Source organism: Mauremys reevesii, linkage group 1, assembly GCF_016161935.1.
Source record: "Mauremys reevesii isolate NIE-2019 linkage group 1, ASM1616193v1, whole genome shotgun sequence".
In the NCBI taxonomy this organism is placed as follows: Eukaryota; Metazoa; Chordata; order Testudines; family Geoemydidae; genus Mauremys; species Mauremys reevesii.
The window spans coordinates 39445907-39590085 of NC_052623.1; the positions used below are offsets into that span (position 1 = coordinate 39445907).

Here is a 144179-nt window from a genome sequence, read left to right on the forward strand (position 1 = left end):
AGCTGCGCTCCAAAAACCGGAATGCAAAGACCTACGAGAAGGTCTCCAAAGCCATGACAGACAGAGGATCCAGCCGCGATGCAACGCAGTGCCGCCTGAAAATCAAGGACCTGAGACAAGGCTACCAGAAGACCAAAGCAGCAAATGGATGCTCCGGAGCCTGCCACCACTGCCCCACCAGTGAACGTGGACTCTGACGATGGGATAGTGTCGATGGCCAGTTCCTCGGCGATGTTTGAGGATGGGGAAGATGAGGAAGGGTTTGTGGAGGACAAGGCAGGCGACAGCGCTTACAACGCTGGTTTCCCCGACAGCCAGGATCTCTTCATCACTCTCACAGAGAGCCCCTACCAACCCTCCCCGGCCGTTAACCCGGACCCTGAATCAGGGGAAGGATCAGTCGGTAAGTGCTTTAAACATGTAAACTTTTATTATTAATGGAACAGGAATCTGAACTATGTGAAAAGGAGGCATATATATATGGGCATAGAACAGAAATCCTCCTGGGAGATCTCCACGAAGCTCTCCTGGAGGTAATCGAAAAGCCTCCGCAGGAGGTTCCTGGGGAGAGCTGCCTTATTGGGTGCTCCGTGGTAGCACACCTTTCCACGCCAGGCTTTCATGAGGTACTCAGGGAGCATTGCCTCCCCGAGCACGGCTGCATAGGCCCCTGGTTTGTGCCAGCTTTCACGCAGCATGCGCTCTCTATCTCCTTCAGTGACCATCCTCAGGGTGATCTCGCTCGGAGACTCCTGCATCTAATTAGGGGAATTACTGTAATGTTACGCCTGGTCCAAAGTATTTTTAAAAAATCTCCTGACAGACGGCGTAGCAGAGACTCAGCACGCTGCTGCGTGACAAGCGTAACGGAAAGCCAAAGAATCAAATGGATACTCATGGAGGGAGGGGGGACTGAGGACGCAAGCTATCCCACAGTTCCTGCAGTCTCCAAAAAGCATTTGCATTCTTGGCTGATCTCCCAATACCTGTACGGTCAAACACATTGTCCGCGGTGGTTCAGGGCATAGCTCGTCAATGTACCCCCCTCCCCCACCCCCAGAAGGAAATGGAAAAAAAATCGTCTCTTGACTCTTAAATGTCACCCTATGTGTACTGAATGCTGCTGGTAGACGCGATGCTGCAGCACTGTACTGTAGCATCCTCTCCCCCCACCCCCGCCTCATGGGTGGCTGATGGTGCAATAAGACTGATATCCGTCATCATCATCATCAGCCTTGCTGTAGATGGTGTAGTGCAATATGACTGGTACCCGTCCTCGTCATCAGCCCATAAGTAGACGGCCTGCTAACCGTCTTCATCATAGCAACAGGGGGCTGAGCTACATCAACCCCCGCCCTTCATGTGTAAAGAAAAGATTCTGTACTGCCTGGACTGTCATAGCAGCAGGATGCTGTTTTCCTCTCCCCCACACTGCTTAATGTCCTGTCTGGACAATCATAGCAGCTGGAGGCTGCCTTCCCCTCATTTCATTTCAGTAACAAGTCACTGTTTCTTATTCCTGCATTCTTTATTACTTCAGCACACAAATCAGGGGACACTGCAACGGTAGCCCGTTGCTTTCCCGGAGGAAGGAATGAGTGACTACATGTACCCAGAACTACCCGCGACAATGAAATTTGCACCATCAGGCACTGGGATCTCAACCCGGAATTCCAAGGGTCGGGGGACACTGCGATGGGGTGGAACAGGGGCAGAGTTTATGTTTTCCGGATTGCCTGCAGCAGGAGTGCGCACGAGATAGGTGCTGTGCATGCTCTTGTTCACAGACACAGACTAGACTGTGTTCATTGTTCGCAAAAATGTATCTTTGCAAGGAATTCACTCGCTTTTTCCCATCACACAGCTTCGACTGTCTCCAGACCTGCCACAGCATCCCCCTCACAGAGGCTGGCAAAGATTAGGCGGCGAAAGAAAAAGACACGGGATGAGATGTTCGCTGAACTTATGGGCTGCTCCCGAGCCGAGGCGGACCAGCAGAGCCAGTGGAGGGAGACCCTCTCTCTGTACCAGCGCTCACACAGTGAACGGGAGGAGAGGTGGTGTGAGGAAGACAAGCAGGCGACTCAAACTCTGCTTGGACTAATGAGGGAGCAAACGGACATGCTCCAGCACCTTGTGCATGTTCTGCAGGACCGCAGGCAGGAGGACAGAGCCCCCCTGCAGTGTATCTGCAACTGCCCTCCCCCGCCACAAAGTCCCATACCCCCCTCACCCAAAATAACCAGAAGGAGGGGCGCCGGGGGGCGTTAAAACTGTCACTGCACCCCAGCAGAGTGCTCAAGTACCCAAAAGCTCTCATACCCTAAATTTTGAGAAGTCCTTCCCTTCCAGACTCACCCAAGCCCCAATTCCAGTTTCATCCCCTAACTGTCTAGTTAATTATTAAAAATACTTTGCTGTTAATTACTGTTTCCGTCATGCTTTTTTAACAGAAGACTGTGTTTGAAGGGTGGGGGGTGGGGAAGGGGGTTGGTAATTGCATAGGACGGTCACCTTTACCAGGGTACAGACACGGGGGCAGGATCAGGAGCAGATTACACACACAGTGCAGTCAGTAGGCACCCTGGTCAGTATGGGAGGTGGTTTCCAGGTTCTGTGTGGGTGGGGGGGGACGTGACTTTGTAGCGGGGGAGGGCGGTTACAGATCTTATGCAGTGGTCCTTGTCCTGGACCGCAGAGTCACGCAGCAGAGGAATCTGTATCCGTCCTCCTCCGCCACAAGGTCACATAGCCCCTGCACACAGAATCCCAAAAAGGAGGGATGGCAGGCTCCGTTGAAACAACCAGTCTGGCACTGCGGACCGCTCTAGGAGCAGGAGCCTGTCATTCCTCGAGTTCAGAGGCGGTCTTTACATCACCGCACACCCTACCCAGCACAGTCTGCATCCCAGTTTCAACCCTTTAACGCAAAGTCATTAATAAAGAAACCTTTGTTAAGTAACAATGGAACATGTATTTTATTTTTACACGTGTGTTGGAAGTGGGGGAAACGGGGTGAACGGGGTATGTAACTGCAGAGGATAGTCAACAGTAACCGGGTAAAGAAACAGGGGCAGGTTCAGCTTCTCTGTAAAGAAACTGAACAGTCACAGGTCACGCTGCTCGCTGGTACTTGAAGAGTTCCTTGTCGCTGTCCAAGGCGCCTGTATAGGGCTTCATGAGCCAGGGCATTAGCGGGTAGGCTGGGTCCCCGAGGATCACTATAGGCATCTGCACATCCCCAACAGTTATTTTGTGGTCCGGGAAGAAACTACCTTCCTGCAGGTGTCTAAACAGACCACAGTTCCTGAAAACATGCGTGTCATGAACCTTGCCTGGCCACCCGACGTTGATGTTGGTAAAACGTCCCCTACGCTCCACCAGTGCTTGCAGCACCATTGAAAAGTAGCCCGATTTCTCAGCAGCTGACTGTGGAAGAGGTGGACGATAAGGTGCGAGGAGGTGAAAACGGCCATAACTGCAGCGGGCTACATGCTCGCAGTGCTGTGGCGTCCGCGCTGTCACTGACCAGAAAAGTGCACAAACAGATTGCCCGCAGGCGCTTTCGGGGAGGGAAGGAGGGCGTGATTGACGGTTCAATGATGACAGTTACCCAAAACCACCCTTGACACATTTTTTCCCCCAGCAGGCATTGGGGGCTCTACCCAGCATTCCAATGGGCAGCGGGGAGTGCGGGAACTGTGGGATAGCTTCCCACAGTGCACCGCTTCCAAAGTCGACGCTGGCCCCGTTAGTGTGGAATCACAAAGTCGAATTAGTGTCCTTAGTGTGGATACACAAATTCGACTTCGTAAGGTCGATTCCACAAATTCGAATTAAGTTGAATCGAACTACTCTTGTAGCGTAGACATACCCTGTAATACCAAGTAAATCATAATCCCCATGTCCCCCCAACAGCACTGAGATCATCTTAGGTGCTTGAGCTAAAATTCCCCTAATGTAAATGTAAGATTGGCTAATGGCTGGGGATTGGGTGTTCTCACTGTACTCAACTCTGGAATTCACTGTCTCTTACTCAGCTTAACCCAAAGAGCCAGATTCGTTCCAACGTACAGACCGAGAGAAGGTCATCTGAGGCTCCATTATTCAGAAGCTGCATGGGATGATTTGGCCCCCAGTGGAGCCAAGGACAGTAGAAACCTGCATGGAACTTGGAGGGAGGAGCAGCCGTTACAAGAGCAAAGAGTTTGGAGGGGGGTCCAGGAGCTTAGTCTCTGTGCACATGGCTAGAATGACAGCTGCATTTGCAGCATCTCTGTAAATGGTTCTCTTAATAAAGAGCCGGTTTCCTTTTACAAGCATGGAGTCCTCTAATTACCCAGCGTGCAATATATCAAACAAGGGCAGTCTTGAAACTGACAATTCAACACTTCCCACATTCATGGTGGTGACTCCCCTGTCCAGGGCCCAGGCCTCAGAAGGTGACTGTAGACATTTTCCTAGACAATACATGCATAACTAGTCATTCTGGGGGTTCTACTTTACTTTGGGGTGAGAGAATGCAGGCATGTGCAGATGGAAGGTGCAGAGAACGGATGGGGGAACAGTTTCATACATTATCAGTAATCTATACGAAATGGAAACAGCATGCTGAGAAGCTCCTGTTAACATTCAACCCAACAGATCTTATGCTGAAGGTACAGAAGGGGTTGCATATTGTATAAAATAAAGCGCCAACTGTCTTTCTGTCAAGCGTTTTGTGAACCTAAAAAGGGTATCTGACCCAAAGCCTACTGAAGGGAACAGGAGTCTTATCTCCTTTGGAAAAATCGAGCCTTAAATAAGTCTGAAATGAAGTGTGAAAAATCACAGAAGAAAGCCTTCACGTGACCAATAATTAGTTTTAATGCTTCAAGGGGGAAAAGTTTCACTTGCATGTAGCCTTCTAGTATAGGGAATATGAAATTATCCACAAATTTATCCATTTCAGATGGATCTGCAAACACACACACACATTCTCTTTCCCATAAAGCTCTGTGGAGACCTACCTTTTAAAGCCAGGGAGTGGTTACATAACTACTGTGATTCCTAGGGGGAATATTTCCTATATAAATGAAAAACAACCTATATGTTTCTACTTCAAGATATATTGCCTGATTCTAGACAAGACTAGGAGAGAAGGCCTCAGATTATAGCTTTAGGAAATTTTAAGGAAGATTCCATTCTTTAATTCCTTCTTTGAAATTTTAACTTGCTGAAATTTTACTGAAGATTTTTTGCAATTTAGTAACCCAAACACAATTTAGTACACAAACCTTTTACTTAAAAAGGTTGCATGCCAGCCAATAAACTCAGTGATGATGAAGCAAAACAAAAAAAAGTAACTATATAATATTTAGCATTTAAATATGGCTAAATATAAATATATACATCTAGGAACAAAGAATGTAGGCCATATATGCATGATGAGGACCTCTCTCCTAAGAAGTGTTTCTGAAAAAATATTTGGGGGTTGTGGTTGACAGTAAACTGAACATGAGCTCCCAGTGTGATGCTGTGGCCAAAAGGACAAATGCAATCCTTGGATGCATGAATCTCAAGTAGGAATAAAGAGGTTATTTTACCTCTGTACATGGCACTGGTACAACCACTGCTGGAATACTGTGTCCACTTCTGGTCTCCACAATTCACGAAAGATGTGGACAGGGTGCAGAGAAGAGCTGCAAGAATAATTAAAGGATTAGAAAACACACACCTTAAAGTGACAGACTCATTATTTAGCTTAACAAAGAGAAGGCTAAGGGGTGACTTGATCACAGTCTATACATACATGGGGAACAAATATTTAATAATGGGCTCTTCAGTGTAGTAGAGCAAGGTACAACACAATCCAATGGCTGGAAGTGGAAGGTAGACAAATTCAGACTGGAAATAAGGTGTAAATTTTTAACAGTGAGAATAATTAAACATTGGACCAATTTACCAAGGGTCATGATGGATTCTTTGTCATTGACATTTTTTGACTCAAGATAGGATTTTTTTTAAATAGATACGATTTAAGAATTGTTTTGGGGAAGTTCTATGGCCTGTCTTATACAGGAGGTCAAAGCAGATGAGCACAATGGTCTCTTCTTTCCTTGGAATCTATGAATTATAATGAAAGAGTCCTGAAGAGTCCTTCTGAGACTTATCCAGAAATTTCACACAGACAAGAACATTTCAAATGTAACTTTTCTAGTTTTAACATCTCTTAAAACTGAAAGAAACAAACTGGATAGAAGAGGTCCAGAAAATCTTAGGGAACTTCTAAACAATGCTCCAGCATGGACCTTCATTGGAATCCCAATAACCACAAGAAATACTAGATGGAGGTCCAGCATTCACCTCCTATACTCTGTATCAAGTTCTCTTAAACTATGAGGCCAGGCCCCACTGCTGGGGCCTACATATAATCTGAAACTCCACTCTGTTCTTTTTTCACAGTTTTGAAAATAAAAAAGTGAAAATCTCTGCCTGGGACTCTTTTTCACTTTGGGTATGACTCACAGCTCTGGCAGACTCTCATGCAGCTGCAGATATAAGCAGAGTTTCTCTTTTATTACCTCCTCCCAGCTACTACCCAGGACCACTGTGATGCTGGAACTGGAGCCACGGAGATTGTCTCTCCTGCTCCATGCTCAAAGCTCCATCTTTTGGAATCCAGACAAGGAGGAGACACCAGGAAAGGAGAATGGAGGGAGAAGCATCACCTGGCTGCCTCAGGGCCTTGTTAGGTGTGAGGTGAAGGAGAAAGAATGGAAGCAGAGGGGCTCACGGGTGACAGGGATCCTGGTCCACTGGCTAGAGCACTGAATGGGGAGTCAGGAAACCTAGGTTCCATTTCTGGATTGGCTACTTACCTGCTGCATGGCCTTGTGCCAATCACTTCACTTCTCTATTTTCTTTCTCACCCTTTGTCTGTCTTTTCTATTTAGGCCATGTCTACACTACCACTTTTGTCAGCATATCTTATGTCACTCAGAAGTGTGAAAAAACACCCCCTTGAGCGACATAAGTTACACTTACAGAAGTGTTGGTATGGACAGTGCTATGTCAGCAGGAGAGCTTCTCCTGCCAACATAGCTACAGCTGCATGTGGAAGTGGTTTTATTATGCCGACGGGAGAGCTCTCTCCTCTCAGCACAGAGCAGCTACATGAGCAATCTTACAGTGGCACAGCTGTGCCACTGTAAGCTCTCTAGTGTAGACATGGTATTAAACTATAAGAGACAGCCCCTGTCCCAAGAGCTGTGAATTCCTAGCACAATGAAGCCCCTATATAAATTGGGTCCTCTAGATGATGAAGTAATATAAACAAAAGATGGGAAGACAGTCACATAGATTATTTAAAATTTTGTATGAACATTCACAAAGCTATTTTTGCAGCATGCACTCAGATCTTATTATCATTTGACATGCACACAGCTTTACATTTAAATTCACAGATCAGCATCAGCCTTCAATATTTTCAGTCACTTCACCTTTCCTCTAGTCTTGGCATCACTACTTGCATCAGTGGAGCAGAAGATTATTATCCTTGCTGCAGTGAGGTTTATTTAGGTGCAGCACTGACAAAATCAAGTCAAATCTACAGTAACAACTGGAATGTTCACATTTTATGCCATCATTTTCCTTCCTCTGTCATTTAGTTTGCTTACTTGTTCTTGCAACTGTTCAGTATTTTTATAGGATCCAAGTATTTGACAATAATCATATTTTTAATTGATTAATACTTGGGGTAGTATTTTTTACAAAGTCATGCTTACTCTTTGTCACAGCCAGCTCTCTGCAGTGTCCCAAACTCTGGCACCACAATGTAGAAGAGCTCAGCTAGGGAAAAAAATCATAAAAAGAAATGTAGTGTCCTGATTTACAAAATCTCTAATGCATGTGCTTGTAAACATAACCCATAAGAGTTGTTTTCATAAATCAAATCATTATTAGCTTGTTTCCTGTAGAGAAGGTGAACCTCCTCCATTCATATCTGATGAATTAAGTGTTTCATTAATTATAATACAGTAGCAATTAGCCCAGTCAAGGATCTTACAGCACATTAAAATATGAATGAATTAATCCTCAAAATGCCCTGTGCCTGATTCTCCTTTCTCTGCTCCCCATGTAGTCATTTACCCCAGTGCAAGGTCAAATGCTTCTGACCTGGCAGTGTTTTACACCCACTTTGCACTGGTGTAAACAAAGACAAAATATGCAGGACAACAGAGAATCAGGCCCCTCTGTATGGCAGGCAAGGAGAATTATATGCATTTACAGATAGATAAACTGAGACAGAGTCTACAGTAGGTTAGTGGCCTGATTTTTCAGAGCAGAGCAACAGCAGCTCCCATTCACTTTAGCTGGATTCGCGTGTTCTGAAATACAGGCCTCTTGTGACTTGCCCAAGATAACAAGTTACTGGCAGAGACTGACACATCAGCCAGGTATGCTGACTCTCAGCCCTATGCTCTAAGCAAACATAGATATTCTATTATGAGTAACAACAATCACCCTCCTGCTTTTACTCTGACCCAGTCTGGATTTAATTTCATGGTGCACCAAAAAATTCTGATGTTACTTTTAGTTGGCATCAGAATGGGGGTTCTGTAGAAGAGCTCAGCTATGGAAGAGCTCAGCTCTAAAGGAGGTTGGGCAGTGTAGAGATTAGTTGTTCTTATAGCTCATAATCATTGGCAACGTTGGGAAATGCACAACAAACCAATATGGACACCTTGTCCTTTCAGAAAACAATAACTAGGCCTACCTGTTTTTCACCCAGTTATTATCAAAAGGAATATCTGATGATGCATTTGCAGTTTTGTTTTTCTCTTACATCTAAGACTATTAAGCACAAATTATCCATGGGAAAGCATTCTACTAATGTGCTTCTTCTTCTAGTTCTATTTCTAATTCATGCGAACATGAAGTGATAAATAATAAAGTCTGAAGGTACAGAATGCAAAGCTGTGCAATGTACGTCAGCCCATTATTGAATCATTTCCTCAAAAATATAGAGACTGAAGGCATTTTGCCAGCAACACTGGAGCATTATCATACTGACAAGATTCCTAATCTTTAGAGCAGTGAATAAACAGGCTATGTTGGCCAAACACGTACGGAAGTAAAGTACATATTTCAGCATGCGTAGTAGGATGTTTATATTTGTGGCTGGAGAAAAAATGTCCCTAGTTGTTTAATTCTCATGTCATTTGCTGATTAAGGGGATGGCTGATTTGTGGTTTGTTGCAGAGTTATGTGGAAATACACCTGATTAAACAACCAGAGGTTGATTTGAAAAATGGCAGGGTTACAATTAAAATTAAGTGGGCTAAATTATGCTCTAATTTACACTCTACCGACATCAGTAGAGTTACTGCAGATTTGCACCAATGCAGCTTATTTTTATCTATTGGGTCCTGGTTACTCTGGACCCAGACAAGGAAATTCTATAAGTGTTGGCCCTGTACTTGTAGTGCTACAGTTGAATGTCAAGGGTCTATCTGCCGCAAAGTAGCCTGTTCTTGAAAACTTTGCCTCCTGACACAATATTGATGTTATCTGCCTTCAGGAAAGGCATGTTAATTCCCTTCCTGCCAGTCAATTCATAACCTCTGGTTTCAACCTCATAAATTACAGCTTTTATGAAAAATATGGCTGAGCCAACCATCGCCTACAGAGTCTGAATGTAGCCCAAAGAACACAGAAGGAAAAAGTAATCTCAGAAATGGACATGTCAAGGTCTAGCAGAAAAGATGGACTCTCATCAGGAAGTCCAGTGCACCACAGAACCCACCAGATACACAGCAACAAATGATCTCTTCAAACAATGCCACCACACACCTAACATCACTAAAGTAGACAAAGATAATATTTTTGAGCTGTCAATCAAAGAAGAGTGGCATCAATACACACAATCTCAACAGCTCAATCAAGACAAAAGCTTCCTACCATTCTCCAGGGTAAAAATAGAAAAGGCTCCTAAGTCAATGAAAATAGGAAAATCTTGTGGCTTTGACAGTGTATCACCGCAACTACAACATTATCTTGGAAAGAAAAGCCAACACTGGTTGTCTATTTTTATGTCCTGCATTATACAGGAGAACATGCTACCCATGATATAGCAGAAATCTAAGGCGATAGCTTTACCAAAGCCAGGTAAATATCACTCTTTACGGGGCTATCACCCGATATCACTCGAGTTCTAGCTACAAATTCAGAGAATTATGCCCATGACAGAACAATTTTTGAGTGAGGATCAGGCAGGTTTCCAACCAAATCATAGCATGTACATTGAAAGTAGATTTCAAGAGAAGAACTGTCTTTTTTTTTTTTTGACTTTACAGCAGCTTATGACTGCATCTGGCACACTGGTCTGCTATATAAGATATCAAGAGTTCTTCCGAGATGGGCAACTGAGCATGATGTGTTGAGGTAGATGTATTCAGAAGGCACTTGGCAACAGAGCAGCACCTGGAGAGTACCGAAGAACAGACTCTCACAAAGCTTGGTGCTGGTATCAAATGTATTCATCAATGACCTACTGAACACCATTTCTAGGCGGTTCAAGGATGCTGACAATATTTGCTTGGTCTCAAGGGACTGGCTGTCAAGCCTTTGGGGACTGGGAGGTGGGTATGGGAGGAATGACGTGTGTAAGATCCCTGGTCTACTAACTCATCCAGTTTCCACTGCATCACCTAGCATGGCCTAAAGACGGGCCTTTGCATGAACCAGAAGAAGGGGAAAATGATGTGGTAGAGGTTTTGGATCCCAACATCCATGCAGGAAGTGGAGATCAGCAAGTGAAGGGTTCTGTCCAGGGACTGATCAAGGGATGGGGGCCAGTCTCTCCACTTGCTAATTTTTATTTTATATTCTTCATTTGTTTGCAATGAGTCTCTTAAACCAGATTTTACTTGCCAAAGTTCCAACTCCACTAGAAAACTGCAGCCAACAGTGGAGAGAAGCATTTAAGCAATAATAAAGTAGGCATTGTTAATGTTTCATTGAAAAATAAGCCTTGTATTTAGATGCTTCATAAAACAATAAAAGCTGCTTATCCACAAGCTATGTACATCCTGCCATTAGTTAGATATACAACGTACAAATTATACACACTTCATGTAGTCTCAGTTCCTTACATAAACCCAGGCTAATCAATCAAGGCCTGACAACACATCAGTGCTCTGTTCCAGCTCACAGCCAACCCTAGAGGGGCAGGATGGTTTTGTGATTAAGCTATTGGCCTGTGAGTTGGGAAATCTGTGTTCAGGTTTTAGCTGCGGGCCCATAACTTACTCTCTGCACCCCAATTCTTTGTGTGTAAAGTGGGGATGATAATATTTCCCTTCACCCTGTTTGTTGCAATTATTCTTTGCAGCCAGCAGTGTCTTTTACCATATTTATGTACAGTGCCTAGCACAATGTGGGGCTTATCTAGGTGCTTCTGTAGCACAAACAATAAATAATAATATCTCCTATATGCTCCCTCTTTAGCCACCCAAGAAAACAGATGACTGCATGGTAGTGTAGAGGCAGTGGAGTGCCTGAAATAAATGAATCTCTACTTGTCTGCAGTATCATAATTTCATCCAGGATGTTACAACATTTTCTCCTTTCCTTAAATCTTTATCATTCATAAGACCTGAGTGGAATCCTAAAGATAACGTGAACACTTTATTTGCCCATGTAACTTGAGCTACACGTGGTTCACGTACTAAATTTGAAAGTTGATTTAGGAGCATTTGTAATAAGATGTCCTGAAGCAGGAATTATGTTCAAAAAGAGTAATTGATTACAATTAACATTTTATGTGGTGACACTAGAAAGCTGGTATGAAAATGTTTCCACAGAGCAGGAGCAGAGACTAGTGCATTAAAGAAGCTCCTTAAAACACAATTGTGAAAGTGGAATTGTTCAGGGGGGCCCACATCTTCTCTCCCACAGGAAGAGAGGAATGCTTTGGGGGCATCCTGCTTCTCAACGGACTACTGCCTTTGCCACATCAGGTTCGCCTGAGATCTTAAGCATACGCTAAAAATGCATGGCTGTGACCCACACTTTCATCAGTTTTAGACTCTGTTTTCTCAGTCACTGACCACAGCAATGTGAAATATGAACTGATCTAGCATTACTACCTCATATTTGAGTGCAAGTACAGTAACAATTAAAGAGTCAACATTTACTTTCCATTAGGGACTTTACATTAGGTGACATTTTTCTGTACAAAAATTTAGAATAAGCTCTTATCCTACAATTAGCCCAGGACAGATAGACCCCTGCACCGAACCCCAGTGAGTTCAGTGGGATTCTGCATAGGCCCATGTGGAACTTTTTGTAGTATTGAAGCTTTAGGCCTCAATCCTGCAAAGACTGAAGTATGTGTGTAATTTTTACACACTAAGTATGGTAATTCAGTTGACATCTGTGGGACTACTGATGGTGCATAAAGTTACCCACTCTTTGCAGGATCAAAGTCTTTGATAGCTTTTTGAAATTTTAGAAGTATATTAGTTATTTTCTTCCCGTCTCAAAGATCAATATAGTTGACTCGTGGTACAACATCTCTGGCTTTACAGGAAGAGGGATATGAAAAAAATCCCAGTGAATATTTTAAAATCTCTAACATTTCCAAAATAGTTTTCTGTAAAACATATGCATAACTAAAATACACTATGTGGTGTGCAGTGGTATAAAATTTTTACCGGCATAGTCTTTACATCAATTTGCATGTGCCATGTATTCTCTATACATCCAGAATGAAAAGTTTGCAGCATGAATAGGATTTTATTGCCTCACTCTTAAATAGTTAAATATATAGTTCTGATCATTCTTTTGTGCAGCACGTTAGCCACCTGCTTTCTTTTGCTCTCCCCCCTTTTGAAAATTCTTTAAAAAAGGCTCTGCACTGATGAACAGCCTAGGAAATTTTGTTGGAGGGAGAAGATTTTAATGGGGATTGAAATCTTTGTATATGCTGACATATTGCATTGTTAATGTTATAACATTTTAATATTTATGATAAGAAAACTCATAACTATAAATATTATCTGTAAGCTTTAGAGCACAAGATTACCTCTAATTCTTCCTCTCTCAGAAACATTCCGCTCTCTCATCTGTAAAACACATCTTCACTCTCCTCTCTGCATCAAACTGTCTCTGATCTGAAATAGAAGTTCTGCACAGGTAGGGAAATCAGAGCATCCAGAAAGTGGCCCTCATCATGTCTCTGGCTGCAGAAACATAAGCCAAGGGTTAGTTTCATGCCATGTTGTGTTTGGTGACAGGAGTAATACGTTAGGAGATCTGCCATTTTTAAATTAAAGTTCTTTAGAGAAAGAGACAGAATGAAAAGCATACCCACACCCCAAATTTTGCAGATGAACCATACAAGTTCTCTTGATTTCTGTCTCCAGTTTTTCTAACTAAGGTTTCCTACCAATCTTTCCCTGATCTAAGGAATGGATTGAGGTTTGTCGCAAGACCAGAGGAAAGAGAACTGAATCATAAAGGGGAAAAACAACCACTCAAGCAGTCTCTTAAAAATGACTATGAATGAAGTGGGGCTGGATGTACCTAATATACCTGGACACTCACTATGCTAACTTGATTCAATCAGTTAAAGTAATTGTAGTTAAATGTAAAGGTGTGGTCATCTGACTGAGTTTTGGGAGACATACTGAGGTTGATGTATACAGGTATTAGGCTTTGGTCAAGAGGACTGTATATGGAACAAAAATCAGGTTCCAAGGTAGAACATCTTGCTCAAACATGACTTGAGAAAAAATTCACTTTCATACAGAAAAGTAAAAAACCTGTTTTTTGGGTATCCAGACAATGAAAAGTAGTTCTTGGTCAAATTATAGGGATAAAGACAGTTTCTTGCCTCTTTATGAAGGAGGTCAGCTTGACCTTCGAAGTTGATTTCTCAGAACAAACCACTTTAAACAAAATTACAAGCAGAGTAGAGCACCCTATAGATAAGCCCTATCTGAAAGACCCTTGTAAGCTGAAATAGTAGTAATTTAAAAAAAAATCCCACTTTGATAGTTTAAGTATAAAGAAAATGAGGTCTACTTCAAAGGAAATCTTGGAGAAGTTTTTAATGGAAATACGGAAATTCCATTAGGCCACCATGATCTACTTTGGATAACTTTGAAAGGAAATGCTTCTAAAAAAAATGTAAAAACATGCAGCTGCGAACACAGAAAAAAAACCCAGCAGCCTTTAGACTGTCAATAGCTCCTAATGCTGTATTTAAAACTTGAACTTCTTCAGACTCCGAGCGTGCCTTCTGAAAAAATTAAAAAAGCTGCAGAATATTAGAAATCAAAGGGAATGTGTCTTTCTCTAAACACCAAAAGTCAAGTCAATTCTACATCAGAGAAAGTAGATATTTTCTCAGTGACTTAAAAGTCTAATGCAGAAGATGACTGTCTACACAGGACAAACTACAATGCCAGGCTTTGGGATAATAATTGGTCTTAGAATGACTTAGGCCCTGATCCTGCAAACAGTTATGCATGTGTTAATTTTATGACTGTGAGTAGCACCATTTATTACTAGCGGTAAAGTTAAGCATGTGCATAAGTGTTCGCAGGATTGTAGCCTCAAATGTATTTTAATACATGTGGCCACCACTTGTATTAGAAAGTCATAGTACCTTGAACCAACATGTGGAAGAAAGCGTTACCGTCACCTTGTGCTGTTATCTATTACATGAACTTTAGCTGATGAGCAAAAGTAAAACGTATTCATCAGCAACATCAAAATCTGTTGTCATAGAAATGAGTGTGGTATCGATTGAGTTTTACACTGTAAACTGAAGGCTGAAGCAAGATGGTACGGATGTTATGAGGTGGGTGCAGAGGATAAGAGACAATGTTGTCCTTTGACAATAAACACTTTAGGACAGGTAATATGTCCTGCCTACGGTTTGTAAAGTGCCTTGTAAATTTGAGGCTCTGTCTATATTATTATTACCTCAAAAATTGTGATGTTTGTGCCAGGAGGAGGTGCAGGGTGTGCCACTTCCCCAACTCACTTCCCACAGCATCCCCACACTCTGCTCCCAGCACTAAACTGGGTTTGAATGTGTGAATTTCTGGGGTGAAATCTTTGCTTCACTGAATCAACTGAAAAACTCTCATGGACTTCGGCAAGACCAGGACATCACCTCTGACTTCCTTCCAGCAACGGGCCAAGGTTACTACAATCTCCCCAGTGCAGTTGGCAGAAGCAGGATCATCCTCTGTTATAAGCCCTTTCCTAGAGAATCAGAGGGGCAGAAGAGGCAGCAGTGAGCAGGATGATGAAAATCACCCTTCCTGGTCATAATAAGGGCTTCCAAGGGGTGGAGGAAAATGCGCTAGAGTTGAGACTCTGCAGCAAGGGGTAGGGTTGCCAACTTTCTAATTGCACAAAACTGAACACACTTACTCTGACCCCTGCCCTGCCCCTGAGATCCCACCCCTTCTTTGAGGCTCCGTCCCCATTCACTCCATCCCCCTTCTCTCACTTGCTTTCACTGGGCTGGGGCAGGGGGTTGGAGTACAGGAAGGGGTGTGAGCTCCAGGGCGGGGCCAGAAATGAGGAGGGATTCAGGATGTGGTAGGGGGCTCTGGGATGGGGCAGGGGTTGGAGTACAGGAGGGGGCTATGGGCTGGGGACAAGGGGTTTGGAGTGCGGGAGGGGGCTCAGGGCTGGGGCAGGGGGTCTGGGAGGGAGTTAGGGTGCAGGAGGGGGTTCTGACCTGAGGCAGGGGTGCAGGAGGGGATTCGGGGTGCAGGCTCCAGCTGGGCACCACTTACCTCAGGCAGCTCCCGGTCAGTGGCGCAATGGGACTAAGGTAGAATCCCTACCTGCCCTGGCTCCGTGCTGCTCCCAGAAGCATCCGGCATGTCCGTCCCCTTGGCAGAGGCGTGGCCAGGTGGCTCTGTGTGGTGCGTGCTGCCTGTGACACCAGGCGCCACTCCTGCAGCTCCCATTGGCCACAGTTACCATCCAATGGGAGCTGTGGAGGTGGCACTGGGGATGGTGGCAGCACACAGAGCTTCCCTGATCGCCCTGCACCTAGGGGCCACAGGGACATACCGGTCGCTTCTGGGAGCTGCACAAAGCCAGGACAGGCAGGGAGCCTGCCTTAGCCCCACTGCACCGCTGACTGGACTTTTAATGGCCAGGTCAGTGGTGCTGACTGGAGCCACCAGGGTCCCTTTTTGACCAGCAGTTCTGTGGTGTTTAGCTGTTGCTTGAAATTATTAGAACTGGGATCACTCGCTGTTGGGTGCAGCAGCAGCTTGGTAAAGAGGTTTCCACTTTATTTTTAAAGTCCTGTTGAAGTTTGTTAGTACCTTGCCTGGTTGATACAACAAGTTCCAGTCAAAAAACAGACACGGCAAACCCTAGTGAGGGGGTGGGAGGAGTAGAAGCAGGTGTGGCTGGGGCAGTCGAGCATCCTGGTGATTCTCTGCCCCCTACAGCAGCCCAAAGGGTCTCTTCCAAATAGGGGTGCATGTTGAGACACCCCTGGAGCCTGCCCTGTGCCAGAGGTTGCACCTGCAGCTCTGAGTAAGGAGGCACAAGGCCATGACTTCTGTCAATGCTCCAGAATCTACATCAGAGCAAGGATGAATCTACCCTTCAGCTCAAAGTAATGACTGCAGTCGTCCATCACATGCACTTTCATTTTGTGCTGTGAAAAGCTCAGTTGCCAATTTCTCTGGCATGGCATGTCAGGAGGGATCCTGTGCAGCTCTGCATTGGATGGGAAGTGCTGTAAGCAGACAGGACATTTTAGAAACTCTTCTTCAATTTGCGGATTTATAAAAAGTAGGGCCCGTAGTCCTGTGCTTGCACTTCTTTACTTGCCTTTGTCCTGAATGAGTGATCTTTGTCAGATCTTTTGGTCGCAGAGAACATGGCCCCACGGATCTTTTCCCTCTAAAAATCTGATTATCCCTATCTATTTCCTCCTCCTGGCCAGTCAGGGAAAGGTAATTTTTTAGTCAAAAATTTACAGGAGATAAATGGGATTATTTTAGGATCTGGTAGTAGTGCAGGCTTAGAAAATACTGGCTATAAATATTCCTAGGATGTACATTAGATACCCAAAATAAGGAACTCCACAGCATGACTATTTACCCTCACACATATTGCACCAGGATTTTTCACTCCCATTGTCTTTATTGTAGGAACCAATATAATTCAGCATGTTTTATGCATAATTTCCAAATTCTTATAAAATACTACATGAACAAAGGACAGGTCTTCAGTTTTTTTAAATAATTTAGTAGACACTAGCTGTGTGTGTAGGAAAAGGTTGTGCCCCTCAAGAAAGGAACTATGGTCCAGATTTTCAAAGGTATTTAAGTGTTTTGCACTTTTGAAAGCTTATTTATCTATCCCAAGGTTATACTAGGAGACTGATCTTCAGGGGGCATCATGTATACCATGGGTGACCAAGCCATTTTTAGGGATGGGGTAACTAATAAAAAAGAAAAGCATTGAGAGGTTGGACAATGTGCACAACTGCGCAATTGTGCCATCTTTATCATAACTATAGCTTTGCTAATGTATGTGAAAATGAAAAATATATATTGGAAGATTTGTTTCTTTAAAGAAAAAGTTTTGAAAGGACTAGAGAGCTTAAATCCTTAAGCTGCTGTCTCCAGGGACGCAAAGGACTGACTGGATCTTCCCTGTCAAAGAGGATATAAATTATTTGGTGGCCCAAGCAAGGTTATGGGGTTACACTTAAGGCCCAGTTCTGAAAGTCACCACTCATACAAAAAGTCCCATTGAAATCAATATAACTCAGGGCCGGCTCCAGGGGTTTTGCCGCCCCAAGCAGCTTTAAAAAAAAAAAAAAAGCCACGATCGCAATCTGCGGCAATTCAGCGGGAGGTCCTTCACTCTGAGCGGGAGTGAGGGACCCTCCGCCGAATTGCTACGGAATACCTGAAAGTGCCACCCCGCTCCGGAGTGGCCGCCCCAAGCACCTGCTTGGCATAAGCAATTATTTTACCGGATTGGGCACTTTAGTGTGGTTCTGTACAAAAGGTCCAAAATTGTTTAAGCATCTAAATGTTTGGTGCTTATTGAAATCACTTTGGGCTACATACATTGGGCTAAAAATATCTCCAGACTTTGTTATGAGTAGAGCAAATCAAACTAGAGCAGGTCAAACAGTTTGTTGTGAATAATATTTGTTATGAATTTTGCCCCAGTACTGAGTAGTCAATCAAAAAAGCCACAGAGCTGATAAAATAATTTCACTCCCTTCCTCACTCGCCATCCTTTGCGGTGGCTTGTTCTAATCTTAGTTGTTTAACTCCAAGCAGATGGAAATGTCTGATTACTATTTTAGGAATATGAGAACACAAGCTGTAAATAATTATAGCTAGAAGCAAGGTCTTTCAAAACTTGCCTCTAACTACTTTTCAAGTTTACCAAGACATACATTAACAGGCACATTGTCAAATGTCCTCGTATAACTCAGCAGGAAGTGAGACCAAAAGCCTGACTAGCAAAACAACCTATTGTTGCAAAAGTTAAGGAAGGCAACACATTGGACATAAGAAGTATTCCATTTTCAAATGTTTATAACTTCATCCTTTTACAATAGGCTTATTCCAAACAGGGCATAGGAAATCACTTTGTTACTTATCCAAGCACAAAATGAGGATCAACATTTTTGTAAGTAAGGAATATGTGTTTTCTGAACACTGAAAATGCCTAGAAATAAGAACATAAATGGAAGTGCCATCTTTATCATAACTATAGCTTTGCTAATGTATCATGTATTCACAGTTTAATCACATAAAAGTAGTGGTTAAAAGGAGAGTGGTCTTACATGATAGAAAATGAGTGTTAATTTTTGAGGAATTAATAAAACAGATACAAATTGTGAATCAATTAGACATCAAGGAATACATTAATTACAGAAGCTGTGAAAGAACATTTCACTCATTAGCTTAATAGCAAAAGGTCTTTTATATAAAACATTCAAATTCAACATTATCAACAACTGATTAACCAGTTAAGGTCAAAGTCTGTTAACTCGAATATTGTAATATTCACTTCAATAAACTGCACAATTAAATGTCTTACTGCTGGCAGTTTTCAGTGGGAAGAAAAATCTGTTTTCCTGTTTAACAGGACTATAAATTGGAATGCTGATTTTTTTGGTTTTTAATGTACTTTGGATGAGAACTCTTTCTATGAGAGTGGTTGAAAATTTGACAAAAAGTTTTTTCTGTTGGAAATGTTTCATCAAAATTGAAACTTTCTGTGGGAACTTGTTGATTTCCATGAAATTTAGATTTGAAAAAAAAATTGAAACAAAGTGTTTCAATACGGTCAAGACATACATTCAATTTCAACCTTATCAGAATGGAACATTTCAATTTTTTGATTCCAGACAACTCTGTTTTGAAATTTGATTTTATAAATTCTAATATATAAAATAAAATGTCAAAATCAGAGCATAACATTTTGATTTTATTGTAACAGAATATTTTGACTGACCTGAAATGACTTTTTTCCAAAAAATTCATTTTGCAGGAAATTTCCGATTCAGAATGGAATTGCCCACAGAATGGAAATTCCAAATTTCAACTAGCTCTGTAAGATACCAAGTTCTAATACTTAAAAATAATTACAATCCCATCTCTTACAGAGCTTTTTCCAGAGGCTTTTAACATTGGGAAGTGTACTTAGGGGGGAGGGATAGCTCAGTGGTTTGAGCATTGGCCTGCTAAACCCAGGGTTGTGAGTTCAATCCTTGAGGCAGCCACTCAGGGATCTGGGGCAAAAATTGGTCCTGCTAGTGAAGGCAGGGGGCTGGACTACATGACCTTTCAAGGTCCCTTCCAGTTCTAGGAGATTGGTATATCTCTTATACTCCATCCTTTTCTATCAGGTCCCATCATTGTTTCCTCACCCATCTGCCCTATGGAGTCTCTCTGGCAAGGTATTGAAAGCCCCTTCTGAGGTGCTCAATGGGAGCAGAGGACTTCATGTGGAAGTGATGTCAATGGAGCAAGGTCTTTGTTTTCCTAGTACAATGGGGGTCCTATTCCTTTCTGTGGCCTTTGAATATAAACTTAATAATTATGGACTAGGCAAGAAAGACTGTTCTGAGTTTTGCACATGATGTAGCCCCTATTAAAATCACAGTTACATTTATACTCATTATCTATTTTGGATGCAGGGGGGTGGGGCTCAGCAGGATTGTCTGAGTGCATGGAGGGTCCAGATGCACATGGGTTCGGCAGATGAGGGGGGAGCTTGCCCACCCCATGTCTGGAAAGCAAAGAGGGGATGTGAAGAGCTTCCTGCAGCTGGGGAAGGTTCCTGGAGGTGGGTCTGACATGTGCACGGGAAGAGGAAGTCCCAGCCCCGCCCAAGCCCAGCTGGGATTAGCAGCTGGAGCCCAGCGCATGGTAGGAGCCACCGGCCAGGGCATTCCCAATCCTGCCCCTCCCCGGCTCCAGGTGCACCACACTAGTGAATGAGGAGGACAGAGTCTCTCAAACATAGCCAGACCCAACCTCCAAAGTAGTGATTTACATTTCCCCAGGCTGCTCCCGGTACCTGAACCAGACATATCCCTCCATCCCTCGACTGCTGTCCAAGAGAGTTATGCGAATCAATTGTTTTGCAGGTAAAGAGTAAAATCTGCAGGGGGCATTAATTCTGCAGTGGCACAGAATTCCCCCAGAAGTATAATATCACTTTTTTTATCAGGATCCAGGATTAGCCAGCTAGCCCGCATCCATAGACCAATCTTACCCAGACACTAAATAATGCAATTGACAGGTCTAATGAGATGGCAACATAAAGCTGTATGTCATCAGCATACTGAAGACATTGGGACCACTGTTTCCTCTCTTACCTTCCCAATGGCCCTGAAGATGGAACACAGATAACCTCACATGCAAGTGTCCATGCAGGGAGAAAGAGAAGAGAATGTTTTTTTTGCACTGAGTGGTGTTTGGCATTCATTCAGAAAGGAATGGAGCCACACAAGAGCAGCCCTGTTGACCCATGCTGTGGAGTTAACAACATTGTGTGGCAATGCTATCAAAGAGAGCGATAGTTCTAACAACGTGAATCTGGATGCCAGCTCGTCTATCACCAGAGGGAGACCTACAGTGCCTCCAGACCAGTCTGTGTGCCTTACCCAGACCAGAGGGCCAAGGAGATGTGAGGTCACTGGATAACAGATTTATTATTTACATGACAGTCACACACAGCAGCTAGGAGCTAGATCAGGTCTCCATTATATTACACTGAAGAATCTGCACTGCACAATTTAAGAAAGGGAGCCTCACACTTCTTGTGCTTCCCACCTGAGCAGCTCTATTTCTACCCTGTCAAATGATGTCACTTCTGCAAGTCGAATGAGCACCGAGGACATGTCCTCTCTCTGCAACATTGTTTCTGTGCTTCAGAAACAGCTTTGTGACATCAGGGGATAAGACTTTGAGGACACTTTATGGCACAAGATGTTTTTGATGTTCTTGCAAGGATTTGTTTGGAAACGCTACAGCTCTTGAATTGTTTCTGAAATCCATGAAGTTACCTTAAACATACACTGGTGTAACAAGGCAGAATTTAGCCCAGTGTTTTTGTCTTCTGGGTTAGTTCACATGCTTTCCTTCCCTGAGGATAGTATACAACTCTTGTTTACCCCAAGGCTTCTCTTAACCTACCAATTTAGTCACCCTCTAAATATAGCAGCCCTTACTCATGTTGAACAGCACTTATGCTCATGTTAAAGTTTATCTTAATACACATGTGAGTACATGTTCCTCAATAAGGGTTGCAGAATCAGAATCAAAGTGAGAACAACAGAACAGAATAACTACAGAAAAAACAACCACTTTTATCTAGTAGATAGAAACTGTAAAAAACCCACCCGTAGTTCAGAACAGAAAAATGCTAAGGTAAAAACATCACCAAAAATTCAGAAGTAACTTAGTAGTTGCTTTCTCTCAAAAATTAGTCTCTAGAAACCAGAATTTGTTCCATTAGTGATGGGTTGACAGTAATTATTACTATTTATAGTACCATAGCTCCCAGAGGCCCCAGTCTTAAGGGGCCCATTTTGTGACACTGTGCATACACACACACAAACGACAAAGAACCTCTGACAATATTAATAACAGTATCCAGGCACCTGGCATTATGGAGAAAAGATTTACTAGAAGACGATGGTGGTTGTGGTTGACTTGATTAAGAAATGGTCTACACTTGAAACTTAAGTTGATGTCCTTAGGGTGCCCAATGCTGTGAAAAACCCACAACCTGAGTGCTGTAGCTATGCTGACCTAATCCCAGGTGTAGACACAGCTTTCATGGACCTAGCTTCTGTTGCTTAGAGAGGTGGTGTTCCTACAACAATGAAAAAAAACCCTCCTTCTTTCACTGTAGGCTGCATCTACACTACAGAGTTATGCTGGCATAGGTACAGTGCTGTAGCTATGCTGCTATAGTCCCCATAATGTAGCCATGGCCTAAGTGTCACATCTCAAAAAGTAGTTGCCAATGGGGTATCATCAACAGAGGGTGTGTGTCCAGTGGGGTTCCAGAGGGATTGGTATGCTAGTCAACAATTAGCAATGATCTGGAAGCAAACATAATCACTGCTGATAAAATTTGCTGATAGCATGAAGATGGTGGAAGTGGTAAATAATGATGAGTATAGGGCAGTCATGCAGAGTGATCTGGATTGCTTGGTAAACTGGGCCCAGTCAAACAAAATGCATTCTAATACAGCCAAATGCAAGGTCATATAGCTAGGAACAAGGAATGCAGGCCATACTTACAAAATAGGGACTAAATCCTTGAAAGCAGTGACTCTGAAAAGAATTGAGAGGTGGTAGTAGACAAACAACTCAACATGAGCGCTTAGTGCAATACCATGGCAAAAAGGGCGAATAAGAACCTTGGATGTATAAATAGGGGAGTAGTGAGTAGGATTAGGGAGATGATTTTACATGGCATTGGTAAGACCAATACTGGAACAGTGCTTTCAGTTCGGGCATCTACATTTTTAAAAGGATGTTGGAAAAAATGGAGGTGGTGCAAAGAAGAGCTACAACAATGATTTGATGGCTGGAGAAAATATCTTACAGTAAGAGACGGAAGAGATCAATCTGTTTAGTTTTTATCAAAAAGAAGATCAAGAGATGACTGAAGTATGGTGTATAAGGGAAGAAAATACTGGGTACTCAAGGTCTCTTTAATTTAGCAGAGAAGGTCACATGATGAACCAGTGGCTGGACGCAGAAACCAGAAAAGTTCAAATTAGAATTAAGGCACACATTTTTAACAACCAGGGTGATTAATGATTGGAACAAATTACCAAGGGATGTGGTCAATTCTCCATTGGTGTCTTCAATCAAGACTGGATGCCTTCCTTAAAGATACGCTTTAGCTAAACAAGTTATTGGACTCAGTAGAGGGGTAACTGGGAGAAGTTCCATGGCCTGTGTTATACAGGAGTTTGGACTAAATGATCTAATAGTCCCTTATGGCCTTAAAATATATTAATTATATCTTCCCCAAACCATATTGGCTGGCTGTGGTTAGATTCCAGCCAAACTCTGATACAAAATGTATTTTCTCCTTGCAGTGGGTTAGAACAATATAATCCATGACAGCATGGGGAGGAGCAGATTCTTCTGGTATATCACAACCATTGTGAGATTCTGGGACCCTTCTGCAGCTTTGTGTAATTCTCCATACTTAAGCTGTAAGCTCCTTGGAGTAGGAACTTCCTCTTTGTTTAGTGTTTGTACAGCGCTTAGCACAACGAAGTCCAGGTCTATCATTGAGGGCCTTACTTATGACTGCAATACAAATACATACTTTCAAATATAGGCTTCTATGGCTGCCTGTTCACTTTATTACTGTGACCTGCTCATTGCCTTCAATCACTACTGCAGTCAAACAGATATTTTCAACTTTTAGGGCTAGATTACACAGTTGTGTAAGCTCTGTGACACAATAAGATGCCACTTAGATTATGCCTAAACTACAAATTACTGCGGTATAATTTATATCCCTCCAGGGCGTGAATAATCCGGAGCTTCTCCTGCCGATCTAGCTACCACCACTCACAGAAGCAAGAGCTATCAAGCCGATGGGAGAGTTCTCTCCTGTCTGTTTAGATCGTCTTCATCAGAAGCGCTGCAGCAGCAGAGATACATCAGTGCAGCTGTGCCACTGTAAATGATGTAGTGTAGACGTAGCCTTAGTCCACCACTCAGCCCTACTTAGATTATGCCTCTAAATGTAGTGGGAAAGCAAAGTTACTAGTCAGATACTTCCCACTGTGAGGAAGTGGACAGGAAAGGGGCAAAGTCAGAGGAGACCTGGCTCCACCCTCTCATTGCTGGCTGGAGTAGCTGCTCCATAAAATAGGGAAGGGGGGGATAATTTACTCCTCCTGACCCAGAACAAGACAAAAACATGGAGGCACTGTGACATAATAAATCAAACTCCTTCTCTGGCATTCTCCTGGGGGTGTAACTACTCACTGCCCTTCACTTGGGGCAGATTGTAAAAGCACAGTCTACCTCTTTAAGAACAGCCAATAGCTAGTGCTATGATAGATTCTGAAAAGCAGTATTGGCTTATAAACCCCCTGCCAGAGAGGCCATCTCTCACAGAGCATCCCACTAAACATGAAACAAATCTTTTTTGTTGTAGTAATCATAATTTCTGATGTCTAATTAAATACTGACAAATTCAAGAGCCTCTTTCTTGTCAGTTCTCAGCATGAAGACGACAGATATTTTGCCTGGAAAAGTTTCCTTTAGCAAGTAGCACAGCATGAACATCTCAAAAACATCCCACGCAGCAATGAGTGCATTGAGAAAGCAAAATGGCGTGATCACTGAGTGGCTTCCCCATGGTTTTTTTCCCCCTGGCTTTTTTCAGGTCAGATAATGATGTAAATTTTGTAGAAATTCTTCATGCATGGGGTGTTTTTCTAATTGTTCAGATTGCCTACTAGCTGAACCAACAGTTCACACTTCAGCTTTCCTGTTAAGGTCAATATGCATTTTGCTCATGTGAGAGCTGAAGGATTGGATGGGGGTGGGAGGGTGAACAAGAACATAGACAATGAGTGGTATCTGTCAGCAATCATTTCAGTCATTCCTTTATAAACAGTTACATAGCCAAAGATGCTGCAGCTACAAATCAGTTATTTCTTTTCATCGGGTACCCACTACTAGAGCCCCAGATTATGACTCAGGAAACCTGGGTCATAATCTTCTACTAGCCTGCTGGGTGACCTTGGGTAAGTCTCTTCCCTTCCTATGCCTCATTTTCACCATCTGTAAAATGGGGATGATGATCCTGACCTTGGTACAGTGCTTTGTGATCAAAGGTGAAAAGTGATATAGAGGGTCTAGGTATTATAATTTATTGCTTAAAAGTCTGTTCTTTACTGAAGGCTGAAGTGGTGTGTGTGCTGCCTTTTCTAGCTGATACTCTTCTGAGGTCCTCCCTGTAGTATTTCTAGGCTTCAGCTGGCAGCACATGGTGCCTATGCAATGTGTATCTTTCTGGTTCCTAAAACCCCATGTCTGTAGCTCCTTGTGTTCTGCTATAAAAGAGACATTCTTTCTGTTCATGCTCCAGGAAGACAACAGTGCATTGGGTGCTTTTACTGAGAAGGACAGTGAGACAAGCTGCTGGAATATATTCCATGCATTACATATTCATTATAGCACCTCACATATGCATACGGGTTTCTTTTAGGATGTTTGAATTTTCCATCATTAGACCTTTCCACATAGTGGGACACCACTTAGAGATACTAGTCATCAGGGCTAGATCAACCCAATGAGTTCCCTAGAAAACCTCTGATCTTTCTCTTTTGGGGTTTTCACTATTTTGTGCTAAAAGGAGTCTCCACTGTTCTGATATCCTCAGAGTCAAAGTAGACTACTGGAACCTTTTTCTTCCTATCCGAGTGTTACCACTGTTAAGGGCTGATGTAAATTGCTGCCAGAGGAAGTCATTTGTAGAACACAATAGCATGTTTTATTGGCTGTACAGAACCCAGACATGATGTTATATGTACTTGAGCATCATCTACTGGCATCTTTACTATACACATACACAAACAGAGCACTCCTGAAATACTCACACTGATGTGATCGTAGGGAGAGCTTGAGAGAAACATTACATAATGTGTGAACCAAAGTTATCTCTTGACATCAGGTTTATCATAAACTTTGTGTAGGCTGAACTACCTTAACCAAGAGAATCAAATGTGAGTACTGGCCAGGTCACAAAGGCCTGGTCTACACTAAGGGCGGGTGTCGAACTAAGGTACGCAAGTTCAGCTACGCGAATAGCACCAAGCCTGGCACTCCTAGAACAGTCTGAGTGTTAGTAATGTGGAAAGTCTGACTCATGAACACTTGTGGTCCCAAACTGAGGTTTGGAATACAACTGGTATTTATGTAAGAACTTGTTTCTTGGTGGCATTAAAAGGACACTATAATCAGTTTGCTTTCAAACCAATTTCTATCATGACCAGTGTTCCCTCTAATTTTTTACGTCCATGTGCGGAATGAATTTTGTTATGTGCACCAGTAACACATCACTTCCATATTGGTGCACATAAAATTCATGTGGTGGGGGGTGGGGCCGAGGGGTTTGGAGTGTGGGTGGGAGCTCAGGGCTGGGGCAGAGGGTTAGGTACAGGGGGTGAGGACTCCGGTTAGGGGTGAAGGCTCCTTTCCCCGGCCGCAGCAAGTCCAGGGCAGGCCCGTACTGGGCCTGGGGAAGGGGCACCTTTCCCCGCCACGGCAAGTCTGTGCTGGTGTGGAGGGGAGCCTCTCCCTGCTGCGGTGGGCCCTAAGCCCCTGCGTGGGGCTTAATAGGCAGCTGTATGGCCGCACAGCTTAGAGGAATCTTAGATCATGACAATACATAGTTTTTCATTAGTGTCACAGAGACTCTTTTAAAACAAAATTAATTCAAACAAGAAAAAAAATCCTTTTTAGAATCACAGAATGATCTGGAGGAAAATATAGACTCAGATTTCAAGGCCAGAAGGGACCATCTAGTCTGACCTCCTGTGCATCGTAGGCCACATAACCTCACTCACTCCTGTAACAGACCCATAACCTGTGGTGAGTTACTGAAGTCCTCAAATCATTATTTAAATACTTCAAGTTACAGAGAATCCACCATTTACTCTTGTTCAAACTAGCCAGTGCCCAGTGCCCCTTGCTGAGGAAGAAGGTGAAAATAGGGTTGCCAGCCCTCCAGAGAAAAATTCCTTCCCAACCCCAAATACAGTGGTCAATTAGATCCTGAGCATGTGGGCAAAACCCACCAGCCAGACACTTGGGAAAGATTCTCTGTAGTAACTCAGAGCCCTCCCCATCTACTGTCCCATCACTGGCTGTTGGAGATATTTGATACTAGCAGTTGCAGATGGGCCACATTCCATAGAGGAAGGCAAAAAAACAAAAACCCAAGGTCTCTGCCAATCTGACCTAGGGGGAAATTTCTTCCTGACCTCAGATATGGCAGTCAGTTGGACCCTGAGCATTTGGGAAGACCTAACAGCCAGACATCAGGAAAGAATTCTCTGTAGGAACTCAGAACCCTGCCCCCGCCAGTGACCCATCACTGGTCAATGGGGATATTTGCTACTAGCAGAAAAGAGTCTTGTGGCACTGTAAGCGTCCGGTGTTGGGGCTCGACCCTCTCAGGCGCGGCTGGGAGCCAGGCCGCCTCGCTACACGTGTCTGCTATTGACGCTGTAGTCTGAGAGGGCAAAGAACAGTCAAGGGAGCTCAGGCCCTCAGGCAGGCTGAGCCAGAAATCAGTCTCTTTAGCTCGGGCCCTAGCTCCGGGCAGGGCACCAACGGTAAGGTAGGGCTCAGGCCCGCAGGCCGGGGCCGAGCGAACAAACAATCTAATTAGCCCGGGCCCTAACTCAGAGCGGGCGACAGTCCTACAGTTCCAGGCTCAGATCATCAGGTAGGGGCTGAGCAAATAATCAGTCCAGTATCTAACCCCAGGCCCTCAGTCAGGGCGGGGCAGCAAACTACTTTCAGGCAGAGTTCCAGTTCTCAGGCAGGGGCTGAGCAAACAGTCAATACATAAGCCCAGGCCCTTGGGCAGGGCGGGCAGCAAGCAGTTCAGGGCTCAGACCCTTAGGCAGGGGCTGAGCAGACCGGGCAGCAAGCAGTTCAGGGCTCAGACCCTTAGGCAGGGGCTGAGCAGACACTGAGGTAAGTCCAGGCTCCTACGCCTGAGCGTCGGGGCGAGGGGGAGACTGCCACCCGTGAGTGGGGGTGGCAGGGGGGACGCAGGCCCACCCACTCCACTGCGTCCCAGCCCAGGGCCCTAACAGCGGCAGTCAGTCTGCTGCTGTGTCAGTGGGGATCCTGGCCACAACACACTGACATTGGCTCGGGGTCTGCTGCAGCCAGACTAGGGTCGGCTACCCCCGGGCTACTTCCCATCTCCCCCTCCATTGGTACCTGTGTATCCCCAGCGTCTTCCGCAATGACCCACACCATGGGCTCCTCAGCGTACTGAGCACTGGGTAAGCCGGGCTGCTCCTCAGGATACTGGGCGAGGGGAAGCTCAGGCAGCTCCTCTGGGTACCGGGCGCGGGGAAGGCCCGGCCAGTCCTCCTCAGGGTAGCGAGCACAGGGCAGGCTCGGCCCAGCAGGAGCTTGGGCACCAGCGTCTGGCTTCTCTGGCGGCCAGCGGTCAACTGAGCGCTGGGGCTGGGTTTTTATACTTCCTGTCCCGCCCCTTGACTTCCGGGGGGCGGGAACAGATGGCAGTGGCTCTGCCCACTTCGGCGTCCGTTCTGGCTCGGCCCTCTCAGGCGCGCTGGGAGCCAGGCCGCCTCACCACAGGCACCTTATAGACGTTTGGGAGCATGAGCTTTCGTGGGTGAATACTCACTTCGTCGGATGCATGTATTCACCCACGAAAGCTCATGCTCCCAAACGTCTGTTAGTCTATAAGGTGCCACAAGACTCTTTGCTGCTTTTACAGATCCAGACTAACATGACTACCCCTCTGATACTTGCTACTAGCAGTCGCAGATCGGCTTTATACCATTGTAGGCAGTCTCATCATAACATCCCCGCCATAAATTTGTCAAGCTCAGTCTTGAAACAAGTTAGGCTATTTGCCCCCACTGTTCCCCTTGGGAGGATGTTCACACCTCTGCTGGCTAGAATGCTTTGTCTAATTTCAAGTCTAAATTTGTTGATGACCAGTTCATATCCATATGTTCTTGTGCCAACACTGGTTCTTAAGTTAAATAACTGGCTCTTAAGTTAAATAACCCTAAGTTAAATAACTCCTCTCCTTCATTGGTGTTAATCCCTCTGATGTATTCAGAGAGAGCAATCATATCTCCCCTCAGCCTTCATTTGGTTAGGCTAAAAAAGCCCAGGTCTTTGAGTCTCCTCTCATAAGGTAAGTTTTCCATTCCTCTGATCATCCTAGTTATCCTTCTCTGCACCTTTTCCAGATGGAATTAATCTTTCTTAAACATGGAAAACTAGAATTGCATATGGTATTCCAGATGAGGTCTCACCAGTGCCTCTCTCTACTGGAAATGCCTCTCCTGATGTAACCTAGGATTGCATTCGCTTTTTTGATGGCTGCATCATATCAGTGGCTCAGAGTCATCCTGTGATCAACCAGTACACCCAGGTCTTTTTCCACCTCTGTCACTTCCAACTGATGCATCCTCAGTTTATAGAAAAAAATCTTGTTGTTAGTCCTTAAGTGCATGACCTTGAACTTTGCACTATTAAACTTCATCTCATTTCTATTACTCCAGTTTTCAAGGTCATCCAGATCTTCTTGTATGACATTTCAGTCTTCCTCCATATGGGCAATACCTCCCAAATTTGTGTCATCTACACCTTTTATTAGCACACTCCCACTTTTTGTGCCAAGATCATTAATGAAAATGTTAAGTGAAATGGGTCAAATGCAAGGTCACATATAACAAAGAATGTAGATCACACTTACAAGATGGGGGACTGTAGCCTGGAAAGCAGCAACTCTGAAAAAGAGTTGGTCATTGCGGATAATCAGCTGAACATGAGTGCCCAGTGTGATACTGTAGTTAAGAGAGCTAACACGATCTTTGGGTGCTTGGAGCTCTCTTTCAGAATCATTAGCATTGAGTTAAAGGTGACTTGTCACTAAATTTGAACACTAGGATTTTCTGCACAAGGACAGTTTTAGAATTCAAAATGACCTTGACAAATTGGTGAATTGGTCTGAAATCTACTGGATAAAATTCAGTAAAAACAAGGGCAAAGTACTTTACTTAAGAAGAAAAAAAATCTAATGCACACTTAGGTCCACGTCTTCCACCTCCAGGTCCTGCAGTGACTCTTTTATGGTACAGGTAGTCCGGTGTGGAGAGTACTGGCGCATGCCTTCCTGCGCCACTTCCGAGGGCTCTGATACAACTGGAAGCTCCTTTATCTCCATCCAAGAGGCCTTCCACAAGACCTCTCCAGGCTGCCGGTCTTCTACCAGGACCTCCTCCGGACCTGGAAACTGCTCTCAGTGACCAGGTCCATGGTGGCCACTAAGTGAGCGTATCTCCTCGTGGAGCCCCTGCTACACAAACCCCAGCTCCATGTGCAGGTGACAGAGCCCCCCACGGTGCACCAGAGGTTGGTCCTGGCAGAAGTCACCAGAGTTGGAGACCTCCTGGACTATGACTGGGGAGACTGGCTGGATCCCGTGATGCTTGCTCGGTGCATGGGGCTCTCCAGGTCTCGTACTCCCCAGCGCATATTTCAGGAGGTAAGGGCCACTTTACTGCCCACTGCTCGGGTTTTCCTCGACCGGGCCCTGCGAGAGGGCACATCCCGCCCAACCCTCACCCAGGCCCTCTGGACCTTTTCATCAGGCCCCTGCCCCGTGGACCTTCCAGGCCATCCTGCCCTTTAACCATGAGATGGCTGCATGAGTTGCAGCTAGTTCGGTTCTGGACTGCACCAAGAAAAGATCTGTACATGCTCGTGCTCCATACTCTTTACGTCCTCATCCTCCTGACATCTCTGGAGGGTGAGGAGCCCGGTGGGCCAGCCTATATTCCACCCTGATCCCGAGGCTCACGGGGTCATCAGCTGGCGGCTCCCTCATGGAGCCATGAGCATGGGCATGTACTTGTCGCAGTTCACTCCCCTTCCAGACACCTGCTCCTTTTGCGGCATGAGGGAGACCCTGGCACACGTATACTGGGAGTATGCCAAGTTGCAGCCCCTATTCCGGCTCCTCTTGCATATATTTTTACATTTTTGGTTGCACTTTTCCCCTCACCTGTTCATCTACGCACTCCCTATCCGTGGCCCCACAAAGTCGTGGGACCTCCTTGTCAACCTCCTCCTAGCCCTGGCCAAAATGCCATTGACAAAACCAGGGAGAGAAGGGTGGTCAACTGGGTTTCCTGCAACTGTGGGGCTTATTTCCGCTTCTCCGTCTGCTCACACATCCGGGCAGAGTTCCTCAGGGCAGTGTCCACTGGGTCCCTTGACACCTTCGAGGAGCAGTGGGTGCTGTCCGGGGTTCTCTGCTCAGTGTCACCATCAGGTCCCCTTTGTTTAGCCCTGTGACCTCACTCCCATTCCTGTTGTCTCCTTAGTTGTCCCCCACAATTATTTGGAATCCTGGACCTGTGGATCCTCTCCTTGGGCTGGGGGAAGGTCCTTTAGCAGTGGGCGGGTGGCACTTCCTGGATCCCAACAGGACTACTTTCCTATAGCCATCTGGCCTTGCCCTGTCACAAAGGATAGTTGAGCTCTGGAACAAGCTTCCAAGGGAGGTTGTAGAATCCCCATCATTGGAGGTTTTTAAGAACAGGTTGGACAAACACCTGGTCTATGTTTACTTGGTCCTGCCTCAGCACTGTGTGGGGTGACTTGATGACCTCTCAAGGTCCCTTCCAGCCCTACGTTTCTGTGATTCTATGATTATGCAACCTAAAAGTACTCTGGACCTGATTCTAAGGGCTTGTCTACACATGGAGTTTACTCAGTTATTCCGGAGTAACTCCATGTATAGACATTTATTCCAGAATAAGTCTATTCCTGTTTAGTTTAATTCACTTTCAGGAACAAGGCATTTTTTATTCCAGAATCAGAGTGTCTGGACGTGCAGTTATTCAGGAATAGTTGTTCCTGAATAACTCTGTGTAGACAAGCCCTTTTAAGACCCCTTTGCATCACTTTGGCAGTGTGAAGTGACATTAAAGTAGGGATACATTACATTTGCACCTATTTTAAGGCCTTTACATTGACAGAATGGAGTAAATGGGTCTTAGTGTAAGGAATCATAAATGTCTGATCCTTCTTTCACTTAGATCAGTCTAAATCAGGGGTAATTTAGTGGAGTTACACTAGTGTCAAAACAGGAAAATTGTGCCCTCTGGGTCTGATCTGACCCAAGTGACTTCAAAGGAGTGCGTTATTTCTGAATTACAATTGAATAAGAGAGATGAAAGTCAGGGAAAAAAATGTCTTGCTACACATTCCCTTAGGGATTCAGCTATATCAGATTTACAAACTCTACAAATACAAGGTAAATTATAGGGCTAGAAGTGACTTTAGATACGTTTTCTTATCTGACCAGATAACAGTACTGTCAACCCCAAATATTCAAAAATCAAATCAGGCCCACTAAAATCATGAGATTGGCTTAAAAGTCATGACATTTTATAAATAAAACATTCTGGGCCTTTGCCTTCTGTATTTTAAGCTTTTAGGATTCACATTTCCCAGCTTTTCTCTGCAACCACAAGAGCTAGAAACTTGATTTTAAAATGAAAGCTGGGACTCTCACAACTTCAGGAGGAGAGGATTTAAGAAAAACATCAAATATTGTAAGAATCACGATAAAATCACAAGAGTTGGCAATACTTGGATAAGCTAAAGCAGGTCTCTCTCACATATTTGTTGAAGAATTAATTTGTCATTTCATGCCTTTAATGCACCTCCACACCCTACCACAATTACTATGGTCATTTCAAAGATGGCAGAAGCTTTTTTGTACTCTGGTGCAAACCAGCAGAATATAAATAAATAAAGGTAACCAGCAGAGGCCTGTGGTCTCCACAACAACAAGGCTTTCTCATAAAGATTTTATAATTCAAGGGCTAATGGAGCCCCCTGTACCTCAGAGATAAAAGACAGAGTGGTTGCTTGATTAATCAGCCTTCTCTTCACCTTAATAATAATTAACACTCATAATGTTTTGCATCCTCAGAGCACCATTCAAAATTTAACAACCCTATTTAGTATCTAGGAATGTAACTACCTGCTAAGGGAGTGCTGTTCGCAATCACAAGTCATAAACCTAGATGCTTAAAATAGTGCTTGCAATTTTAGAGGACTCTTTCTATATTTGTCTCACTATTACAGTGATGAAATATCATGTTGATGGATGCTATGGAACCTCCCAAGAGAATTTGATCATCATCACGCTGTAATTTTGCCATAGCTCCTTGGAATTTCTCATGTGGAAAAGCAACTGGGCAATATTCTTTATACATTCATGTTGCTTCTGCTTAGTAGTTTGAGTGTTTTGGTGACTTTGGGGTTCTGGTGGCTGCCCTCATCAGCTAGATAGAGAGTGCAGTTTGCTCTGGGCTGAAGAATCATCTACTGGCTGGTTGTAAGCATATATAGTCTTGAAGCACTGCAGGAGATTACCTGCTTTGTTGTGGGCAGAAGTGGGCATGTATCTTTTGTTATGCTTTGCAAGCAGCAGCCATAGATGTGGACAGGGATATATATGGCTTCAGTTCAGCAGGTTAAGCATGTGCATAACTTGGATCCCATGCTTAGACCATTGAACTTAATGGGACTACTTACATAGTTAAAGTTATTAGGTTCTCTGTTGAACTGGGTCCTCTGTTGAGGAAGAAACAGTGCCCTGAAAGTCTCATGTATCTCAAGCAAGGTTCACCTGTGGCACTTGTCAAACATCACTCCCTCGTGGAACTGCCAGAATTGCCAGACAGGATAAGAGCCATGGTGTATCTAGTCCAGTATCCTGTCCCTAACAGCACCAGGTGCCTCAGAGGAACATGTCAGAACTTCACAGTAGGCAGATGTATGGAAATAGAGGTACAGAAATAGGAGAGAGAAACAGTCTCCTTGAGCAGAGCATTGGAGTAAGCCCAGAAACAGAAGATGGGGTTAGACGAGCAGCTTACCAAGATGGAAAAGGAGCTGAAGACTAAGATGAGGGAATTCCAGGAACTGACCATTGAGGCAATATACATCCAGACAGAAGAAGCTGGGCTGTGGGGGAAAAGAGGTCCAGACTTCTATAGCAGTGCATGACCAGGACACATGGCTGCTGTGTATATGTTCCCTGGCTTGCGGCCCAGAGTCATGGGTGGGCCTGGGTCCCCCCATCAGCCAATGCTGGAGTGGCCTAAGCCCTGGAAAGGGGACACAGCTAATTAAAAAAAATCCAAAAACCAAACAAACAAACAAAACAAGAAAAGGGGCTAGATTTAAAGGGTCCAGAGACAGGGCTGAAGATCCTAGTGAGGGCAGATAGTTTTGTTGAACTCTTTGCTCCTCCTGGAAGGGGTTCATTCAATTTTGACTGTTTGACTTAGCTGGAGGGCTGGGCCACTGAAGATCCACTTAGTAAGTTCAACAACCTACAAGGGGCGCCCGGGCCAGGAGCACTTGCAGCATCACACCCAGTTGACAGGAGGCACTCAGGAGAGGCAGGTGTCCCCCATCACAGGTTCTCTCCAGTGCATCTTTGGAAAGAGGTTTCAGCTGCTTCCTATCATCATCTTACTGGGAGCCCTATGAGGGGTTGGGATCTCATGTGGGTAGGAGTAGGACAATGTGGCACACGTATGTGCTCTGTCCCTCGTTCCCCCATGACAGTGGAGAATACACTAAAAGTTAAATGCCTTTAAACTCTGGATTGGTTACTGGTTCTGGGGCCTAGTCATACAAGCCCACCAGGCACAGAATTCCCTTGATGTCCATGGGAGCTCTTTGTGCAGAGGTGGCAGGATGGGGATCTTGGTAGCTTATTTCAAAGATGTATTACTTTTTGTGGAACAGCTATGGAGAATTTCCCTACCTACTGGTTTTTAGGCCATTCCTTTTTTGTAAAACTTTCACTCATCAATCTTTCACAAACCTCTAAGACTCTGGTTTGCATTCAGCTTTGATTCAATTTAGTCTGAGACTAGCTGCTAAGGATCCTGGGAAGATGAGCCCAGTTTGTGAATGAACACAGGGTCTTAGCATTACCAGCAATTTCAGTTCATTTTCCTACATAAGCATAAAAATAACCACTTAAGGAGTTTTAGTCGGGGGTGGAAAAAACCCAACAACCTCCCACCCCTGCCAAAAACCAAACAAACCAGAATTAACTCAGGGAAAGAAAGCCAGGTGCCATTTTTGTGTTATATCCAAATGAGATGCAGTTGTTTAAACGTAAATATTAAGCAAGAGAGAAGAATGCCTTAATTAGCCCTCAAAAGGAGACAGGAAAGCTGTAAGAATGCACCTGACACTAAGCAGTATGAGATAAACTCATTCCAGCTGTCACTGAGCTGCCTGTTTGAAGGCAGAGCAATGCTATTTTGTGCAAACAATGTAAAATGTTAAGGGAACTGCAATTAGCATCAAAATGCATAGTGTAAATGAATGGAGCCTGCTGGTGTTTACTTGGCTTTGAATTGCTAGGCTTTGGAGTAGAAAAATAAAATTAGCTATGCATCATGCATTGGAGATTTTATTCCAGACTCTTAAAACATTGGGTGCTGAGTGAAAAAAGAGACACCAAACTGGCTTAGGAAGGTGAACAGAGCTCATCTGAGTTTGCATCCTTCAAACTTGAGCTATAAAATAGGGTGGTTAGGGCTAACAAAGGATTTCCATCCCACAAAGAGAATTTCTTATCTATATTTAAAATATCTGAAATGATCCATGCAATGTACATTTGCAGTGTACATAGTACATTTTACAAGTCACAAAATGTAAAGAGGATTTTTAAATCATCCAACAGAATGCAGAGGGCAGAGTTAAGGTTGTCAACTTGATGACTGTATGAAAGTAGAGTTAGTTTCTTTGGGTTATACAGGGTTTGGGGATGTGAATGACTGTGCGTAAGTATGTATGAGATGATGAACTATATGGGAATATAGTTCTTCTCCTTATTTTTCTGGTTTTCGCTGTGATTTGCCTTCAGCAACCTGAATTTGTTTTTTTTTCAAGCCAAATGTGTGTGTCTGTTTATATATTTACTAGAGTATAGCTAAAGTACTCAAGCTTTGCTTATACACGCAGGCTTCTGCTCCTGCTACAATAATGCTTATGCTTGGTGCAATATGGGACATGGAATGTAGCAGTATGTAAATTACCTTATGTAATTTTTGTAGATGCCTCTGTAAGGAGTTTCAGTTATAAAAACAAAACTGAAAAAGTAGTTCTGTATTTGCTAATTTTGGGATCCACTTAGTGACAAGAGCAAATCCAAACAAATCTCAAGCACAGGAATAAGGAAACAAGCATGCAGATAGTCGTCATTTAGTACAAATATAATTACTCATTAGTTCAGAGTAAGTGAAAGTTAGATGTATGCAAGATGTTTCAATATAGTTGGTCAGTCAGAAGCACCAAGAGCCTGATCCAAAGCCCATCGAAGTAAACAAGTCATTTTGCTCCCATTGAAGTCAATGGCAAAACTCCCAGGGTCTTTAGTGGTAGTAAAATTGGGCCTTTTGTGATTACTCAGAGCGACACTGCAGGGTATGATGTATTTAGCAGTGATTGGCACTGGGAATAATTCTGTCATGACTATGGCCTTGCAAGTGATGGAAAATGTTGTAGGTTAGGATGGTATTGATCAGAAAGAATGAATAAACTGTACTAATTCCCATGTCTGCCATGCCAGGTATCTGGCTTATGCTAAATGCCAAACAGACATGGTGTTTTTGCTTACAGCAAGTGTTACATTGATGTCTTTTCTGAATGTGGACAAACCCACACAGAATGACAGCAAAGCATAGAATGCAGAACACACCGAGAATATTGGTCATTACTTTGACACATGTATGTGCCAGGAATGGTGAAGCCAGAAATGAAAGCACTGACATCCACTGTTCTTAACCCTAGCTGAAGGAAACTTCCAACTGTAACCACAGCACCGGGAGGGATGTAATCACAAATGTGTGATTACAATAATGCAGCTGTTGATGCTTGGTTTGCAGACTTCCCCAGCAGAAAAGGAACTAAAGGCATCTATTCTACCATGGAAAAGGGAGGAATTACCAAGGGGAATGAGTAGCTGACTGAGAGAATGTGTCTTAAACATATATGCAAACATTGCAAATCCACAATTCTTTGTTTTTGTGATCGTGTAAAAGGGCTTTGTTTACCATCCAAAGTATTAACAGATGTCCACCACCAGTGAGCAACTGATAAGAGGTAGTGATATCACTGAAAATATGAAGCTATATATTATGGCAAAAGACAGTACACGTGGTAATCCAGGGGAAACTGTTGGAATGTATTGTGTCCCTTAATTGGCATGAAAAGAGAAAACATTGCGGATGGGCAAACTTGCACCCATTTCAAATCATCATTTGTTAGTAGCACATAGCGTGGGACAGTCCCTGTGCCAAATCATTTAAAATCTAATAGGCAAGACAAACGGTGGGAGAGGTTACAGTGGCACAGAGCGATGAAGTGACTTGCCCAAGATCAAATAGCAGGTCATAGCAGAGCCAGGAATAGACACCAGGTCTCCCGATTCCCTATCCAATGCACCATCCATTAGAACACAATGCCTCCAACAATCTGGACTCAAAAGTCCCATTTAAACTTGAATGTTACTAGATTCATATTCGGAGGGGAGACAGTGACAGAAGGAGCAGAGACAAAGATTCCAATGGAAAGAGTGGATTAAAAATTAGTAAATGACAGGCTCAGTGAAGAACAATTGCAGGGAGAACACAATGTGCAGTATCAGAGATGGCTGAGTAAAGAAGCTAACAGGACTGAGTGTAACATTACTGCAGTGAAATTTACTAAATTCATTAAAATCAAGTTAAAACCAACTCAAGAAGCTCACTGATTGAGAAATAGGAAATTGAAAGAGACCCCAAAAATTTGTTCAAAGAAAACTTGTTTTCCTTTGATTATGGCAGCAATTAGCAGGACTGATCATTTGCATATTATTTTCTTCACTACTACTACTGAGTCATTGTGGCAATAGTTCTATTGTATTTTTCTATTATTATCCCTGTAACTAGGGCCCTACCAAATTCCCGGCCATGAAAAATCCGTCATGGACCATGAAATGTGGTCTCCCGCCGTGAAATCTGGTCTTTTCTGTGCTTTTACTCTACCCTGTACAGATTTCATGAGGGAGACCAGTGTTTCTCAAATTGAGGGGCCTGACCCAAAAGGGAGTTGCAGCAGTTACAAGGTTATGTTGAGGGGGGTCATGGTATTGCCACCCTTACTTCTGTGCTGCCTTCAGAGCTGGGCAGCCGGAGAGTGACAGCTGCTAACTGAGGGCCCAGATCTGCGGGCAGCAGCACAGAAGTAAGGGTGCCAATACCATACCATGATGTCCTTACTTCTACGCTGCTATTGGTGGTGGCTCTGCCTTAAGAGCTGGGCTCCTGGCCAGCAGCCGCCGCTCTCCAGCTGCCAAGCTCTGAAGGCAGTGCCGCAGCCAGCAGCAGCGCAGAAGTTAGGGTAGCAGTACCGCAACCCCCCATACAATAACCTTGCAACCACCCCACAACTCCTTTTTGGGCCAGGATCCCTACAATTAGAACACTGAAATTTCTGATTTAAATAGCTGAAATCATGAAATTTACAATTTTTAAAATTCTATGACCATGTAATTGACCAAAATGGACCATGAATTTGGCAGGGCCCTATCTATAACCTAATACTTCTACATAAGCCTAGTCACAACTATTATACACATGCACTCTACAATCATTAGTCCTTTACAAAGTCATACTTTAAAAGGGCTGTTGATATCACCAGCCTTTCTTATATGGAAGTTTTCTCCAGAACACTCACTTAGGATTATTTCTAGAGCCACTTTCCATTGCATGACGAAGCTGCTATTAGGTTGCAATCTGATGGCTGGGTTTATAAATCAGTTATCCTTGGCTGCTGTGTAATACACTTAGTGGAATTTACTCCTGGCTGCACTGAGTAGTTCATAGTGGACAGTTTAATGTTATTATTTACATCCTTCCTTGATGAACTCTAGTCCTCTGTAATGTGATGAACGATGCAGAGGATCATTACAATTCTAATATAAGATTAAATGCTTTGGATTCATAATTTCCTACACTATAAAGGGTTGTCACTTGTTGGCTGCGTGCATGTTCTCTCTGTGTGCTGCACCAGCTCTGCACAGATAGCTGATGCAGCAGACCTCATTTAAACTGCCCAAAAAGACCATAGACTCAGTTCAGTAGCGAAAGCACTTGGCTGGGTTTACTGCCAACAAAGCACGGTGTATGCCCATAACAATGGACTCGGCTCAGTGAGTGATGGCACCTGCCTCTCCCCACTTACACTGATACAAACAAGTTATGGATTGCACCTGTGATGTGGTTAGTTACCACCCTTTACCTTGTATATGTTGGTTTGATCAAAACATTTCTATCCATCACCCTGTCATCCTGACCTTATCCAGAGAAGGAGTTAGTACGTCCCTGTACTGTCTTCCGGGAGTGTGTTTATACCATAACCTTGTATCGGGATGCTCTGGCACTATCCATGTGGAATGTGTTTATGTGAATACATACTACCTACTGTGTTTTTGCAATGCCAGCCCTGTTCCTGCATCAGATGGCGAACCTGCAAGCAGGCATCTGCTTTGTAACAGGGCCTGACTTTTGCTAACTTTGCTTTATGGCAGCAGGGCCTGACTTTAGTTTGGGCATTAGGCCGTACAGCAGGCCCCTCATAGCAGGCCTCATGTTTCAGCCTCTCTCCGCTACGTAAGGGAAAAAAACCCCTCCATGAGTCAGTATTTAAGGTTTGGTCTTGTCCCCCGAGTGTAGCTGTAATCACTAGGCTGAACACTGGGAATATTTGAAGGGTTTCCCCAAGAACAATCTAATAGCAGTAGAACAGATCCCATTTGCAGAGATTCCCAGTATCTTGCCTCCCTTTTCTAGTGCAGTGGAGCTGGATTGTGTCTGCTTCCAACACTGTGTAACCCCTAGTAGGTGGAGACAGAGAGGGCCAAATTTTGACCCCTTATGCTCATAACTGAGTGAAAGCTTTCCCACCATAAATGACATTCACAATTCAAACATCCCATTTATTCCCAAACATCTCTCAACCTGCCCCTTCCTCACACAGAAAAACCTACCCCAGCCAGAGTTCTGTCCCAATAAAGGGAGAAGTCCCAAGGCTCCATGAATCCACCAAGGACATAGCTATTGCTACAGATTTGACATGGAAGGTGTTCAGGTACTACAGGAATGGGCAGCCGTATGAAACTCTAAGAGATCATCTAAAAACTACTTTTCACTTCAAGGATCTACAAGGACTAGCGTTAATTATGGTGTCACTTTCTTTGCTATCCAGTGAAAGATCTCAAAACTTTTGTGCTTTTTGGCGATCTTCATGAAAAGTATTCTTTGGAATGTATGAGACCTCTGATTCACTCCCCCCCCCCCCCAATTGGGAAAAGATTGATTGACAAGAAAAACAAATCAATGTGGAATTCACTCCCATTGACTTCATTTGTGCAGGATCAAGCCCATAATCTCCTGTGAACTACATCAGACACCTTCCATGAACACCACTGATGAATCATAGCAATTCACTACAACTAAAAGCAGAATCCAGTCAGTCTTTAGTTAGGAACATGACAAATTATGTCTCCCTCCCCCGATTCTAGAAGTTAACGATATTCTCTCAGACAAAAAAGAAATTAAGATTAAAGTTGAAATAATATTGTCCTTTAGAGGGCTTGATACAAAGCCAATTGAAATCAATAATAAGATTCCCACTGACTCTTATAAGCTTTGTATCAGGCCTAAAACAGCATTAATGAAATATGAACGCTTAAAAGAATCCCAACTTATATGTGCTCATGTATTTAAAGACTATTGTATTAAGGTTTGTCTATACAAACAGTTAGTGTGTGGCAGGCTTGGGTTTAAATCGGCAGACTAGAGTGTTGTGAACTAAACATGTCTAGATAAGCCTTTTCATACCCATTAGGAGGGCAAAGATGACTTTGGCATTTCCAAGCTTCTGAGTGCTTCTCCTTGGAAGCTTTACATTTTTAGCATGTCCCATACTAAAATTTATGTTATTCAAACCCAGGGGATTTTTGAATTAATAACAAGTGTTTGGGAGTGATTTATACTAGTGGCAAGGTTTGCAGAAGCTGCACCAATTGTCTCTCTGCTCGAGCAGCTGTTTCTTGTAGGTAATAGACTGAAACATGACTATTTATTTCACCTTCTGCTTTACCTTTCTTTATTTTATTTGTGCCTTGTTGTTTTGAAGGACTTGAAGTACTTTGTCAAAGCAGACAATATGTTCTGATTTTTGGAAGGATAGATGCTTCTTTGATTGGGATTCAACTCATACATTCTTGGCCAATACAACTTTTTTTTTTGGGTGTGTAGGGACTGAAAGGTCTAGGCTAATGAGAGCATGATGAAGGGTGTGCTTGGTGAAAAGGGAAAGGGTGTGGCAAGATTTCATGACATAAATGAGTTTCCATTGGAACAGCTGACTTTAGAGCGACAATCTTTTAGATGATTGGGGAACTCTGCTTTGGTAAAGTGGACTCCAGCATTCAGATTTGGTCTAGCATGACCATGGATATATTTGAGAAAACAATTTGGTTACAATATAAGTTTTACATTGTGTTTGTGACAATGTTGCAGTGTGATATTTTTACTATACCGTACATTTTAAAAAATAGATTTTCAATATAAATTTCATCTTAAGTGAACTCCCCCATACACACACAGCTCAAGTGACCAGCAAAGACCACAGACAGTATAAAAGCTGCACAGAATTATTCTGATTCTGGGGATACTTTAAAGTAGTCACTTATAGTTGGGGATTCCTTTCAAGATGTAGTGCTTAAATACACTTCAGTGAAGGCTGCGCTAACCATTAATATATATTGATGGATACTTTGAAAAAAACAAAACAAAAAAAACATGTTCATGTATTTTTACAGTATTTTGTTAATAGCTTCCACTGTGTTTGACTAACTAGGGCGGGTGAATAAGATAGTGTGGAACATACCTAGAAAAAGACTAACCATTGTCTAGCTCAAGTCTCAACGAGCCAAATCCTCAACTGATGTAAATCAGCATAGATCCATTGAAGTCATAGGCTTTGTCTGCACTAAGGCATTGCAGAAAGAAAATCCCACTGGTACCATCCCCAGTTGAACTGGCCTGATGATAACTGCAGTGGGAAGTCTAGTGTAAAAAGAAGGTCCTAGGTTTCTGGTCTTTTTACCACCATGACACTGAAACCTGGCGGTGGGGTGGGGGTGGGGTGGGGTGTTGGAGAGGTCAGGTTTAATAGACAGTGTTAAAAACACCAGACGCTTATGGTCTACTATACTAATATTAGCAGGATATTTTATCTACAGTTGAACACTACTCCTTAGTTAAAGCTTTACCAAGGCACATGTGGCATTTCTCTGTATGTACCTGGTGAAAGAGGTGGAAAGAGGGGACAATTCTAGCACATCCCAGAGCTCAGGGACACTCCCAAACATCTGTAATTCTTGTGTAAATAAAGTAAAATGGGAGGCATGCCAGCAAGCATGAGGTACTGGAGCCACAGGTGCTGACTTTTGTTTTTGCTGGTGGGGGCTTTTTGAAGAGGTGTTTGTGTTGAGGGAAGGGGACTCTGACTGTTTTGTGGGAGGCTATTTTCAACATATTTATACACTTCTTTCATATTCTAGTTTTGAATATGTGCACCTAGGCACCAGCACAGCAAAGCAAGCTAGGCCCAAAGGCCAGGGTCCCCGCCCGCCGCCGAGGGGGCTGGGGGGGGGGCGGCGGACCTGCGCAGTCATGCCTGCGGAGGCGCCGTGCCGCGGGCTCGGCTGACTCCCTCGGCTGGCATGACGCAGGCTCAAGGCAGTCCAGAGTCAGTCATGCAGGGCGCCGGGAGGTCCGCTGCGCATGCATGACTGCTTGGGGCGGCCAAAACGCTAGAGCCGCCCCTGAATATGTGTCTATCATTGGTATCTTAAGAATGTAATTGTTATTAAAATGGTAATGAGCTACATAATTACATTATCATGAATTATAGTATATTAAAATCATTGCACTCACCTACAAGCTGTTTTCACTAACATCCCAGTTTAAAGACATCACCTCTCACTGTAGCTTTCTGGATGAAACTGTCAGCAACACTGTGGCTTGTGGGTGCTCAATACCGGGTTTACAATGGAGCTGTGGTGCTGGGCCCACATGCAGAAGGGGCCCCAGCACCCGGACCCACTTCACCTGTGCTCTGCCCCCAAATGCCACCCCCCATTTTCTCTTCTCCAGCCCCCACCCATGCAAGTGATGGGCAGGGCCTCAGGGGGCAGGGGCCGAGTGGGACGGGGTCTCAGGACAAAGCACGTATGGAGTGGGGGTAGGCACAAAAGATTAATCTGGCCCTGTGGGTGCTGAGCACCCCCTATATTTTTTTTGGTAGGTACTTGAGTCCAGGATCATCCATGGAATTGGCACCTGTGACTGGGGCCCCAAATTTCTCTCAATGGGCTTCCTATTACAGTATGCCATACACGTGAAATTCCAAGGGCTGATATATACCTTGAGAATTTAACGATGCTGAAATTATACCAAATTATGTAAAATATGTCTGACTTCAATGGGTCTTTTGTGGATGCAAGGAATGCAAGGGTGGGACCTATGCCAAGATCAAGAGAATAGTTAAAATGCTGGAGAGAGAAGAGGCTGCTTGGGAGATTGGGCCAGGGATAAGCGGCCTCTTTAGGACTGCTTTCCAAAAACTTTGTGAGGTTATTTTTCTCATTAAATGTCATATATATTAGTTATGCCTTGTACAATAATACCATGACTGCACTGCCAGTGTAAGCAACTCATAACAAAGCTTTGCAACTGTCTACACATTTTACAAATAGCCAACCATCTCACAGATGTGATTGCTATCTGCTTTAGGCTATTGTACATACTTTCCCACACAAGCAAGTATATGACTCCTATTAATTTATAGATAACTGTCAGGGCTGGGAACTGTTCCAAAAACCTATAATATAGAAGTGTTTTATCAGTGGAACTTAAATTAAAACATCTATAAAAACACCAAGATTGCTCTCTCTATCCGAAAGATATAAGCATGTTCTGAACTTAGAACAATAAAGACGTTCACAAGGCTGTGTTACAATTTAAATTAATGTACACTTTAAAAAATGCCAGTTCTACTTCTCTTTGGCTTTGGATATACATGATTTATTTATCCCGTTGTTTTAAGGATGCAGAATGCTATGAAAAAACTGAATTTTGTTCCTTCGTTAAAATATATTTGGCAGCACACATCACTGACTCTTTCACAGTGCTTTTTTGTCAGTCTGAATAGCAACAGTTGGTGACTTGCTGGGCAATGAAATGTCTGTTGGGATTAGTCAACGTTGTTTGTTGTGCCTGCACTAAAATTCAAACAGTTAACAAGAAAATGTATTGTCATTTAAAATCTGTCTCTTAACAGTTTAATCCAAAAGGTCATTTGAATCAGGAGCAACTGTACTTTCTTCAAAGAAAAAAAGTGCATAGGGATTTGTGACCATTTTATAAACAAAATTTTGAATTCAATCCTCTTGCCACCAAAGAAAGATTAAGAGCTTCTGGAAGCTTCCTAAGCTCTCAGTCAAATTCACGATACTCTTTTGTGCCTTGAAGAAAATTGTAGCGATTTGTTTTAGAAGTAAAGTTTCCATCTGTTCCATCTTGGTTTAAAGAAGCAGTATATTTTCAAAACCTCAAGGCGATATTTACTGAAAGCATAAGCCATCCCTGATGTGACATCACACAAGAAAAATATAGATGGGCGAATTTTAAAGCTTATACAGCCAGGAAAATGAAACTATAATTTCATATACTTTAAAAAAATTACTGAAGTCCCACAATGAATGTTGGGCTGGCTTTAAAATGTCACTAGCTCACTGATTCCAGTGAACATAACAGAGATCATTCAGAAATAAACCAAATGCATTTTTGCGTTGTACAAGCAAAAACTAAATAAAATGTCAAGCTGCATGTGCAGTATGAAATATTCATGTTCTAGATAAAATCAGACCTTTAGCAGGATATACGGGATTTCACTTTGTATGATTTTTTTTTTTTGGAAGAAAGTGAAAAAACCCTAATACATGAATCCAAAACTGGTTTTGAGGACTAATTACATAGTCTACCACCTGCAGAAATGTTATTTAATAGAATTTTTGTACTTCATTTAAGAAAACAAACAAACTTTTTAGCTCTGATGTTTTTAAAAGGTTACCAGGTCACTAGATAGCAGAGTATTTGACAGGCTCTTGCTGTTTGAAGAATTATTTCCTTAAGCCTATATTTGTCTCCCTTCAAACGTATTACACTTATACATATACTTATAACGGGCAAGGAATATCTAAATTTATATATATTATCTTCAGCAGCACTGGCAACATGTAAAGACAACTGACATTCCATTATTTAATAATGAACTCTTCAGTCTAGCAGAGAAAGCTATAACATGAGCTAATGGCTGGAAGTTGAAGCTTGACAAATTCAGACTGGAAATAAGGTGTAATGTTTTAACAGCGAGGGTAGTGTACTAATGGAACAACTTACCAAGGGTCATGGTGGATTCTCCATTACTGACAATTTTAAAATCAAGATTAGTGGTTTTCCTAAAAGACATGCTCTAGGAATTATTTTGGGGAAGTTCTATAGCCTGTGTTATATGGGAGGTCAGTTTAGATGATCACAATGGTTCCTTCTGACCTCGAAATCTATGAAAGAAACCTTCATGAAAAAAAGTTCATCAATACATTTCTGCAAAAAGTTTTGATTTTGTAGGTAGGCTCAAACTGCATTACACACGACATGATGATGCACACGTAAGCCTTGATCCAAATAAGCAGGTATGTAGCTTTATGTTTCGGAGATGGCATAATGCAAAAATGAGATTCAAAAATGAAGCTTATTCACATTTGCTATGTTAATATTATGCATACAGTAAACCTATGCATACAGGTATCAGAGAAGGTCTATGGGCATGCACACTTCATTAATGTAGCTTATATCTGGATTATATGAGCCATATGGTGGTGGTGAAGCGCTGGAATGGGTTACCTAGGGGGGTGGTGGAATCTCCATCCTTAGAGGTTTTTAAGGCCCGGCTTGACAAAGCCCTGGCTGGGATGATTTAGTTGGTGTTGGTCCTGCTTTCAGCAGGGGATTGGACTAGATGACCTCCTGAGGTCTCTTCCAATCCTAATATTCTGTGATTCTATGTCTAGATACAGTTTGTGCTCTCACATGATCTGATAAATGCTGTAGATAAATAGATATGAAAAAGGTTAAATATATTGATTCTGAGTAAAGTGTTCTTCTGACTACAAATGCAAGACTCTGGGTCCAAATTAAATTGAATAAATTTCTAGAAACACACATCAAACTTCAAAAAAAAATGGAATCATAAACTGATAAAAGTCACCAGCCACCTTAATGTTATTTAATCTCATTTCCATATTTGCAGTTCCACAATATTGCTCATTGCTGCCTCCTGTTCTTCTCAAGATATGATGTGCTGAGATATTTGGGATATTTTTTAATGTGACATCTGGATATGAATCATTAAGTGGTAGTTGTGTTACCAACAGTATTGATTTTTGGCACATTTCCCATAGAGTGCTTGGGCTTGGTGACATTTCTTGAGAGGAAACGCTTGATTTTACTAGTGCAGAGGCCATGGGCCAAATTTTCATGTCTGTTACACCAACATATATTTGAAGTAAATCCACTGAAGCCAATGGCTTCATTGAAGTAACTCCAGATTTACCCTTGAACAGAGTGCAGAATCTGTCCAAACAGCTCCACATTTTGATTGCTGAAGATTATAAAAATATTTCTGAGATATTTAGTGTTCAAGCAATTTAGCTACAAGGTCAAGTAGGTTCTTGATTGCTGCACAACAAATCCATGTATTTTGTATTCCCTTTCCAGTATAATAATGAATGATAGGTCAAAGATAAAACAACAGAAATTCTAGCTAACTCAGTGAATATGGTTCTTGAGACTTCTTTCCATTACAACAAAAATGGTGAGATTAAGAGCAAACACTTCCTGTACCATTACAAGTTAATGGTGAAAAAGCAACAAAAGTGGATAAAAAATACTGTGTATGTACAGTAATATTTATACTTACATAAGCAAACTCTTAGTGCATAAACTAACCAAAGTACAACATACAAAACACTTCCAGTTGACCCAGATGTCAACACTGGAACTCTCTCCAATGCACAGAACCTGGGACTCTTCCTATTCATTTCACCATTTGTGGCGGACCAGGCACCGCAGTGCCCCTTTGTGGCAGGGGTAGGATGGGGTGTTAGCGCTTCACCACTCTCCAGTCCTTGCGTCTGCCCCTTTACGGGCGGTTGGGTATGGCCTCTTGGCCTTCTTCCCCACTATCACCTCTGTGTGGCAGGGTAGCGCGGCCTAGTGGCCTGAGTCTATACAATCCCCCTTCACGAGCGGGGTAGCGCGGCCTAGCAACCAAAATCCATACAATCCTCCCTCACGAGCGGGGTAGCGTGGCTCAGCGGCCAGAGTCCATACAAGCCCCCTTGTGAGCAGGTACCGTGGCCTAGTGGCCAGAGTCCATACAAGCCCCCTTCGCGAGCGTGTAGTGAGGACTAACTGCCAGAGTCGATATCACCCCCCTTCATGAGTGGGGTAGCGCAGCCTATTGGCCAGAGTCTCTAGGATCCCTCATGGTTCTGGGGTGAGGGGGTAGGAGGACTCGGGCCCGCCCTCTCCACCGAGCCCCAACCCAGAGCCCTAGTAGTGGCAAGCTCTCCTTGCCACTCGCTCGGCAGGGATCCGCCCGCAACATGGTGAGCGTCAATACAGCTCTAACGCCGTTTGTCTCTAGAGTTCCCCTGGGTCACTTCTTACCATGACTACCAGGTCATCTGCGGCAGGGGGTCCTCCGGTCTGTTCCTCTCCTGTGATGTGCTCTGTCGGAGTCTCACGTAGTGCCTCGGCTTGGCTGACTCCTGGATCCTGGCGCGCAGGCTCTCCCCACTCAGGAGCTAGCAGCGTGCATCCTTCTCCTCCAGTGGTCAGCCCCGACTGAGCTGGTCTGCAGGCTTTTATACCTGTTCTCCAGTTGGAGCATGCCCAGCAGAGCTTCCAGGGTGTGGCTCCTCTGCTAGGAAGGAAGGGTTAACTCCTGCGGTACCAGTGCAGGGCCACTCTGCCCCGTCACACCATCCCAGAAAAAAACATAGGTAAACAGATGGGCTTTGTAACGTGCTCTTTGTCAGTCCACAGTATTGGGGATGGGAAGAAAGATTTCTGGAGGCTGAGAATGCTCACCTATAGGATGATCATGCAGTAGAAATAAATAATAAGCTACGGAGTATCTAGGCTTATATACCATTCAAATCGTGGCTATAGCTGGTGGTACTGTCATAACTAATCCCTTGCTTGTCTCAGATACTCAGAAAGCTTGTCTATACAGGGACATCTAGGAAAATTAATCCAAATTAACTAAAGGTGTTAATTTGAAGTGGGTTAGTTAAACAGTGTGGATGCTGTTATTCAGAATAAAATGGCCTTAATTCAGTTTAGCTTAATTCACTTTGGAAGTAAAATAAACTAAACCAAATTAAGGCCACTTTAATTTTGAAAGGTGTTCACACAAGGGTTTACTGCAGTTTAACGTATCCACTTAAAATTCACACATTTAGTTAATTTACATTAACTTTGCTGGGTAACCTTGTGTAGACAAGCCCTAAAATACATGGGAGCCAAACCAGGAATGGGTTTATAGATCAAAGAAAGTTGAATGGCAGCCAGAAATAAATTTGAGGCTAGTGAAGTCTGTATAGCACAAATGTAATGTGTACTACTAAGTAGGGCCCATTTTGCAGTAGCTGAAGTGTCCGAGCCCATTACATTAATCCAATATGACTGGACAAAAGGCACCAATAACTGATAAAGGCCACATCTGAAAGAAAAGGGTATATTTCTTGCCTACTACAGACTGGTAGCAAAAGCACACCTGGTAACCTGCTAACTATTTCAACATCTAGAAGCAGCCAAAAGCTCAATTAGACACAGCACCCCCAGATTGAATGTGAATAACAAAGACATTGTACCAGTCAAGGCAAAATACCAATGGGTCAATGGATTTCTCCTTCACAATTTCCTTCAGCGTACCAATATTTTTTTCCTCTCTGGTCTGTGATGAGCTTCAGCCACCTAGATCTTATACAAACCTCAGCTAGACTTTAGGAAAGCAAATCTACCTCATCCTCTGTATCTGAGAAAATAATGATATAGAGCAGTGTGTGTGGCAGGCACACTTGTGGCATTGCATACATGTCGAGCAGGAGTAGTGACAGGATAGAACCCTGTGGTACTCTACACAAGGGATCCCTTAGGGCAGACAAGCTATTGCCCTGTCCTCTGCATCCTCAAAGAGAAAAAGAATGGAGTCACGCAAGTGCAAAACTATGTTTCCAAGCAAGTGCATCATTTATACCTTGTGGTTAATAATAAGTGAATCAGCATGGATACTTAATCTTTGTCATTAGGACACCAGACCTGTCTACAGACACATGCTGTCTACATACTACACCCAGGCCTAAAGCCAATATAAGCTAGTGGTTTGAATGCTGCCTACCCATATATAGAATGTGTCTAATACTCCTGCAACAGCTTTTACTTGCATTGGCAGCCTAGGTGCAGCAGGGTCTGATAGTTCTGCCCATAATGTATTAGCACTCGTATTAGGAAATCTTGATTCCTGGTGCCAAAGAGCTAAGTTTATGATAAAAGGGGACTCATGCCACATTATGATGAGATAAGATTAATTTTACTGGTTCTGAGATGAAATACAGCCTGTGATGTGACACCTGTATGTTTTACTGCTTCACAGATTATAGTTTCCATCTGCTATACAATCAAATACTGAGTGTTCAGCTACAGGCACACTGCTAGATGACATTATAATGTATAGTTCTGCTTATTAAGAACCTGATTCTCCCACCCATAATCCTATTGATAGTTCCATGTTTTGTGAGGCATTCCATTGATTTCAGTGAGACTTCTCATAGTGTACACAATATGAGTAATGCTGGCAGAATAGATCCTTAAGTATTAATTACATGAAAACTGACAAATCACAGTTACAGTTATAACCTTAGCTTCTGTTTACCACCAGCAATCTTTTCCTACTGATTCTGAACCCTTCTTAGATAATATTCAGATATCTACTGAACCATATCTTTGACGGCCACAGTATAGATGCCAAATTCTGAAATATAATGCTTTTATTGACATCTAAGTTCTGCTCTCTCTTCAAATGCCAAGTAGATTGCATAGAAGATACCCATACAAGACTTCAAAGTGACAAAATGCTATCTGTACCTAAAAACTATATATACTTTGATATTTCAGGGCACTTTACAAATATAAATTAATCAAGCCACATGACTTATCTGTGTGATAGGTATTATCTCCCCATTTTACAGACAGAGAAATAGAGGCCTAGACACAGGAAGTGGCTTGATTTAAAGTTACACAGAAAGCATTTGGATATAGAACACAGCCCTCCTGATTCCCAGTCCTGTGCTCTTGCCACAGCATTATCCATTGCAAAATTAGAGTTGTGTTAAATAGTTCTCATCTTTAACAAAACAGATAAAGAGAATGGCATCACTGATGACTTTTCCTTTTTTGTTAAGAAAATGTTGAATCTCTTACTTATATTTTGATTCACTGACTTCAGTAGGACTTGTAACATACTTAAAACTAAGCATATTGTGCAATACATAGGTGGACCAGGGCCTATATGCATCAAGCACTAGGCTTTATAGGCCATCACTTCTAGGCATGGCCTCAGTGTTTGCTCTCTTTAAGGCCACATCCAGGCAGCGTCTAAATCTGGCCACTTCTTCCTGCCCAGCATCTCTCAAAATCAAATCTTGCCTTTCCATCCTCACAGCTAACTCTCTTATCCAGTCCCTCATCATTGCTTGTCTTGACTGTGATAACCTCCTTTGCTTTGGCAAATACCATCTTGTCCCATTTATGTCAATTCAAAATGCTGCTGCACAGATAATTTTTTCTGGCGTGGCACTTTGACTAGGTCAGTCACTCTGTTTGCATCCCTCTACTGACTCCCCATTGTCAAACACAAGATAATTGTCTTCACTTCAAGGCCTTTCATATCCTATTGCTGCTCTTCCTATTTCTCTTAGACTGTCATTGAACGTGCAGCTCCCACTTTTGTTCTAACAGTAATGCTAGCCTGGATTACCAATTTTATCCACTTTCCAACAAGCACCTTTACAGTCTCTCCCGCACATTCCCTTATATGTCAATGGATTACCCATAGAAATCTGCAGAGTCACCGCACTGTCCTCTTTCAAATCAATCCTTAAAATGTACCTGTGCAAGTGACTCTGCAAAACACTCCACAGTGGGTAGGCAGCTGGTAGGCTGTGACTGCCACTATTTCTTATGTTCTCCTTGTCTGTTTGTTGTATCCACTTGACTCGTCTTATACTTGGCACAGAAACCATCTTTGTACATTGCCTAGCATCGGAGCTCCAGGAACTTTCTTAGTACAAACAAAGAATGACAATGAGGGTGTGGAGAACTGAGGACTGTGCTGGAATTGCAAATTAACACTTTAAGAGTGGAGGGTGTTTCCTGGTCCTGCTTGTAGTCGAGGGGCTCTGTAGGGAAGTGTGCAATCTGTGTATCAGCAGTCACTCTGGAAAGAGCTTGCCTAGCAAAAGGTGGGCTGAGTTGTGCCTTTCTGTTTAAGGGAGCAGCCCACTTGGTCTCTCTCTGTTTTTGTGTTCTTGTGTGTTACATGAAACCTTCCAGGAAGAGTGTGTTAAGTTTTTAGCTAACTTCTCTCTGTGTATATGCTGTGAACATTATAGGTGGGTGCTGAGCAAAGTGTTCTTTGTTTCAGGGTCCTTAAATGAAATATGTTCTGTTGTCTGGGTTCCAAGAGGTCTCCCCTTTCTGGACTGGGCTTTTTAAGATAATCTGCTGCCTGGTGTCACTGGCCCTGTAGGGTGTCTCTGTTCTACTTTGTTCCCTACCCCTTTTCTCCTCCCTCATTGTCACTCATGGGCAGGGGCAAGGATCAGAACGATAGGGGCTCATCTGATTCAATACAATTGACCACTGAAATGCAGCCATAAAGCCCACCCCACAATAGCATGGGGAGGGGAAATGTCGGCCAAGGATACAGAGGCAAATCCCTACCTCTTTCCAAAATTGATATAGGTTCTTTAGTGTCCACAGAGAGGAGACAGGATCTCTGCTTTTAAAGGTCTCACCTGAGAGCTATTATGGTACCAGTCCCTCAACCTGAGAATAGATCAGCTCCAAATCTACAGCTCCACATGCTGAGCTCCCATTGTCTTCAATGAGAGCTGTTCACACAACTGATGAATGGGGCCATGTAACTGAGCAGCTTACCTCTTCCATCAGACTCATAATCTTCACTCCTCAATACAGAACTCACCAAAGTTCTTGAGCCAAAAATTGCTTACACCTCATCAGGGTTCCCTCTTCTATTCCCTTTCTTTAGGCCTTTTGACAGGGCTTTATCCACAGTGCATACTGGACTGCTTGCCTAACGCTCAGCATGGAGTGCCCTACTCAAGTCTTGTCTCCTCTCTGGCCTCTCCAGCCTGAGCAAGAAGCTTGCCATTATATCTCTGCCTTTCCCAGCATTCCTAGCTACTGCAGCCCCCATTATGAGCAGAAATCAAGAATGGACTATGTTTGACAGTGCTCACTTTATATTATTATTTTTGATTACTAATATTTGCACTCTAAAAATGATAAATAAAAGAAATAGTATTTTTCAATTCACCTAATACAAGTACTGTAGTGCAATCTCTTTATTGTGAAAGTGCAACTTACAAATGTATATATTTTTTGTTACATAACTGCACTCAAAAACAAAACAATGTAAAACTTTAGAGCCTACAAGTCCATTCAGTCCTGCTTTTTGTTCAGCCAATCGTGAAGACAAACAAGTTTGTTTACATTTACGGGATATAAATGCTTATTATTTACAGTGTCATTTGAAAGTGAGAACAGGGGTTCGCATGGCACTTTTGTAGCTGGCATTACAAGCTATTTACGTGCCAGATATGCTAAACTGCAGTCGGCAGCCTTCAGCACACGACCCAGCATGGTAATCCACTGTGGGCTGCAAGACATTTTGTTTATGTTGACAGTCCACAGGAACGGCCCCCTGCAGCTCCTAGTGGCCACAGTTCGCCATTCCTGGCCATTGGGAGCTGCAGGGGGCTGTGCCTGCGGACGGTCAATGTAAACAAAATGTCTCGCAGCTTGCCAGTGGATTACCCTGATGGGCCACCTGCTGAAGGTTGCTGACCAGGGGCGGCTCCAGGCCCCAGCACGCCAAGCGCGTGCTTGGGGCAGCAAGCCGCGGGGGGCGCTCTGCCGGTTGCCGCGAGGGCGGCAGATAGGTTGCCTTTGGCGGCTTGCCTGCAGAGGGTCCGCTGGTCCTGCGGCTTCACGGACCTCCCGCAGGTCCGCTGGACCTCTGAGAAGCCGCGGGACCAGCGGACCCTCCGCAGGCAAGCCGCCGAAGGCAGCCTGCCTGCCGTGCTTGGGGCGGCAAAATGCCTAGAGCCGCCCCTGTTGCTGACCCTGTGCTAAACATTCCTATTCCCCGTCATGCTTCAGTCAGCATTCCAGAGGACATGCTTTCATGCTGACGATGCTCATTAAAAATAATGCATTAATTAAATTAACCAAACTCTTTGGGGGAGAATTGTATGTCTCCTGCTCTGTTTTACCAACATTCTGCCATATATGTTATATTATAGTAGTCTCAGAGGATGACCCAGCACATGTTGTTTGTTTTAAGAACACTTTCACTACAGATTTGACAAAGAAGGTACCAATGTGAAATTTCTAAAGATAACTACATCACTCAACCCAAGGTTTAAGAATCTGAAGTGCCTTCCAAAATCGGAGAGGGAAGAGCTGTGGAACATGCTTTCAGAAGTCTTAAAAGAGCAACACTCTGATGTGGAAGCTACAGAACCCGAACCACCAAAAAAGAAAATCAACCGTCTGCTGGATCAGTCTCAGATGATGAAAATGAACATGCATCAGTCTGCACTGCTTTGGATCATTATCAATCAGAACCCATCATCAGCATGGACGCATGTCCTCTGGAATGGTGGTTGAAGCATGAAGAGACATATGAATCTTTAGGTCATTTGGCATGTAAATATCTTGTGACGCTGGCTACAACAGTGCCATGGAAATGCCTGTTCTCACTTTCAGGTGACATTGTAAACAAGAAGTTGGCAGCATTATCTCCTACAAATGTAAGCAAACTTGTTTATCTGAGCGATTGGCTGAAGAAGAAGTAGGACTGAGTGGACTTGTGGGCGCTAAAATTTGACATTGTTTTATTTTTAATGCAGTTTTTTTACATAGTTCTACATTTGTAAATTCAATTTTCATGATAAAGAGATTGAACTATATTACTTGCAATAGGGGAATTGAAAAATACAATTTATTTTGTTTTTTACAGTGTGAATATTTGTAAACAAAAATACATATAAACTGAGCACTGTACACGTTGTATTCTGTGTTGTAATTGAAATCTATATATTTGAAAATGTAGAAAACATCCAAAATATTTAAATAAATGGTATCGTGCAGTTAATCACAATTAATTTTTTTAATTGCGCGACAGCCCTAAACACAACATGAACTAGGGCCTACACTTAAGTTACCTTTACTGTCTAATAAATTAGCCATCCCCACCCCCCACCCTCCACCCAAAGTTGAGTCTGATGCAGAGCTGTCTAGCTTCACAGGAAACAGGATCCAGTCTTTCATGAAAAATGCCTCTCCCCCCCCCCCTCAATAAGATGTCTCCTCTGTGGATGGATCCAGAAGGTCCTTCTCTGCACTGCCATATACTGAATCAGTCTTTTGTCTTTATTCACAGCCAGGGCAATCTCCTGTCTATTTTGTTCCTTTTTACCTCCAAGTGGTTTTGATTGGTTGCAATGGTCTTTGATGGTTTTCCGTGGACTGTTCTGAGATGGGACAAAGATAGGCAACTAAACAATACATTACATAATTGGCTAGCCAGGGAGGACTAACCTTTACTCCAAGTCCATAAAGACATCATTTTCAATATAGTTACATTATTCCTTAAATTAACTGTGAAGGAGAAGTGAATGTAGGGTGACCAGATGTTCCGATTTTATAGAGAAAGTCCTTTTTTGGGGGTATTTTTCTTATATGGGTTCCTAATACCTCCCACCCCCCGTCCCAATTTTTCACATTTGTTGTCTGGTCACCCTAAGTGAATGAAGGACAACTAGAATAGCCTTAATGAAATATACAAGATATTAAGAGAAAATTTTGTCAATTTCAGCCTCCGCAAGACACTGAAACAAAATAAAAAGAGATCTGAGATTGTGCCTGTATGTCCTAATAATATTTCAGGTGTTTAATTTAGTACATAAATAGGGTGGAATGGAAACTATATTTTCTTTCAAAGGTGGCACAATAATTTCCCTAAATATCCAGGTTTCCCCTCTGATCTCTTTGTGGTTTTGTCTATCAGACTAATTGCGTTCCCTGTGATTCTTTCTTTGCTTTACCAAAATTCCTTTGCCAAAAATAAGCCCTGGTCATCATGACACATCTTCCCACCACATTCTCCATTTTTTTAAAGTAACATTTCAATGAGGATCTGCAAGCAGTTTGGGTATCACATCCATTCTCTGATGGGGAGGGATAGACTTGAACTCGGAAATGGTCCCAAATTCCAATTGTATTTCTGTACTGGATCCAGGGCAGAAAAAAATTGCCCTTTGGTCACACCAACAATTGTGAAATAAACAAGTATGCCAAAAATGGCCCCTAATCATGCGGTCGAACTGTGAACAGAGCTGCATTTAAGCTGTTATGCAGGCACCCATTGGGCTTTTCCATCAGCCAGTCCCCTCTTCCCCACTGCAAGCTGGAGAGGAGCTGCTGCTGAATGTGAGGCGGAGGTGAAGTGCCGAGCCTAGCTGCCTTCTGCAGCCTGGTCAGAGGAGGAGGTAGGAGAGAAATGTGACATAATGAGTTTTCACTTTTCAGGCTTTTATTCCAATATGAAAGTTTTATTAGAGACAGTATTGATAGTAGTAGCTTTAATTTCTATATCAAAGTCATGCAAAGGGATCCATGACATTAAGTGCATAGGAGAGGTGGGTTGCTTGTGATACGACCGTACCGGTAAGAAATGTAAGTTACTTTCACACCGGTACAGGAAGCAGGTCTGGTGCAGCTGTGGGTGTGGAACACATTGGAGCAGCCATTGTGCTACTGTTGCTACAAGGCTTAAATGATGATCTGTTGGCTCTTCTGTCCAATCAGAAAGCACAGTCACTTAGTGAGAGCTTATTGGGCCCAGCCACGCTCACTGGGTTGCCAGGCAACCGTGAGTTCCTTACATTAACACTGCTGAGGTCAGATTTTTACAAAATAAAGGTTTAAAGTTCCTGTTAAAGTGAGTTGTGTAACACAACCTAAACTATGGTGCAGCTACTGCTGCACCACCATGTCATGCTAGATGTCTCCTTTTTATTGTTGAATGATTTGTAAGATTTCTGAATGGATTTTAGTTCTAGAAAAAGAGTTGTACGCCTGGGACTCTGGCTGTCAGACATACAGCCTCTTGGCATGTTACATTGTAATCACAGATGCTAAACTATATGCTGGGAAGTGGACCTCTTTGATCATCTGTACCTAAGCGATAAGATGCCAAGTTCTTTCCTGCTGTAGGTTTGCTGAGGAATGAATTAGTCCCTAGGAGACTTTGTCACCTCTCAGCATAGCACGGGGCAGAAGATAATTTGTACTTTCTTACAGTACAGAGCTGCTCAACTAGTAAAAAACTGCCACAGTTCTTGCACAGTGTTTGGTTGAGTTGTATAATTATGGAAGCATTAGCATTAATTAAATCCCTTATTCCATGGTTATTTTAAAAATAAAGATAGTCAAGTATATATTTTTGAGATTGTCAAGACATTCATTCTTCCTATAGACACCTGTCTGTTTTAGCCTTGATGGGCCTGATTCCCTTGTCACCTACATAAGTGTAAATAAGAAGTAACTTCAATGAACTCAAAGGAGTCACTGATGTAAAACTGTTGAAAACAAGAGGTAAATTAGGCTCTGTGGTCCAGATGGTGTCATCCTGTATAAAAGGATAGAAGGTGGGGGGTCAGCCATCTCCAGGGCAGCTATAAGAGGAAATGGAAGACCTCCCATTGGCTGGGAACACACCATCTTCCTTCATCTGTCCCATGGAGATTGCCCAAGAAAAGCCTGGTTATTTCATTATACATTGCATTATAGGAATAGTTTACATTTTTCAATGGCAACATACTTATGTAGTCACATGACTGGCAGGCATTTATTGATTATACATATAAAATAAACAACCTATCAAAATCTCTAGATGCCTTAGACATATTAAAATAGTCATTCTCATACAAATTAAAAAAACACAACCCTCCTCCAAAAAAGCTACACCAGTGGGGCTTCACAACATCAGAAAATAGCCAACCAGAAACAAACAAACAAAAATCATCCCACCAACAAATACTCAGTGGACAGACACTGTTCCCTTGTTTCTCAGAAGCCTGGGGAAAGAGATGAGCCTTGCTGCTTGTCCCAAAGGTAAAAAAAAAAAGAGCTTTTTAGGACCCACTTAGAGAGTGAATTCCAGAGGTGGGAACTCCTTACAAGGAATACCCTGGCTTTTAAACAAAGAGGACTACTGCTCAAGTGCCTCCACCAATCACAGCTGTGGCAGCATTCCAAAGGGAGAAAGGCAATCTCGCTAATGTCTCGAGACATTTAGAGCTTTATAATTCATAACAAGCACCTGCAAACCAATTGGTGGCCATTGCAGATCACAGAGCATTGGTGTCATATGCTAATACTGAGAAACTCCAGGTAAAAAGTGGGCCTTTTACACTCTGACAAGCTTTGGTCTCTGAGTGGATTTAAGATGTAGCCCTGTACACTATGTCTTCGCTCCAACATAATCCCACGCTTGAGCCCGGGCTTAAATTTACACCCATCCCTTGTGACTACACTCCAATTGCCTTAACCCAGGGCTTGGACTGAAGGTCCCAGGATACTTGGGGGCGAGACAGTCTGAGCTCAAGTTAAGCTAGGATGCAGGATCTGAGCCCTATTTCTTTGCAGTCAGTCAGAAGTATCTCACACTTCCATGGGACAACGTCCTTAGTTCTCTCTATCTCAACACTCTACAATCCACTCTATTGAAAACAGAAGACACTTCACTTTGCAAAATGCAGCAACTCAGGTTAGTGTTAACCTATTATCTTTTGATCACCAATCTGCAGGATGGATATCAGAGAGCCTCTTTGGTTTGTAATGGCAAGTGTACCAATCAAACTTTTAGCAAAGTCAGCTGCTTCAAACTTCAAACTTTACTGCGTGGGCAGTAAATTCGTCCCACAGTGCACCATGGTCTTAGAGCTAGAGTGGCCACATTTCAGGGGAGCTAGGGCCTCTGGGATATGGTTACTTTGACTTGGGCCTGTGCACTGAAGTGGACGACAGAGCCCTTGGTTCAAAGTCTTAATGTAGGGCAAAAATACAATGTAGACACTCAAGCCAAGGGTTCCATAACACTGGTTAGCTGGTCATGTCCCACTAACCCTGAGCTTACATCCGCAGATAGGGCACATTGCATTAGACCAATCTCATGGTGGCACTGAAATTGGTAAAAAAATCCACATACAAAAGAAAGAGTCAAAACCTCCTGGATGGAATTGGGTGAAAAAGGCCATCTTGCTTACTAATGCTGTATGTCATCTAAAAACAACAGGCGGGTCCAACAGTATCCCCAGACGGTTCACTCTAGTATGAATTTTCAGGTAAATTACTTTAGAGGGAGACACACCAACTCACAGCATCTGCTCTCTCTGATCTACGTCACTGACTGGTATATGATTAATAATTTGTTATGAGTGCCAGTGATACCTGCGCGCACCTCAGTTTATGCAACCATTTTTTTTTTTTTTTTACTATGGGAAACCGTATAAATGACTGAAAGTGTAGAACTGTTTATGTGCCAGGTCTGGATTGTCTGGGGTATCAGGGTATAATTACAGTGAGGAAGGGCTTATCCAAGGGTGGATCCTACCAGGGGAGGCTCCAGGCCCCAGCACGCCAAGCGCGTGCTTGGGGCGGCATGCTGTGGGGGGCGCTCTGCCGGTCACCGGGAGGGCGGCAGACGGCTCCGGTGGACCTCCCGCAGGCGTGCCTGCGGAGGGTCCGATGGTCCTGCAGCTCCGGTGGAGCATGCACAGGCGTGCCTGCGGGAGGTCCACCGGAGCCACGGGACCGGCGACTGGCAAAGTGCCCCTCGCGGCGTGCCGCCGTGCTTGGGGCGGCGAAATGGCTAGAGCCGCCCCTGGATCCTACAGAGGGAGCAGACATTTCCATCCCATGTAGCTCAGCCTGGAGCCTAGGCTGTTAACCCTAGTGAGGGGGCAGAGCCCGAGCCTGAATGTCTACACTGCTATTTTTAGCTCTGTAGTGTGAGCCCCACAAGCCTGAGTCAGTTGACCCAGGCTCTGAGATTCGCTGCCGTAAGAGGGTTTTTTTTCAGTGTAAATGCACCCTAAGTCTTCTGGCCCTGAGACTTCCATAGCAGGCTACACATACAAGAGAATCGAACTGTTGTGGTAGGATATGAGAATGCAGTGAGGGTCTCTTACACCAGCAATGAAGGAGGGGTCGGTGGTGTTTACCTGGCCCTGAAAAAGACTTGTAGGTAGCACACTTTTGCCTTCGTGCAAACTCCCAGTCTCAATTCTTCCTTGTTCAGCAGCGATGACTGGCTGTTTTGGAGCATTTCAACCACTGCCTTTTGTTTTCGCAGGTTATTTAGCTGTTCAATTTGTCACTATGTTTTTTCTCTTTTACTTGACTCACTGAAAGACTGATGTTGCTGCAGCACAAGTGGCGAGAGGATTTGTTCAGTCTCACTGCTTCCTCCTCTGATTCTGTATGTGTGTGAGATTTTTAAAATCACCTTCATTTAGAAATGCATCATATAACTGCTCAGCTGTGATAAACATAGAAAATCATAGAAGCTAGATGTGGAAAGACCTGTCTAATCATCCAAGTACACTTTTCTGTGCTTTGTCCAGTCTAGTTTTAAGTGTCCCAAGAGATGGGGCTTCTGCTTCTATAAGGAAAAACAGATTCTAACATCTCACTGTGAGGAAGATTTTCCTAAAAAAAATTTTCTTAGTCTTCTACCCTCTTGTATCACATTATATGTTTCCTTTCCCTTCAAATATTTGTAGACGGACTCATCCCTGAGTCAGCTGACTGCTAAGCTTTATATATTTAGTCCTCCAGCCCTCCACTCTTTTTTTCTTGATAACTTTTCTGCTTGATTCAGTGAGATTGAGTGCTAGGAGAGCCTGGTATCAGGTTTCTCTGCAAAACATGCAGTGCAATGCACTATGGGTTATTTGCCTGCTGCAAAAAAGGAGTGACGGTGAAATGGACCATCCAGCCTAGTTATATTTAGAGCTATGTGAAACCAATTTTTCATGTCAGTGGCTAAACCGAAAAATAAAAAGAAAATTTGTTTCAGGATGAACCGAAATATATATATTTGGTGAACCAAAAAAGTTTAAAAAAATCTTTTGGGTCAAACAAAATAGTTTTGTTTCATTTTTGAGGTATAACCCTTTAATTTTTTTAAACTAAAACAGACATACAATTCAAAACAAAAAGTCGCTTTGAATAGAAGAGTTACAAAATACTTAGAATCTGTGGATTTTTTTTTCCTAACTGAAACAATTTGACAAATTTGTGAAACGTTTTGGTTGCCCTCAATGTGCGTTTTTCAGTGAAAAAAAATTCATCCAAAATTTTTGCCCAGCTCTAGTTACATCCCTTGCATTTCATTCTGAACATTTTGCACAATTCTTTTAAATCTTAGCATTAGAGCAGAGGCAGCCAAACTGATTGTTAATGATATTGTTATGCTGGAGGATGTTGGTGACTGCCAGCATGCATGTCTTTGCTCTACAGGCAATCACAGACTTCACTGAAGCTGAAGGGCATGCTAACCACCCTTTGCTCCAGATAAATGTAAGAGGCAATTAAGTTCCTTTATGGAGTAAAATGGATGAAACAATAGAAAACACCATCCAAGGGACAAGGTCACATATAAAGCATATGAGAAGTTGAGCTAGGCGAGCAGAGGGGTGTGATGTTTCCCTCTCATGTTATCTGGACCAGTGATCTGCTAGGTCACTTCAATCCTTGACTCTGGGAGCCAGCCTTACCCTGCTCTGCTGTGAGAACCCCCACTCCTGGGCTGTTCATGCACAGCCTCTGGCATGTAAGCTGCTCCCAAGTACTTGCAAGTGAATGACACTAGCCAATATCCCCAGTCCCGGACACAACCCTAGGAATCTCCATCTTGCAGTGTCCAGTTATGCCTGCTGGACGCTGCAAGCTTATATGAGTTCATCAGTTTAACAAAGAAATTATTATATACCAGGCTTATTATCCCAAGGAGAGTCTCTGACACACTTCAAACCAAACACACTGCTTCAGGTAGAATAAATAAACAGATTTATTAACTACAAAGATAGATTTTAAGTGATTATAAGTCAAAACATAACAAGTCAGATTCGGTCAAATGAAATAAGAGCAAAACGCATTCTAAGCTGATCTTAACACTTTCAGTGCCCTTACAAACTTAGATGCTTCTCATCACAGGCTGGCTGGTTGTTCTTCAGCCAAGCTCTTCCCATTGATCAGCGCTTCAGTTGCTTGGTGTGGTGTCCTTCTCCTTTAGTCCTTCTCATGGCTCTTCTCAGAACCCTTTCCAATTTATCAGCATCCTTTCTGAGTTGTGAGCACAAGAACTGGACACAGTATTCCAGCAGTGGTTGCTCCAGTGCCCAATACAAAGGTAAAATAACCTCTCTATTCCTACTCAAGATTCTTCTTTTTATGCATCCAAGGATTGCATTAGCCTTTTTGGCCACATCATCGCACTGAGAACTCATGTCCAGCTGATTATTCACCACAATCTCCATATCTTTTTTTAGAGTTAATACTTCCCCAGGATAGAGCCCCCCATCCTGTAAGTATGGCCTGCATTCTTTGTTCCTAGATAAAAAAATTTACATTTAGCCATTTTCAGAGTCAAATACCTATCATTAATTTCTTTTCCTAACAGAAACAATCCACAAAGCCCCAAATGGTGGCTAACCACTTGGGCTAAAAGTGGCAACAATATATTTGAGGACAATAATATAGACAAAAAATAACAAGGTCCGTCTTTCTTGAAATACTGAAATAATTTTTTTGCCTTACATACCTAGTATATAGAAGTCTTAAAAAAAGCTAGATAGAAAATTCTCAGGGTTATAGTTTACTTACAGGCTGGTTGGGCCAGATGATGTTCTTAGTTGCTTGAAAAACATAAGAAAATAAAAGAAAAACAACTATTGGCACCTGGAAAAAATTATTTGAACGGTTTATATCCTTGTTAAACCCACAAGCTCCTGGTAGTGAAATGCAGAGCACAATTCACAACAGGCCATCACTCATCCCACATTGCTATGTTTGGCACCATGAGCAGAGAGTGCTCCAAAGAGGGAACCCCTAAGGCAATATCCTCCAATAGATGTTTCAAACATTCCACCATTTGTGGTCAGAAGAGATATATGACACAGTATCTGTTACAGTGCAGCAAACCTACAGTGGATACATTCTTTCTATATCACAATTCCAAATCAGATATTATTTTAATTCCAAAAGGAATATAACTGCTGCAAAGGTTTTTAGGGAAGAAACATAATTGGCTCCTAGCCAGACAGCTTGTGCAGCCTGCTTTTTCATTTTATGGAGTCTCACTGGAAGTATGCTGCTGTTCTAATTAAACCTCAGGATTTTCTTCTGTTATGACAAGAACAAACCCCATGGTTCTACATGGGGACTGATCTTTTCATAATAAGCTCTGCCAGAGACTTGTCAGCCTTAACTCAGGTTGATCAGGGAATCCATCGAATATGTTGAGGTTAACGATGATAAAACCAGAGACTTTTTAATTTTTTACAGTTAACTTCAGTATAATGTATGATCTTTCCACTTACTGTCTTACTTAAATCTGTATCACTTTTTTTCTTTTAAAAATTGCTAACTATTTTGATAGTATAATAATGATTTGAACTTGTATAATATCTTATATTGGAGGATCTTACAGTGCTGCATGACAGTAGGCAATATTGGTTTAAAAAAGGGAAAACAGAAGCACAAAGAATAAATAAGTGTCCCCAGATCACAAAATGAGCTGGCGGCAGATATATAACCCATGACTCCTGCCTGCTAAGGCTAAATGCAGAGTGAGCTAAGTAAGTCCATGATAGGCTGCAGGGTCTATGCTGTAATTTACATTTTCCTCTGACTCTCTCAATGTGTACATCTCATTGATCTGGAGATCTACCACAGTCCCATAGATCTGGCCCTAACGAAGTAAATCTATGGGAGTGTAGAAGGTGTCTGTGTGTCAGCATATAGGAATTAAGGAGATTTAGGGGGCCCGTTACTGTTCCAGTTACCTCTGCTGCTGCTCTCATTGTGGGGGGATCGGGAGCAGGCTTGCAGTGCCACTATATCCCCGTCACTGTGCAAGTGGGCAGAGGGAGTGGGGAAGGGTGGATGATTTTACTCCGAGCCCCCTTGTCTCCATGTACCAGCAGCAGATACAATGACATACTCTTTATTCCACCCCCAGAGCAGAGTGAGACTTGGAGGGATATTGTGACTAGAGCGGGGCAAAATTTTTCAACCCTTTTTTGTTGAAAAATGGAGATTCAGCGACACTGAAACATTTTGCAAATTCATGTCGATTTCACCAAATTGTTTGTTGGGAAAAACCAAAACCAAAAAGCAACCAAAAATTTCAAAGAAATCAAAATGCTTTGGTTTGACATTTGTGAAACATAACACTTGACTTTTTTTCAAATTGAAATGACTTTTCAAAATTTCCTTTTGATTTTTTTTATGTTAAAATGCTCAAAATTGAAACACAATATTTTGTTTTGGCTCAAACGAACTAGTTCATTTGACCTGAAACTTCTTTTTAAAACTCTTCAATTTGCTGGATTTTTTTCACCAACAATTGTTTTTTGGGTTGACCCAAAACAGCTTTTTCCTGATTTTTAGACATGCCAGCAAACTGGAAAATCTGTTGTTTGGCACAATTCTAATTGTGACTCTTTGAGTATCAATCTCCCCTAGCAGGGTGCTCCTATGGCCGTGTCATGACTGATCCCTTATTTAGGTTCCCTTATATCACAACAGATTTTAAAGTAGCCATCCTTCAACAACAACGACAACAATAACAACAACAACCCCCTGCAAAAAAACCACCTTCAAAAGCAGACTTCAAAGAGAAACTGCAGAACTACAATTCATTTGCAAACTTAACACCATTAATTTGGGCTTGAATAGGGACTGGGAGTGGCTGGCTCACTACAAAAACAATTTCCCCTCTTCTTGGTATTGATACCTCCTCATCAGTTATTGGGAGTGGACCACATCCACCCTGATTGAATTGGCCTTGTCAACACTGGTTCTCCACTTGTAAGGTAACTCCCTTCTCTTCATGTGTCAGTATGTTTATGCCTGCATCTGTAATTTTCACTACATGCATCTGAAGAAGTGGGTTTTTTACCCATGAAAACTTATGCCCAAATAAATCTGTTAGTCTTTAAGGTGCCACCGGACTCCTCGTTATTTTTTTAGATCACAATGATAAGTTCAGAGGGGTATGTAAGTGATACCCCCCACATCAGATCCCCTTAGATTTATGTAACACTCTCTCTACTGCTGTTTAAGTGGGTTTAAATTGGTGTAATTTATATGTTGAAGACCAAGAAAGAAAAGGCATAAGAAGGTGTAAGTTAGAATAGTTACCACTCTGCTTTAACCTTCTTTGGGCTCCATGCCATGTAAATTATACCATTCTAGATTCCCTGGACAGAAGAGTGGTTGTAGTTAGTTGTAAAGGATTCTGAATGTCAGTGAGCTTATGTTAGTGTAAGGCAGTTAATATACACAATGAGTCTGATTCCCCTCTCCGTTACCCTAGTGTAAATCGGGAATACACTCCACTTAAGTTTATGAATTACATTGGTGTAGAAATAGTGTAAGGGAGAGCAGAATCAGAAGCCTGATCTCTGTGGGGACCATCCACCACCCAATGAAGTCAATACCATCTGACAACCTTTTGAGTTAAGGAAATGTTGGCACAGGAACAAATAGGTACAAACAGCCTCCCAATAGGTGCAGTGGGGGCAAAAAAAAGTATTTGTTTTAAGAGAGAAGTTGATACATTTATGAGGAGGATTGTGTGACATGGTTGCCTGAGATGGCAGGGGCTGAGCTTCATGGCCCATGAAGGTTATTTCCAATCCTATGTTTTATGTCTTAAATCTCATGCTTCAGTCAGTAATCTGTGGGGGTCAGGAAGGAAACGCCTCCCCATGATGCATTCTGATCTCCCCTCTCCTTCCTCTGAAGCATCAGAGATGGCCACAGATGGTGATAGGACACCAGGAGGCCTATAGCTCACCAAATCAATCCCCTGCCATTGCTGGAGCCTCAAGCATTGATGCCCTTTACTCCCTCCTATTCCCTGCTAGTGGCACACAAATGTTTGGTCTAATATAGGTCATTGCCGTTGATGCAGGGGTAACTGGGTAGAGTTTAGTGGCCTAGGATGTGCAGGAGGTCAGACTAGATGATCATAATGGTACCTTCTGGCCTTAAAAATCCATGAATCTATGCAAGTTTCTTTTAAATTCAAATAAATGAATATTAGTGGGCTACACATCCTCAACTCTATCATACAATATACACATAGAGTGCAATGTGACTGACCGTGATAGTCCAAGAATCTTACTCCTTTATTTCCTGACTTTCGAGTGTTTAAACCCATATCTTTAACATTGTGTAACTGACATAAATGTTTGATATTTTAAATTACAGGGTCTTCACCCTCTTCTTGCTACTCTACTGGTTTAACAATCATATAAGGAATCTTAGGCATTTAAAATTAAACATATAACATCAATATTAAATCTTAATGGTTTTCTTCTGACTTTTAACTGGCCTTCAAGCCAAATGGAAACTATTTATTTATTCATTTAGAATGCATTTTTAAATGATTTAAAAATCAGAGGAGAATTTAATATTTAAACAAAATTTTTAATATTTATATGCTGGAATAGATTTTATGATTGTTAAGGTCAACAGAATGGAGACTGGCTAAATAAATTCAAATAAATACACAAATAAATACATTAAAAAAGTCTCCATTCTACTTCAGTTTTGGCTGAGTGTCTCTATAATGTATGTAAATGCTTAAAAGTATATTCAGTCTTAATTATTTTGCTTTCAATTGTCAATGCAATATTAATGTTGGTTGAAAGCTTGTTCAATTTTCTTTTGCATACAAGTCCCACCCTTTTACTGTTCCCATAATTACAGACCCAGTTCTGCAGTCCTTGCCCACCCAAAGTTTCCACTGACATCAGTTGTAAAGTGAATCACATCCATGGGAAATTTGGCCTCAGGGAGAGGACACAGAAATATGAACGTCAATCTAAAACTTTGTTTTTATTATTTTATTATATTAAGTAATTTGTCTTTGGGTCCAGCCAATTGCAGGCCTCAAGCAATGGGGAGGAAAAGTCAGATCTCAGCCACCTTTCTGCTCCCTTGATCCTGGGGCCAGTCAGCAGCCTGTTATTGTAACTCAGAGCATGAGATGTCCAGCCCTTCCTTACTTCCAGTTTGGCTAGAAATTCTTTGTACCATAAAACAGCCTTTTGGTTCTTCCCTTTCTGAATCTGGGCAAAACCAACCAAGACATGCAGAAGTATACAAAGCTACTTAATACCAAACCTACCCAAACATTTCTGAACCTGAAGGTTTTGTTCATTTTATTCATATTTCTCAGATACCGCAGTGACAAGCATGGTAGAAAAAATGGTTATTCAACACTAGTTAGAATCTGCCTTCTGCTATGAACTTTACCTTTTGGATTATCAAGCCTAGTACACAAACTGTTCCTCTTTTGCTGTCATTAAGTGGTTTTACATGATGTGCTGGGGGAAATATTCTCTCTCTCTCTGATTTCCATCGCTCAGTTCTTTGGAACCAAACTCAGAAAAAAATCTTTATTGACACCACTGGGAGTTCTGCCTCGTTAAATCTGAGTAAGGCCTTCAGGACTTGGCCCAATGATTCTGTATCTCCATTACTCCCTGTGGGTACTGTACACAGTTAGCATCTGATGCCACATCTTGATCCACTCATAGAAAAAGAAAGAGTGTAAGATGCATTTTTCCTTCACTGCTTCTCAGCATTCCCAATGGAAATATTTTACTCTGAAACTTAGTGCATTGTCTGGTCCACTAAGGCCACCTAAGTGGTGCAAAGTTGATGTAAAGCTGCTGGTGATGAGCAGTGGAGAATTCCCCCTGTGTAGGTGAACTTTCTGCCCCCTATTCCAGCTACCCTTCATCCTCAGTACAGGGGTGGATATCAAGGGTGTTCCAGGGGAGTAGTGTGGCAGGGAAGGGAGTGGGCATGGCAGAGCAGAACTCCTCTATGTCTGATCCTCCACTCTGATAAAGTCCTTGAGGATGCAAGGTCCCCAGTGGTGTAAGTGAGAGCTGCTCTCTTATCCTTTGTGGTAGGAGAGCCAGGCTCAGAAAGCCACAACCAACTTCCTGATGACATTCCACTATGCTTAAGTAGACTTCAGGTTGTGTGGAGAATCTGCCCCAGTGTCTCAAGTCTAATCATAATAATAATTGAGTCCAAGTCTCATTTAAAAAGAAAACAACTTCACCAATTGTAGGTGTCACTGGTACTCACCAGATTACGTTGTAAAACTAACTCTTCTGTAATCTGAAGCATGAAATAATTTGGCACCATTGCTGGCCTGTCAACTGGAGAAAAGCTCAGTGCACCAAGCCAAGAGGGTTTGCACAATTACGCAACACTCTAAAATACTTGATTACATAGGCTATGTCTACACTAGAGAGCTTACAACGGAACAGTAGTACTGATTCAGCCGTGCATCTCTAAGATCTCTCATGTAGCCGCTCCATGCCGATGGGAAAGAGCTGTCCTGTCGACACAATTAATCTACCCCAAAACGGTAGTTATATTGCTGGAGAAGCTCTCCCACCAATATAGCACTGTGCACACTAGCGCTTATGCCGGCGTAACTTATGTCATTCATGGGGTGGAATACTCACACCCCTGAGCAACATAAGTTTTGCTGACATCAGTGGTAGTGTAGACATAGCCATAGAAAGAGAACAAGAGAATATCAGAAGTGTCCCACTCGCAAAGGGATAGAAACAAGTGAGGAATGATTAGGAAAAAAAATAATATAGTTGAAGTAAACATGAGAAAAATGTTGCCCTTTATTTTTTTGATAGATAGACTTTTTAGTAAAATCCGAACATTAAAATATATTTTTCTAATTAGCTCTTTCTTTAATACTTCATAGGCATATCTAAGATTTTCATGCTATGGAGCATAATTCAGTCAAGTTCATGCAGCTGATTGTCCTTACCCATGTGATTTGATCAATTCCTTCCCTCAATGCTATTGAACTGAGGCCACTGCATACTGTCCTCACTTAGTGAGCCAAACCCAGCAGCTCTCAGTCATAGAAAACCCCCACTAAAGTTTTATAAGAGGAAGTTTTGCCTCTGCACAGAGAGGATGGAGCAAGAATATCAGGATTTGAGTCAAGGCATAGTGCACAAAAATCCCATTATTAGTAAAAGGAGGATCACCTTTTAAGTACAGGTCATTTTTGTGTTCATTAATATGTGGAAGGGGAGTCATCATTTGTTGCTTTGGTTAGAGGCATCGTGGAATGAAAATGCAAATATCTGAGGATGGAACTGCACAGGATGGTGGATACATACATGCAGTCCTATGTCTCATTTACTCCACTGGGGATTTCACATAAGTGAGGACCGCCGAATTCTGTTTATCAAAGGTACGTATATTACTTCCATGACCGTTGCATCTGAGCACATCACAGTCTTTAGTGTATTTATCCTCACAGCATCTCTGTGAGGTAGGGCAGTGCTATTACTCCCATTTCTCAGACTAGAACTGAAGCACAGAGAATAAATGACTTGCCCTAGATCACATGGAATCTGGAATAGAACAAGGAATTAAATCTAGGTCTCCCTAGTCCCAGGCTAAGGCCCTAACCATTGGACCATCCTTTCTCCCTTGTTCCTTAATAAAAACAGCCAGCATATTGAAGATGTACATTTTGCAGCTATCTGACATAATGGAAAAAATATATCAAGAGCCCAGCCTGGAAATAATCAATTAGCAGTTGTGGCACTATGGAATAGGGAAGAGGTGAAACTGATATAGCCTGTAGTTCTAAATAGTGGGTGGAATCATGTATGAAAGTCAAGCTGCGAAGCTAAATTTCAGCTGATGAGTTCTATAAGGAAGTAGATAAGAAATATATTGACTGGCCAGAACTCATCCTTTTCTGGGAAAAGCTGACAATTCAGCAAAAACCTGTGATGTGTTGCCAACATTTTAACAAGGGACTCCTATAAAAATTGTTTCATTCCTGGCCTGCAATAAATCCTGTGTGCCAACAGTGCTGCCTGGGGAATCTATTAATTTTGTTTTCCTATTTAATCAAAATTCCTTACTCATAACCATAAACAAGGAGGCAAAAACACCCTCAAAAACACAAGAATAAAACACTTGGCCAACTAACATGTGAAATGCACTTTAAGAGGAATACTGTTCCTAGAAAATATAACGTCCATATTGTGCAAAACTTGTATTCAGCACTTGCTCATTGTGTTCAGCTTGTGTGATTTCAAATGTGGGAATGGGGCTGAAGATCTTGAAGGGACTTCCCATATCTTTCCATTGGAATTTTTTAAAACAATCCCTGACGCTTGGTGCTTTCCAAATGCTTGAATGAAAGGCTAAGTCAGGGGAGGTATGAAATCCAGTACAGGCAGAGAAATTTTCCCAGCCCTCTCTCAATTTTAGTGGAGAAACTTAAAATGTGGTTTGTGAAACTCTCAAAGAACCCACTTATTTGGAACATTCAAACATCTGAGTGTTAATATACATTCCTGGCTAAAAAGCTATATTAGCTGGAGTAAAGTTGTGAGTGCATATCAGTATTTTAGGCCAAAAAAAGAATGGCACAATTATCCCTGACGTAAACATTACAAACCAAGGAAATTGTGAGTAACAGTTAAACTTACAAGAAACCCAAACAAATTAAGGCCTGAAAACACACAGGTAAGGTATTTAGACAACCTTAACTCTGCCTTACAGTGATGCTAGGAGAGAAAAAATGTAACCCCCTTCCCTTCCAGCCTTTAGAAATCTGTTCCATCTTATTTGGAACCACAGACACTAAATTGCTTTTATCATAACAATACAGGGCCAAATTGTAATACTCTTACTCATGCTGAATGCTATTCTATACCATGACTAGTCCAATCAAAATCAACAGGGATATTGACTTGTTGCTTGACTTTGGGTAAGTTGCTTTTCCTCTCTGTGCCTCAATTTCTCCTACCACCCTTTGTCGATTTCGATTATAAGCCTTTCAGGGCAAGGGCCATCTCTTAGTATGTATTTGTACAGCACCTAGCACAATGAGATCCAGATCTTAGTAGTGCCGAACGGTATTAACATACTATAAATAATAAATTATAATACTGATATATCAAGTAACTGTTTTAGGCCAATGTGGAGCAATGATGTATTTTAATTAGTATATTTTATGTGCCTGAAGCTTTCATGACCACATTATCAAATTTAAAAAAAGTGTCAACAGCGCGTATGCTACCTGCTTCTTTTTGCATACAGGGAAATAATGTGACAAAACTCTCAGGCAATGGAACATACGTAATGGAATGCAGGTATTTCCCTGTTGCCTTCAGTTATGTGAAATTGTGTGATGAAGAATGTGCAGGGCCCAACTTGGCCAGATAAAAAAAATAAAAAAACACTGAGGGCTATGGTGTTCTGCCATGGATGTATTTGGCACAATACATGTACCATCATGTGGCATCACTAAAAGATATTGCACTGTTCTCTTTAAAAAGAAAACAAAATAGCAGAGGCTGCTCTGTTGTATGACTAATAGCAGAGTTCTGAGGAGATACTTCAAATCCAATTTAAAAATCTTAGCTGCACAAAAGATGGCATACAAGTTGAAAAGAATAAAAGAAACTATGTTTTTCACAGAGTTAAAAGTAAAGATGCCTTTGATACAAAAACACTGAGCTGTTTCTCAAATGCAATAATTCTGTCCAAGTAAGGTGTTTTTCTAAAAATTATGGGTAATGATAGGTGGTTTATTTTAAAAAGGGACATACCTATGCCTGTTCAATAGAAAAAAGTAAATCTCTACCTGTAACAAATTAAATGGCAAAAAATATAGTTAACAAAGAGTTAAGGTTACCCAGTAATCACTCACACCCTTCCAGAATGAGTTCAGCAAAACTCAAACTTCTGCAAATCAGGAACTGCAGAGTTAAGATAAACATCCAGAGAGACATGGCCCCTATCTCTCAGTTCACCTCAGGGTGGGCAGGGAGATGGGCTCAGACCCCCCTGGAAAGGCAGTAGGCCTCAGCTCCTGGCAACACAAGAGTGGGGCTCAGACACTACCACTGGGGGCAGTTAACCCCTGCTACCTCTGTCTGCTCATGCTCAGTGAGAATAAGCACATGAGGGTTGTGTTGAGCCTAACTGCAGAAGCAAAACCTTTTCCAAATAACATTTTAATTTGATTTCCACCAAAGGGCTGGTCGGTACCCGACCCTGGGGTAACCCTTGAGCACTGGACACTCTGGGGCGATGATCTGAGCTTTGGTTTGAACTCTATTAGTGAGCCCAAAAAATGTCTCCAGAATCTGTCAACTTTAAGAAAAGCTGTTTTTCCTGCAGGGGCTGTATCTTGGGATCCCCTTGGTCAAATGGCCTCCAAATTGGATCACTAACAAAACCTTGTGACCTCATGAGGTGCACCACATTTCAAAGTAATCCATTTAGCCATATGGATTTTAGATCACTTAGAAGAGTTGAGCTTGAAACAGAAAGATGATCTTAACCTTAACAATAGAAGAGCTGTTGCTTTGCTATAGTGTCTCTGATAGCCCTGTAACCGGAATATCAAGTAAAAACTAACTGGTAGTGGCAGAGTTAAAGATTTTTAAAAAGTTAAATGAAGACCCTAGACAGATTAACAACCAAAAATCAAGTAAATTAACCAAATGTTAGCATGTAGAGAAGGAGAAGTGCTGGCTGGCCTTTCTGTTTCCATATTGCCCTCTTAGAAGAGAGAAGGAGATATAATACAGTAATAACACTTACTGACCCACCTCACAGGGATATTGTGAAGATTCATTAAGTAATATTCCTACAGCACTTAGAGGATTGGAAATTTTATATAAGTTTAAGTTTTATACCACTAATATAGTCTCTCAAAGCAAATATCTATATCCAGCAAGAAAGATAATCTATATGAGAGCAGCGCAAGGAGAAGATGGGGCTTGAGAGGAAAAGAGAAATAAAGAGAAGGAGGAGCACATCACAAGAAGAAGGCATAGAAATCAAAGCTGGAAATCACAAAAAGTCCTGTTGTACAGAGGATATAATGGAAATGCTAGCATTGTAGCCTCCAATATAAATATATTTATTACTTATTATTAGTTACCTGCAACAAAGGAATTTGGCACAGGTTTTTTTAAAAAGTTAAATTAATAAAACTCAACTTTTAGCATACAACAAAATCACCTCCCCACATTTTCCCAAGATCTTTAGGAGCGTGTTTCAGAAGTAGAAAAGTTAGACTTACATTGTAGGGCTGGCTGGAAAATAATCCAGTTTTGTGAAAAAAACTAAGGTTTTGAAATTTGCTTTAGTTCATTATTTTTGTGGTAACACAGAGACAGCAAACGTTTTCATCCCTGATCCCTCTGAATCAGGCAAAGCAGGGATGTATCAGTTTAGAATGAAAATTTAATCAGGAGTATTCCTCAGGTCCAAGATGCACAAGAGAATAGCCAATAGCCTGGTGATTAGAGAACTCCCTAGGATGTGTGAAACTCAGGTCTGCTCTGCCTGATTCAGAGAAGGAACATGGACCTGGATCTCCCCTATCCCCCAATCAGGATTTTGTACAAACCTCGGCTTTCTAAGCACTCCAGTGACCTGCAGTGGGGGGTCCTGCATAGCATCATAGCAGCCAATCATTTCATGCACCATATTACCCCCGAGGGGTCTGCGCACTGCCCCTTCTGTCCAGCTCCAGACAGGGTGTTTTATCTTTTCCTACACTGCCCTTGTTTGACTCTTTTTGCAGCACCTTCTCTGCAGTTTTAGACTGGTTTTCTCCAAGCTCCTGTTTGTTCTTGGAACGAGATACAGTGCTCGCAGTCAGTCATTTTCCTGCCTGGCTAACTGTTTGCTGGGTCAGGCAAAACTAGCTGTTTTGAAGTGTCACCAGAACAGAATGGACTACAGGAGTGTAACATGCTAGGGCTGTTCCGTACACTGATTGTGGCCCAGCTGCAGATTGATTACACCTTTTCGAAGGTGACTTGTAACCTGTACACTTTTTGGTTGACTTAATATGTTAACAATATCATTAGTGAACTTGGTGGTGATGGTGCTTTAGTGAACCACGCTTAATATTTGCTTTAGATGTGTTTTGCTTTTTTATTCCTATCTCTGTGGGTATATATTGTAATGTAATAGCATTTTAAAAGGTTTTTATGTGGTTTAATGTAAAGCAGTCCAGCTTAGCAGAGGAGAAAAGAGCTTGCAGAAGGCAGAGCCCAAAGCGTCAAAACATCACCTTTAAATGTGACAGATACGGCAGAGATTGTCTCTCTTGAGTGAGTCTCTTCAGCCACAGCCGCAGTTGCCATAAAACCAACTGAGTAAATTCCTTACCTCTCAGGGGCGCATATACATGGTCTCTCGAGACTGAAGGATGCCTACTCCTAGTATGATTTTATGTGAATAAAGATGTCTCTCATATCATATCTCTCTCGTTTTTTTTCTGTGAAAAATTTCAAGACCTCAAAATTTTCACAGAATTCCTACTTTGCAGCCAGTCCTACTGAATAGGTACAGATTTTAATTCGTAGTGCTTTGGTGAACTTATTCTTAAGCACATTCTTAAAAATTAAGAATTTGTTTAAGTGCTTCCTTGAATCAGGCCTTAGAATTGTGCATTCCCCTCATTCAGCATCCTGATCAATTTATAGGTAAACGAGAGACAGGATTAGAATAAAAAATGATCTTGACAAACTGGAGGATTGGTTGGAAATCAACAAGATAAAGTAAGACTGATCAGTTGTTCTGATTTAGAAAGTTTTTCCTAATAAGCATAGTTAAGAGCTGGAATAGGTTTACAAGACAGGGTGTGAAATCACCATCTTTGGGGGTTTTAAAGAACAGGTCAGACAAACACCTGTCAGGGATAGTCTAGATTTACTTGGTTTTGCCTCAGTGCAGAGGGCTGGACTTGAAGACTTCTTGAGGGCCCTTCCAGCCGTACAATTGATCACCAGCCTCTTTATAAACAGCCCTTAACATATCTGAAGAGTGTTGTCAGGCCCTTCCTGTGGCACTCTGTACCTCAAAGTAGCATTCCGGACCCCCCATAGTCACCATGGTGATATGACTATGATATGTTTTGTACAATGCCTGCCTTGTGAGGTATTATTTTAAAAGTCTTGATCTGTTGAACATTAATATACTGTTGGATTGTATGTCCTATCATGGTATGTGAAGTTACGCAGCATTACTATGTGTGTTACTGAAATATGTTGTGAGGTTGGGAACACCCACAAGCAACCTTAAAGTTACAACAAAGAACCAACCAGACATGTGCTGATGGCCCATTAAAGGGAATCCACTCTCCCAAAAAGCCATCCCAGAGATTTCTCAGAGAGAGCATGTAGGCAATGGAGACTGCCTATCCAATGGGGGCTGTTTAACTCCCATGTCACAGCAAGGAACTTTCTGGCAAGTTTGGACATTCCAGTCTATCTTGCCACCCAGGCAAGCAAGACTAAGTGATAAATGGTCATTTACACCAAAGATCACAAAATATTCAGGTTGCTCCCAGGCCCAAGCAACCAGTCACTTGCTCCAAGTCAATCTGTACCTCAGACCTCACACCAAAGATAACACTTTAAGCCAATCCTATAGTAAACTAACTAAAGATTTATTAACTAGGAAAAAAGAAATGAGAGAGTTATTTACAGGTTAAAGCAGGCAACACATATACACAAATGAGTCGGTCTATGGTTCCAAAAGCTGACAGAGCTCACACAATGCACAGTCAACCTGTGGAACTCCTTGCCAGAGGATGTTGTGAAGGCCAAAACTATAATGGGGTTGAAAAAAATAACTAGATAAATTCATGAAGGATAAGTCCATAAATGGCTATGAGCCAGGGTGGGCAGCGATGATGTCCCTAGCCTTTTGCCAGATGCCCGTTGAAGCTACACAATAAGTCATTTGCCTTCAGTGGGCCATCTTGTGTGCAGGGTGAGTATTTTACCTTAATCAATGCTGCTTTTCCTGCTTGATGAGTTACACAATTACAGAAGTTTACAATGAAAACACTCAAAATAACTTTATGCCATGGGCTATGGAGATTATATGTAAGATCAACACATGCAGCATCTTACAAGCATTTCATAAAGTCTAAACGCATTCTTATCAACTTAACATCTAATATCTATTTTGATAATGCTAACACATAGGTAAGCAAGACTGGTTTCCAACTATACATTTGTAAGTCTTCAGTATGGTCTGGAGCCTTGGCATGAGCTGGCACCTGGTCTGCCAGCATTGCAGTAGGTATTATATTTGCTTTTCTCCAGTCTTCTGAGACCTCGCCCATCCTCAATGGATTCTTGAAGATAGTTGCTAACAATTCCAAGATTGCTTCAGTTCCTTAAGTACCGCAAGGCAAATTTCATCAGGGCCAACTGACTTAAAGAATGTTTAGCTAAGTTAAGTTTTTCTTTTCCTACTTTGGCTTGTGTTCCGTTCCCTCTGTTGTTAATATTAATTGTGTTCAAAATAGGGTCACCATTAACCTTTTTCTGAGACTGAAGCAAAATAGTCATTAAACAACTCAGCCTTCCTGTTGTTATCAGTTATTAGCTCTCCTTCCCTGCTAAGTAAAAGGGCTACACTTTCTTTCCTCTTTTTCTTGCTTCTAATATATGTAAAGAATCTCTTCTTATTGCCTTTAATGTCCCTTGGTAGGCATAATTCATTTTGGGCCTGAGTCTTTCTGATTTTAGCCCTACATGTTTGTGCTATTCTTTTGGACTCCTCCACAGCAATTTGTCCAAGTTTTCACCTGTGTAACATATATCTGTAATATTACGTATATAATTATTGTAATATACCTACCTTTCTGTATTCTTCCAAAGAAAAAAAGGTTGAAAGTAGATATATGAGTGTATTTAATGAGCAGTGGTAATCTGAATTGGTATATTTAGAAAAATGCAAACTGCTGAAGAAGGGAACACCTGGTAATTGTAGAACAGAGAAAAAAAATCAGAATGGACACAGAAAATAATTTTTAATGCAGAAAATAATACTTTGAAATGGAGAGGTATCTCCTGAGATTAACTGTGCCAAAACTCCGCAGTCATTCATTGCGGTACTCTAAGTGAAATAGAACACAAATGAACAAGCCTTCATGGGTTACCTCATTTCCAAATAATTATTACTTTTCTTAAATTGATTTATCTTGGTATGGACTCATATTGGCAAGGCCTTATTGAATTATTGTATACCATAGCTATATCCCCAGAGACAACAGAATTGACTAGATCTGAAGCATGTTCCCATAAAAGGAAATGCAAAAAATTATCAATGTGACAGTGCTTTGTGACATTTCATCAATCAAGAAGAAATCTTTGTGGAATACTACTACAAGAGATTAATGCATTTTATTTTTATATGACTTTCATTAAGGGAATTTGAATAATTTAATTTGAAAGAATGCTCAGGTGATTTTTTTAAATAGTTTTTTTTTCTCTTCATTTTTTATAATGTCATATGAGAAACCAGGAAATAACTTCCTCTACTGATTTTTCTTTTCCCACAGAAAGAATTTTAGTTGTTCTCCTGTGGCTTCAATGCAGTTGAAATGATTATGATGACTTTTATTTAATCACAATATCTTAAATCTATGGGGAAAGCACCTCATGTTGCCAAAATAGTTTTATTTTGGTTGCTGTCAGAACATCTGCATTATTTCAGTGCTGGCTTCAGGAAAACAGATGTGTCTTCATGGGTTATATGAAATTAGTGCTTACTATTTTAGTGTTCTATCCTGGGATTTCAAAAGGGGATTTTCAAAGAAAGTTAGGTGTTTGACTCCTTTGAGCATGTTTGAAAATTCCATCCATAATTCCGTGAGTTTAAAAGGGTAAAAATTAGCTTCATTTCTGGGTGGTGTACACCACTGACCATATTATTAGATATAAACTAGGGACAAAGGGATGCAGGTTGATCCCTGTCCCAAAGAACTTACACTCCAAGCGGACTGTGCAACACTTCCACAGGCTGAGTAGTCCCTTACTCACTGAGTCATGCCATTCAGATTAATGGGGCTACGTGTGGAATAAGGTGTTCACTCAATGTGATTAAAGACATTGATAAGTCTGAGACATAATTAGTAATATGAATAGCGTTTAATGAAGTATCTCATGACACCAAGGGAGAGTGACCCCAACAGAGCCACCTTTGCCACAGTATCCTCCCATTTCTTAAGTCACTGACTCATTTTTCCAGTCTGCTCCTCCTGCATTTCCTTGTTCCTTACTTTTCCACTCTCCTTTCCCTCCCTCCAATGTATCTATCTAATTTTAGCCCATGACTCATTCCCTTTCCATTTTCTCATGCTCGCCCAGTCTCCAGTAAACCCCCTTCCTTGTCCTATATCCCATTCCCCTACTTAACATTTCAAATAATTAAAATGATAAAGTGACAATCTCTCTCTCTCCAAAATACCATTTGTGTCATGACACAAAGTAATCACATTACCTTGTACTGGGTAACTTCTCCTTCATTCAGTTTTTCCTAATTTAGGTTAAAAATTCTTTAGGAGCAGATACCTTAGCCCAGATGCTGAGCTGCAGCTGAGGAGTCCTTGGTATAACTCAGACAGGATACCAAACAAAGGCAGCTGTAAAACACCATAGTGCTCCTCCCATAATCCTGAGGTTGTCTTAGTACCAGTCAGGTCCCTGGGGAAACTTAGAACAGTCTGAAGGCTTGCAAAGGCTGCACTAATTTTTACTGACTGCGAATGACTCCAAGGGTATATCTACATAGCTGGGGTGTGTGATTTCCATTTTGGGCAGACATATACATGCTAGCTCTGCTTGAGTCAATGCAGCAGAGCGGCTGCAGTGGCCTGGTCCTTGGCTTGGACCAGTCAGACACACTACTATTTTTAAGTGCTAGCTTGTGCATAGCTAGTGCATGTACGTCTACACAAGCTGGAAATTACACTGCCCAGTTACTATGTAGAGATACCTAAAGTGTAAGGTAGCCCTAGCCACACTGCCTTTATCCCAGCCACACCCACTTTGTTGGCAGCTGTGAGGTTACCAAAACAACAGCCACTACAGCAGCTCCTGAAGATTCCCTTACACAGAAGAGACACTCCTGTGGCCAGATCTGGTGGGTTTAAGGCTGCTGGACACATAGAATGGTGGGAATGCACTACAGATAGTGTCCTAATCTCATTCTGAATCTGTGCAGAGCCTCTATCATAAATCTGTGAGCTATAAAATAAACAAACAGAGATTTGAAAGCATATTGGATTGTGGAGGACTCTCCTCATGCAACATCAGCTAGAAAGGATCTTGGCATTTATGGACAAGTCTGTCCTGAAAATGTTCCCCATTTCTTGATTCCCCACAAAATAATTGAATGTGTGAGAGTAATCCTAATTTGTGTAAATAAACCTGTTACGTAGCTCTAGGAATAGACAGTTCAGAGAAATGTAAATAACCTTTGAATTGTTTGAATGGGTCCAGCATATTTTGAATCATTCTGAAGATAGAGTAGCCACAAAAACACACAAAAAGTTTTGGAGATCATAATCCATTTTAATATATTTCAAATTTGGGGACCCATAAGCATGTCATTGCTACTTTTAAACAACATTTGGCCAGTAGTGCATTTGTAATTCTAAAGGATCTTCATCAAAACTTACTTTGAATTCATATTTTATATATTTATGCTGCATGGTATAGTGTACCATGCAGATACATTAATCCAAAGCAAACTGGGCAGATGGAACTTGTTTTGAGATTCTTAGTTATTCAGTTTTATCGTTAATGTCTGCAATCTGCATAAATGCATCTTGATGTATAAAGCTGTGACATTCAGAAATATCCTCTATAATTACTTCTGATCTTTGAAAATGCTTTTAGCCAGACAAAACCCTTATAATCTTTTTTCATACTTTTTCAATAATTATGCTTTCTTAAAAATGAAAGTTTGCAAGGATTTATGTCCTGCTGGATGCCTTTTCTTATGAGGCACAGCCACTAGAACTGTGCTTTTTATTCAAGTCTAAACACATGGGCTTTGGACTGAGAATTCTGGAGGTCTGGTTTCCCCTTTGCAAAAGTATGATTCCAGCAACACAGTAAAAATTGGAATGCAGTAGAGACAGCTCAGAATTAAGGAGAGATGTTGGCAGAATTGTTGACTCATGAAACCAAACCTCAAAAGCCAAAGAAGGAGGCTTTGTAGAAGGAAAGCCATGGTCTGATGAGAGAAAGAAACCACTGTTTCAGACAAAATTGCTGTCCTCCTAGACTTCCTTTATCTGGACTTGCATTGTTAATATCTTCTCCTGTGTCATCAATTCTGGCTGTTGCATCTCCCCTTTCTACCTCCATCCCACAAAATGTAACTTACTTAAAAAAAATATGAACAAACAAACATCTACTAACCCCTCCCCCCAAACTAAATCACCTTTTTTCTTTCCTTTTGTTTCCCTCTCCCTAAGCTATGTCTAACTTAGGCCCCAATTCCACAAACACACATGCATAATGTTATGTGCCTGAGTGGTCCCACTGAGTTCAATGGAATAAACTCAGGTTATAAAGTTACTTTCATGCGTAAGTGTATGCAGGATCAGGCCTTGAATTGAAATCTCCTTGGGTAAAAGGTCTTGTAAAGCACAATGCATACCAACAGCACAGGAGACAAATAAATAGTAAAAATATTAAAGTCTTGGTGACACTAACATGAGGCTGGAAAAGGTACAGAAAAGGGCAACAAAAATGATTAGGGGTATGGAACAGATTCCAGATGAGAAGAGATGCATAAGACTGGGACTTTTCAGTGTGGAAAAGAGATGACTAAGGGGGCATATGATAGTGGTCTATAAAATCCTGACTAGAGTGGAGAAAGTAAATAAGGAAGTGTTATTTACTACTTCTCATAACACAAGAAAGAGGGGTCACCAAATGAAATTAATAGGCTGCAGGTTTAAAACAAACAAAGGGAAGTATTTCTTCACACAATGCACAGTCAACCTGTGGAACTCCTTGCCAGGAGATGTTGTGAAGGCCAAGACTATAACAGGGTTCAAAAAAGAACTAGATAAGTTCATGGAGGATCAATGACTATTAGCCAGGATGTGCAGGGGTGGTGTCCTAGTCTCTGTTTGCCAGAAGCTGGGAATGGGTGACAGGGGATGGATCACTTGATGATTGCCTGTTCTGTTCATTCCCTCTGAAGCACCTGGCATTATCCACTGTTGGAAGGCAGGATATCTGGCTAGATGGACCATCGGTCTGACCCTGTGTGGCCATTCTTATGTATTTTCTTATGAGGCTTAATGAAAGTTCAGTGAGATCAGGGAGGAATTTAAGTGCTTGAAAAAGGGGGCTGTTTGACAAGACAAAAATATTTATGGCTATTCTGTTTCTCATTGCCCCTTCCTCTTCCCTGCAATTTTCTATATCACATTAGATTTTGAATTGACTAGGCTGGAAGGTGAAGGTTATAGCTGTACTAAGAGAAGATACCACTTTATTCTTTGCTTGTTTGCTTCCAGCAGGTGAAATCTTATTTCTCTCGATCTGAGACTGGGGAAATATGGGCGCTACAATAAAGAGATTTACTAGTAAGCAATTTCTTTTTCTGATCACTCCCTCCCTTTGTTTTTTCTCTCTTCCCTACTGTTTTTCCTTTCTCCCCTTTTCACTTACGTCTTGGCTGCCCCAGAACACCATGCTTCCCTCACAATGGTAATATGAGTAGCAGAATTCAGGTGAAAATGTCTTCTACCAACATTGCTAGGTAAGTACTACGTACAGAGGGGTGAAGGGGAAATAAAGAACTGGGAACTCATTGGTAGGGGAAGCTATATGAACTAAATTGGAAGCTTTCTTCTGCTTCAGGTATTTCTGATAAAGCCATCCCTCTTATGAAGCCTCAAACCTTTTGAAGCCCAGAGAGTCAGAGATTTTTAAAGAAGAGGGAAAGGCATTTGTAAACTTTGAGTTATTCCTCCCTTTCCAAAATAGCCAACTCATTCCTGACTGGGTGTCGACTGCAGCCCTTGCAAATTCATGGATGGAAATTATACTGAAATAGCTAAATCTCTTTCCCAACTGCAATCTAATACTAAGACATCATGTTTTTGAATTAGTTACAATGTTAAAAAGTTTCCCAACATTAATCTGTTCCTCTGCTTTCCAGATGTGATATAGTTCTGTATGTTCTGTCTGTACTTTTTTCTGCGCTGACTGATCTTTCTTCATAACTCAGAGTCTGAAAACCCTAAATAATGTTGATTGTCCTCCATTGCTCCTTTTCAGGCTCAGCAATGCCCTTTCTATAATGTAATGTGTTGTACTCTTTTAGAGTACAATTCCTATGATTATTTTTGGAACCTAGCCTTCATCTCATACTTATTGACTTTGCCAGTCAATCTTCTGAGTTGTACAGAAAGGTCTTTGCAATCGAGATACTGAATATTATGTCATCTCTTCACCTTCATCAATAATTTTAATAGGATAAGAATTCAAGAATATCTGTCTTAAAAAATCTCCTCTGCTTCTCCGGAAAGAACACATATAATCCTTTTGTGTATGCAAATACTAGTGTTTATGGAATATGCCAATTTGACATGCTAGAGAAAGATTAACATCCTTAGTAACTTGAGGATGGCAGATACTATATAAGGCCCAGATCCAACAAAACACTGAAGCAAATGTTTAACTTTAGACATGCTCTGTTCTATATAGGTTTTTACACTGCTTTCATCACTAAAGCATTTGAGTGCCTTTCAGTAGTGCATTTAGCGATGTGACTAACATCTCTCAGGTGGTGTTTGCTCTCTCATTCTTTCCCTAGAGAGAGAGGCTTATGCAAAGCAAGTTTTGGTAGGGTTTTTTTTTAAAATATAAATGTTAGTATGAATTTATGTTAGAAAAGACAAGGTCAAAAATATTACACTTGGAGCAGGTGGTGGTGAGATCTGTGATGCTTCTTAGTTCTTAGGGGTGTGATGGCTTCGGTCACAGAGACCCTCTTGGGACTGTTACCTGACATGCTGGAATTACCTCTGAGCCCATTTTCCCTGCCTTGTTGGGCCAGACACACTAGCCTGCTGCAACACAGACCCAGGTCTGCTCCACGCCACCAAAGCTGCAGACTTTAACCAAAAACTGCTCAGCAAGTCACCTATCTTCAGCACCCAGACACCCAGCTCCCAGTGGGATCCAAACCCCAAATAAATCCATTTTACTATGTATAAAGCTTATACAGGGTAAACTCATAAATTGTCTTCCCTCTATAACACTGATAGAGAGATATGTACAGCTGTTTGCTCCCCCAGGCATTAATCACTTACTTTGGGTTTACTAATAAACAAAAGTGATTTTATTACGTATAAAAATGTGATTTAAGTGGTTTCAAGTAATAACAGACAGAACAAAGTAAGTCACCAAGCAAAAATACGCAAGTCTAAGCCTAATATGTTAAGAAACTATTTAGAGGTAAAATAAGATCTTCCAATAAGCTTCTTTCACAGAATAGACTCCTTCCTAGTCTGGGTCCAATCCTTTCCCTGGTACAGTCCTTGTTAGTTCCATCTTAGGTGAAAAGCAGGGGTGTTCCCATGACTGGCAGCCCCTTTGTTCTGTTCCACCCCCATTTATATCTCTGGCACAAGGCGGGAATTTTTTGTCTCTCCGGGTCCCCACCCCTCCTTCTAAATGGAAAAGCACCAGGTTTAAGATGGATTCCAGTGTCAGGTGACATGTTCACATGTCCTGTGAGACCCCAGCCTCCATTCTTCCAGGCTGGCTCACAGGCACCCAGGAAGGTTTGCAAGTAAACAGAGCCATTTACAGGTTATTGATTCTGAAGCACCCTTAATGGATTCCACTTAATGGATTTACATCAGTAATACAAGTTTATATCTTATTTTCCTAACTTCAGACATAGAAATAATATTGCAAACAAATAGGATGAACACACTCAGTAGATCAAAAGCTTTGTAATGATACCTTACAAGAGACCTTTTGCATGAAGCATATTCCAGTTACATTATATTCACACTCATGAGCATATTTTCATAAAACATTATGGAGTGCAATGTCACAGCGGGATTTCATTCCAGTCTCAGACTGGACCCTGAGAAAGTTCCGTATCCCACACAATTAATATTTTACCCTTATTGCAGAGAGTTCCAGTATGTCAGAGGAGTTGTCAGAGGAGTGAAATTGTAAATCAAAGTATTCATCCTTAGATCTTAGATATTCTGGGCTCAGGCAACGGACAACCTTGAAAATAAGATCTTGAATAAGATGTGAAATTCTATGCAAAGACATTATAGAAAGCAGAGGACAGGCTTGATATGCTTTGAAGTAGCCAACATTGCTGAGGAGACACACTGCAGTGTTCTGTATTTGTTGGGGTTTCATAAGTGTTGAAGGCTTCAAGACCAGGTGTATTGCTGTAGTCCAGCCAAAAAGTGATGAATAATGAAGGAATGAATAACTGAGGCCAGGTCATTGTCTGCCAGGATGGCATGCAGTCTCTTAACTGACCAAAGATGATAGAAACTGGTACTTGTGCATTCTGCTGTGCGAGAGTTTAGCATCAGTGAGGAATCCAAGAGTAACCCTAGACTATATATTGAATTGACCAATTGTGGATGTGAACCTTCAGCCAAAGGATATTGCACCATGTTTCAAACTCTTAAAAATATTTTCCTTTGCCCACCATCATCACCTCTGTCTTGCTAAAGTTCACCTTCAGCTAGCTGTTCCCTTCATCAATGAGCTGATTTCTTCCAAGTACCGGGCCATGTTGGTGGTAGTGGTGGTCATCCGTGTTGAAGGAAAAGTAGAGCTGTGTCTCAATATTTCTGGCACTTGAGTCTGTCATTTCACCAGTTCACCCAGTGGTTGCATGTTGATGTTGAAAAGGACTAGAGAGAGAATTTATCCTTGTGGGACTCCACAAATGAGGGATCTAGTGCAGGAGCTGCAGTTTCTTATCACTACTCATTGGATGTGTCCCTCTAGGATGGACTAAAGCCATTTTAGTGCATTTACCTTGACCCCTGTGTGACATTATTGACAGGAACTGTGACCATATAGATCATTGTTGCAACCAAGGTCCTATAGTTGCACCAAATCTTGTACAAAGGTGGTCAAGTAGGATATCTATAGAAAGGTTGTAATTTTCTGGTCGTGATTATTCTGTCTGTATGTGTGTATCATTTTTGTATTTGAAATTATGAATATTGGCTATGTACTTATATCTCAATGTGTTTGATTCTAAGTAGCCTCAGTGAAGCATTTGGTCAGCTTCTTGAGAAAGGACTATTCTTAGTAAGTGCCCAATCAAGAAACACATAACTAACAATGGACTTTGGGAGATGCCAATCCACATCTGAGCTTTCCTGGGAACATTCAAACTAACATGTAAACTATGGCATCGGTCTGCAAAAAGCTGAATCATTCATGGACATGTGACTTGCCCAGTTGGCTACAAACTCCATCTTGTTGCTGTGACTTTGGACAGAAGAACAAAGGAGAGAGAATATAAAAGGCCTTGGAAGCCTCTCCATTTTGTCTTCAGCTGGCTCAAGAGATGGTCTCTCCACCCCAAAGAGATGCCTGAAAGAAACTGAAACAAAGGACTGTAACTACAGGGGTGTGAGTGATTGCTGGACCCAGGCCATAAACTACAACATTGGTCTGAAAAGGACTGGGCCCAGACTAGGAAGGAATCCAGTCTGTGAAAGAAGCTTATTGGAACATCTCTGAGGATGAGATTTATTTGTATTCAGTTTCCTACTGTATTAGGCTTAGACTTGAATGTTTTGTTTTATTTTGCTTGGTAACTTACTTTGTTCTAGCTGTTATTACTTGGAACCACTTAAATCCTACTTTTTATACTTAATAAAATCACTTTTTGCTTATTAATTAACCCAAAGTAATTAATACCTGGGGGAGCAAACAGCTGTGCATATCTCTCTATCAGTGTTATAAAGGGTGGACAACTTATGAGTTTACCCTGCATAAGCTTTATACTGAGTAAAACATATTTATTTGAGGTTTGGATCCCATTGGGAGCTGGGTGTCTGGGTGCTAGAGACAGGAGCACTTGCTCAGCCGTTTCCAGTTATGTCTGCAGATTTGTGGGTGTGGGTCAGACCCTGGGTCTGTGTTGCAGCAGATTAGTGTATCTGGCTCAACAAGATAGGGTTCTGGAGGCCCAAACTGGCAGAGAAAACAGGGTCAGAAGTAGTCGCAGCACATCAGATGACAGTCCCAAGGGGGTATCTGTGACCCAACCCATCAGCAGAATCTCATGATCAACAGTGTCAAGTGCTACAGAGAGGTCCAGGAGGATGAGAATGGATGTCCTCTATCCATTGTCTGAAGGAGGTCATCCATCAGTGCCACTAAAATGGCTTCAGTTCCATGTCCTGGCCTAATTCAAGATTGTGCCAGAATGTTAACTTCACTTAGGTGAGCTTATGGTTGGGCCTTTGGCTAGCTTCTGTATGAGTTTGCTGTGGAATGGTAGGTTTGACACTGGGTGGTAGTTGGTTAGAGCTGATGTATCAAGGGTGGGATGAATAGTCCTCAATGTCAATGGGACTATTCGTGCTTAAAGATAAGCATATGCTAAAGTGATTTCCTGGATTGGGACTCAAATAATTAAGATTGATAGACAAATAGAAAAGTATTTATATACAGAACAAGTTCAGCTTCATTGCAAGCTTCAGCACAAAGATATTTTCATTTGAATTTCTTGTATATCTAGTGATATTTCTCAGGAATTAATAGAATCATAGAATATTAGGGTTGGAAGGGACCTCAGGAGGTCATCTAGTCCAACCCCTTGCTCAAAGCAGGACCAATCCCCAGACAGACTCCCCTGTTACATTTGTGTGAATGGAAGTGGTTTTAGCAAGAAAATAATTAACACCACCAATTTATAGGGTGATGTATATTTTCCCCTGCAAGTGCTTTGGCTAGTATGTAGAAGGAAGAGAGCCTTTGCTCTGTGCACTCTGTACCCATCTCTACCCTACTTGCTCTTGAGGTGGGTATCTGCTGTGAAGCCACTGTGTTCCCAGAGCTGTGATCCAAGGAACCTAGTGGAGTGAGTGAAATCCTCCCTCCCTCCCTCCTACTCTCCTGTGAAGCTACATCTGGACTAGGCACAATCTAGCCCTTACTAAGGTCCAGTGTGAAAGCTCATTGAAGTCAATGGAAAGAATTCCATTGATATCAATGGGCTTTGGATCAGGCCCTATGTTATTATATTATTTACTAAATCAAGTAAGTTTTCACTTGCCATCTCAGAGATGTATAGTATCTTTGACTCAGACTACATCAAAAACAACGGGTAAACAGCAATCAGGGAGAGAAGTGACTTTTATTATACATAGAACAAGTAACAGAGTATCACACATTTCAGAAAGTGTGTGCTAAGCCGAAAACTGTCACAGCTTCGCCTCCTCAGTGATATTAGAATGCCATTTGGACCTCTTCTAGAAGCCCATGGAACTACAATTTATTTTTACTATTTATTATTACAATTTATTTTTCAAAAAAGAATTAAGCTGCAGACACTTCAGACTTTGTGCACTGTCTGGCTAGCTGTCCATAAAAACAACAACATCTATTGACCTTGTATTCCTGCAGTTGAAAGCAGTCTGTGAATAACAAACTTACACCACACAAGCTTTTTTTAATGCTCTCTCTCCTTTTATGCATAAATATTTTAAATTAGTAGCCACTGTTCAGGATGATAAATATTCAGCCTGAATAGCTTCTCTTACAATTTAGACATGGCTTTTTTTTTTTTAAAGCTGGAAGAACATTAAGTATTCATTCAGTTCCTCAAAATGAAATCTTCAAAGGATTATCTAAGGTCCTGACCTATTCCTTCCATACCGGAAGTGCCAATGGATTTTGTTGGGTGTTTTGGGTATGCAAGGAATGCAGGAACCGGGCCTTATAGTGATGTGAGACTAATGAAAGAATGCAGGGTGGATTTTCAAAAGGGAGATAAGTGAAACTAAGTGGGAGCTGGATGCTGAGTTCTCTTAGGCTCCTTTGAGTCCCAAGGTCATAAGTATCATCGAATATTTTTAAATGATCACAGTAGATATACTGCATATTGTATTCATGGAGAATTACTAGAAAAGGTAGATAGATCATATACAGCATGTAAAAAAGAACACAAATAGCAGAGGTTCTAACAGCCCTTTCGGCCTGGATGGGTACCAATGGCTGTCTGCTTATCCATGCTCTCATGCCTTGATTTTTCTCTTTTGTTTTCTGATTTCAAAGCAGCCACCTCTTTCTTGTCTTCTGCTCCAAAGGATTACATATCCCTTCCCCACTCTGCTCTGGATCTGTTCTTATCTTGACCCCAACCTCTCTATTGTCTCTTTATAAAAACTCTGCTTCATTCTGAAGTAAAAGATTGGAGAAATGACCAGGAAAGAATATAAAAATATTGCTCAGGCATGCAGGAGTGAAATCAGGAAGTCCAAATCACACTTGGAGTTGCAGCTAGCAAGAGATGTTAAGAGTAACAAGAAGGGTTTCTTCAGGTATGTTAGCAACAAGAAGAAAGTCAAGGAAAGTGTGGGCCCCTTACTGAATGAGGGAGGGAACCTAGTGACAGGGGATGTGGAAAAAGCTAACGTACTCAATGCTTTTTTTGCCTCTGTCTCATGAACAAGTTCAGCTCCCAGACTACTGCGCTGGGCAGCACAGCATGGGGAGGAGGTGACCAGCCCTCTGTGCAGAAAGAAGTGGTTCAGGACTATTTAGAAAAGCTGGATGAGCACAAGCCCATGGGGCCAGATGCACTGCATCCGAGGGTGCAAAAGGAGTTGGCAGATGTGATTGCATAGTCACTGGCCATTATCTGTGAAAACTCATGGCGATCAGGGGAGGTCCCGGATGACTGGAAAAAGGCTAATGTAGTGCCCATCTTTAAAAAAGGGAAGAAGGAGGATCCAGGGAACTACAAGTCAGTCAGCCTCACCTCAGTCCCTGGAAAAATAATGGAGCAAGTCCTCAAGGAATCAATTCTGAAGCACTTAGAGGAGAGGAAAATGATCAGGAACAAGCAGCATGGATTCACCAAGGGCAAGTCATGCCTCACTAACCTAATTGCCTTCTATGACGAGATAACTGGCTCTGTGGATGAGGGGAAAGCAGTTGACATGTTATTCCTTGACTTTAGCAAAGCTTTTGATACGGTCTCCCACAGTATTCTTGCCAGCAAGTTAAAGAAGTATGGGCTGGATGAATGGACTATAAGGTGGATAGAAAGCTGGCTAGATCATCATGCTCAGCAGGTAGTGATCAATGGCCCCATGTCTAGTTGGCAGCTGGTATCAAGCGGGGTGCCCCAAGGCGTGGTCCTGGGGCTAGTTTTGTTCAATATCTTCATTAATGATCTGCAAATGACACTAAACTGGTAGAGTGGTAGATTCACTGGAGGGTAGGGATAGGATACAGAGGTACCTAGACAAATTGGACCAAAATAAATCAGCTGAGGTTCAACAAGGACAAGTTCAGAGTCCTGCACATAGGATGGAAGAATCCCATGCACTGCTACAGACTAGGGACAGAATGGCTAGGCAGCAGTTCTGCAAAAAAGGACATAGGAGTTACAGTGAACAAGAAGCTGGATATGAGTCGACAGTGTGCCCTTTTTGCCAAGAAGGCTAACGGCATTTTGGGCTGTACAAGTAGGGGTATTGCCAGCAGATCGAGGGACGTGATCTTTCCCCTCTATTTGACATTGGTGAGGCCTCATCTGGAGTACCGTGCTCACACTACAAGAAGGATGTGGAAAAATTGGAAAGAGTCCAGCGGAGGGCAACAAAAATGTTTAGGGGGCTGGAGCACATGACTTATGAAGAGAGGCTGAGGGAACTGGTTTCAGAGTAGCAGCCGTGTTAGTCTGTATCTGCAAAAAGAACAGGAGTATTTGTGGCACCTTAAAGACTAACAAATTTATTTTAGCATGAGCTTTCGTGAGCTGCAGCTCACTTCTTCGGATGCATAGAATGGAACACACAGACAGGAGATATTTATACATACAGAGAACATGAAAAGGTGGAAGTATGCATACCAACAGGAAGAGTCTAATCAATTGAGATGAGCTATCATCAGCAGGAGGAAAAAAAACGTTTTGAAGTGATAATTAAGATGGCCCATAGAAGGTGTGAGGAGAACTTAACATAGGGAAATAGATTCAATTAGTGTAATGACCCAACCATTCCCAGTCTCTGTTTAGGCCACAGTTAATTGTATCTAGTTTGCATATTAATTCGAGTTCAGCAGTTTCTCTTTGGAGTCTGTTTTTGAAGTTTTTTTGTTGCAAAATTGCCACCTTCAAGTCTGTCACTGAGTGGTTAGAGAGGTTGAAGCGTTCTCCCACTGGTTTTTGAATGTTATGATTCCTGATGTCAGATTTGTGTCCATTTATTCTTTTGCGTAGAGACTGTCCGGTTTGGCCAATGTACATGGCAGAAGGGCATTGCTGGCACATGATGGCATATATCACGTTGGTAGATGTGCAGGTGTACGAGCCCCTGATGGCGTGTCTGATGTGATTAGGTCCTATGATGGTGTCACTTGAATGGATATGTGGACAGAGCTGGCATCGGGCTTTGTTGCAAGGATAGGTTCCTGGGTTAGTGTTTATGTTGTATGGTGTGCGGTTGCTGGTGAGTATTTGCTTCAGGTTGTGTGTTCCATTCTATGCATCCGAAGAAGTGAGCTGCAGCTCACGAAAGCTCATGCTAAAATAAATTTGTTAGTCTTTAAGGTGCCACAAGTACTCCTGTTCTTTTTGAGGGAACTGGGAATGTTTAGTCTGCAGAAGAGAAGAATGAGGGGGCATTTGATAGCTGCTTTCAACTACCTGAAAGGGGGTTCCAAAGAGGATGGATCTAGACTGTTCTCAGTGGTACCAGATGACAGAACAAGGAGTAATAGTCTCAAATTGCAGTGGGGGAGGTTTAGGTTGGAAATTAGGAATATCTTTTTCACTAGGATCGTGGTGAAGCACTGGAATGGGTTACCCAGGGAGGTGGTAGAATCTCCTTACTTAGAGGTTTTTAAGGTCGGGCTTGACAAAGCCCTGACTGGGATGATTTAGTTGGGGATTGGTCCTGCTTTGAGCAGGGGGTTGGACTTGATGACCTCCTGAGGTCCCTTCCAACACTGATATTCTATGATATTCTATGATTCTATTTCCCATTGAATTTCCACAAGTGAATTCCCATTTCTCAAAGATCTTGTTCAGAGCAAGAGTGAGTGACAAAAGCAGCAGCACACAAGTTCTTCTTGTGTCTTTTTTAACCTCTTCTCTCTGACTTTCCTCTAAACAATCTCGCTTGATCTCCTTTTTCTTCTTTTCCAAGTCTGATCTGTCTTTCTCATGTTTCTTTCTCTTTTAAGTCTCTCCATCTCTGCTAAGTGAACCCCAAAATGCTGTGAGAGTTGCTTTGCTTTGGTAAGAAAACATAAGTCTGGATAGTTATCAGAAATTCTTTGACATGCAAAAAAAAAAGGGGGGGGGCAAAAAAGAATTTTAACTATGTCCACTGGTCTGGAAATCTCACAAGTTCTTTTTGTCTTTTATTTTTAAAATCACTGGATAAGATATTGCTAGTTTAGGTATTCCTTGCATTTATAATGGGAAGTAATGGAAGAACTGGTAGTAGGTTACTTCTCAGCAGAGAGGTAAAATAAAACTTTGACAGCACATTCCCTTTTTCCAGGTGGGCCAGGAAGCCAATCAGCATAGCAGACTGGATTGCTCAGAGCATTGTTAATAGAATTTGGAGCTACTCCACTCTGGTCCAGGCAGGTAGAGACCTTCTGACATTTTGACACATCATTACCGAATGGTCTACATACAATTAATGTGTTCATGTGATGGCATGCACCCACCTCTCGTGAGCACCTCCTGTCAGCTGGTTGCAATCCTGCACTCTCTCTGCTCTTGCTGCCCCCTGGTTGGCTGCCAATCTTGCTAGGCAAGTCTTTAGTGTCTCAGTCCTCCAGCTAAGTCACCAAGTCCACAAGTATAAAGTGTCTAATCCTTCAAGGTACTGTGTGCCTCCGAGCACATGATGAGTGCTCTAAATCCCACTGAAATCAATGAGCATTGACGGTGCTAAACACTTTGCAGGAGGTGCTTAGCACCTTTAGAAGTTTACCAGTAAATACTCTCTTACTGAAAGAAGTTATAGCTTGAAGTTTAGGGGTGTACTTATTTCTAATATTTACCAGTGGAGAAAATAGTCTATTATGGCTGTGCTTATAGAAAAGATGGGTAAATATACGCAGAATTTGGTTAATTTTCTATACAGTTAATATTGATTTTTTTTTTGCCTTAGAGTAGACAGCTCAATTCTGAAAAGGGATAAGTAACATAATTAAATAAGAGCTGTTTCCATCTACAAAGATAAAAGGTTTTGTGGAAGCTGGTTTCAGACCAAATTTCTCCCTCATCTAATCCATGAACTGGGTGGCACGTATAGTACACAGTAATTTGTTTTTATCTTCTGCAATTTGATGTTGATTATAGCTGCCTCTAGAGAATAAGGTGTGAATGTGACATTGCATGAGCAATCTGCAACAAGGAAAGAATGGTAAATGAAGTTTGTCTAGTAGTCAGGAGTCATGCTGTAGAATTGCCAGTGGGCAGTTTGACAATAAAACCCCATTGCTACAGAGATTAGCTGAGATTTGTATCATGTTGAAGGTAGAATTGTTTTGGAAAGAGGAGAATTACACTTATAATAATACTGTTGGGACTGTCAAGCAATTAAAAAAATTAATCGTGATTAATTGCGCTGCTAAACAATAATAGAATACCATTTATTTAAATATTTTGGATGTTTTTCACATTTTCAAATATATTGTTTTCAATTTCAACACAAAATAAAAGTGTACAGTGCTCACCTTATATTTATTTTTATTATAAATATTTGCACTGTAAAAATGATAGAAATAGCATTTTTCAATTCACTTAATACTAGTATTGTAGTGCAATCTCTTTATCATGAAAGTTGAACTTACAAATGTAGAATTATGCACACCAAAAAAATTGCTTTCAAAAATAAAATAATGTCAAACTTTACAGTCTACAAGTCCACTCAGTCCTACATCTTGTTCAGCCAATTGCTCAGACAAACAAGTTTGTTTACATGTGCAGGAGACAATGTTGCCTGCTTCTTGCTTACAATGTCACCTGAAAGTGAGAACAGGCGTTCGCATGGCATTGTTGTAGCCGATATTGCAAAATATTTACATGCCAGATGCGCTAAAGATTCATATGTCCCTTCATGCTTCAACCACCATTCCTGAGGACATGCATCCATGCTGATAATGGGTTCTGCTCAATAATGATCCAAAGCAGTGCAGATCAACGCATGTTCATTTTCAGCATCTGAATCAGATGCCACCAGCAGAAGGTTGATTTTCTTTTTTGGTGGTTTGGGTTCTGTAGTTTCTGCATCAGAGTGTTGCTCTTTTAAGACTTCTGAAAGCATGTTCCACACCTCATCCCTCTCAGATTTTGGAAGGCACTTCAGATTCTTAAACCTTGGGTCGAGTGCTGTAGCTATCTTTAGAAATCTCACATTAGTACCTTCTTTGCATTTTGTCAATCTGCAGTGAAAGTGTTCTTAAAACGAACAATATGCTGGGTCATCATCCAAGACTGCTATAACATGAAATATATGGCAAAATACAAGTAAAACACAGAGCTGGAGACATACAATTCTTCTCAAGGAGTTCAGACACAAATTTAAATAACACATTATTTTTTTTAAACAAGCATCGTCAGCATGGTAGCATGTCCTCTGGAATGGTGGCCAAAGCATGAAGGGGCATACGAATGTTTAGCACAGGGGTTGGTAACCTTTCAGAAGTGGTGTGCTGAGTCTTCATTTATTCACTCTGATTTAAGGTTTCGCGTGCAAGTAATACATTTTAACGTTTTTAGAAGGTCTCTTTCTATAAGTCTAAAATATATAACTAAACTATTGTTGTATGTAAATTAAATAAGGCTTTTAAAATGTTTAAGAAGCTTCATTTAAAATTAAATTAAAATGCAGAGCCCCCCGGACTGGTGGCCAGGACCTGGGCAGTGTGAGTGCCACTGAAAATCAGCTTGCGTGCCGCCTTCGGCACCCGGGCCATAGGTTGCCTACCCCTGGTTTAACATATCTGGCATGTAAATATCTTGCAATGCTGGCTACAAAAAAGTGCCATGCGAATGCCTGTTCTCACTTTTAGGTGACATTGTAAATAAGAAGGGGCAGCATTTTCTCCTGCAAATGTAAACAAACTTGTTTGGTTTTGCTATTGGCTGAACAAGAAATAGGACTGAGTGGACTTGTAGACTCTAAAGTTTTACAGTGTTTTGTTTTTGAGTGCAGTTATATAACAAAAAAAAGATCTACATTTGTAAGTTGCACTTTCACAATAAAGAGATTGCACTACAGTACTTGTATGAGGTGAATTGTAAAATAATGTTTCTTTTGTTTATCATTTTACAGTGCAAATATAATAAAAAAATATAAGTTGAGCACTGTACACTTTGTATTCTGTGTTGTAATTGAAATCAATCTATTTGAAAATGTAGAAAAACATCCAAAATATTTAATAAATTTCAGTTGGTATTCTAATGTTTAACAGTGTGATTAAAACTGTGATTAACTGCGATTAATTTTTTTAATCACAATTAATTTTTGAGTTAATCATGTGAGTTAACGGCGATGAATCGACAGCCCTAAATACTATATAACACTTATAGATGAAAATCACTCTGTATATCTCAAATCACTTTGCAAAAGTTACAAAAGAGGAAAGGTGAGGATGAAGAAAAGTGATTTGCCCAGAATCATACACTGGGTCCATTACAGAGCTAGAAATAGTCTACACATCTGCTGTTCTCAGTCCACTAGAATATACAAATGAGGGACAGATTTTCAAAGAGACAGGCATTTAAGACTGACTTTAAATTACTGTGCACACATTTTTCCATGCCTCAGCTTGTTGCATTTGTAACCTCAAGAGCATAGTGTACATCTTTTTTCTGTCTAATGGCTGGCCAACGTAATAGGATGCGAGCCTACTACAGCCACCAGCAGGAGGAGTTACTCCTTTAGTTCAAGTAGTAGCTTAGTGCTGAAAACCCAGAAGTGGAACCCCAGTGAGGGGCTAAGCAGGGGATTGTAATTTATATGCATTTCACATGATACGTCTGATGCTATGACTACATCTTTCAGATTTATTCTGCATAACATCTCTAACAAACAGCCTTTCCTATCCATTCACACAGCTAAAACTTTTCTCATCATCTGCAACATCTTTTTCTCAGGCCTTGACAAATGGCGTCTTGCCCCTCCCATATCCATCCAGAATGCTGTTGCAAAGATAAAATTTTCCTAGCCTCTCACTTTGACCATGTCACCCCTCTCTTTGTAACCCTTCACTGGCTCCCGCTTCTCTATCATATCAAACATAATCTACTTTTCTACACTATCAATGCCCTTCATGATCTATCCCCACACTACCTATCATTTTTTATTCAGTGTTGAAAGGCCATCTCCTGCCTCCAATTGGCCCATGATGTCAGCTTCCATCACCCACTTGTTAAATGTTCAGACAAGCACCTTCTCCCATGCTGCTCCCATGCTTAGGAGAAGCTCCCGTAATCATCCGTAAAATTAACTCATTGTCCTTCTTCAGATCTCTTCTTAAAATTCTCCTCTGCCATAAAGCCTCAAAAAACTTGACAATGGTTAGACTGCTGGTGTGTTGAGACCACTGTCTATTATGCTGACCACTACTGCCTCATTGTTTTCTGGTATTTCCCCATCGATCTGTCTGTATTCATTTGCTGTCTCTTATTTTGCAGGGACCGTCTTTTTGTTCTGTGTTTGTACAGTGCTTAGTACAATGGGTCCTGATCCATGACCTGGGTCCCAAGAAGCTATGATACTATAAATAATAAATAATGATGCTTTGATTAGATAATTAGACATCTGTAATGTCATCAGCTAAAATGTGGTGTTTATGCATTGTGGTTTATGGAGTCCTGCAGGAGTTTTTGGTTTTCTCTAACACAATAGATCCTTTGCAGAGAAAAATCCAGTGCATCTTTCTGGAATTTACTGAACATTGTGGTGAGTTCACACAAAGGCTGAAGTTATCATAAGAATTACAATTGTTTTTGTACAATTCTGCAAGTAGATGAGGTGATGACTTGAGACAGTCGGACCGGACATACAAGAGGAAATAAACTGTGGTTCTGGCATTCATCTGCAACTTCTCTACATCCAGAGGCCATTTCTACACAAGGACTATTAGTATTGGCCGGTGTGGGAGGGACAAGGCTGTGCCGTAGCTGAAGATAGGCTTACTGGGCTATAATGTGTTGGTTTGGATAGCAATATGCTGACTAGTTTGCATGTGTTCTATTGGCTGCTAATGAAAGGACTCAGAACCACATGAGTATTTTATGATTATCTTACCCTCTAAGGGTTGGCCTACAAAGAAGACAGAAGCCTTAATATTACAGTCAGCTAACAGAGATTCTTCTTAGTGCATGGGGTAGTGGTCTCTTATTTTAGGTCAGAAGGTCAGGCATTCTGTGTTCACTATGCAATATGTATTTGATTAAAAAATTTATATATTATATATGATTGTAACTAATGACTGGAAAAACAATTTAGCTCCCTTTTCAAGACTACTCAATTTTACTTATGTATTCTAATCTTATAAATTAGAATTTACAATCCAACTACAGAATTTACATCATATTGCATATTCACCAGTGCTGTCTCCTAGAAATGGAAATTCCACCACGTCCCCTTCCAGATTATTCCAGTTTCATAGATCTGACTCATTTCCTGCTCTTCCTTCTAAAATTTATTTTCTTAATTTCATCCCATTGTTTAACTTGTAGCCATTATATCGGTTCACAGCTAATGTCAGTGCAATATCATGCTGATAAGATTGACAGTATCAGGGCACACTACTTCTTTCAGTCATGTCTTCCTTTATCCTTTGTGAAAATTAATGTATTGCTGATTGGGGATGTCACAATTTTCGGCAGCACCACACAGCCACATCATCTTCAGACTCCTGAGCTGCTTAGCTTATTAAAGCTATTTAAAAACTTGGCATCAGCCTTTACTAGAGTTGTGAATCATTCTATTGTATCAAAACAATATTTCTGTCAATTCAAGTGATTTTAAAATGAGACTGATCTGATCTGACCTTTCACATCCGGTGGTGCACAGCTGGTTCTATTGCTCTCAGATGCATTCAGAAATGTGACTACTTGGGGCTTTATGAGGCTGAAGGGAAAATACTTTCTCATTAAAGAATTGTGCCTTCTTAGGTGAGATCAGCTAATAGTGACAGCTCTGCAATAGCACTAAAAGTAAAATATGTTTGCAACATACTTGTATTTAACTGTTGTTTATTAATGCTTAAATACCAACTGTTCAGGTTATATAGTAACAAAATGTCACTCTGGAATTAACTGAATTACACTCTCTGTGATCCTTTAAAATGAACTTGCTGTAGACAATAATTAAAGTGCTCTGACAGTATCCTACCAACTTTTAAATTCTCTCTCTCTTTCCATTTGTCACAGGTAACAGCCTGTCCGGATTTTGGAAGTGTATAGGTTGTTTTGCCAAATTCCCATTACCCACCACTGTATAAAGTGAATGGTTGTGATTAAAGCATTTTAGTGTATGTGGTTCCAGATTAAATGAAAATGATTTTTAAAGAGAGGAAGGAGTTTTATATTTTTTGGCCACATTTTTCTCTTTCAAGATGTCACTACAGAGCTAGGGTGGTTGTTGTGTTTTGTTTTTTTTAACCTTTACATTACTAACATGGATTGAACTTTAACTTTGGTGTAACAGTTTTTTTTCCTGAAAAATAAAATGTGTTATCATTCTTGTTTTCCTATTTAAGCATTGTCAGAAAGGCAACAGCAAATCCTGCTCTCTGCCACAGAACAATATTCTCTCATCTCAGTAAGTCCACCAAGGGCAACATGCAGACACTATCTGAGCACTATAGGCCTTGTTAGTGTTTAGTTAGGTACCTTCTAATTCAAAGACATAGACAAAAATCCACGGATGAAATCAGGCCCCATTGAAGTCAAAAGGAGTTTTGCAATTGACTTCAGAGGAACCAGGACTTCACCCCATAGGTACAAAAGCACATTTTCAAAAAGCCATTTAGCCTATTTGTACTTCCCTTTAGACAAAGAATAGGAATGAGGAAAGGTTTGTCCCTCCATTTATGATGATTTACACCCAGTTCTGCTCAATGTTTATATAAAACCTTCTTCTGAGTCATTGAGCTGTAGCTGATAGACAGATGTAGTTGATCCCTGGAGTGTCATATCATTATCTTTACTTAGAAGTAAAATTAAACTCTTGTTCGATTAGTAATTCTCTGGGAATCCCTGTTCTACAGAATAGCTGGCATAATTCTTGACTCTGTGATCTATGCCAATACAATACAGGGACACTGCCTTCAGGGGACCCCATGGAATAATTATTATAAACTAATGTTAAAAACTGGTAACCCAGTCAGCTCATTTTTCAGAAGCTTTACAATACCTATTTCAAGCCAAAAAAACTTATTAAGAATTGATAGAGAATATATTGTCCTTTAGCATGTCACAAGGATATTATACCTTAGAAAACCATACTACAAACTAAGTATCTACACCAACTTAACTCTGCCTCATATCATAGCCCATCTTCCAAGCTTTACTCTGTCACATACCCTGACCAGTGTTCCACATAAGAGGAGGAGATTCCCACCAGTTGCCACATCACATATGATAGCTTTGTGTATTGAATGTATAATTCCACCTGTATGGTCTGTAGTTCTAGAACCCACATCCAATTTTCCAGTCTGTATTGGATACAAAGGATGTCTCCTTTATGCACAGGGAAGGTGTAGTAACCTTTAGCAATTCTTAGGGCATTTGCCAGACCTGAGATATTTCAAGTCCTCAGGACTAGCCAGTTTTCATAGGACGCTGTGGCTGGGATATCAAAGGGTGTCTTGTAATGAGGAGGAAAGCTCAGGTCTCCTTTGCAGAGCCAGTCCTAGCCAACTCTGCTCTCCTCTGCCATGAACCTCTCCTCCATCTCTGACCTGCCTAAAGATACCTGTCCAATTGCCTTATGCTGCGAGTTCTTTCCTTTCTTTCAAAAGCAGAAGAGGATGGGCAGCTGAGAGAAGCACAGTTAACTGAGAATTCAGAGCAGAGCTTGGGAGGAGAAGTAGCATGGAGCCAATCACAGAGTTTAGGGTGGGACAGAACTAGCATGTAGTTTAGAGTAGAGCTCAGGTTCCAGAGGGCCTGGCATGGGAGTGGAGCTTATGGCCAGCTGGCCTGCTCTTTGGGGACTCACTTTGATTCCTTCAAGATAGGAATAACAAAGAGAAGGGGCTGCGGATTCCTTCTTTACCTGGATGATAAACAGACAGATACAAAGGTGGGGCTGTGGAGGAAGAAAGAGGAGACAAATGAGCCAATGTAACCTGTTCTCCTGGCTCTCCTTGGCATCCCAAAGACCACGGTATGCATTCAGAGATATATAATAGCATTGTATATTAAAGCTGTTACTGCATCACTACAAAAAGACTTACCCAAGCTGTGGTTCTGATAACTTCTCTTTTACTTGGGAGACTGTGTGGTCTAGCAGAATGAGCGTGGACTTGGGTGCCACTAATTCTTGGATTCTAGTCCTGATTGTGTCATGGATTCCTTGTGTGGCATTAGTCATTTCATGTTGTCCATCTGCATAATGACAATAACATTCACAGAGGAGCATTAGTATTGCTTTTGTGCACAAGCACATGCCCTCCCTCCCCCCACAACATACACAGCAAAGACATACAGAGTTATCGCTTTGAGGCTCTAGAAAATATTTTTTTAATAACTTCTGTGGCAGAACTTTGGCTCACCCAATGTTCAGTGCTATCTCTCAAAATTGCTAAGAGGTGAATGCAGCTGCAGCAAACCTCAGAACAATGATAGCTACCAGCACATCTATTTGATCCTGTGGCCAACATATTTTGGAGGAAGCCACAGCTATGTTGTTTGGACATTCAGCTACTTTTTCTTCCAATCTTCTGTTAGGAAATTATATGACACAGCTATGTGGGCTGCAAGAATTCAGTTGCTAAAACTGCTGATGCGTATCGTCAAAGCAGTGAAATCACTTCATCAGTATATGTTTTATCTAAAAAAAAAAGTAGATAAATCTAAATCCCTTCTAAATTAAACCTTTTTTAAATTACTAACAACAATGTGACTATTTAGCTTTAGCTTTTCTGTTGCTTCAGTTGTGCTACAAGACAGCTGAATTAAATGCCACTGACAGTGGAATGCTACACTGGTTTATTATGATTGGTGGACTACATAGCAGAAACTGCTGACTAAAATTTAGGTAAGTGCCAGTTATGCATTAGACATTTTAACTTTTTAATAAGCTGCTCAGATGCATCCTAAGGGTGTGTGAGATCTAATAAACCCCATTGCTGCAAAACCCTTCTTATGAGTCTCTGATTATTGGTTTTCACAGTGCATCTTATGCTATTTGAAAGGTTTAGTCTTTTGTAGAACATAAGAAAATATTTTGCTTTCAAAATGAGGTACATTTCTTTCTTCTGTGCTTGTAGAGCAGAACAGATTTTTGGATTAATCATTTACAAGTTATTTATGAACAGGGATTTGCAAACCTCAAAGCAATGGGTTAGAAAGTACCATTGAACAACTTCTTTTACATCCTTCTGGTCTTCTCATAGGATGCGTATTATTACTAGATCTGTTGTTTATGGTGCCCTTCAATTCTCTTGTATATGACTAGACCAAACTGAGAAAAGTCACAGAGAATCTTCCTGTCTCACCTCATTTACTTACTGGCAGCCCTCACTTGTAACACTGCTTTGTTCATAGAGAGGGGATGCTCTGGTCTTGTTACTTATTAAAAAATGTGGTGTTTATGTCCTGCTCCTGAGTGACTGTACAGGTGGGAAGGGAGTGAACATGAAGCCTCCTTCCCTCGTGCTTTCTTTATGTTTCAATAGTGCACTAATTGCATGCAACTAGTCACTACAGAAGGGGTGACAAGAGGTGGAAAGACAGTAGTGAATAAGAGGAAATGAGTGGCCAACCTCCCTCTGCGTGCTTGGCAGCTCTGGGAGGTCTTATTTTTCAGATGTGTTGAACTTCGCTGGGAAGAATGGCTGCTCAATACATCTTAAAAATGTTATTTAGGTGTTTAAATAAGGAATTTGGTGCTTAATTTGTTGGCATCTGCATTTGAAAAATTTGGCCAGCACTTCAGAGAGCTCCAGCTGGAGTGTCGCAGCTCTACACCTCCCACTGCAACATAATGCGTTAAAGACTCAAATTCTGCTCCATTTTAATAATGCAGATCTTCTTTCATTGGACTAGAAAGCAATATTTAAATGCATCCTCAGATACTACAGTATGATTTAGAAAACAATACTAAGCAATTAAAGTGCAATGTATGTGTGTTGACAAAGGAATTATATCTAGTCTTGTATGGTCTCACAAACAAAGCTAGTGTATTTTAAGTATAATTCTCTTACTCACGTGTGTATGCATGCACATACACACCCACCCACACCCACCCCCACCCACACACTCTCTCTCTCTCTCTCTCTTTCTGCTAGAAATAATGATTGAACCAACCTTCGTTAATAAGTGATGGCATTTGTTTTTATGTTAAATCTTACATTTGTTTATAAATTGTCAAAATGGTTGTTGGGAAAAAAAATTGTGCATTTTTTATTAAGCTGTTCCTAAATTGTTACAAGTAGTTAATGCCAGTGGAGTTTGTAGAATGAATGGATGCAGGTTTTAACTAATCCACTGGTCTTGCATGTCCCTGGCTTCCTTGGTTTGTTCATCCTCTGCACTCATTTGTAAATCACAAAGAAGTACTTTGCAAATGTGTTCACAGAAGGCAGAGATTGAAAAGACCTACAGGTGTTATACTTCCTAGCCCATTCCCCAGCCAATGCAGGATTGAGCTCTAGAATTTATTTTTCTCATGATTTCTGCCTTATAGTTTTAAAGTCACTAGCAATGGGGCTTCCATCACTCCACTAGCAAAGCTATTTTATAATCCAGTAGATCTCAGCAGTTGGAAGGTTTTCCTGGTATTCTGCCTACATTTGGTTTTGTTTAATTTCATCCAGCTGCTTCTAGTTACACCTCCTGTGTCACTCTAAAAAGTTTCTGCTCCTCCTTCATGGTTCATCCGCATGCAGAGATGATCATGTCCCCATTAAACATCAGTTGAGCTAACATTTAATTTGTAATCCTTCCTCACATAGATCAACCCTTTTTCTCTTCATTTTTGTAGCGCTCTGAATTCTCTCTACTTAATCTCTAACTTTCTAAGAGTGAGGTGTCTGGAATACGGGTTCTATTGAGGCTCTTCAGTGACATTTCAAAGGTCGCAAGAGGTAAATATGATGTATTGTGAGAAACTTCATAACTTTAGCAACTTTCGCAGTTCAGCACAACTCTCCTAAAAAGCAAGATGTGCACCATCAGTAGGAGAGGACCTATGTGTTTTATAAACACCCCAATTGTTGAGATGTATGTATTCCTCCCCTCACCCAGGTTCTTGCCAAGTACATGTATGGGAATAATATTTGACAGGCTATTTGTCAAGACTATTAGCAGCACATATAAAGCAGTGGGAAAACACTAACACTTAACATTTTAATAAAATAAATTACCCTACTGGATAGTTCAGAATACATTGAAAGAAAACATCAGTCATAGTCTTAGTCAGAGGAAGATGGGGCAGAGAAGCGAGAAAGATGACAGAATATTTTTTGTGATTGGAAGGGAAAACAAAGAGTGAAGGATTTTGGTTTTGATAGGGAATAATCCTGATTCAGCAGAACAGATGTCTGACTGTACCGCTGAGTCCATCAGCTGAGGTCTGGAAGTTCCAGAGGTAGATGGAGGAGAGCTGTATGGTGGAGGGAAGAGAAGAGTAGACTGTTGCCAAAACCCCAAGGTTGTTGTGATTGAAAGTCAATGCACAGTGCCACAGAAGAGCTGCTTAGTGTGGCACAGAGACAGCAAAACTTGGGGAGCTGTGATGAACTTTCCAGGCTAATGCAGGGGGAACAGTTCAGGCACAAAGATCTTTCACCAGTAAGGTGCCTCCATAACCAGCAGGTATGAGGGACAGGGATAAATTCATGCCTCAAGGCATTGCTAATGAGCTACCGTCCCTTCCACGTGTAGGTCACAGGTCTGGATGCTCTGTAGAGCCTATGTAGCATGAGGTTTTTTGGAGGGGGGCGGTTATGTTAGCTCTGATTTGTACATGACAAACACCCTCATGCTTTGCACTAACTGGCAGACTCAGCAGAGAGGACAAGCACTGCACGGGCCACAGAAACTGACCAAACCTATTCCTACTAGAGGAAATCCCCCTGTAGATTAGGATTGAGGTATGCTGGCAGGGCAGTTTGTGTGGGAAGTTTGCTCTGCTGTTTCCCTGTAGATAGGGTTGCCAGGTGTCCGGTTTTGGAGCAGAATTCCTCATGGAAAAGGGACCCTGACCAAGCCATTAAAAGTTTGGTTGATGGCACACTGGGGCTAAGGCAGGCTCCCTGCCTGCAGTGGCTCTGCACGGCTCCTGGAAGCAGCGGCATGTCCCCTCTCTGGCTCCTACGCATAGGGGCAGCCAGGGGGATCCACACACCCCAAGCCCTGGCTTTGCATCTCCAATGGGAGCTGCGGGGGCGGTGCCTGCGGATGGGGCAGTGAACAGAGCCACCTGGCCATGGCCACGTGTAGGAGCTGGAGGGGGGACATGCTGCTGCTTCCAGGAGCTCCTTCAGGTAAGTGTTGCTGGGAGACTGCACCCCTGACCCCCATCTCATGCCCCAGTCTCCTGCTCAGTGCTGATCCTGCTCCCACCCTCCTGCTCCCACCCTCGGTCCCTCCTACACCTCAAACCCATTATCCCAGCCCCACCCCAGAGCCCGCACTCCCAGCCAGAGTCCTCATACTCACCTGCATCCCAACCCCCAGCTGGGAGCACCCCAAACCCCTCATCTCCAGCCACAGCCCTCACACTCCCAACCCCCTGCCCTAGCCCAGAGCCCCCTTCTGCATCCCAAATCCCTCAACCCTGGCTCCACACCAGAGCCTGCACCTTCAGCCGGAGCTCTCGCCCCAACCCCCTGCCACAGTCTGGAACCCCCATCTGCACCCCAAACCCCTCATTTTTATCCCCACCCCAGAACCCTCACCCCCTCCCATACCCCAACTCCCTACCCCAGCCTGGTGAAAATGAGCAAGTGAGTGAGGGTGGGGAGAGTGAGCATCAGAGGGAGGGGGATGGAGTGAGTAGGGGGTGGGGCCTTGAAGAAAGGGCAGGGTAGGGGTGGGACCTCAGTGGAGGAGTGATGAAGGGGTGTTTGGTTTTGTGCGAGTAGAAAGTTGCCAACCCTAGCTGTAGATAACCTGATATCTTTCACCAGCACAAAATCCACCGAATTTTTTAAAGCTGAAATTTATGGCTATGTGCAATTTAAATACATATATGCAGTCATTACACAATATACATGCAATCACACACATGTAATAGCTGCCAAATTTGGCAGCTATGTTAAATGACTCAGTGATCTTTGTGAAAACTAATCACCAAAGAGTTTGGACAATACAAGGATTAATTATGTGTGTTAGTTGCAAGGACACTACTCCTTTTGACTAGCTGGAGATGCTAATCGAGAAACAAGATGAACTTGTACAGCACAGCAGTGATCCCATCTTTTAATTTAATAGCACAGGTTGCTTCAATGGTAAGATAATAAATGTTTAGATCCAACTACCTTTCAAATGATTTCAGAATAATCTAGCCTGTTTGGGATTTTGAAGATTAGAAGTTTGATATTCAAGAATCACCCCCAAAATACTGCCCGGCCCTGGACTTTGCTTACTCATAGACTTTAAGGTCAGAAGGGACCATTATGATTGTCTACTCTGACCTCCTGCACAATGCAGGCCACAGAATCTCACCCACCCACTCCTGTAACAAACTCCCAACCTATGTCTGAGTTATTGAAATCCTCAAATTGTGGTTTGAAGACCTCAAGCTGCAGAGAATCCTTCAGCAAGTGCCCCGTGCCCCATGCTGCAGAGGAAGGTAAAAAACCTCCAGGGCCTCTGCCAATCTGCCCCGGAGGACAATTCTTTCCCGACCCCAAATATGGTGATCAGCATATTTTTTTGCTCATCAGCATTCAGTGTCAGTGAGAGAAGCGCTTGCAACAATAAAGATGAAAAGACTAGATAAAAGGAGAACACTATGAATAAAAAAAAGCTTATAACGGTGCTGTGAATTTAGACCAAGCCCACTGACGGTCTCTCATTTAGAAGAGCAGAATAAGAAGTAATTGGCTTGGTCCATAAAAGGAAGTTTTGTTCAATATTCAGAAAAATCTTTACATCTCTTAACAGGTAGGCAATGCACACAACTGCCAAAGAATGGCATGGAATCAACATAGTGGAGATGTTCAAGACAACATTTGACACTCTGGCATTGGTGGAAATAGTGTTCTAGGGGAAATAAATATCAACCCGACCACAGTTCAGGGGGACTGTATGTTAATAACATTATTATTTTTCCAAGTGCCATAGATCGATATCTTGCAGTACAGACAAAGGCCAACTGCTGACCATGAAAACACCTATGGACCCAGATCCTGCAATCCAGTATGCATGGCAGATCCTTGTGCCACAGGGAGTGCCATGTGAGAACAAGGGTTTGCCTGCCCAGAATCAATTGCTGGATCCAGGACTAAACTCAGACCCAGTAACTGAGTATATAAATAAGACATGGAAGAATAAGTCATTGTGTTTGTTCAAATGAGTAATATGCATTCTGGGTTATTTTACTTGTTGGTTATTTTTGTTACTAATAATTTATTATATTTTAGTGGAGAAAGGAAGCCTACGGTTTATAGGTCACCTTGAAGTAGTGAGTTTCAAGGAGGGACCTGGAGAAGGTGGAGGAAAAGGAGTGTGATCCAGGAAGATGGGGTGACAGGAAAGAGGGTGCAGAATCAGGACCTGAATCTGTTTTCATGGCTTTTTCAAATAGCTGGGGAAAGCAGATATGTAGCACTGTATGAATTGCATCAGGGTTAGGAAATGTTCTGTGCAACATATTTTACATCACCTCACCCATTCCCTTTATTATTTTTCATTTGAGCATATTTTCGGATTGGAATTCTGTGTGACTTTCCATAGAGTGAATGGTCCATTGTATCTGTATATTTTAATAATAATTACTGCATTCACCTTAGGTTTGATTCACTGTAGACAGCTACATACTTGCTGATCTGTAGCCCTTGTGTCTTATTTATTTGAAATTCTATTTAAGGGTGTATCTTAACAGTGCAATAAGGATAATTCCATTCTGAAGTCTCTGAGAAGGGAGGACAGGACACTGGAAGACTGAGCAGATTATTCTGAATGAAAGAAGGTAAATAGCAACATAAACCTCCAATTTCCTAGCTTTTGGAGGATCCAAGAGGTGAAATCAATTTATTTTTCCAGACTGCATATTTGTAAAGCCTCCCAGAGCCTGGAATGAAAGAGCCAGATCTTCTGATAGCTATACTAGCATAAATCATGAGTAAATTCATTAAATTTAATGGAGTTATACTGATGTAAAACCAGTTTGAGAGCAGATACAGGCCACTCAGAAGGAAAAAGAAGTTCCCAGTATAGACGAGCAAAGAGTTTCTGTAAAGAAAGAAGGAGAAGGAGAGTGATCTGGATTCTAAACTAAGATGATAAAACTGAAGTAAAATTATACAGAGAAACTGCATCTGGGTTCAGAATATCAGATCCTGAGAGATCAGAGGAATTGTTAGCCATTGGGCGCTTCTGGGGTACCACCAATTATACTGATAGTATATCAGTGCTAACAACCTGTGTGTCATTATGAAGAGAATATGGAATTCCTACACTGAGCTTTCTGAATCGTGTACATATGCTAAGAACTTGTTATCTTTTGAGCTTTGAACACATTGTTAAATTCTGCAATTTTACATCTCTGATCCATGCAGTTACCGTTATTATCTTGATACCACAATGAACTTGATAAATGCCCCTAATGTGTAATAGTGTGGTACAGAGATAATTATATCACCATTTTCACATGTGAAACCAGATTCCCACTGTTATGTTTAAAAAGCTTGCCCCCCCCCAGTGCCCTCCCTGTTATCCTGTCTTCATTACAGCTTATTTAAGTGATTAAATAAACTGCTGAAATCCATATTGTGATACAGATCTGCAAAGCATGGTACTGTTCTAGCATGCATTTTCCTGACCAGAACATATTTTTTTTCTAAATTAATTTCCAGTATATTGAAGAAACATTTTGCTTTAATTCTCACAAAATTCTTCACTGAAGTTTAAACCCACACTCTTTCAAAATTAAATGCCTCTTGCTGTCATAGCTCTGTTTCAAAACCATGACAGCACATCACCTATCAAACCATGCAACCCGGAGATGGAAATTTGAAACAATTTAAGATAGGAACAATTGGTAGCTCTTTGAAAAAAAAATCACAGGAATTTGTCTTCAAATAGAGAAATAGATAAAAATCTATAATGAATTTATTTTGCTTAAGGCAATTCTGCAGGTAGAAACACAGTAAAAATAACTATTGTCCAAAATCAAATGAACTCAGAAGTTCTTATTTCATACTAAAACTGATTGACTAAAAAACAGATAAGTGGTTGTTGTGATAAAGTTAATATTTGCCAACAGGGTATATATCCTAGAGAAGGGTAGCCTGGTGCAGGGGAAGTGACAGGGATGAAGAACCATTAGCCAGATCCCTGGCCCCTATATGTGGCCTGTCATAGCGGCACAGTAAGAGTCCTGCTGTGTTCTGGTGATTCCCAGCAATATACAAGCCCTGTGAGACTGTTACTGCAGATGCAAGTTAGAGTGGGAGGCTGCTCTAACTTGCACTGGTGTCTGAACTGGCCACCAACAAGCCTGTAAATCAAGGAAGCAAATCGTTGGCTCTCCTCCACACCTCAGGTTGTATACCAAGCAAAAGCTTGGCCAGATGCAAGGTTCAGGAGCCAGGATTGCTGGACTTGGATATGAGGGTTTTTGTTATAAACTGGGGATGCATCAGTTGGAAGTAACAGAGGAGGAGAAGGACCTTGCAGTATTGGTTGATCACAGGATGACTATGAGCCGTCAATGTGATATGGCTGTGAAAAAAGCTAATGTCATCTTGGGATGCATCAGGCGAGGTATTTCCAGTAGAGATAAGGAGGTGTTAGTACCATTATACAAGGCACTGGTGAGCCCTCATCTGGAATACTGTGTGCAGTTCTGGTCTCCCATGTTTAAGAAGCATGAATTCAAACTGGAACAGGTTCAGAGAAGGGCTACTAGGATGATCCGAAGAATGGAAAACCTGTCTTATGAAAGGAGACTCAACGAGCTTGGTTTGTTTAGCCTAACCAAAGGAAGGCTGAGGGGAGATATGATTTCTCTCAATAAATATATCAGAGGAATAAATACCAGGGAGGGAGAGGAATTATTTAAGATCAGTACCAATGTGGACAAAAGAACAAATGGATATAAATTGGCCATCAGGAAGTGTAGACTTGAAATTAGATGAAGGTTTCTAACCATCAGAGGAGTGAAGTTCTGGAACAGCCTTCCAAGGGGAGCAGTGGGGGCAAAAGACATATCTGGCTTCAAGACTAAGCTTGATAAGTTTATGGAGGGGATGGTATGATGGGATAGCCTAATTTTGGCAATTAATTGATCTTTGACCATTAGCAGTAAATATGCCCAATGGCCTGTGATGGCATGTTAGATGGGGTGTGATCTGAGTTACTACAGAGAATTCTTTCCTAGGTGTCTGGCTGGTGAATCTTGCCCATGTGCTCAGGGTTTAGCTGATCGCCATATTTGGGGTCTGGAAGGAATTTTACTCCAGGGCAGATTGGCAGAGGCCCTGAGGGTTTTTCCATCTTCCTCTGCAGCATGGGGCATGGATCACTTGCTGGAGGATTCCCTTGGGGGGGAGAGGGATAGCTCAGTGGTTTGAGCATTGGCCTGCTAAACCCAGGGTTGTGAGTTCAATCCTTAAGGAGGAATCTATTGGTCCTGCTAGTGAAGGCAGGGGGCTGGACTCAATGACCTTTCAAGGTCCCTTCCAGTTCTAGGAGATTGGTATATCTCCAATTATTACCTTTTGAACCTTGAAGTCTTTAAACCATGATTTGAGGACTTCAATAGCTCAGACATAGGATAGGAGTTTGATACAGGAGTGGGTGGGTGAGATTCTGTGGCCTGCGTTATGCAGGAGGTCAGACTAGACAACCATAATGGTCCCTTCTGACCTTAAAGTTTAAGATTCTATGAAAAGGAAGGAAGAATTATCCAGCTGGACAGACGGAAGAAAGGGCAGGGAGGCTTTCAGGGGAGGTTTTGGTCCATTGATTTTGAGCTGCTAGCAGAATAGCCAGGAGGAAATGTAAAGTGATGACTGTAAAACTCACATTGAATAGTGGGAAGCAGGGATCAGGTACATTTCAGAGTCAGCATAGACTTGGTAGTTAAAATTCCTAGAGCGGATGAGCTCACCCAAGGATAAGGTACCGAGAATGGGGCATCTAAGGCTGGAACCCCGAGAGACACAGAGAGCATGGGAGGAGAGGAGATAGAACGAACAAAGGAGCAGTCTGAGAGGTAGGGTGAGAACCAGTCAAACCCAGAGTCACCAAAACCCCAAGAGGAGAGGGAACTGAGAAGGATGATATGATGATGGTGTCAAATAAAGTGAACAGGCATCAAAGAGGATGAAGATGCACAAGAGGCCTTTGGACTTGCAGGCAGAGATCAGTGTTGAGTGCAGTCTCAGTAAGGTAGAGCAGGTTGAACACATATTATAAAGTCATGAACAGTGAAGACAGTGGGAGTAGCAATCTCTCTGCCCTTTGACACCACGCACAGCCAATTAATTTTTTCTGCCATGTCACATTGCAAGCATGTATCTAATCCTCCAAAAAGTTTTGGGAAGGGGTGCAATGTCTGAAATTTTGGTCCTACACATTTTAAAGATGTGCCTAGCTATGAAGTCAGAACTAAATTAGAACCCAAAAAGTTAAGAGATGTTCAAATCTGGGGTTTTACTCTACTCTATACTTGGGCATTACTGACATTTGAGTTTCTCCTGTCCATCTGGGATTACATCTTCTGCCTTCTCTTCGTCTGCTAGTTTTGTAATTGTCAAGGTTCCTTCCCCACTCTGAACTTAGGATACAGATGTAGGGACCTGCATGAAAACCTCTAAGCTTAATTACCAGCTTAGATCTGGTTTTACTGCCACCACCCAAATCATTTAAGAGTTATTTGGGAAAATCTCCCTCCCAGTAGCCTTGAGAGACTTCTCCATGAAGTTCCTAGTGGACACAGATCCAAACCCTTGGATCTTAAAACAAGGAAAAATTAATCAGGTTTTTAAAAAGAAGGCTTTTAATTAAAGAAAGAAAGGTAAAAATCATCTCTGTAAAATCAGGATGGAAAATAACTTTACAGGGTAATTAGATTCATAGAGCCCAGAGAAACCCCCTCTAGCCTTGGGTTCAAAGTTACAGCAAACAGAGGTAAATCCTCTTAGCAAAAAGGAACATTTACAAGTTGAGAAAACAAAGATAAAACTAACACGCCTTGCCTGGCTGTTACTTACAAGTTTGAAATATGAGAGACTGGTTCAGAAAGATTTGGAGAGCGTGGATTGATGTCCTGTCCCTCTTAGTCCCAAGAGCAAACAACTCCCAAAACAAAAGCACACAAATAAAAGCCTTCCCCCCACCAAGATTTGAAAGTATCTTGTCTCCTTATTAGTCCTTTGGGGTCAGGTGTCAGCCAGGTTACCTGAGCTTCTTAACCCTTTACAGGTAAAAGGATTTTGGTGTCTCTGGCCAGGAGGGATTTTATAGTATTGTACACAGGAGGGCTGTTCCCTTCCCTTTATAGTTATGACAGTAATGCTATCAAAAAAGTAATCAGTTTTGACTGGCAATATTTATTCTTTCTCCATGACTGAAACAGGGCTCTCTGTAAGTGGAATGCAGAGTGGAAACGGAAGCAAAACAAGACTCCAACCCAGGAGCAGAAAGAGGGACTTCTGTGCAGCACCCACCTCACATTGCCTGTTGTTCCAATCTTTGGGCTAGAGAATATAACAAAGCTCCTTGGTACCAGAAGACATTCGGGATTAAAACTTTTCAGAAGCTCCAAAGTGACTAAGGAGCCTAAATTGCATTTTCAAACATGACTTAGCTCCCAAGGGTCAGATTTTTAAAGGTATTTAGGCACCTAAAGATGCAGATAGGCACCTAATGGGATTTTCAGAAGCACATAAGCATCTAATGTCCATTGATTTCAATAAAACTTAGGTTCCTAAGCAATTTTCGAAAAATTTACCTGGATCTGCATGAACATGGGAACCCTGCCTCTGCCCTACCCAAGGCACATATCCATCAGAGCTCTCTGCACCAGATCAAATGTGATTGGTGAGCAGACCAGCCAGTTTGTGTGGCTGCTTCTCCCATAGCCCTTCCTTGGAGCCCTTCTTAGAGAAGGCCCTGCACTGGCTTTCTGCATATTGGGGAAATTTCTCTTTACATGCATATTAGACATGCATGTAATAATTAAAGATAAATACAACTAAACAACAACAAACAACTCATGTTGCTTATTGCTCATGGTTCCATAGTCCTACAGATGGTTAGTGATAATTTTTCTTTTAACATTTTTTACTCTTAAGAAAAACAACAAGGAGTTGTTTTTGTGGATACAGACTAACATAGCTACCCCTTAAATCCCCAAAGGGGATAGTTCAGTGGTTTGAGCATTGGTCTGCAAAACCCAGGGTTGTAAGCTCAATCCTTTAAGGGGCCACTTGGGGCAAAATCAGTACTTGGTCCTGCTAGTGAAGGCAGGGGGCTGGATTCAATGATCTTTCAAGGTCCCTACCAGTTCTAGGAGATCAGTATATCTATATATATTTAAGAACCACTTATACAGCCCCCCCCACTATTCTTCCCATAGAATTTAATAGGTAATTATACCCCATTCCCTTGTTCAAGTTAGAAACAATAAAAATATCACATCAGTATCATAGTAAAGGAATTTTTACTCCACTTGCTTCCTCAATTCTGGATTTCTGACTGGTCTGTTTTCTCATGAAAATGAAGATCTTGCATTTTTCAATGTGCACTCAGCTGCAATTCCAGAATATCAAGCAGTGATAATTCATGTGTTTGTTGCCTACAGATTAATGAAAGTCTTATTACTAGAGGTGCCCCCCCTCAAAAAAAAAAAGAGAGGAAGAAAAAAAAGTTTGAAAAATGTCCACAGAAAATGCTTTACAGTATTTGTTCAAATTTTGCAATCATGTCTAATTATGACATAATTATCAGCCATGGAGAAGTCCATCTCCTACATGAGAATTGAATCTAATACTGAAAGACTCTTCATCTGAACCTAAAGCAAGTTTCTCATTGTGTCACATGGCCATCAAGCCTGAATTCCTTGTTGTACTTTCAAGAATTGTAAGCTCTCATGCCTGACTCCATTTCCTGTATTCCACAAAGATAAGGTGGTCTTATTGTTCAGACCTGAAATTCCTTCCTAAAGTTATTTTGGGTTTTTACTTAAATTGACCTAATCATCAGTATGTTTTCCAAAACCACATAATCTCTTAGGGGAAACTAGATAATATAGGTCAGATATGCAAAGGACTCTTAGTTATAATTGAGAAAGAACAAAGCTTTTACAAACTTTCCAGAGATTGAATGTTTTTGGAGAGAGATCAAAGGGAAAAAGCTCTCAATCCAAAGAGTATTTAAAAGGATTAGATTTTGCATTCATACTTGCTATGACATTGCTGAAGTCTCAGCACCAGAAAAAGCTTTGTACTCATTCCACAAAAGAAAAAGCAGCTACTATGGCTTCTTCAAAATACATTCCAATGGTAGAAATGTGCAGAGCTGCAATTTGGAGGTCTCTCTATATTTTAAGCACTGTTATCCTTTTGATGTGAAACCTAGATCGGATGCTTGTTTCGGGGAGGCACTTGCACTTTAAAGAGTTATCTCTGAGTCTCTCCTGGGATTTATTACTTGTTATTCTGCCAGTGGTAGGGAAATATACAAGAAATGTATGAGAGAAAGAAAAAGTTCTAGTAACTAGAGTTGTTTGACTATATTGCCTGTAAACACTTATGCTTTCCCACTCTCCTCCCCCTCTTTTTTGGGGGGCGGGGGAGGAGGGTGTCTGTTTATGATGTTTGCAGGAGGGGAAAGAAACTAAAATGTTTTTGGTATTCTCTCCCTTTCGCACTCTCCATACTCCTTTCCACGCAATCCCCAGTCCACATTTGATGGGGCATGTGTTACCTTGCCACAGTGCTTTGTTAGGCTGTCCCATGCTTTGAAAGCCAAAAGCACATATACTCCCACTAATCTGGCTCTGCTGAGGCAATGCACTTAAAGAAGTGAATTTACTGTTCAGAAAATCTTCTTCTGTTATTTTATTAGAGAATTAATAGATGTTACATATACAGAAAAGTAAGTGCCAGGATCATTCTTCTGTTTTAAAAATCAGTGCCATATTTGCTTTTCTGAGACTATGATTAAATCAGTGATAGCAAAACTGAAAGCTCTGATGAGTGGAGAACTCATTTACTGGAAATGCATATAAAATGTAGACTCCTGGAGATGTGTCCCACCCTGACCCATATGGATTTATACATGTATGCACGGAGATACAAATGTACCCATAGTCTTTCTAAGTGCTGTTGGGATATTAATCTCAGTAAAGTATAGTGACTAAACATGAGAGTGAACCAGGACCTTTGAGGACAGAAGGATGTATTGATTCCCAAATTTGGATCCTGTTTAAGGAAAGATAAAAAAAAAAAAACCGGTCCTGGGGCCGGTTTTGTTCAACATCTTTATTAATGCTCTGGATGATGGGATGAATTGCACCCTGAGCAAGTTTGCAGATGACACTAAACTAGGGGCAGAGGTAGATATGCTGGAGAGTAGGAATAGGGTCCAGAGTGACCTAGAGAAATTGGAGGATTGGACCAAAAGAAATCTGATGAGGTTCAACAAGGACAAGTACAGAGTCCTGCACTTAGGACGGAAGAATCCCATTCACCGCTACAGGTTGGGGACTGACTGGTTAAGCAGCTGTTCTGCAGAAAAGGACCTGGGGATTACAGTGGACAAGAAACTGGATATGAGTCAACAGTGTGCCCTTGTTGTCAAGGTGGCCAACAGCATATTGGGCTGCATTAGTAGGAGCATTGCCAGCAGAGCAAGTGATTATTCCCCTCTGTTCGGCAATGGTGAGGCCACACCTGGAGTATTGTGTCCAGTTTTGGTCCTCTCACTACAGAGAGATGTGGACAAATTGGAGAGAGTCCAGCAGAGGGCAACGGAAATGATTAGGGGGCTGGGGCACAAGATTTGTGAGGAAAGGCTGAGGGAACTGCGGTTAATTAGTGTGCAGAAGAGAAGAGTGAGAGGGGATTTGATAGCAGCCTTCAACTACCTGAAGGGTGGTTCCAAAGAAAATGGAGCTCCGCTGTTCTCAGTGGTGGCAGATGACAGAACAAGAAGCACTGGTCTCAAGTTGCAGTGGGAGAAGTTTAGGTTAGATATTAGGAAACACTATTTCACTAGGAGGGTCATGAAGCACTGGAATGGGTTACCTAGGGAGGTGGTGGAATCTCCATCCTTAGAGGTTTTTATGGCCCGGCTTGACAAAGCACTGGCTGGGATGATTTAGTTCGTGTTGGTCCTGCTTTCAGCAGGGGTTGGACTAGATGACTTCCTGAGGTCTCTTCCAACCTTAATATTTTATGATTCTAAGATACTTATGTGGAATGAAAGACCATGAGAGAAATAAACACTATAACCACATGCCCTTGGATGGACAGGTGTATGGAATATTACTTTCCATGTCGCTGAGAAACAACAAACAAAAGTATAATGTGGGTCACCACAAGTTATCATGGTTTTCTCAGACCAGCTCTGCCTCTAGCCCCAGCTCCCCTCCCTCCCCATCCACAGTTCAGCCCCCAGCTCCACCTTCAGGCCAAGTTGCATGGCAGAGGAAGCCTTGGCAGTGCAGTAATGGGGGATAGGGGCTGTGGAGAGATTTTGTTAATGGTAACAGGGGGCATAACTGGAAAAGTTTGAGCTGAAGGCCATTTAGATCTGGCACACAACTACACACGGTGTTATGCTAGCTGAGAAATATGTGGCATCCCCGGATGTGAGAAATTTGATGTCATTAAGGGAAAATAAGTTCAGAGTAGAACAGGTACTAACAAGATGAAAATGGTGGTAGCAGGTTTAAACTGCCTATTAGGATTACCTTATATAATCTTTATAGTTCTAAAATAAATGAATGCTACAAACTCTGCAAAACTAACAACATTTGAACCCTATGTAGATGGCTATCACATCATAAATGTGTTTTTGGGCAGTCATGATACGCTGCAGAAATTGGGGGGGGGGGGGGAAACGAACCAGAATAGGATGAAACTGAATTTTGAATTTGGGAAACCCATACAATATAACAGAAATGGTTAGACATTTCAGCAATCAAGAAATATGGGAGCTTTGGCCTTTGTAAGTTCAATATATTGGTAGCAGTGGTATTGCACCAGGTGGTCTCTAAACACATTCCACAGGCGCTCACCTGTGTTTTCATCTGAAAACCCCAATTGCAATTGAAAGATTGAACCAAAATGTAGTTTGACTGGAATTAGGCCATCTAATGTTTTAGTAATTCAGATGCTGGGAGGCAGATTCTCTTTCTAAATGACATTGTTACCCCACTCCACTTTTCATTGCGCTAGTCATTGGCCTGTTTAATTTTAGCTAGGCAAACCTCTATATAAACAAATGGTAGAATTTCTTGCTTAGATAGCAATGTGTTTTGAGTTTTCCAAACAGATGCTGCATTTTCCTGATTAGATTTAATGATATAGTATACAGTAACACATGCCAGCTGAATTCCAGAACAGTAAAGCAGTATTTTGTATATTTTATATACAAAACATTATGCTCATGCACATTAAGACCTGGTTGGCAGCTGCCCCTGAGCTGCATGCAGGGGGCCAAGAGGCGCACAAGAAGCCTCCCTCCTTTGCGAAGAGTCTCTCACAATAACTAGCACTGTGCTCCTTGCACTCTTCCCTGCTGTTTTCCCTAGTAGGAAATCAAGCTGCTACCCATGTTATACTGAAGGGGAAGGTAATAATGACCCTCTGCAGCCCCCACATAACTTACCCATGTCCAGCAACGTTGCTTGTTCTTCAAATGATTGCACATGGCCATTTCACTGAAGTTGTTCATGTGCCTCAGCAGTACCCATCAGGGTAGGTGCCTTCTGTTGCCACACACCACTGCATTCAGGTATAAGAGGGCAGAGCCACTTCTCACCTCGCCCCCCCACCCCACCATCCAGAGTTCCTTCTTACCACCAGTGATGGTTTTCAGAGCATTTCAGGCTTGGTAACTTAAGTGCTTCCGTCACTCTTTTTTTCTGTATATAGATCTTGTTACTAGTTTGTTAGTTATAGTTCGTGTTAGACAATTTTTAGTGCTAGGTTTCCATTTTTGATCTCTTTTAATCATTTTTGATCTTTTGGTACAGGTACCGGAATGATGCCGTGTTTGCCAGGGTTTAAGCCTTGCTGGGCCGGCGTGAAACCCATGCTGGTCAGCGACCTACACCCAAGCTTTTTTAAATGTTTGGGGAAATTCCATGTTCATGACAAATGTCACATTTGCAAAGGGTTTAAGGCCTGCTTGAAAAAAGATAAGATGGGGAGGCTTAAGTGCGTGTGTAATGCTGACAGAATTCAGTGGGCGGGATCAAACCGGGGATTTCTGGAGCTTCGTGCATGAGCCTCTACCACGTGAGCTAAAAGCCAACTGGCTGTTAGCTAAGGCTGTAGAGAAGACTCAATCTCTCTCTACGTGGTCTCGGTGCCACTAGATAGGACAGAACACCACACCCAGGTGGTGTGTGGGTTACATGTGCTTATGGAAGCAGCCCTTCAACCCCCATCAGATTTGTCACCTGGGGAGAGCACCCAATTACATCAACATGACCATTCCCCAGTACTGAAGAAAAGGCTTAGGCCCTCCTCAGGTTCAGTGCTATGTTGGTACCAACACCTGAAAGGCAGATACCCAAAGAAGAGATTCCCCTACCCAGAACGTTTGTCACCTCCCAAGAGGGGATTGCCAGTTCCAGATCCTGGTCTGTTGAGGCCATCCCCAAAAGACATTTGCGAAGCTAATAGATGTTGCCAATCCCAACAACCCCAGAGGCATACATAGCTGCAAGAGACTTGGTCCACAACCAGTACTAATGCCCGTGGTTCATACCTTGCTGTATCATGAGGATATAGTTCTGCTACCCCAAGCCTCCACATTAGCGTGTGTTGTTTATAGGAAAGCCTCACATGATTTCCCTGGTAGTGCCATCCTTGGGCTCAGGCTACTTCTCATCACACCTTCTGGATTTGTACCTCCACTGTCAGAAGCATATGAGTCTTCTTCCTCAGAGGTGAGATCCTCCGTGTCCCACACAGGACAGGGAACATAGCCCAGGGTTCCAATAAATCTGATGGGAACTATGCAGCAGCCCAAGCATTGGGAAAGAATGGGTCCCAGGCCTATATCAACGGCCATTCTGGACACTGTGGGGCAGCCCCCAACTTAGGACCTCTCTTCAAGCATTCTGCTCGCTGTCATAGAAAGCACACTGGAGGCATCGGTACCAAGAGCACCATTCTTTGGTACTGAGACAGGTATCAACCAGCCAGAAGCCACTTGGGCACCATTCCCCCACAAGCCCCAGAACAACTACCACCTCAGATGCTTATTGCATCCTCATCACCTGATGAGGCTGTTGAGGAAAAAGAGATATGTGAAAGCTCTCACAAGTTGGTGGACCACAGCCATGGTGACTTTAACAATTAATGATGGCATCATGGAGCCAGGCAAGACCCTTTAGCAGACACCCTCCTCCTTGGCCCCCAAGGAAAATGAGCTGAAAGGAGGTGCTTTGTCCCCTCAAAGGGGTATGAACATTTTTATTCTCAACGCTCCCAGGTTCTCTTGTGGTGGTAGCTGCCAATGAGTGGGAAGGACAAGAACAGCAAGCTTCCACTCCAAAAGGCACAGACACAAAGAAGCTGGATCTTTTTCATCACAAGCTTTATTCTTCAGAAGCCTGCAATTCAGGACTGCAAACCAACAGGCTCTCCTGAGTCAATATGACTTCACCCTCTGGGAGAACATTATGAAATTTAAAGATAAGGTACCAGAGGACTGTAGACAAGAATTTGCAGTAATGACTGAAGAGGGTAAATTTGTTATTAGGACAGCACTCCAGGACAGTTTGGATATCACAGACTCAGCTGCCTGAACCACAGCATCAGCTAATACTATGAGAAGGTGTTCATGGTGGCTATCATCTGGTTCACCAGACTATCTAGAGCCTTCCTTTTGAAGGCCCCTCCCTCCTTTCAAAGAAAATGGATGACAGAGTTCATAGCCTCAAGGGTTCCAGGGCAATACTGATATTCATTGGGATCTATACACCAGCAGCAAAAAGAAAGCAGTGTCATCCACAGCACCCATACAAACACCAAGGATCCACTAAGGAAAAAGGGCAGAGGTTATAGGAGATGCCCTCCATTGCCCTTGTCTTCAGCATCAGTGGGCTCATCCCACACAGCTGCCTCATCCAAACAGGCATTTTGATGGGTTTGTCAGGGACAGTGTACCAGTCACCATATCTCTCTCTGTTCCCCATTGTTTGTTTACCAATTGCTTATCTCACTTCCTAAGTGCTTGGGCCTACATAAGACTGGTGAAACTGGAATAGGTCATTCAGTTCAGTTCAGTTCTACCTTGTCCTGCTCCTTGTCCCGCTTCAGGGACCACTCATGAGATTGCCCTTCCCTGGGATGCCCACTCTCTTCTTCAGGCAGGGGCCATAGAGGAAGTCCCGTGGTACCTCGGGGCAAGGGCTTCTATTCCTGCTACTTCCTGATCCTCCTCAAGACAAAAGGGGGACTTCTCAGGTCTATTTTACACCTCAGAGAGTTGAATAAATTCCCGAAGAAAATAAAAATTCCACATGGTTAATTTAGCTTCAGTTATTTCTTCCCTGGAGTGGGGCGGACTGGTACGCTGCTCTCAACTTAAAAGACCCGTACTTCCAATGGCTGTGGCATATTGCAACATGGAAGTAATTCAGATTTGTGGTGAATGGCTGCCATTTTCCCAGTGCTTCCATTCAGTCTGTCAGCTGCTCCTCGAGTGTTCATGAAGTGCCTAGCAGCCTTAGCAGCTCATCTATTGAAATTAGGTGTCCATGTGTTCCCATACTTGGTCAACTGGTTGAGCAGAGGTCAATCTGAGGTTAAGGTTCTTTCGAGTGTATCAACTGTCCTGTCCATGTTCAATGCACAGAGGCTCCTAGTAAACAGAGACAAATCAATCCTGAAACTGGTTCAGACAATAGAATTCATCAGGGCAATCTGAGACTTGACAAAGGCCAAGGCCTTTCTACCACAAGTCAGGTTCAAAGCTTTACGGGACTTATGCTCTCAGGCACAGCACTATCGTCTCATAATGGTATGCAGCTGTCTCAGTCTCCTTGGTCACATGGCAGTGTGTACCTATGTAGTTCAGCACACCACACCAGATTACACCTCAAAAAGCTGCAGGCATGGCTAGCATCAGTATATGCCCCGAGTCACCATCTTTTAGACAAAGTGGTTTGAGTGCCAACATTAGTTGTCATCTCTAGACTGATGAACAGACCCTCTGAACATTTGCGTGGGGATTCCCTCCCCCACAACCCTCACTCTAGTCACAGATGCCTCTTCTCTGGGATGGGGAGCTCATATGGGGCCCCTGCAGACTCAGTCATCTCAAAATCTAGAGACTCATAATTGTCAGGGAATTAAGAGTGGTACCTCTAACTTGCGTGGCTTTTCCCCCCACATAGTGGGGAAAAATATTAATTCTGATGAAAATCTTGCAACCATCTATGTTTTATATAAACAGACCAGGAGGCACACAGTCGAACCCACTGTACCAGGACCCGATTTGTTTCTGCGACTTCTGTATAGCCAACTCAATTCATCTTGGAGCTGTGTATCTTCCAGGGAAACAGAACACATTACTGGATCAGCAGAGCAGATCCTTCTCCAATCACCATGAGTGGTCACTACATCCAGACATGGCCATGGACATCTTCCAACTTTGTGGACCCTCCCCCAAATGGACCTGTTTGCAAAAGACAACCCAACAGGAAATGCCAGGAGTTCTATTTAAGGAGGACTCTGCCCTGGCTCGCTGACAGATGCCTTTCTCCTCTCCCAGAAGAAGTTTCTCCTGTACTCTTTCCCTCAGATTCCTTTGCATCCCAGAGTCTTCTTCAAAGTGAAACAAGACCAAGCTCATTTCATCCATATAGCACTGGTGAAGCCTTGTCAACACTGGTATTTGACCCTACTATTCTTGTCAGCCGAGCCTCCCCTTTCTCTCCCATTGGATCCAGACGTAATTTCCAAGGAGCATGGGTGCCTGCTCCATCCCAAACTCTGAGCTCTTCATCTGACAGCATAGATGCTTCATGGCTGACACCCTTTGAAAAGGTCATGCTCACAGGACATCCAGAAAGTTCTTCTGAATAGCAGAAAACTCTCAACTAGGAGCACTTACACTACAAAGTGGAAATGCTTTTCCATCGGGTTTGGTGCAAAAGGTACATCTCCAGAGCAGGCACTCTTGGGCCTCATGCTGGACTGTCTATTAGATCTAAAACAGAGTTTGGCTATTAGCGCTATAAGGGTGCATCTAGTGGCTATTTTGGCCTCTCAAGTCTTGGTGGATGATGGATCCCTTTTTTTCAAACCCCATCATCGCCTGATTCCTAATGGATTTGGTCAGATTATACCCCTCTGTTCAAGACCCCATCCCTTTTTGGGATACAATTTTATTTCTAGGAAAACTGATGGGATGCTGCCCCTCCCCCTTGAGCCTGTCACAACTTGCGCTCTCCTTTGCTTTTCCATGAAGGTAGCATTTCTGATGGCAAATATCTCAGCCACAAGAGTGGGCAAGTTGAGACCTCTGGTGTCAAAGCCCCCCTACACAGTTTTCCATAAGGATAAAGTTTCATCTCTGCCCTCACCCAAAATTTCTCATGAAAAGTAACCTCTGATTTTCATATTAACCAAGCAATCTATTTGCCCATATTTTTTCTGAAACTCCATGTGCACAGGGATGAGAAAAGGAGTCACATGTTGCATGCGTGAAGAGCTTAGTTTTCTGCCTGGCCCAGACCAAGTGTACATACTTGTTTGTAGTAGTTGCAGACAGAGCTAAGGGCTGGTGTATGTACTGCTGAGGCCACAGTGTTATTTTTAGTGTGTTAGTTTGAGCCCTGCTAGTGCACGTCTGTCTACTCAAGCTGGAAAGCATGTCCCAGCTGTTCTGTAGAGCATTTATCTAGAGGTTGTGGTACACAGACATTAAAGAGAAATGAAATTATAAATAGTGTGTAAGGCATACAAACAGATGTCTGTGGTAAGCTGAAGCTGGTTTTTAAAAGTTCTTCAGGGGAAAACCCGTCTATCTGGGTAGAAACCCACTCTGTCATGTTCTGTGCACGTTAAGGACCAGATGCGTATTTAGGAATTTTCAGTGTTTCTGGACTGATGATGAAATGAACACAACATTTTTGTGACTCTGTAGCTGAGGAATCCTGTTCCGTATTTTAATGAAAGAAAGTGACTAATGTCCCCTTCACTGGAAGGAAGATAGATGAGTTTCAGTTTATGAACATGTTCTTCATCGTCTTTCACATCAGAGAATTACAGAATACTGGCAAGTTACCCCATCTCGCTTCCCACTGAGAAGGTTTTATCAATGGGCCTGTCATGCTGCCAAAATGGGGAGCTCTTCTGACGATGTTTCATAAATCCACTTATCTCAAAGCTTTGCAGAGTAAGCAAAATTAATGCACCTCTTAGAGAACATCTAAAATAGACTCTTATTTAAATTTTAGCTGCATCAATGAAATTGCCATGTCATCATCCAGTGGCAAAGACATATTGTTCATTTATTCCAAGCCATGAAAACCATAAGTGGAAGGTGTTCGTTTTTTTAAAACCCAGCATCAGCAACAAGTTAAATTGCAAGAGAAAAACATTATTTTTCTCTAATTCAGAAAACTTAGGTGGTGCCACTAAACTAAGTTTTATTGGAACTATAATTTTCCTCTTCTCCTTAAATTGCTCCAACTCATGCCAATTCAGATGTTACAAACAACATTCCTAAAGGATGAAATGTCCATCCTCTTACACAGTAATGCACACCTCTTCACAGACATTCATGCTTTCATCACTGCTAGGTTAGATCACTGCGACTTTGAAATTTACCTGCAAGCTGTAGATGAGACAAAGTGACTACCTGACCACTGCATTGTTTAGGGATGGGGAAACAGACAACATATGTCCTGTGTGGTCTGCACTGATTGTTGGAAAAAAAAAATCAGCAAGTGACCATCTCTTTCCTCTTCCATGTATATTCTTCTGTGGCTGCTGAGATGGCTGGCTTGTGCTCGCTCTCCAGCTGGAGGCAGCATTTTGGTTTGACTCAAAGTAAAACCTTTGTATTAAAGTGAGTAAAATTAGTGACTGTTTTGTCCTAGCTTGTTCACCAGCTCTCTGTCTTGGAGTTATATTTGATTTGTCCTTCTTTTGGCTGGTTATTTTTCAACCAATGAAGTCAGATTTATTTAAATTATTATTGTTGTAAAGATTTTTTTTTAATTTGCAAGTCACACACATACATCTTGATGGGTTCTGTATAAAACAATTACACTGTATAAATAAGGGAACCTACACTTCCTTACACTATAGTACTTATATGACAACTGAAGTTGGTGAGATGGCAAATTCATTTGAAAGAAAGAAATCTAGGACAAAACCTTTGTCCAGCTTCCCCACATCCAAAATGATCCAGATCCTTCCCTCAATTGTCAGTAAGGAGGCTCACTTCTTCCTACTGTGCATCATGGCTAGGTCCCTCCTTCTTTCCTTACAAACCTCCCCTTCTTTCTCGAACTCTGCAATGAATATCATTATATGCGAATGACCAGCCAAGTACGTACACACACACACACACACACACACACAATCTTCTAGGCAACTCCCCGAGAGGCTGGTTGGAAAGTAGAGGAGAAAAAGCCACAGAGTGTCATGGAGAAGGCTGGTGGAGCATCAAAAAGTTCAGTTAGTTTGCATGTATTGGATAAGCATTAGAAACTGGGGGTGCTAATCAAAACCAGTCTTCCAAACCTTCTACGTTTCCTGTATTTTATTCCTCCAACAACAAACATTTAATTCAATTAGATAACATTACAGCAAGAAAGTATTTAGAGCAAGGATGACAGGCTTTTCTGTATATATAAGCGAACCTGGTCAAATGACAGAAAAATGCACTAGCCAACCTGTTTGTAAAGTCTGATTTGTGATTCAGCAGAACCATATTCATGGCCATTTTCATATATATGTCTGTGGAACAGTTGTGAGATGTTTACATGTGGGCATTTTTGTGCAAATCAGTATCTTCATGCATGAATGAACTCATTTGCTAGTGATCATGGATGTCTGTGACAAAAATGCTGGCATGTCCACCCCTGCCACTTATTAGCGGTGTGTGTTTGGGGACAAGAGTGCAAAAGAAAGCAGAACCTGGGAGAATGCGGAGCCCAGTGATTTAAACAAACAAAATTGAGCGTTCAGTCATGCTCAGTATAAGTAGCAGTAAATAAGGCCTGGTCTACACTAGGACTTTAATTCGAATTTAGCAGCGTTAATTCGAACTAACCGCTCAACCGTCCACACCAGGAAGCCATTTAATTCGAACTAGAGGGCTCTTTAGTTCGAATTTGGTACTCCACCCCGACAGGTGGAGTAACGCTAAATTCGACATGGCTTGCTCGAATTAGGCTAGGTGTGGATGCAAATCGAACTTAGTAGCTCCGGGAGCTATCCCACAGTGCACCACTCTGTTGACACTCTGGACAGCAGTCCGAGCTTGGATTCTCTGACAAGCCACACAGGAAATGACCCGGGAAAATTTGAATTCATTTTCCTGTCTGGGCACTTTGAATCTGACGTCCTGGCTGGACATCGGGGCGAGCTCCGCAGCACCTGCAACGATGCAGAGCTCTCCAGCAGAGGAGTTCATGTTATCTGTGAATAGAAAGAGGGACCCAGCATAGACTGACTGGGAACTCTTCGATCTGATCGGTGTGTGGGGCGAGGAGTCTGTGCTTTCGGAGCTGCGCTCCAAAACAGGGAATGCGAAGACCTACGAGAAGGTCTCCAAAGCCATGAGAGACAGAGGATACAGGCGGGATGCAACGCAGCGCCGCGTGAAAATCAAGGACCCCAGACAAGGCTACCAAAAAATCAAAGCGGCAAACGGATGCTACGGAGCCTGCCACCACTGCCCCACCAGTGACCGTGGACTCTGTCGATGGGACAGTGTCGACGGCCAGTTCCTCGGTGATGTTCGCGGACGGGGAAGATGAGGAAGGGTTTGTGGAGGACAAGGCAGGCGAGAGCGCTTACAACGCTGGTTTCCCCGACAGCCAGGATCTATTCATCACCGTCACAGAGATCCCCCAACAACCCTCCCCGGCCATTAACCCGGACCCTGAATCAGGGGAAGGAGCAGTCGGTAAGTGCTTTAACCATGTTAACTTTTATTCTTAATATAACAGGAATCTTAACTGTGTGAAAAGGAGGTCTCTCTAGATATGGGGATAGAACAGAAATCATCCTTGGAGATCTCCACGAAGCTCTCCTTGCGTTAATCGAAAAGCATCAGCAGGAGGTTCCTGGGGAGAGCTGCCTTATTGGGTGCTCCGTGGTAGCACAGTTTTCCGTGCAAGGCTTTCATGAGGTACTCAGGGAGCACTGCCTCCCCGAGCACGGCTGCATCGGGCCCTGGTTCGTGCTAGCTTTCACGCAGCATGCGCTCTCTATCTCCTTCAGTGACCCTCCTCAGGGTGATCTCGCTCGGAGACTCCTGCATCTAATTAGGGTAATTACTGTAATTTTACGCCTGGTCCAAAGTATTTTTAAAAAATCTACGGACAGATGGCATAGCACAGACTCAGCACGCAGCTGCGTGACGAGCGTAACGGAAAGCCAAAGAATATAATGGACGCTCATGGAGGGAGGGGGGAATGAGGACGCAAGGTATCCCACAGTTCCTGCTGTCTCCGAAAAGTATTTGCATTCTTGGATGATCTCCAAATGCTTCTAGGGTCAAACACAGTGTCTGCGGTGGGTCAGGGCATAGTTCGGCAATTTGCGCACACACCCCACCCACCACCAGAAGTGAAAACAATCCTCTGTTGACTCTTTTACATGTCACCCTATCTTTACTGAATGCTGCAGATAGACGCGATGGTGCAGCACTCAACACCAACATCCTTGCTCCCCCCACGCTATGGATGGCTGATGGTACAAAAAGATGGGTATCCGTCCTCATCATCAGCCTATTGGCACATGGGGCAGTGCAAAAGGGCTGGTAACCATGCCGACTAGCATCAGTAAGGTCGATCAAGGGCGCCTGTCCCTAATTTTTGATGGCAGATGGTACAATATGGCTGGTAACCATCCTCATCATTGCAACAGGGGGCTGAGCTCCATCAGCCCCCACCCTTCATTGTAAATAAAAGATTCAATTGCCCCTGGACTAGCAGAGGGATGATGGGCTCCTTCATCCACACTCCTTAATGTCCTGCCTGGACTATCATTGCAGCTGGAGGCTTCCTTCCACTCATTTCTCACAAACAAGTCACTGTGTCTTATTCCTGCATTCTTTATTACTTCATCACACAAGTGGGGGGACAATGGTATGGTAGCCCAGGAAGGCTGGGGTAAGAACGGAATGAACAGGTGGTGTTGTTGCAGGAGCACCCCCTGTGAATAGCATACAGCTCATAATTTATGCAGGATCGGACACAGAGCAGCTGTGCACTCTGGTTCTATGATACAGTGGTTCTCTAGTACACTTGCCCATAATCTAGGCAGGACTGATTCTATTTTTAGATACCAAAAAGGAGGGATTGACTCAGGGAGTCATTCCCAATTTTTGCTTTTGCGCCCCTGGCTGCTTGGCCAGGGGCACTTATGACAGCAGCAAATGGTGCAGTGCAAAAGGACAGGTAACCATGCCCATCTTATTACCATCTTATTACCAATTTATGGTATGGTAGATGGTACAATATGGCTGGTAACCATCTCTGCTGTCATGCAAAAGCAAAAGCATGCTGCTGTGTAGCGCTGCTGGCCCGCCTCTGTCAGCGGCATCTAGTACACATACGGTGACATATACAAAAGGCAAAACAGTGTCCATGGTTGCACGCTATGGCGTATGCCAGGGCAATTCTGGGAAAACGGGCTTGAAATGATTGTCTGCCGTTGCTTTCCCGGAGGAAGGAATGACTGGCGACATTTACCCAGAATCCACCGCGAAAATGATTTGTGCCCCAGCAGGCACAGGGGTCTCAACCCAGAATTCACAGAGACAGCCTAGACTCAGTTAATTGTTCGCAAAAATGTATCTTTGCAAGGAATTCACTCCGTTTCCCATCTCACAGCTTCCACTGTCTCCAGACCTGCCACAGCATCCCCCTCGCAGAGGCTGGCAAAGATTAGGCGGCGAAAGAAAAAGACAAGGGACAAGATGTTTGAGGAACGTATGGGCTGCTACCTAGCAGAGGCGGACCAGCAGAGCCAGTGGAGGGAGACCGTCTCTCTGTGCCAGCGCTCACACAGCGAACGGGAGGAGAGGTGGCGTGAGGAAGACAAGCAGGCGACTGAAACGCTGCTTGGACTAGTGAGGGAGCAAACGGACACGCTCAGGTGCCTTGTGGATGTTCTGCAGGACCGCAGGAGGACAGAGACACCCTGCAGTGTATCTGCAACCGCACTCCCCTGCCACAAAGTCCCATACTCCCCTCACCGAAAATAATCAGGAGGAGGGGCGGCCGGGGACGTGAATACTGTCACTGCACCACAGCACAGTGCTCAAGTACCCAAAAGCTCTCATACCCTACATTTGCCGAAGTCCTTCACTTCCAGACTCACAGTAGTCCCAATCCCAGTCCCATCCCCTAACTGTCTACTTAATTAATAAAAATGCTTTGCTGTTAATTACTGTTTCCGTTATGTTTTTTCAAAGAAGACTGTGTTTGAATGGGGGGCGTGGGGAAGAGGGTGGTTAATTGCATAGTACAGTCACCTTTCCCAGGGTACAGACACGGGGGCAGGATCAGCAGCGGGTCACACACACGGTGCAGTCAGTAGGCACCCTGGTCGGTTTTTGGAGGTGGTTTCCAGGATCTGTGTGGGCGGGGGAGATGTGACTTTGCAGCGGGGGAGGGCGGTTACAGATCTTATACAGCGGTCCTTGTCCTGGACCGCTGAGTCACGCAGCTGAGGAATCTGTATCCGTCCTCCTCCACCACAAGGTCACATATCCGCCCGCACACAGAATTCCATAAAGAGGGATGGCAGGCTCCGTTGAAAGAAGCATTCCGGCACTGCAGACCGCTCTAGGAGCAGGAGCCTGTCATTCCTTGAGTTTAGAGGTGGTCTTTACATCACCGCACACCCTACCCAGCACAGCCTGCGTCCCAGTTTCAACCCTTTCACGAAAAGTCATGAATAAAGAAACCTTTGTTAAGTAATAATGGGACATGTATTTTATTTTTACACGTGTGCTGGAAGTGGGGGTAACGGGGTGAACGGGGTATGTAACCGAAGAGGAGAGTCAACAGTAACTGGGTAAAGAAACAGGGGCAGGTTCAGCTTCTCTGTAAAGAAACTGAACAGTCACAGGTCACGCTGCTCGCTGGTATTTGAAGAGTTCCTTGTCGCTGTCCCAGGCGCCTGTATAGGGCTTCACGAGCAAGTGCATTAGCGGGTAGGCTGGGTCCCCGAGGATGACTATAGGCATCTGCACATCCACAACAGTTATTTCGTGGTCCGGGAAGAAACTACCTTCCTGCAGGCATCTGAGCAGCCCACAGTTCCTGAAAACACACGCATCATGAACCTTGCCCGGCCACCCGACGTTGATGTTTGTAAAACGTCCCCTATGGTCCCCCAGTGCTTGCAGCACCATTGAAAAGTAGCCCAATTTCTCAGCAGCTGACTGTGGAAGACGTGGACGATAAAGTGCGAGGAGGAGAAAACGGCGATGATCGCAGCGGGCTCCATGCTTGCAGTGCTGTGGCGTCCGCGCTGTCACTGACCAGAAAAGTGCATGAACAGATTGCCCGCAGGCGCTTTCAAGGAGGGAGGGAGGGAGGTTGTGATTGACGGTTCAATGACGACACTTACCCAAAACCACCCTCGACACATTTCTCCCCCCAGCAGGCATTGGGGGCTCTACCCAGCATTCCAATGGGCAGCGGGGACTGCGGGAACTGTGGGATAGCTTCCCACAGTGCACCGCTTCCAAAGTCGACGCTGGCCCCGTGAATGTGGACTCAGAAATTCGAATGAGTGTATTTAGTATGGATACACAAATTCGACTTCATAAGGTCGAATCCACAAATTCGAACTAAGTTGATTCGAAATAGTCTTGTAGTGTAGACAAGGCCTTAGAGACAATATGGGGGCAGAGGGAAGGCTACAGACTGAAATATAGTCTGATAGAGGAAAGTGGATTTCATCAATTCATATTGCAGATATGACACACTATGTGGTGTTGTGCAGTATTTAGTATGGAGGAAATACACAGCAGCTCCTTGAAACTTAGGCAATGAAGTGACCAGGAGTTCAATCCTTGAGGGGCCCATTTAGGGAACTGGGGTAAAAATGTGTCTGGGGATTGGTTCTGCTTTGAGCAGGGGGTTGGACTAGATGACCTCCTGAGGTCCCTTCCAATCCTGGTATTCTATGAAATAGGAACGTGCACATTCACAAACACATGCACAATTATTTGGGGTCAGTGTGACCAGAAAAATGTGAATGGGAAGTCTCCTAGATAACCAGTAAATCTAGATCCCATGTTTTTACTTTAGTCAAGAAGGAACTCATCTATTTTTAAAATAGTGTCCACCTAATAGCCAAGTGTAATGTTTTATTTTCCTTAGAAAAGGAAAGGCTAAGATTTTAAATGGCCTACAGTTTTTTAGGCCCTTTACAAATCTGTTTATTTGTGCCTTCCTGGCTTTCTCCAGTTCTTCTCTTCCTTTCACTGATAAATTCAGACCAGGGAACAGAGACAGTGCCATGTAACGCAGGGAAATATAATGCCTTTTGGATTTTTAAATTTGTGGTGCTCTCCATGTGCATGGAGTTCTGCAGTTATTTTATTCTTGGAGTGCAATGCAGCCTTTCAGAGAAATCAGACTGTACTGTCTCTCATGGAGACCTGACTATTGTTCTTTCTTACTTACTTTTGCCACTCAATCTAAAATAAAAGTCATTCTTAGTGATAAAAGCTGTTGGCTTTTTGTTGAGCTTCTCCAAGCCATGTGACCAATCACACACAATGAATAATAAACAATAGATTGTAATTGTCTAAACAAATTACACATACTTAAATAAAGGAAAACCACAATCAGTTGCAGGATAGTTTGCTAACAGAGAATGAGCTAAGTGATTGGCTCAGGGAAGAAGTTGTTCACCCAACTCTAGCAGTAATACATTATTTAAGAGACTAATTTACTTTGAAGGAAGTTCTTCTGCAATGGTAGAGTCACTTTCTCCCTCCCATGTGAAATATGGAAATGTGCCGATATAGTCTCTGTGAAAATAAATAGCATCATTTGCCAAGGAAAACTTAAGTTTAAAGTGCCGTGTTTTCATATTTATGTGGATTATAAACTATTCCCTCCAGAATTCTATCATTTGTTATCTTTAAAAAAGTGAACCATAAAGCAAAGTATTATTCAAATATATTGCTCAAAATGGAGCTCCCATTTGTTATGTCAATTTAAGGCTCCTTTCGGGAATTGGTTATAAGTTACTATTGCCAAGCCCTCAAAGATGCAAGCTGAGAAACATTATTTATTTACTGCTGACTGTGTGGTTGGCCCTGCACAATAGAGGCTGCAAGATAGTCCATACCTCAAGAGGCTCTCAGTTTAAATTACACAATATAACAATACTACCACAGATCGTAGTGAGCACTGCTTCCTGGCCACCCTGACTGTGAAAGGGATCCAAGCCTCTGCTCTGGATCCCCAGATTGTTTCAAGCTCCTGGAGACTAAATGGAGTCCACACACTGCTACAGTCTTGGGATTCCCTAGGCACATGCTTAGGGCACAGACCTTCTATCTGACAGCTCCCTTCAGAGTGTAGGAATCCACTTGCCAGCCACCTAGCCCCTCTGGGTTCAGTGCTGACCCTTCAGACTCCCCAGTACTTAAACACACCTCTATCCCAGAACTCCACCCCAACGGTGTATATGCTTCTGGTTTACAGTTTAACTCTGTCAGGGGCATGCAGCAGTTGAGAAGCAAACAACACATATACTCATTACTCAATCTAACATCTGTTTGCTCCTTTATGCTTAATCATACAAAGCAGAGGATAGAATAGATCCTACAAAACAATAAGCCATTCTAAACGCATGAGCTCATTCTCCTTGGGAGTCCTGGAGGGATGATCTGTGTTCTGACAGGCAGGCAAAGTCCTCCATCCTATTGCTTACCCTGCTCCTGCAGTAGCTGCTGTCATCTTCAGCTAGCACAAAATGTCTCTCTCCCGTTCCCCTCAGTGAGTCCCTTTTTAGACTCTTGCTGGGGGCACCTACTTTTTTCGTTCTCCTCCTGATAACTTTCTCAACACCCTTCCCTCCATTCAGACAAGAGGAGGAAGTATCTTCTTTCTGCTAAAGCAAACGCATTGTCCCAGGTGTTTTACTTTACATAAGGATGGCCATAGTGGGTCAGACCAAAGGTCCATCTAGCCAAGTATCCTGTCTTTTAACAGTGGCCAATGTCAGGTGCCCCAGAGGGAATGAACAGAACAGGTAATCATCAAGCAGGAGCAGCTCCAGGCACCAGCACGCCAAGAGTGTGCCTGGGGTGGCAAGCCACAGGGGGTGCTCTGCTGGTCGCTGCGAGGGCGGCAGGCAGGTTGTCTTCGGCGGCGTGCCTGCAGAGGGTCCGCTGGTCCCGCGGCTTCGGCGGACCTCCCGCAGGCGTGCCGCCAAATCCGCGGGACCGGGGACCTCCCGCAGGCAAGCCAACGAAGGCAGCCTGCCTGCCGTGCTTGGGGCGGCAAAATACCTAGAGCCACCCCTGTCATCAAGTGATCCATCTCTTGTTGCCCATTCCCAGCTTCCGGCAAACAGAGGCTAGGGACACCATCCTTGCCCATCCTGGCTAACAGCCATTGATGGACCTATCCTCCATTAATTTATCTAGTTCTAACCTCTTATAGTCTTGGCCTTCACAACATCCTCTGGCAAAGAGTTCCCCAGGTTGACTGTGCGTTGTGTGAAGAAATACTTCCTTTTGTTTGCTTTAAACCTGATGCCTATTAATTTCAGTTGGTGACACCTAGTTCTTGTGTTATTTACTCATCATAGCACTTCCTTATTTACTTTCTCCACACCAGTCATATCAATCATATCCCCCTTAGTCATCTCTTTTCCAAGCTGAAAAGTGCCAGTCTTATTAAACTCTCTTCATATGGAAGCTGTTCCATACCTCTAATCATTTTTGTTGTGCTTTTCTGAACCTTTTCCAATTCCATTATATCTTTTTTGAGACAGGGCAACCACATCTGCACACAGTATTCAAGATGTGGGTGTACCATGGATTTATATAGAGGCAATAAGATATTTTCTTATTATCTATCTCTTTCTTAATGATTCCCAACATTCTGTTCACAAATAGACAATTTGAACAGATGACTGTTGAGTGCTGATCACTCACCATTGTCCTGACAGAGTTATGACAAAATACTGCTAACTCAGGGTGGATCCACATTCATATAGGCCTTCCATGACACAGTAATTTCAGGATACAATTTCACAAAAGGATCCACAATTCAGAAGTGATGTAGAAAGAACCCCCAATTTGCCACAAAGTCTACTAGCAGAAAAAAAAGAAGGCAGAGTTTCAAGATGGAGTGAATGTGTGAGTGTTAAAAATTTGTTTTTATGGGGGATTATCATTGGAAGGTTTTGTGGAAGAAACAGGATTGAAAGAGATTTATGAGTAGAGAAGTAAAGAGGAATGTGTAAGAAGAGACTGAAATGAGCTGAAAACAAAGAGTGCCACCCTCAGAAAAAATCCTTTCCAACTGCTTGAAATGATATTTCCCGCTACTGATTTGTTCTAGTAACTGGTATAAACATTTCAAGTTAATAAAATGAGCTGACGGTACTCAACATGTACCATCAATATGCGGTATAAATTCCACATCTGCCTACACTGTCAAGCAAAAAGGATATTAAAATTTAGTTAGATATGCATAAATCTGAATAAATTTGCATAAATAGTTCAAAGTGCCTGCTGATTGCACATGGGCTTCCAGCTCCTCTCCCCTGGTGTGAGCAAGAGTCTCAGTGGTATGGAAATTGCTTGTGAGCTCCTCACGCACTGGGTTTAGGGCACAAGTGGTCACAAGAGATCCTGATGGCAATCATAGCACAGAGTGAGTCGGCTGCAGGACTTCTTGACTCACTCCCCGGGGTAATGGTGGCAATTACTCTCTCTTCTAAGCCCCCTGTCTCTTTTCAATCTTATTCTCTTTTGATTAGAAAATATAATGTCCTGGGGAGCTGTCATAAACATACAGCTAAGGGTAGCATAAAATCGCTCCTTACCCTGTAAAGGGTTTATTCCTCTTTTACCTGTAAAGGGTTAAGAAGCTCAAATACCTGGCTGGCACCTGACCCAAAGGACCAATAAGGGGACAAGATACTTTCAAATGGGGGAGGAGGGAAGGCTTTTGTCTGGCTGTTCCCTGTGGCTTTGGCCAGAGCAAGATCAAAGAAGCAAGCAATCCAACTCTTATAGAGTTAGTAAATATTTAAATCTAATGTATTTCCTTGCTACTTTTATTTTGGCTTGTGAATTTTCTCTGTGCTGAGAGGGAGGGTATTCCTGGTTTTCCATTTGTAACTTTAAAGTTTTGCCCAGAGGGAACCCCTCTGTGTTTTGAATCTGATTGCCTGTGAGATTATCTTCCATTCTACTCTTACAGAGGTACCCCTTTCACCTGTCTAATTAAAATTCTTCTTTTAAGAACCTGATTGATTTTTCATTGTTTTAAAATCCAAGAGTTTGGGTCAGTGTTCACCTGTACCAATTGGTGAGGATATACTCTCAAGCCCCCCTAGGAAAGGGGGTGTAGGGGCTTGGGGGATTATTCTCAAGCCTGACCAGGAAAAGGGGTGTAGGGGCTTGGGGGGATATTTGGGGGAGGTAGGGCTCCAAGTGGCCCTCCCTAAATGTTTGTTTAAATCACTTGGATTAGGTAACGCTGCCATCACCAAGGTACAAGGAAGGATTTGTGCCTTGGGGAGTTTTTAACTTAAACTGGCAGAAATAAACATAGGGGATCTTTCATGTGGGTCCCCACGTCTGTCTGTCATAACTATAAAAGGAAGGGAAAAGCCCTCCTGTGTACAATACTATAAAATCCCTCCTGGCCAGAGACACCAAAATCCTTTTACCTGTAAAGGGTTAAGAAGCTCAGGTAACCTGGCTGACACCTGACCCAAGGGGACAAGATACTTTCAAATCTTGATGGGGGGGAAGGCTTTTGTTTGTGTGCTCTTTGTTTTGGGGTTGTTCGCTCTTGGGACTAAGAGGGACAGGACATCAATCCAGGCTCTCCAAATCTTTCTGAACCAGTCTCTCATATTTCAAACTTGTAAGTAACAGCCAGGCAAGGCGTGTTAGTTTTATCTTTGTTTTCTCAACTTGTAAATGTTCCTTTTTGCTAAGAGGATTTACCTCTGTTTGCTGTAACTTTGAATCTAAGGCTAGAGGGGGTTCCTCTGGGCTCTATAAATCTGGTTACCCTGTAAAGTTATTTTCCATCCTGATTTTACAGAGATGATTTTTACCTTTCTTTCTTTAATTAAAAGCCTTCTTTTTTAAAAACCTGATTAATTTTTCTTTGTTTTAAGATCCAAGGGGGTTGGATCTGCACTCACCAGGAATTGGTGGGGAGAAAGGAATGGAATGGATAATTTCTCCTTTTTTTAAGATCCAGGGATTTGGATCGGTGTTCACCAGGAACTTGGTGAAGAAGTCTCTCAAGGCTACTGGGAGGGAAATAGTCTTGGGGGAAGGTAGACAGAGTTTCCCAAATAACTCTCAAATGATTTGGGTGTGGCAGTAAACCCAGATCTAAGCTGGTAATTAAGCTTAGAGGTTCTCATGCAGGTCCCCACATTTGTACCCTAAAGTTCAGAGTGGGGAGGAACCCTGACAGGAGCAGAGGAGAGAAAATGGAAAAGTTTGTTTAGGGAATAAAGTAGATTTGAGGAAAAGTGGTGAAAGTAGGAAAGACAGAGTATAAAGGGGAAGATGTTTCCTTTTTCTTGTTTACCCCCATTCCCAATCTTTTCCTCCTCTCCCAGCCCTGCACCCCCAGAACACAGACCAATTGATCCTGCCCCACAGATTATATATTTAGGTAACCCCCACAACACAGAGACACCTCAAATCTCACACCTGACTTGTGGAACTCGTGCATTTGAACCCTGTCTCACATACTTACGCTTGCCTCATGAAATTCACAGGGTGGAGCTTAGGTTTGGGAGCAGGAGCCGATGCGCTGGATCACAACTTCACTCAAATTTGGCTTGGCTGTCCCTCCGTCATGCTAGCTGGGAAGAGGCGCTGCTATTACACCATCCAGCATTAGATACTGCCTCCGCATTGGTGGAGGTCTGCCCTGTCCCTGCTCCCTGCCGGGGGAGGAGCAGCTGGCCAGAACCAATTGGCTCTCAGTTCCCAAACAATCAGCCAGTGGTGAGGGAGTAACTGGAGCTGGGTGGTGTGGGCCAGGCAGGGAAGCAGAGCCAAGCAGAGCTGTATGAGGCAGCAGCAGCTTTAATAAAAGACTAACCTCCCAGCAACCTGCTGGATCATTACCCCCCCTCTCAAAAGTCCCACCCCCCCAACACTCAACATTCTGGGGCTGTTACGTCCACAGTGTTCCTGTGACATCATGTTAGTATTCAGAAAAACTCATGCCTTACAACTTAGCTAGCATGAGATCTCTGAACAAACCAATTTAATTTTGTTCCTTCCCAATGGACAGAGGCAGCACACACAACTCATAAAGACCCCACCATCCACAGAGCTCTGCACTACTGACTTAGTTCCCCAATTTCTCCTACCTTTTTGCCAAGTCCTCTCCCCTGTCTTGCAGGGAACTCTCCTGTGCACGGGCTGTGCTCCTACTACATCCCTGTGCAGGGAAAAGAACAATGATTCCAAGTGCTCTGCTGGGGCAGGGGAACAACAGAGAAACTCTCAACCACCCAGATGTGAAGGGGCACCAGCATCTAGGGCTCTTCTCTCTCTCTCACTCACACACGCAGCTGGTCTTATTAGGCACAGGGTTGGAGGGGAGCACTGGGCATATAGGAGGCTGTGCAGTCCCTTAGCACATGTAGCAGGCCTTTGGTGGCCATTCTCCAGGAGGTGTGGGGAATGGTAGCCGGCGTGGTATTTCCCTATAGATCTGTCTGGCTATGTATGTCAGGAAACTTGTAGTCTGTGGGGGGAACCCACAGATTTGGCAAGCATGACATCCACTTTTGGTATCCTTAGTAACAGATGCTATTTGTGCTGTGTCAGATTTCCATGATAAATGCCTACTTGCTAAAAATTGGCATGCAGGATACAGCAGGCCAGAACTTTATTGCTTTTTGTTTGCTTGCTTTTTACTAGTTACAGGAGTGAAAATAAAATTGGTGTTTACTGATGTCAACTGCTTCTTTGTACCGTATATAGAAACGAAAAGCTGTCATTTAAAACAAATTAATGGAGGGGGGATTAGTCTGCACTGTGATCTAATCAGTTTTAAGATCATAGAAAGACAAAACGAAGGAGGTAAGATTTTTGCTTTGCAGCAATTTGTGTATAAACAGCTCCTACCTTTTTTTCCTAGGATTTTTAGTTCTTTGTATTCAGAAGTAAAGATGGCCTGAGCTACCAAGTGTGACACTCTGTATCTCAGAATGGCACCCTGTAATCCCCATATTCATCATTCATCTATGGTTGTGATATTTCATACAAAGCATGCCATGTAAAATATCATAGGAAAGGTCATGATCTGCTGAAACAACCTTGCTCTGTCAAAATACATATATCATTAGTGTGTATGAAATGATGAGATTTTGCTGCATGGTTGTTGCTGTATGGTAGATTTCAACAATAAGGTCGGGCGAGGGAAAGCTGGTGAAAATTTCATAGGGAGATATGGCAGTGGAGAAGGAAATGAAAGAGGAGAAAGGCTGGTAACGATGGCAGAATGAAAGAGCGGTACGTGGCAAACACCTGGTACAAAAAGGAAATCTCAAAAAGGTGGACGTGGGTCGTGCCAAACATGAAGAATAAAAATGAAATCAACTATATTTTAGTCAATAAAAGGCACATCATTCAAGATGTCTCTGTGGTGCAGCCCTTCAACACCGGCAGTGACCTTCGCCTGCTTAGAGCGAAGTTGATTTTTGACGAAGTAGTGGAAAAGAAAGCTTTACAGATGGCAAACAGGAAACAGAGCCCAAAGACATTCGATGAAGCAAAGCTGAAGAAAGCAATTTCTGGGTTAGACTCGAACCAGATGGAAAAGCGTGATGAGGACTATAGCATCTTTGCTGACAAGCTGAGATGTCACATAAAAGCAGCTGAAATTGAAAAGATGAAGAAGGCAAAGGGAAGAATCTCGAAATGAAAAGCTTGTTAGAGAAGTGGAGAAATATGAAAAGGAGCTTGGATAACAACCTCAAGTACTCCATTCTGTGCAAGCTTATATGGCAAAAACTGAAGGACGACTTTGAGAACTTCCGGAAAGAAAAGCTCCTTAAAACACCTGAATCACACAAGAGCCTCAGGACATGCAAGCTGGAATTGGCGCAGTATAGATTGAGCATAACAGCATTGAAGAACAAGGGTGGAGAGACAGTAATTGACAGAGCAGGGATGGAGGAGTTCTGCAAGGACTTCTATACAGAACTGTTCAAATCAAGAATCAACGTCCCTCTCCCAACACTTCAAGAGTCAGAAGAATGCGTCCCCCCAATAATTGCCAGCGAAGTCTGAAGCGCACTACACTAGATGAAGAAAGGAAAAGCTTCAGGCAAAGAAGGAATAACATCAGAAATGATTTCCACAGGACATGGAAAACTTTGGAAGGCCCTCACTTTAAGATTCAGTCGATATTTCGAAGAAGGAAAAATACCATCAAGCTGGAAGGACTCGAATACCATCTTGCTGTACAAGAAGGGGGACAGAGAAAATCTTAAGAACTATCACCCTGTATGCCTGCTCTCTCATATCTATAAAAACTCTTTACAAAGGTGATAACGAACCAACTCTTGCAGAGTCTGGATGAACAACAGCCGAGATAGCAGGCTGTTTCGAAGAAATTTCAGCATGATCGACCATATATTTAACCTTAGCCAGCTCCTAGAAAGAACGAGGGAATACAAACTCCCACTATGCATTGCTTTCATCGACTATGAAAAGGCCTTCGATAGCGTCGAGTTCAACGCAATATTAAAGGCGCTTGCAGAGCAGGGCATTAACATGCAGTACATCAGTTTGATATCTATTTGGATAGTCTTTGTGTGGAGGTAGCTGCACCCTTTGACCTTTTTGTCATTGATATGAATAGTCTGGGGGATTTACAAAAGGCCTTTGTTCTGTCCAGATAAAAGGCCAGGGTGCGACGGACATTTAACATATGTAACTCTTCCTTTTGGGGGTTGTTGTGTGGTTTCAGATGGAATGTAGGTTAGTGAATCGGCTGGTTTAGGTGCAACAAGGATGATATTTTGGGCATATATTTAGGGTGCGCTCTCAGAGTCACTTTGTCCTTATGGAATATGGTGTATGGAGTGTGAACCATGAGTGCCCCTATCTTACTCACTCTTTGTGCCGATGTGATGGCTATCAAAAATTCCACATTCATAGATAAGTGGAGTAAAGAGCACGATGCTAAGGGTTCGAACAGTTTTCTAGTCAGGCATTTGGACACTAAGTTTAGATCCCATGGTGGTGTGGCTTCCCGGATATCCGGGTACAAGTTATTTAGTCCTTTTACAAACCTCTTAGTAGTGGGATGGGCGAATAATGATGTCCCATCCACCTGCTGGTGGAATGCAATTATGGCTGCGAGGTGAACTTTAATCGCGTTCATCACCAGTCCTGAGTTTAAGGATAGCAAGTAATTCAGGATAATAGGAAGTGGTGTTTGTTGTATGATATTTGTTTGGCTTGGCACCATAGGGAAAAGAGTTTCCATTTTTGGAAATGAGTGCTTGTGTTATTCTTCCTGCTATTAATCAGTATCTGTTGCATTTGATCAGAGTAAGTTAATTCCTCAGGATGAAGCCATGAAGGAGCCATGCCTTCAGGTGGAGTTTCCTGGGATCTGGATGGAGGGTTTGACCATCGTCCTGTGAGAGGAGATTGTATAAGCGAGGAAATGTGAATGGCTTGCATATTGCCAAGCGAGTCAGGTAAGGGAACCAGGTCTGTCTGGGCCATGTTGGCACTATAAGGATTATCTTGGCCCTGTTGTTCCGTGTTTTTTTTTTGTACGACTCTGGATATCAGGGGAATCGGTGAGAAGGCATATAGGAGAGGGGCGTTCCATTTAATAAGGAATGCATCTCCCAGTGATTGTGCTCCATGTCCTGCATGTGTGCAACACTTTTTTTGCATTTCTTGTTTGCTCATGTCACAAACAGGGCTATCACTGGATTTCCCCATCTATGGAAAATATGCTGCGTTATTTAGTCGTTCAGTTCCCATTCCCATTCTTGTGAGAACTGTCTGCTTAGCGTGTCCTCCATAATATTCAAGCAGGCAGGTAGGTAAGATGCTGTGATAGTCATATTGTGCTTTATGCACCAGTTCCATACATAAGGAGTGGGATCATGCTCCACCCTGGCTTGATATAGAACCTACATGCAATGTTGTCTGTTAGGATCTGTATCGTTCTGTCTCATATGAGAGGCAGGAAGTGGCAGCATGCATTACGTACTGCATGCAGTTCCAGTAGGTTTGTGTGTAGGTATTTCCACAGGGTGGTAAGATGGTTCATGTGAGCTCCTCATCTGATCAGGGAGGCATCTGTTGTGATCTGGGAAGATGGTGACTCCTGTTGGACTAGTACATTGAAGCAAATGTTCGTGGGGTTTGTCCACCAGTGTAGTGATAGTATCACCTCCTTTTGTGGGATGTACACTGTATTCAGCCTCTCTGAAGGCACTGCATGTGTAGACTGGTGTGTTTTACAATGAATGTGGTAGCAGCCATGTGTCCCAATAGCTGTACATGTACCCATGGGCTGTGCAGGACCACTGATATGAGGAAGGTCATTGTTGTGAAATGTGGCCTTGGTAGTGATGATTTGGCCATGCAGGAGTCCAGGTGAGCTTCAATGAACTCTATTTGCTGTACCGGAGTGAGGGTAGATTTCTTTTCATTGATTTACAGTCCCAGGGAGTGAAAGAGGGAGACGGTTATCTGAACGCTTTGTTCTGTTTCTGTCTTTGTAGCACTGTTGAGTAGGCAGTTGGCCAAGTAGGGAATATCAATATTTCCTGTCTGCGTAAGTGAGTGGCTACTACCGCAAGTGTTTTGGTGAATACTCTCGGTGCTGTTGAGAGGCCAAATGGTAGCACTCGGTGTTGGAAATGTTCTTGTCCTACTATGAACCATAAGAGTTGTTTGTGAGCTGGATGGATTGTTATGTGGAAGTATGTGTCTTATAGGTCGAAGGCTGTGAACCAGTCCCCTTCTTCCAGTGTAAGGATTATCGAGTTCAGGGTGACCATTCTGAATCTGTGGGCATGGACATATTTATTTAGTCTCCTTAGATTGAGGGTGGGTCTCCACCCTCCATTTTTCTTTTGGGTCAGGAAGTAATGGGAATAGAATCCCTTCCCTCTGTGCTGTGCTTGAACTATTTCCACTGCACCTATTTGCAGAAGGTGATGCGCCTCTTGTGTCAATAGGTGCTCATGAGGGGGTCCCTGAAGAGGGACGGGGGAAGGAGGGTGGCTAGGTGGGATAGATGTAAAGGGGGTGGTATAGCCCATTTGTACAATCTCTAAGTCCCACTGTTCTGAGGTGATGGAGGCCCAGTTGCTGTAATATGGTCTGAATTGGTGCCCAAAGATTTGGGTATTGGTAATTGACACTGGCATTATGGGGAGGTCATGCAGACCCTCGACCAATTCTTCAAAATTGTGGCTTATTTGTTGGTTGTTGGGATGCCACATTCTGTGACTGATTCTCTCAGTGTCTGTCTTCTATTTCGTTGGCCCCTTGCATCATATGGTCTCTGGTGGTGGTGAGACATCTTGTCTCTGTTCCTGTTTTAGGGCTGGTACCTTCATCTCCTGTTGGGTGGTGTATATATCCCTATAGTCCTTAATGTTGCTCTCAAGTCCTTCATTGAGTGAAGGACTTCATAAATTTTTGCCAAAAAGAGCTTGTCCCTGTCAAAAGGTAGATCTTCCACTTTGTGCTGGAGCTCTCTAGGGATTCCTGAGGAATGAACCCATGATGTCTTTTGCATTACTATGGCCATTTCCGTCATGTGGGCTGCTATGTCTGCTACATCTAGGGCAGCTTGAAGTGTCCTCCTGGAGATAAGTTGGCCTTCATTGACGGTGGCCTGAATCTGGTCTTTCACCACCTCCAGTATGTCCTACATGAAGTCCATGAGTTTATAATACTTATCGTGATCATAATTTGCCAGTAGTGCGGTATAGTTAGCTGTGTGGAATTGTAGTGCGGCTGAAGTGTAGACTTTCCATCCCAGTAGGTCCAGTCTCTTCCATTCCTTGTACTGAGGTACGGTCTTATATTCTTTGCTCCATTGGTTGGCTGCATCCATGACAATGAGTTTGGAGGTGGGTGAGCAAACAGGAATTCTATATCCTTATTTGGCACATGATATTTCCTATCTGTGTGTTTGTTAGTTGGTGGGATGGATGCCAGGATTTGCCACACTGCCTCTTCAGGTTCCAGGAGGGCATTGTTGATTGTAATGGCAATTTTAGCTGAACAGCAATTATGTAAAGTCTTTCAGAGTTGATGTTTTCTCTCCTGAACCTCTTCTAGAGGGATTTTTGGCTTTGAGCCACTCACCTAAATAGCTCCTGGAAGTGTTTGGAATCGTCAGGGGCTGGCATAGGTGTAGGTATGACTGCTTCATCTGGGGAGGATGAGGAGTTGTGTTCTGGTGACCCCTCATGGTCAGAATGGTCATCTCTTCTTCCCTTTCCTCAGGTACCTCAGACAGTTTGGGTATAAAGGTCATTGCTGACCTTATGGGTTTCCTGTGTGCCAACATGGGTCTCTGGAATTGGGCCTTGTAAGCTGCCCCTGGTTCCCATTGTGGCCATTGGATAGGCAATGGCATGGGTGAGCACAACCATGGTTTCGTGAGCCATGGTGGTAGCCCCTTGCTTGTCTGTCCTTTGTATTGGTGGTATGGCCCCTTGGGGAGGACTGTCCCAAGAAGGCGGCTGCCTCCCCTTCTTTCTCCTCATTGCTTGAGAATGGAGCAATGGGGGAAGGAGGCTGGCCAGGTACTGTCAGTAACAGCGAATCTGCGGTAAATATGTAAATAGCAAGGTCCCCCCAAGGAACTGTACTGAGAGCAGAGCTCAACATATTCATCAATGATCTGGAAAAAGGGGCAAAGAGTGAGGTGGAAAAGTTTGAAGACATTACAAAGTTATTCAAGATAGCCAAGTCCAAATCAGACTGTGAAGACCTATAAAAGGATCTCACGGAACTGGGAGACTGGACAATAAAATGGAAGATGAAATTCAATGTTGATAAATGCAAAGTAATGCACATTGGAAAATATAATCCCAACTGTACATACAAAGTGATGGGGTCTAAATTAGCTATTACCACCGAAGAAAGATCTTGGAGTCAGCATGGATAGTTCTCTGAAAATATCTACTCAATGTGCAGCAGCAGTCAAAAAAAATTAACAGAATGTTAGGAACAATTAGGAAAGAGATAGATAAGACAGAAACTATAATGTCACTATATAAACCCATTGTATGCCCACACCTTGAATAGCGTGTGCAGTTCTAGTCACCCCATCTCAAAAAATATATATATTAGAATTGTAAAAAGTACAGAGAAAGGCAACAAAAATTATTAGGAGTATGAAACTGCTTCCACATGAGAGGAGATTAAAAAGACTGACTGCTTAGGTTGGAAAAGAGATGACCAAGCAGGGATATGATAGAGGCCTATCAAATCATGAATGGTGTAGAGAAAATGAAGGTGTTTGTTTACCTCTTCACAAAAATTATGCAGGAGGCATAACCCAATTAAATTAAGAGGCAGCAGGTTTAAAACAAACATAAGGAAATATGGCTTCATAGAATGCACAGTCAACTTGTGGAACTCATCAGGGGATGTTGTGAAGACCAAAAATATAACTGAGAAATTAGATAATTTCATGAAGGATAGGTCCATCAATGGCTATCAGGCAAGATGGTCAAGGGCACAACCCCATCTCTGGGTGTCTGTAAACTTCTGACTGCTAGAGGCTGGGACTGGTTGACAGCAGGTGTTTAATGCCTATAGATATTGGACATAAATATTCATTTCCCTTCTGCACTTTGGAAAAAAACTGGGGAACTAAATATTTGGGGCTCCATTCTGCATTGACATATGTTGTACAAAACTTGACACAATTTGAATACAGTTTGGTGCTCTGGATTTCCTGTCCAAATAATGCAAAATGTTATTTCTTGGGCCAGTAGAATTATTTTCAATAAATAGTTTACTCTAAGAATTTAGCTTTTTTTTTTTGCCCACAGAATGTCCACAAGCAAAGTGGATTTTTCTTGGATTTAATCAACAATTTGTATGCCAATTCTTTTCAGGTCTATGCTTGGATTATGAATAAAGCCCTGACAAATATTTGCTATGCATACCGTGTGCATGGTCTCCCAAGTAATACAGTATGGTTTCTGTTCTCTGATTGTACGAGAGTGACTCAAATAGGAGGAACTGGGGCTCCCATTCTGGCAAAGAGAGGGTGGGAACAGTCATGGGAAAGATAGGAAGAGACATATAGGTAGGATGTTTTAGATTTTAAATCTTTTCTTTGCTACACAACACAGCTCTACAACTCTATTATACTAGACCAGGACAATGTGCATTATTAGACTAGCCAATGAAGGATGAGGGCTAAGTGGCTGAAACTTAAAGATAGTGGTATAAATTGAAGGAAAGAAATCAGCTAAGTGGCAGATATTCTATCTGCTCTCCTGACTGAGTGCCTTTATCCACCGTTTGTTATGCAAGTTTGCCAACTGGGAGGCTTATGGGATCTTAAATTGCTTCTGGAAATCCAGATAGTAGCAGTGGCCAAAAATACGTTTAAATATGTGCTTGGATTATTGCAAGGGATTTGCTTGGGGTATACTTGAACATCACAGATACTTTATCTGGTGCAGAATATGGCTGCCTTGTTACTTAGTACTGTATACCCTGATGGCAGCAAGTCCTTCAGAATCTTCATTGACTTCTAGTTCATTTTAATTTCATAGAAACAGAAGTG

The 144179-nt window shown here is 42.5% G+C and overlaps 3 long non-coding RNA genes across 4 annotated transcripts in view; 1 reads left to right on the forward strand and 2 right to left on the reverse strand.

Moving 5' to 3' along the window:
* Positions 1-7831, reverse strand: part of LOC120392867 — a 19814-nt gene extending 11983 nt beyond the window's left edge. Inside the window, exons 1-2 of the long non-coding RNA XR_005591817.1 lie at positions 7767-7831; positions 5586-5681 (exon numbers count right to left, since the gene is read on the reverse strand). This is a non-coding gene — a long non-coding RNA (uncharacterized LOC120392867). The remainder of the gene's footprint in view (positions 1-5585; positions 5682-7766) is intronic.
* A 54719-nt stretch (positions 7832-62550) lies between these two features.
* On the reverse strand, positions 62551-100148 carry LOC120392786. The gene is made up of 5 exons (XR_005591801.1): positions 100117-100148; positions 99799-99949; positions 76949-77067; positions 62840-62871; positions 62551-62566 (listed from the first exon to the last, which is right to left on the reverse strand). It is a non-coding gene; the product is annotated as an uncharacterized LOC120392786 (long non-coding RNA).
* A 315-nt stretch (positions 100149-100463) lies between these two features.
* LOC120392696 lies at positions 100464-112102 on the forward strand. 2 transcript variants are annotated; one of them, XR_005591761.1, is made up of 4 exons: positions 100496-100601; positions 102549-102651; positions 106602-106703; positions 111318-112102. It is a non-coding gene; the product is annotated as an uncharacterized LOC120392696 (long non-coding RNA). The 2 variants fall into 2 exon arrangements; XR_005591773.1 differs by lacking the exon at positions 102549-102651 and having other exon boundaries at positions 100464-100601.
* The last annotated feature ends 32077 nt before the right edge of the window (positions 112103-144179 follow it).